This window comes from Podarcis bocagei (genome assembly GCF_964188305.1).
Source record: "Podarcis bocagei genome assembly, chromosome: 1".
Classification (NCBI taxonomy): Eukaryota; Metazoa; Chordata; class Lepidosauria; order Squamata; family Lacertidae; genus Podarcis; species Podarcis bocagei.
Window position 1 is genome coordinate 136,441,570 of NC_138125.1, and position 125,879 is coordinate 136,567,448.

The 125,879-nt window shown below is 45.5% G+C and overlaps 3 protein-coding genes across 7 annotated transcripts; 2 read left to right on the forward strand and 1 right to left on the reverse strand.

Annotated features, from left to right (window-relative positions):
* Window positions 1–7,588: 7,588 nt before the first annotated feature.
* On the forward strand, window positions 7,589–85,101 carry MLPH (melanophilin). 3 transcript variants are annotated; one of them, XM_081168960.1, is made up of 17 exons: window positions 7,589–7,789; window positions 20,797–20,927; window positions 31,190–31,411; window positions 32,703–32,839; window positions 36,611–36,649; window positions 38,150–38,241; window positions 39,178–39,297; window positions 40,438–40,639; window positions 44,299–44,462; window positions 54,977–55,060; window positions 56,838–57,041; window positions 71,685–71,840; window positions 72,373–72,465; window positions 74,160–74,252; window positions 75,520–75,577; window positions 81,222–81,319; window positions 82,537–85,101. In XM_081168960.1, the coding sequence occupies exons 2-17, from the start codon at window positions 20,815–20,817 to the stop codon at window positions 82,561–82,563; spliced, it is 1,902 nt and encodes a 633-aa protein (XP_081025086.1). In that variant the 5' UTR covers window positions 7,589–7,789; window positions 20,797–20,814; the 3' UTR covers window positions 82,564–85,101. The 3 variants fall into 3 exon arrangements, with proteins under 3 accessions (XP_081025086.1, XP_081025084.1, XP_081025085.1); XM_081168958.1 differs by lacking the exon at window positions 7,589–7,789 and adding an exon at window positions 8,281–8,397; XM_081168959.1 differs by lacking the exons at window positions 7,589–7,789; window positions 74,160–74,252 and adding an exon at window positions 8,281–8,397.
* Window positions 85,102–96,907: 11,806 nt separating this feature from the next.
* PRLH (prolactin releasing hormone) lies at window positions 96,908–101,244 on the forward strand. Of its 2 annotated transcripts, XM_081202033.1 has the most exons (4): window positions 96,908–97,320; window positions 98,890–99,065; window positions 100,017–100,186; window positions 100,996–101,244. In XM_081202033.1, the coding sequence occupies exons 2-4, from the start codon at window positions 99,016–99,018 to the stop codon at window positions 101,157–101,159; spliced, it is 384 nt and encodes a 127-aa protein (XP_081058159.1). In that variant the 5' UTR covers window positions 96,908–97,320; window positions 98,890–99,015; the 3' UTR covers window positions 101,160–101,244. The 2 variants fall into 2 exon arrangements, with proteins under 2 accessions (XP_081058159.1, XP_081058158.1); XM_081202032.1 differs by having other exon boundaries at window positions 96,908–99,065.
* A 3,229-nt stretch (window positions 101,245–104,473) lies between these two features.
* Window positions 104,474–116,633, reverse strand: RAB17 (RAB17, member RAS oncogene family). 2 transcript variants are annotated; one of them, XM_081183675.1, is made up of 6 exons: window positions 116,480–116,633; window positions 111,010–111,187; window positions 108,429–108,580; window positions 107,022–107,147; window positions 106,448–106,541; window positions 104,474–104,676 (listed from the first exon to the last, which is right to left on the reverse strand). In XM_081183675.1, the coding sequence occupies exons 2-6, from the start codon at window positions 111,182–111,184 to the stop codon at window positions 104,552–104,554; spliced, it is 672 nt and encodes a 223-aa protein (XP_081039801.1). In that variant the 5' UTR covers window positions 111,185–111,187; window positions 116,480–116,633; the 3' UTR covers window positions 104,474–104,551. The 2 variants fall into 2 exon arrangements, with proteins under 2 accessions (XP_081039801.1, XP_081039802.1); XM_081183676.1 differs by lacking the exon at window positions 116,480–116,633 and having other exon boundaries at window positions 111,010–111,206.
* Window positions 116,634–125,879: the final 9,246 nt, after the last annotated feature.

Consider the following 125,879-nt stretch of genomic DNA (forward strand, 5'->3'; position numbering starts at 1 on the left):
GGTGTATGGCATGGCTACCACTCTGGGCACCCATGCAGCTAACTCCGCCACTTTCCCTGACCCCCAGGTCTTTTGCTGTGGACTCTGGCCTGTTCTTTAAAAACAACAACTTTGCTTGTAGGCCAGCTGGGAACACAGCAAAGTCCTGTGTTGGCAAAACCCTGGCCGCCCATCCCACTAATTTCCCAGAGGCGTTGATACATATGAATTGTTTCTGCAGATTTTATGCAAATTTGTGCCATGGTCCTGTGCCTCAAGTCCTGTAAGAACCTAGCAGCACCTCTGGAGCAGTGATACGGCAAATGTTGAAGTGTTCGGAACAAAAGATACATGATAATCCAAGAGATTGGTCCCTCTTGAAGAACTTCTCTATTTGACCCGGGCCTTGCCAGAGTTTGAGACTTTTACAACTGGGTGTTTAAACTCTCCTGTAGATTAGCTATGGAAATAGTTAAAACTTTCCTTAATGCATTTAGAAAAACACACCCACAGCTGCATAGCCTCAATTCAGGGGATAGCTGGGGAAGAAAGCCATAATAATTTATGATGTTAGTTTACAGGGCAGTAGGAAAATTAATCCAAGTATGTTGAAACTGATGGGTCTTTCCTTTTTCTGGGCTTAAGATAAGGCCTCCAGAAGAGCTGGGTACTTAGAGTTCTGCTATAATTTATATATCCTGCTTGTGTAGGAAGAAATTTGAATTGTCTGCATTTTAACGATGAAATGATTGCTCCACCCTCACCCCCACGCCTTGCTACTATGGAATACAGTTTCATACATTAGCCTTGACTGTGTGCACATGCAAGCAGTCTGCACATGTGTAGTTGTGTAGCACAGTTCTGTGAGTCTCTGTGTTGGCAAGTACACCAGTCAGCTGCCTGGCAGGAAAAGGAGACAGAGGGAGCTCCTTCCAGCTCCTTGCTCGCCTTCCTGAGCAGTGGCGTAGCGTGGGGGGTGCAAGGGGGGCAGGCTGCACCGGGCGCAACATCTGGGGGGGGCGCTCGCTGCCTCCGGAGTCGCCGAAGAGCCTCGGGCGCAGGCTGTAGCAGAGCCGCATGTCTCGCGGCGCCCGGCTGAAGGCGCCCGGCAGGCAGCGGCTCTCAGCGCTCGCCGCGGAGGACGCGCCAGGCAGCCCCTCCTCACTGCTGCAGCTGCTGGGCCGTTGCATTTTCCTAGCCTCTCTGCCCCCCTCCTCCTCCGGGCAAGCGGCGTCGTTTGGGCGGCAGCGCCAGCGGCAACTCGCAGGTTAGGGGTTGGGGGGGCGCAAATTACGTGCCTTGCCCCGGGTTAGGGGGCGCAAATTACTTGCATTGCCCCGGGTGCTGACAACTCACGCTACGCCGCTGTTCCTGAGCACCTAATTCCCACAATCACTGAATATCTGAGGCATCTCTTCATGTGTAGTTCCAGCTGCTGGACTGGGCTGCAGAATCACTGGTGCCTTCTCTATTTGCAAGTGTGTTTCTTCATCTAACAATGGTTATAAATGTGGATTCATATAGAAATGTGTCCAGTTCTGGGTGCCCCAGTTTAAGGAGGATATTGTGAAGCTGGAACATGTGCAGAGGAGGAGAGTTGTAGAGTTGAAAGGGACCCTAAGCGTAATCTAATCCAGCCCCCTGTAATACGGGAATCTCAACTGAAGCATCCATGACAGATGGCCATCCAACCTCTGCTTCAAAATCTCCAAGGAACCTCTCATGACAGTCTATTCCACTGCCAAACAGCTCTCATTGTCAGAAAGTTCTTTCTGATGTTTAGTTGGACTCTCCCTTCTTGTAACTTGAAGCCATAGGTTCAAGTCCTACCTAAAACAAGCTTGTTCCCTCTTCCATGTGACAGCCCTTGAGATATTTGAAGATGGTTCTCATATCTCCCCTCAGTCTCATCTTCACCAGGCTAAACATGCCCAGCTCCTTCAACCGTTCCTCATAAGGCTTGGTTTCCAGTCCCTTGATCCTCTTGGTTGGCCTCCTCTGCACTCGCTCCAGCTTGTCAACATCCTTCTTAAATTGTGGTGTCCAGAATTGGACACAGTATTCCAGGTGTGGTCTGGCCAAGGCAGAATAGAGTGGGACTATCACTTCCCTTGATCTGGGCATTAGACTTCTATTGATGCCACTGAGAATAGCATTAGGTTTTTGTTGTTGTTTTTTGCTGCTGCATCACGCTGTTGACTCATGTGAAGCCTGCAGTCTACTAAGACTCCGAGACCCTTTTCACATGTACTGCTGGTAATCCAGGTGTCCCCCATCTTATATTTGTGCAGCTGGTTCTTTTAGGATATTGTGATTTAATCACACAGTACAGTGATTTACAACAGCCTCCCACTCTGCCAAGATTAAACTCTGCGGAATAAAAGTAGAGTGTATTTTGGAGGCAAAGCAGTCGGGTATTAGTCCTATTGCAGGGATGGGTAACCTATAGCCCTTCAGTTAATGTTGGACTCCAACTTTGATCAGCCCTAGCCAGCATGGAGTGACAGGAACATCTGGAGGACCATAATTTCCCCACCCCTCTCCTATTGAGAGCAACAGAATTCAAGCACACGGTTTCATTTTGATGACATTTATGTGGACAGATTTGTACGTGGAAGTTTGCATTGAACTTCCAGTGTTATGAGGTGGGACAGGATTTCTTTCCATTTCCCTTCCCCAATAACAGGAACTCTTGAGAGAAAAGCCTTTTGCTGGGTTGGCTAAGAAAATAACTGAAACCACTTATGCTTTACAAGTATATAGATGTAGAATACTGGATGGGAAGCCACCATAAGGGCCGTCCCACCCATGAGGCAAGGTGAGGCAACTACCTCGGGTGGCAAGATCCACAGCGGCAGCAGATCTGGCCTCCAAGAAACGCATTGTCTGCTGCTGCCGCCACAGTGGCTGTGACAGCTGTGGTGCACTCCTTGGAAGCTGGATCTGTCACCGTCTTGGTGGAATCCCAAAATGCTGCTTCTGTAGTGATCTCTTGGAGAATAGGAGGTGCTGCTGGTCCCCCACCCCACCCACCTTGTTCCCAGTGTAGATCTTCACTCACATCATTCAGTGGTTCCCCTTGGGTGCCAAAATGCCTTGAGCCCTGTGTATCTCATGGCTACATAGGAGGTTTCTGCTCCACCAAATCTTTTCCAGAGCTGGTTTGTGTTTTCCCTCCTAGGAAAATCCCTTCTATTCATATATCCACATGGGCCTCAGAGCCCACACAGATGATGAAACCATCCCGAGGAAGCAGGACAGAAGCCGAGGCAGAGTTATCCTCGGGGATCTTGGTCATTCCATAGCATCATAGTATTGTGGAGGTGGAAGGGAGCCCAGGGCTCACTTGTATTGCTCTGCCAAGTGATGGGAATAGGTTTATCACCCAGCAACAGCCGATGTGTTGTGAAATGTTTGTATGGTCTGTCTGAGAGCTCTTCTGCACATCACTGTGCAATTTGGGCTACAGGTGGGTGTATGTTTCCCCCCCCCCCCCATGCTCTCCTGTGGAAGAAGCTCATCAGGAAACCCTTTTACCTGGCGTGGGTGCAGGAAGGGGTTTTGCTTCCTTTGTCCGAAAGCCTTTCTTAAAAAGCCAGCCTCCCCCTGCACTCTGAAAGTGAACAAGGCCCAAGAACTCAGGCTTCTCACTCCACCACCTCCTACTCCCTGCACAACTTGTCAAGCAGCTCGCAGAGTCCTGCTTCCGAGCCACACACACCTTTGCCTGGTGCTCTGCAGAATATCAGAGACCGTCTATTTACTCTCTTTAAAAAAATCAAAACATTTCCAGTAGAATTGGTTTTAAGAAGAATAATCAGCAAGAGGAAAGATTTAAGAAGCTGCTGCATAGAAACATAAACTATAAAAAGTGAAAATCAAAGAGGGGAAGGCGACCACATTCTGAAATAAAAGAGAGAGAATTGGACCTGCTGAGAATCATATCTGGTAAATTAGCAATGCGGTGAACAAGAGGAGTGACAGTTTGTTTCCTCATCTGAGTCTGATCTCTGGTCACAAGCCACCAAGCCAGTTCCAGCAAGATCGGGGGAGGGACGCACATGGCAGCCCACATGCCGCTTGTTTGGTGTTCCAGAGAGGAGCAAGATAAATGGAAACTCGTTGCAGGGCAGATCAATAATCAGCTGCCCGGACATTTGGAAAGACAAATTGGATTCTCCTTAGGTGGCCTTGCTGAGAGCATTTGCCCTGATGCACCCAATACATGTCCAGCCGTGGATAATTATCAATGAAATGCATGTTATTCAGATTGTCCCTGAACTTCATGCAAGGCTCCCTCTCCTCCCCCATTCACATCTGCCCCCCCCCCAATGGCGAAGCTACCTGCTCTGGCACCGGGCGTGGCATACATCGAGGGGCGTGCCGTGCATCCTAGGGGGCGTGGTGAGCGCTGATCATCCCGGAGGGGCGGGGGGCCATGATGTCATCCCCCCCAGATGGTACCCGGGGCAGGCCGCCCCCCACCTTTGTCCGCCAGTGCCCACACAGAGAGGACAGGCCAGCAACTTGTGAGAATTTGATTATGGCTGAGATGCTGCAGGGAGGGAGTCAAACCTTTCACAGAGGGGGAAAATGGCTATTCTGTTGGTGGAAGTTAATTCATAATGGGGAAAATGCCAAAGGGAAAGGGAGCCATGATGAAATTTGAGGGGGGGGGGGAAGGCTGCACTTCCTTTAAAGGAACAGCAGGAACATCTAGTGATCTGAAAACAGCTCTCGCATATGTCACTTAATTTGGCCTTTTCATGGGCCTCTTTGTTGAGCAAAATCAGTTGAATCTGACTCCACTTATGGATGATGGTCTGCCCTGAAGAACAATGAATGGCTTTGTTCAGAGCACATAATGCGAGCACACAAAATGAGAAGGTTTTTTTTTGGAGGAGGCCTTGTTTTGTACTTAACTGATGTGTACAACATAGTTTAGAATTTACATGTGATTTTAAAATTGCTGTAGAATCATAGAATTGTGTCATTAGAAGGGACCGTGAGGGCCACCTAGTCTAACCCCCTGCAGTGCAGGGATCTTTTGCCCAATGTGGGGCTCTGAGATGAAGAGTCTCCCTCTCTACTGACTGAGCTCTCCTAGCCTCTTCCACTTCTTGCATTGACCACACAAGCAGCACAAAAAGAAAAGCAAAAGGTGCTTTCTGTGTCATCCATGAGGGTGCCTTTGCGTTTTTTTTGGGGGGGGGATACTCCAGAGTGAATGCAGATGAATGCTAGACACAGGAATACAAAAGAATACAGATGCAATTAAAATATTGTTGTCCCATACTAGAACAGATTGAAAAGGAGCCAGTTTGTACATATCCTGATAACATTGCAGTGCTTAATAGAATGCAGCATGGATTCGTCAATAATAAATTTTGCTAGATTAGTCTCATGTAAGAAGGCTGTGGCATTAAAAAGGTAAAGGTAAAGGTACCCCTGCCCGTACAGGCCAGTCTTGACAGACTCTAGGGTTGTGCGCTCATCTCACTCTAGAGGCCGGGAGCCAGCGCTGTCCGCAGACACTTCCGGGTCACGTGGCCAGCGTGACAAGCTGCATCTGGCGAGCCAGCGCAGCGCACAGAATGTCGTTTACCTTCCCGCTCGTAAGCGCTCCCTATTTATCTACTTGCACCCGGGGGTGCTTTTGAACTGCTAGGTTGGCAGGTGCTGGGACCGAACGATGGGAGCACATCCCGTCACGGGGATTCGAACCGCCGACCATGCGATCGGCAAGTCCTAGGTGCTGAGGTTTTACCCATAGCGCCACCCGCAAAACATTTGATAACGATCCCTAATATTTTGGTTAGCAAACTGATTGAATACGGTCTAGACAATAATATTATCCAGGGGATTTACAGACTGTAATTTCAGACTGCAATCTTTGAATATTCTTGGAGAATGTTTAACGTTCACACAGACTGGAGGTGGGCAAATGTTGTCCCCACCTTCAGAAAAAGGGGGAAAGAAAATCCAGATAACCAGGGATGGCTCAGTCGGTACAGCATGAGACTCTTAACCTCAAGGTCGTGGATTCAATCCCCACTTTGGGCAAAATATTCCTGCTTTGCAGGGGTTGGACTAGATGATCTCATTGTTCCTTCCAACTCTACAATTCTACTCACTTGACCCATTGATACCAGGAAAGGTCTTAGAGCAGATAATTCAACAAGTCAGTCTGTGAGCACTTAGAAAAGGATGCTCTGAGTACTAAAACCCAGCATGCCTTTCTCAAAATCCATGCTGGGGTTCCTGCTGCACTTGGAAGAGCCCTTTCAACTCTACCATATCTCTTTTAAACCAAACCAACAAACAGATCCAGGTGGTTAAATGTCCTTTTGCCACGGGAGAACACATCACCAGTGGGGTATTTTATAACTTTGCATATTTTATTAACCACATGTGAATAATAGTGCAATCCCTCTACATAAAAAATCAGGCTGACAGCATTTTTAATTGATTATACCTCCAAGTCAGTCCAGTTGCCTGGCATTGAAAAGGTTGCCAAAATAATTGCTTGGGGAGTCACCCACAAGGGCTAGTCTCCAGCGCAGAGTTTTCTATTGACACAAAGCGCAACTCAGCACAAAGGAATTCAAAGTATGAATTCACTTTTCACATTGTGTTTGAACAGGGAGATCAGGTTTAGCTGATAAGGAGTGAAGAAAATAACACAGCGGTTAAGAGCATTATGCAGCCCATGAATGTGCATGGGTGAGCTCTTTGCAAAGGGGTGTTTAGGAAGGCCCTCTCTGCCTGTGCTGCTCACACACATATTTGAAGAACAGGGCAGCAGGCATTTCCCACTTTTGTCTCAGAAGATGGGAAAACCCTGCTGAATCTTGCATGGAGCATCTTGCTTCCAACCGTGGGCAGCAGCGGGATGATTCGAGAAACCCGCAGGCAGGCGAGTGAGGCAACAGAGTCTCCGACTTTCTCTGAAGACACAACTTTTCTCCTCTGGATCTCAGTGCGAGTTGCTTTTCATTCGCCTCAGGCTGGATAGCTTACCGTTTTGTACATATGGTTTAATGGTTGCGTTGTTAACTCACTGTGATTTCAGGAAAGGCGGCATTAAAATATTTCAGATGGTTAAATACGAGGGACAGGCTACTGCTTCTAAAAAATGAAGACCAAAATGAAGATCTGAAGAAGTGTGCATGCACACGAAAGCTCATACCAAGAACTAACTTAGTTGGTCTTTAAGGTGCTACTGGAAGGAATTTTTTTATTTTGCAAAATGAAGGTTCGTCCTAGCAGCCATCCTAGCCTTGCGCAACCCGATCTCGCAGTGGATTTGCTTAACCCGCTAACCTGCTTTTTATTGATGCAATTTAAAAAACTTTGCTTCCCACTCAGATTTAAACACCGACTGACTGGGCCATTTATTCCCGCGCCCTGACCAAGTGCCCCACATGTGCCCCACAGGTAGCCCAAGCAATCTTCCCCGTAGTTCTTTAAAAAGCTGCCAGCGGCTGCAGCTCTCCCGTCGCCTTTCTCCTTCTTCTTCTGTTGCTCCTCTTCTCCTTATCGCTTTAGCTGCTGCTGCTGCTGCTGCCCAGGAAGTTGACTGGGAGGCCAGCGCTCGTGGGGCCATGTGATCGCTGCGCACCGATTAGGTGGTTGGGTCTGGTGAGCCCTGGGCGAGGGGAGAGGAGGATGGGAACCCAGCACTGGAAGCATGTGACAGCCACATAGTTTTGCACCACCTTCTAGGGCAGGATTTCCACCGAGAAAGAGACCAGAGCAGCACCCAGGAAGCAGCAGCAGCAACAGCAGCAACAGCAGCGAGCATTGCAAGGTAACCGCAGCTGCGCAAAGGGCGATCCCCAGGGGAAGAAGCGCAACTGCAACCTGCTGCTTGCCTGGGCAGGCTCCAGGGGGCTTGTTTGCCAGGGGCAAAGGCACTGAGCGGCAGCCGAGCGAGGACCTGGCGGGTGTTTGCAGGGCTGGCACCTGCCGGCCTGGCTGCCAGGTCGGGGGCAGAGGAAGGACCGGGAACGAGGGGCAGGAGGAAAGGGCTGTGCATTAGGAGAAGGGCTGAGCTGGAAAGGACGGGGGCATCTCCGCGCGCCTCTCTGCCCGCGCTCCGCGCACCAGGGATACGCGAACTGGCAGCAATAGTTGTGCCACAGTGAAACCAACCTAGAGGAGGGATGGGAGAATCTGCTGCTGTCCTGTGACACTGAATGCTCTCTGGCGCGCAAAGAGCTTGTGACTTCCTGCCCATGGGGACGCCTCTTCGCCAGAGGCGCCCCGAGGCCGGTTGAAGGTTAATTTGGGAAGCAAGAAGCGCCATGGCTGCACATGGCTGCAGATGACTCCACATGCGCCCTTTCTGGCAAGGCTGCCGACTGGGGTAAAAAGAGCAACTTCCTTGACTTCTTCTTTCCTTCCGGAGATTTAAATGTGGGTTCATTTTTACTGTTGACATGTTGTAACTGGAAAGGCACATTTCTAATTTATTACTGATTTGTTCAATGCAAACTATGGAAATAAAGCCAGTGCAAATCTATAAAAGGGTTCCCCTCCATGGAAACTCCCCTTTCAAGAACACTTTATTGAAATATTTATGAAAGTGCTTGAAATAGTTTTGTCCAACAGCGGATCTATCTCGTTTTTGATCAGGAGTCAGGTTTCAGCTCCATGGAAGTTGCAGCAGTATTGGGACAACTCCTTCTGTTTATGGAAAGCTATAGGAGGCCAGTCTAACAAATAGACCCAAAGCCCCAGAAGTTGTTGATGGCAAACAACTCGAATATGCAGATCACTCTCAACTCCAGCCGAGGGGCTGCAGATTGTTTTCCAGACCTGCAGATCAGATGATGCCCAGAACTCAGTGTCTGGAAGCTGGTATGTGGCAGGCTGACTGGAGTTGGGGCTGATTTGCATATTTGTTACTTGTTGTCAATAAATCTAGTCATTTGTCATTAATAATAATAATAATATTTACCTTTTTACCTTTAATCACCACCACCATCATCTGTGGCTATGGCCTTTTGTTAGATTGATTATCTTTAGCATTTATTTTAGATTTCAAATTATATTAACTAGAAGGCCAAGCTTAAGACACGGCGAAAGTTTATGCAGAACTTACCACCTGCAATTACAATCATATTCAGTGGTAACTGAGGGTACTCTGAAATTGTGTAAAGAACTGTAATATGCCATGACTAGAATGATGGGACTGGGTGTCAGAAATCCAGGATCATAGAACTACTTTGCTAGAAAGTTCATTGATATGAATTGGGGAGCTTGACCTGATCTACCAGTCAGGTTGTTGAGGTGCTAAAGCACTGCTCTGAACTCCTCAGAAGTGTGGCATTACAGTGGTACCTCAGGTTACTGACGCTTCAGGTTACAGACGCTTCAGGTTACAGACTCTGCTAACCCAGAAATAGTACCTCGGGTTAAGAACTTTGCTTCAGGATAAGAACAGAAATCATGCGGCGTCAACAGGAGGCCCCATTAGCTAAAGTGGTGCTACAGGTTAAGAACAGTTTCAGGTTAAGAACAGACCTCCAGAACAAATTAAGTTCTTAACCCGGGGTACCAGTGTAAATGAAAATTGCATCTCACGTCTGTGGGGATTGTAGTTTGCTAGGATTCCACAACCCCATTAGAAAAAGTGTCCTTCACTGTCTGTTGCTGATGCTCAAAAATATCCAACAAGTCCAAACTACTGTTGTTTATCTCCTCCTTGTCATCCCCTCACCCTTTTGGGTGTGACTTCAGGATAGCAGCAAAAAGTGGGAGGTGGGTTGCAATTTCTCACAACTTCTGTGTGCCTAATGCACCATTTTAATTCTCCCCTCTGCAGGGGGGTTAGACAAGGAGCCAGCATAATCAACATCACTGTGCAGGTGGACGGAGTCATATTTGACAGAAGCACGTCTGGCCTCTTTCAAATTAACTCTGCAGACCCACCCTCTAGTAGCCAGTCTACAGTCAGCACCCATATCTTTAGGAAGAGGTTTTTGGACTGTAGTTATGGTTTAGCCCGGGGGTGGGTGAGTGTGGAGCTAGTCTGTTAACCTCCAGAGGTTGTTTGACTCCCAACTCCCACCAGTCCTGGCCAGCACAGCATGCTGGGAGTTGGACTCCCAACAATTTCTGGACTCTGTCCCTGGTTTCCCCATGTCTGATCCTAGCAACATTCTAGTATTCTGGAATTTCAACAGAATTTCCCACTAAGTCTTTTGTTCTTTAAGGAGGCATGGCATAAAGGATGAGGTCCCCTTTGGATGATCACTGTTCTGTTGGAGGGATTTGGTCCCACACCAGAATGTTTAGGTTTGCCCAGTTAGCGTGGATTTAAAGCACTGTTGGGCAACAAACTAACTTTTTAAAAATCAGTATTTTTATTATAAGGAAAGTGATGGTGAGGGATTATGGTTAATGGAAAGTGGTATAATCTCCACACAAGCAATAAACAGATTGCCTGGAGAAGGCCTAAGAGACAGAGCGACAAATCAGGAGGTTCCTGTTCAGATATCAGCTCTGCCACCTTTTCTAAGCCCCAGGGCCTTCCTAACATGGGGGTGATACAGCCCTACCTTACAGGACTGGTGTAAGAATGAAGTATTTTGAATGCTCTAAAGCACTGTATAAAAGTGAAGTAGTATTATTCACTATCTTCCATGCTTAAGCAAGTAACAAAATGATTGACTTGACCAGGTTTCCAAATATTAACTTGTGGAGCTTATACAGTAGTGGTAGGGAGAAATTGCAACTCCCTGCTTTCCTTCTGGTGACCTCCAACTTTTCTCATTATTTTGCTTCCAATACCTTGAGCCAGTGGCGTAGCGTGGGGGGTGCAGGGGGGGCCGGCCGCACCAGGCGCAACATCTGGGGGTTAGGGTTAGGGGGCGCAAATCCACGGGTTAGGGGGCGCAAATCCACAGGTTAGGGGGCACAAATTACTTGCCTTGCCCCGGGTGCTGACAACCCACGCTACGCCACTGCCTTGAGCTGCTGAGAGTGGCATGATTATTAATTTGAATCACAGGAGAGAGAGAGCTTAGATTGATGGGTCGCATTGGCAGCAGTGATCTGGAGTCTCCAGTCTCCTCTAGGTTGACCTTGTTCCACCTTTGCAGTTCTGTTGCAGGACGGAGGCCTTTCTGGCAGGGCCAGGTGACTTGGGTGTGCTGGGAATGCCTTGCACAGCTGCCCTTCCACCTGTAGGCCGCTTGAGTGTCCCCCCTCTGACCCCTGCTGGGCTCGTTCCTCTGTGTTAATAGTGGGACGGGGGACTTAAAGTAGAACCATCTTCTCCCATCAGCGCAACACCCAGAAGGAGAAAAGACACATTTTCTGAAGCCACTTTTGAGACCCTTCTCTCTCCACCTCCCTTCCCTTTTAAAGTTCATCACTTTATATCATGTTTCAGGATCCATTTGTCCCTTGCAGTTTCTTTTGACTAGGATAATTGTTCTTTAGAATTGTGTTAAGTCAGTAAGCAACAAGGCATAAATATTAGGCCAAGCCTGCAGAATGTAGGAAGCAATACTTTCTCTTATGTGTGGCTGTGAGATCACCGAGGGTGGGGTGGGGCGGTTAACCATGGGGTGTTCACTCTATTTTGCCTTTGTCAGACTCCGCCTGGAGTCCTGTGTCCAGCTCTGGGCACCACAATTGAAGGAGGATATTGACAAGCTGGAAAGTTTTCAGAGAAAGGAGGCAATACCAGGAGAATCCATCCTGGATTATTTAAACTGAAAGGCTAAAACTAGTCTATCTAAGCTTCTCTTTAAGTTGCAAAGGGGTGGCACTCTGCTCACGTGAGGAAGGAAGGATAATAGCTAATAAATATACCCTCTCCTAGCATCTAATTCACATCCCAACATAGGTTATGGGCCAAAATTAGATTATTTTTAAAGTATTTTGGTGAATGCAGCTGAATTCTCTTAAGAAAGAAGAGAGGTCCGAAGCAGAACTCTTTCTTTTGTTTCTTGGTGAGCATATGGTGACTCCATTGTCTCCACTGTGAAGAGAGATTAGTCCCCACTTCCCTCACAGAGCAGTACAGTACCTAGGTAGTGAAGATTTTTGGTCTTAAATTTTCCTTTGGAGACTTTGTTCTGGTTTTGGATTTAGCACATTTTCCTCCAACTTTTGAGTTTTGGACATTTCCTCCGTTTTTGAGATGGCCAGTGAGGTTTACTTCAGGGATGCAAGTCTCAAGATGCCCAGATTACCATCCTTACTCAATGGGGAAAGCGTCTGATGTTAATAGCAAAGAAATACTAGGTGGGATTAAAAGTCAAAGGCCTAAAGGCAATAACAAAGAATCTAGAGCTCCAATCAATGTATGAGAACGGCAGAATAAGCAAGCAAGAGCCACAACTTTAAGCAGCGTTTCAGATGCCCAGGTTGTGCATATTAAGGAGACTGATACTGCAGCCCAGATACTTGAGGCCCTGGAACTTTCATATGGATTTGCAAGCAAAAGTTTCCATAGAAAACGGATGCGAGATTTGCTGAGGCTCAGGTTGAATTCTAAGGCAGATTGTCCCAAATATGTGACTGAGATCTTAACACTTCTCGAGAAACTAGAACTGTCAGAGTACCCAATGCAGGAAGAGCAAAATATCTGTGATTTCCTAGGGTCACTAGAACCCAAATTTGGGACTTTTGCAACTCGAATGGATGGGAAAGAGGACTTGACTTGACTTTCAAAAGATTAATTGCCTGTTTAAGAGAGGAATGTGTACAAAGGAGAGAAGAGTCTCCAGTTAGGAGTGCAAAAGCCAATGATTCTAGTTATGTGTCTAAGTGTCAAATGAAGGGCAAAGCCATATCTATGAAAGGTGTGCTTTAATTGTAATAAAGAAGTACACATAGCAAAAGCAGGGCAAGCAAGGTTCTGGAAACCAAGCCTTATGAGGAACGGTTGAGGGAGTTTGGTTTGTTTAGCCTGGGAAGGAGGAGAGGAGCTATAAGAGCCACTTTTAAAGTGTCTCAAGGGCCATGTAAGTCCTAACCGGATTAATTATTATGCTTGCTGAAGCAGGAGGCTCATATTTAACGCCTTTAACTCCTAATGCTCAAAACCTGGAGGTAATGTTAGTTTGTGGGTGGGGAAAACCATCATCCAAAAGTGGATGTAGATAATTTTATACATGTAATTTCAGATGCACATTTATGTTTGTTCAATTGAATTGAATTGAATTGAATCAAAATCTTTTGACATTTCCATTTGTGGCGCTTGTTTCACAGCACACTGAAATTATCGGCCATAAGCAGATGGATGAAGGGATGGAGCACTGAAGGCTCCTCAGCCTTTAGATCCATCCCTTTCACCTGTGGCCACGTGAGAACAGACTGATAGGTATCTACCATATATGTGGTGCTTTCCAGAACAGACACTGCATCTGTCTGCTATACTAAAACAAAAACAAAAACAACCCCAAGTCTTAAAATTCATCATATTCAGCAAGACTTACTTCTGAGTAGACCTACATAGATTTGAGCATTCTAACTAGAGTTGAAGCCATGGTGAAAATTGAGGCAGAACATTCTTTATTCTGGACGAGTTAATCCAGAACGCTCTCCGCTCTGACTCTGCCAGCTGGCAGCAACATCCTGAGGGAATGAGTCTCTCCCTTGACTCGAGGGGAATGGACAGCCAGAAGCAACGTCAGCCCAACAGACACGTGTGTTCGCCTCGTATTCATACCATGCCTCCAGAGAAGTGCCAGGCAGCTCCTGCCCCTGCCTGGAAGCTTCTTAGCTTCTCCCTATCATTGTTGATACTGAAGAGCACCCCAAAGATCAGGGGGACCCAGAGCACCATCTGTTGTGTCACAAGAAGCTGCCAGAGCTTTTCTGGAGACAAGCCGTTGAACACAGACAAACATTGCCAATATCTGTGACTGTATGGCTAAGTGCTTAGCAAGGCTCTTCCTGCATCACAAAGCACAGAAATGTCAATGGGAAGCAAAACAGAGGAGGCAAATCATGCTATTTTGATATGAATTCACATTGCAAGCATTCTTCACACCATAGGCGCCGACTCCATGGGGCTTGAGGGGGCCCGAGCCCCCTCAAAAATTCGTTTGGGGGGGGCTCCGCCCCCCCAATAATCTCCGGCGCCCCTCCAGCAGAGCGCCATCACCGCCCCTCCCCCAGCCCAAAATGCACAGGGTCGGGCTGCATGCCTCCTGTCCTCCCTCCCGAGCAAAAGCTCCACCCAATTTCCGCTCCGGAGCTGATTAATAGGCGCAGCACGCTCTCCCCTATTTGCTCACGAGGAGGCGGCGCCACTTTATTTGCATATTCGTGAGCTTATTTATTATTCATGAGCTTTCCCGGGCCCCCTCAATATTTTTTATAAGTCCGCGTCCCTGCTTCACACATAGGTGGCATGCATGAGAGAAGGGCCGCAGATCAGAAATAGAGCACCTGCCTTGCATGCAGAAGGTCCCAGGTTCAATCCCCGGCAGGGGAGAGCCACTGCCAGTCAGTGTAGACAGTACTAAGCTAGGTAGAACAAAGGTCTGACTCAGTTCTATGTTCCTATAGGTGGTGTAGTGGCATTGTAATATCTATGGCAGAGATCTGTAATGTCATCCTTAAGAAGACTTCCCTTGGACTCAGAGGGGTTAAACCCAGTGGCAAATATCCCCTTTCTGGGCAAGGTGCTTGAGAAGGTGGTGGCGCCCCAGCTTCAGGCATGTCTGAAGAAAACTGATTATTTGGATCCACTCTGTTCCAGTCTGGTTTCAGGCCTAGTTACACCACTGAAATTGCCTTGGTCACCCTGACTGAGGACATTTGTCAGGAGAACGTTAAGGGGAGTGCAGCCCTGCTCGTTCTCCTAGATCTCTCTGCAGCTTTTGAAACTTCAGTGGTGCCTCAGGAAGGTGTGGATGGGGGGGGGCACTGTCCTAAAGGGCTCCTGGGAGGCTCCTGGGAATTATCCTGGGGTGTCCCACAGGGCTCCATCTTGGCTCCCATGCTATGTAACATCCAAAGGAAGCCTCTGAGAACTGTTATTAGGAGGCTTGGAGTGATGTGTTGTTAAAATGCTGGTGACAACCAGCTTCATCTCTCTGTTCAGACTGAATCAGGAGAGGCAACTGAGGTTTTAGACCAGTGCTCAGAGGTGGTGAGGGGCTGGATGTGGGCCAGTAAATTGAGGCTGAATCCTGGAGAGACAGAGGTATCCCAGCTCCTTATGTCTGTGAGGTGTGGAGGCGGCCTATCCTGGATAGGTTAGCACTCTCCTGGAAGGAGGTTCAGGTAGCCTTGATGGCTTGGAGTGCCTTCTTTGGGCTCCAGCTGGTTTGCTAGTTATAGCCCCTTTTCAACACATATTACTTGGCCACTGTACTCCCTGCTCTGGTAACTCCCAGATGGGATTATTAGAAGGTGCTCTACATGGTGTTGCTCTTGAAGATGACTTGGAAACTTTGGTTCATCCAAAATGCATTAAGCAGACCAAACTGGGGTGGGATAAGGAGAGAGGGAAAGTTCACTATGGGTAGCGTTCTTGGATATTTATACAGTAAACTGAATATAAGGTGACTGAGCAGCCACCACCTCTCTTACAGGGTGACTTAACAGGGTGTATGTTGCACAGCAGAAAGCACAGGGGTATGCAATATACAAGCCTTCCCTTTGCTCAACAACCATCATAACAGTAGTCATTTTGCTAGGTTAACATAAATATAATCTGATCTTGATTGCATTACTTCTGCAAATAAGTTGTGTGCTGGCTTGTTCACTGGAAAAAAAATGGCAGAAAATCAGCTGACAGTCATGCTGAATTCATTTTCCCTCTCACAAAAGGGAACAGTCTTATACTTACTTGGGTGTTGGCTGAGTGATCCAGTTGTGCGGCTCTGTAAGATCCCACTAATGGACTCTAAATCTTATAACCAGGTCATCTTGTCTTTGTAAAAATATACAGTGTCCATGTTTAAATACTTCAGATGCCCAGTGTTGTGTGATAAATGCATTGTCTAAGTATGACTTGCACAAATAACATTCACTGGCAAGTAAAGCAATAGACCACTTACCAGTATCAATTGGGAGCAGGGATTGCAGCCCAGTGGTCTGGGAGGCTTTTGGCCTCCTGCATCGCCAATGGATGACGTCAGCTCCTCCAACAGCCGCTAGGGTGCTTGTGTCCCCCCACAAATTTTGAGTTTAAACTGCTCATCAGGGCAAAGCAAGCAGGCAGTTTCACGAGGGTGGGTCTGGCTGCTACCTGACGTCAGTCAGGTCTACCAACTGACCATAAACACAGGCTGTGCTGGTACTCTATGGATCATCTAGTCCAACCCTCTACACTACAGGAATTTCGACCAAAGCATCCATAGCAGATGGCCATCCACCTTCTGCATCAAAACCTCCGGTGAAGAAGAATCCACCACCTCCCAGTCTTTTCCACTGTCAAACAGCCCTTACTGTGAGATGTTTAGTCAGAATCTGCTTTCTTGTAACTTGAAACCATTGGTTAAGGTCCTTCTTTCCAGAGCAGGAGAAAACAAGTTTGCTCCACCTTCCATGTGACAGCCCTTCAGGTATTTGAAGATGGCCATCATACCTCCTCTCCATCTCCTCTTTTCCAGGCTAAACATACGCAGCTCCTTCAAGCTTTCCTCATAATGCTTGGTTTCCAGACCCTTAATCATCTTGATTGCCCTCCTTTGCGCATGTTACAACTTGTCAACAGCCTTCTTAAATTGGGGGTGCTCAGAATTGGACACACTCTTCCAGGTGTGCTCTGACCAAGGCAGACTAGATCAGTACTATGACTTCCCTTGATCAGGACACTCAATTTCTGTTGATGCAGCCTAGAATAGCATTCACTCCCCCCCTTTTTTTTTTTTTGCTGCTGCTGCTGCATCATCAAACTGTTGACTCATGTCAAGGTTGTGATCCAACAAGACTCCTAGATTCTTTCCACATGTTCTGCTAGTAAGCCAGATGTCCCCCATCTTATTTTTTTTGAAGCTGGTTCTTCCTGCCTTAAGTGCAGAACCTTACATTTGTCCCTATTGAATTTCATTTTGTAAGCTTGGACCCAGGTATCCAGTCAGCTAAGGCCATCTTGATCCCGATTCTGTCTTCTGCGGCATTAGCTGCCCCTCCCAGTTTGGTGCCATCTGCAAATTGGAGATGAGCATCCCCTCAATTCCTTCACCCAAGACATTTATAAAGATGCTGAACAATGGTCCCAAGACAGAACCCTGTGGTAGTATCCTGTGGCACCCCACTTGTCACTTTTTTCCAGGACAATGAGGAACAATTAATGAGTACTCTTTGGGTGTGGTCAGTTAACCAGCTGCAAATCCACCTAACAGTTACCTCATTCAACCCACATTTTACCAGCTTCCTCGTAAGAATACCATGGGGGACTTTGTCAAAATCAAGATACACAAGGTCCACAGCATTCCCCTGATCCACCAAGCTTGTGACTCCATAAAAAAAAGACATGAGATTTGTCTCACATGACTTGTTTTTGAGAAACCCATGCTGGGTCTCACCGCATCCTTTTCTAAGTGCTCACAGACAGACTGTTAAATTATCTGTCCTGGGCCTTTCCTGGTATTGATGTCAAGCCGACTGGTCAGTAGTTGGCTGGGTCTTTCTTTCCTCCGATGGAGACAACATTTGCCTGCCTCCAGTCTGCAGGGACGTGTCACCTGTTCTCCAAGATTTTTCAAAGGTAATAGGCTCTGAAATTACCAAATTTTTCCATCTATAAGACACCCCCATGTATAAGACGCTTCCTATTTGGGGGGGACTCAGATTTAAGACAGTGGGGGGAGGAGGCCCAGAGTATAAAACACCCCCAAATTTTTGACATTATTTTTTAGGGGAAAACCTAGTCTTATACACGGAAAAATACGGTACATCTGCAAGTTCCAGCAGTACCCTTGGATGCAGCTCATCAGGCCCTGGTGATTTGAATTCATTTAAAGTAGCTAGGTGTTCCCTTACTACCTCTTTTCCAGTCTTAGGCTGCAGCTCCCTCCTTACATCATTTATTCTGTTATCACCAGGTTGGGCATCACTTTCCTTTTGGGTGAAGACAGAAGCAAAGTAGGTGTTGAGCAATTCCGCCTTCTGTCTGTCAACCAGTAGCATTTCTCCATCTTCTCCACACAGAGTACCTACCATCTACTTGTTCTTCCTCTTGCTTGGAACATGGTGGAAGAAACCTTTATTACAGTGGTACCTCGGGTTACATACGCTTCAGGTTACATACGCTTCAGGTTACAGACTCCGCTAACCCAGAAATAGTACCTCAGGTTAAGAACTTTGCTTCAGGATGAGAACAGAAATCACGTGGTGGTGGCGCAGCGGCAGTGGGAGGCCCCATTAGCTAAAGTGGTGCTTCAGGTTAAGAACAGTTTCAGGTTAAGAACAAACCTCCAGAACAAATTAAGTTCTTAACCCGAGGTACCACTGTATTATTATTATTATTACTAACCTCTTGTGCAAGCCTGAGCTCATTCTGGGCTTTAGCCAGCCTGACTTTCCTGCTGCAACTGTTGGTGTATACTCCTCCTTTGTGATTTCCCCCTTCTTCCACTTTTTATAACTCTGCTGACTTGGAAGCCCCTTATGCAGCCACACCGGTTTCTCTACATTTTTCTTTCTTGTTGGAATTGTCTGCATTTGACTTGGGTCACTTTATCTGCTTTCCCAGTTTAAATGGGCCTTTTCTCTGGTTTGTTATGTAGATGCAGTTATAAATTTAATTCAGACTCATAATGAAGCAATCTTCTATTTCCGTAAACTGAAATGACCTGACATGTATGGTCAGATAAAGGCCCTGTTGTTCATTTTGCCCTTGGAAATGATAGCAGCTCATAAGGAGTGCCTCTGCCTGAATCCATGCTAAGCAAAGTTGGCCTGCGTGTGTGAGATCAGCAGACTTTCTTGGCAGACCTTTCTGTCTCTTCACTGGCATCCTCCACAAGTTCAGTTTACCGGATAACTTCCTGGAGAAGAAGCAGCTGAACTAGTTTTTTTCCTTCTGGAAATAAATCTACCCAATGTTAAGTCTGTCCTGTGTATCATTGCCAGTTCCTTCAACTCTGTGGCTCTGTAGAAAGCCCTTCACACTACAGTGTCATTAGCCTTATCCAGTGCGCATTGCTTGTTTGACAACTGTGCAAAGGTAGGGGATTGCTGGCTGCCTGACGTGCATTTCAGGGCGACGGAAATGCAGTTCTCCCTTCATTTCTCATGATGGCTGCAAACTGTCTTTTGACAAAGTCCACCATGAACTTCTTGCAGAGAAGCTGGTAAAATGTGGGTTGGATGAGGTAACTGTTAGGTGGCTTTGTAGCTGGTTGACTGACCAAACCCAAAGAGTACTCATTAATGGTTCCTCGTCCTCCTGGGGAAAAGTGACAAGTAGGGTGCCGCAGGGCTCTGTCCTGGGCCTGTTGTTGTTCAAAGTCTTTATAAATGTCTTGGATGAAGGACTTGAGGGGATGCTCATATCCAATTTGCAGATGACACCAAACTGGGAGGGGTAGCTAATGCTGCAGAAGGCAGAATCAGAATTCAGGCCTTGGTGGACCACAACCTTAACATGAGTCAACTGTGTGGTGCAGCAGCCAAAAAAGTGAATGTTATTTTAGGCTGCATCAAGAGAAGTCTAGTGTCCAGATCAAGGGAAGTCATAGTCCCACTCTATTCTGTCTTGATCAGACCACACCTGGAGTCCTGTGTCCAGTTCTGGGCGCCACAATTTAAGAAGGTGGTGGTGGTAGCCTCATTTAATTTATTTGCGTGTTGAGACCCAGAGACCTCCCCCTTAAATAAAGACACATTTGACTCAAATTTTAGTTTTGGTTTTTGGCAGAACTTAGGCCACAACTTTATTGATTACAGAAAAGTGAGTGGTTGCATAGGCTCTGGTTTGATTAGCTCCCTACACCCTTGCAGGTAGCGCTGACCCAGAGCTCTATCATAGGTACAGTGGCGTAGCGTGGGGGGTGCAGGGGGGGCCGGCCGCACCGGGCGCAACATCTGGGGGTTAGGGAAATCCACGGGTTAGGGGGCGCAAATCCACGGGTTAGGGGGCACAAATCCATGGGTTAGGGGGCGCAAATTACTTACCTTGCCCCGGGTGCTGATAACCCACGCTACGCCACTGCATAGGTAAGCCAAGAGTGAACACCTGGATAGGCGGAAAGCCTGGAAACAGACTCTGTTCACTCCCCTGGACTCAGGCACAGGCACAACCGCCTTTTGGGGGTTGACCAAACCAAGTTGAGTCCCTGGATTCCTTTAACGGAATACCCTTCACATAGGGATGGCAAGACCATTCTCCCATCCCTATCACCTGAACCAGTGCCTATCTGCAACCTTACAAGTTGTGACGAATTGCTACACGGCAGGCGAAAACCAAATGGCAACAGCAAATCAGTCAAGTGGGGAAAATTCCTGCCATGCCCCTGTCCCAACGACAGACAACACACGACGGCATAGCAAGGTCAATCGCAAAAATGCCCCTAAAATTAGGGAGAGGTGGGTGGGTGTTCCGATGCACGAGCCGAAAGAGGAAGCTCTGGGACACGTGCAAGGGATTATATAGGTCCCTCAATCCGTTTAGACTGCACCCCGATTAAACCCAGCAGTGAGGGACCTACCAATTGGGTGTTGTGGCTATCCAATAGACCCACTACCAGGAGGTCAGTCTCCAGGTCTCACCACAACACGTGCCCTCTTTTAGGGAGGAAACGATTTATTTTAATTAAACAAATATTATTGGAGAATAATGAGTTCTAATCTGTTTGACACAGTTTGACACAGACTTTTGTTCTTGATTTTTAGGTGCTCTGTTTTCTAAAGATGGGAAGGCGGAAACTGGATCTCTCCAAACTGACAGATGAAGAGGCTGAGCATGTTTGGGAAGTTGTTCAGCGGGACTTCGATCTGCGGAAAAAAGAGGAAGAGCGTTTAGAGTAAGTGGCTAAAACATGAGAATAGGAACTTTGATGATTCTTCAAAAGAGAGGCCTTTAGTATTTGTCATTTTCAAGCTGTTTTCCAGCTAGCTTGAATCACTAATGCTAGGCACATGGCGAGGGGGCTACAAAAATGGCTATGGGATAATATAGATAACATCATCACAGAATTTGTTAATATTTGTAATGATACAGTTTAATTTAAATTTAAAACTTCTTAAATTTAAATAGGAAAATTCTTTTGCCGCTTACTAGCTGTTGCATGCTAAATCTTATGGAACAGAAAAAGCAGACTTAAATGCATGGGATTCAGGAAAAGACAGGCATTTAGTGAATGGCTGGAAAAATATGTACTGTACTTTTGTATTTTGCTTGGTCCATAGATTTATCTTTTAGACTTCTCTATGAGTTGGTTGGTTGGAAAATGCAGCTTATACAAAAACACTCTTTCCATCTTCTCAAAAGTCTCAGTTATGTGCTTCTGACAGTACATGTTACAATTTTTACGCATCTCTGGCTCTCTCAGTTTCAATGTCAGCCTTGACCACATGCGGCTGTGATGTCACTTTGGCACAGCAAGGTCAGAGCTACCTTCACAGCTCCCAGAATGCCAATTTAAATTTTTAAAAAGAAATATCTGTGTTTCCAGCCCTTGTTGTTTTGGAGATCTATTTAAGAGCCAGGCAGCGAGTGCTTGACAAAGCATCAGGAACAAGTTTAGGAAGAGTCCTTTCCGCGTGGCAGTGAATCATGTCCCATTTCTCATATCTTCACAGTGCTGTTAAATTATGATCATCAATTGCTTTTTTAATCATTCCCCGGAAGAGCACAGGATGCTCACAGTACGTGGCGCTTTCCCTTTCTCTTCAGAACAAACCTGTGAGGTCGGTTAGGCTGAGAGACAACTACCATCTTTTTCTCTCTATAAGACGCACCAGACCACAAGACGCACCTAGTTTTTGGAGGAGGAAAACAAGAAAAAGAATATTCTGAATCTCACAAGCCAGAACAGCAAGAGGGATCACTGCGCAGTGAAAGCAGCAATCCCTCTTGCTGTTCTGGCTTCTGGGATAGCTGTGCAGCCTGCATTCGCTCCATAAGATGCACACACATTCCCCCTTACTTTTTAGGAGGGAAAAAGTGAGTCTTATAGAGCAAAAAATACAGTAACTGCTAGTAGTTTTTCCTCAAGTGCCCTGGGATGGATGGAAGGAACATTTCCATGGTATTGTTTTGCAGTATAATTTGAAGTACAGAAATGTATAGTATTTTTCTAGGCACAGAAGAATTGTGAATGCATAGATGTAAAATGGAACCTTTAAGGAGTATATCCACAGCACTGCAGAAACGGTATTCTGGCAGTGGGGAGAACAGCTTAGCTCTGCATAAAATTCTCAAACAGCAACTTTTGAATGCTAGAAGGAAATGAAGAGTTAGAATAGTTATTTTTCTTTCTTTCTTAATCCTTACAACAGGAGTCAGGGCAGAAGGGGGAGCTGCAGGAGAATCGGAGCGGCTTCGTCAGGGTTTTTAGTCCTCTTTAGAATAATTTAGTTTGATGGTGTTATTACCAGAGAGGACCAGCTGCCATACTGCAAAATTAAAAATAAATCAGTTATACAGTTGGGAGTGCCTGTACCCTGCCTTGAAGAACAGAGGTGAGGATGTGAAAGAGAAGAATGCAGTTGCCATGTTTCTTGGGAAGAGAAGGAAAAATTAATTCACTCCTCTTAAAGGAATTATTTACTTTGAGGGAAGAGGCAGGAAGTGAGTCATCAGATGGATGGCTTCTTTAATGTGTGCGCTGACATTCATGGTTTTAGAGTATCCATAACGAGAAAAAGAAAAACTTTCCTATGTCCATGTACTATGAGTGGTCCAGGAGGAAATGCATTTTTAGACCATTATAACCCTTCTGGGCTTTTGTCAATCTGCTATAACCCTCTCCCTGAGGAGAATTCATTATATTCATTTCAGATTCATTCTCTCAACCTAGATTTCCCAGGAAAGCAGTACAAATTATATTCAAATAGCAATAGATCTGTTCCTGCAATCTGGAGAGTTTTTGATCCCAATAAAATTACACGACCTCCTTTACTTCTACTGTCTTTGTAAATCTTACATCCAGTGTTTAGGGCAATCCTCCTTTCCCCCCTTGCTGCCTCCATTGCATCCTCTTCGTACTCCCAAGACGAGATCTTTTGAGTGGTTTGAAGCTAACTATACACTAGCCCTAAGGGGGGGGGGAGGGGGAAGCCACTCAGTGACCTGCTGTGATTAAAAATAAATCAGTTATACAGTTTGGAGTGTCTGGACCTTGCCTTGAAGAACTCTTTGTATGAGTTTCAGTTGGTGTTGCTCAAGGATGTGGAAAAGGTGCTTGGCCAAGATTGTGTGGCTGCTTGTGTGCTTCATGGCTTATACTACCCAGCAAGGAGGTGACGGGAGTGGGCCAAGGAAATGACTATTGCCTTGTTACAAGAGGGGGTGGTTGCAGGCCACCTAACAGGCCACTGGGCGTGGCCGTTCCTGAAAAGAACTTTCCATGGATCTTGAAGGTCCAGATCATGACAGACCACTTGCAAATGTTCCCTCTTGGGTGAGCTTCTTATGCAGGCAATCTGCAGCCAGCCCAGGCGCTCCAGGAGGAGTGATTTTCTGGGTCCAGTTCAATGTGGGTTGAGGCCCAGTTTAGGCACTGCAATTGTCTTGGTTGGCCTGCATGATTATGCTTGTCAGGATAGAGACGAGGAGAGTGTAACACTGTTGATGCTTGATCTCTCAATAGCTTTGGATACCCTAAATCATGGTATCCACCTGGAGTGACTGTCTAAGTTGGGGTGGTCAATACAGATGACATGCAACTCTTTTTCTATGGGAGTAGTGATACATTGGTGCTTGGCTGCTCTAAAAGACAGGATAAAGGCCAAGAAACTAAAATTCAATCCAGACGTCATGGCAGAGACACTGTTAGCAGGTGACTGCTGTTCCCAGATAAGTAGTGTTTACCCAGTCCTGGATGGGGTTGCTCTCTGCTTACAGCTCATGTTAATAGTTTGTAGGTACTCTTGGTCCCCTTGTTGTCAGGTGGCCTCCATGGTTTGGGGTGCCTTCTAGCAGGTTCTGCAGATTTTTTAGCATCTTATCGCTGCTTTTGGGGGTTGATCATTTCAGTGGTGATCAGGCTTACGCTTGTAGTGGGAAGTGAGGTTCCAAATACTGTGTAATCACTTTCAGGGTTTTAGTGGCTAATTGTTTTGCACCTTGCAGGAAGCCATAGGGACATACAAGTGAGCAAAGGCTCAGCATGAAAGAGCACCATGTTGGTGCATGTTGCTAAACTCACACCAACCCGACTCCCCTCTTCGCTGACAGGATCGGGAAGAAACCTCACAGCACCAGCTTGGCATTGGATGCGGACGAGTGTTTGTGGTTTGATTGTCTCCAAACAAGCCATGAGAGGAGGCAAAGGTTTGTTATAGGCTTCCTCCTGTGGTTTGTCTGGAGAGAAACAAATGTGATGCTTGTTCCTCTATAGTGCTACAACGGGGTGGAAATGAAGTCATACTTTGTAACTATAGTTTACTCTGACGTAGGACTTGTCTCTTGTCTCTTTCGCCTTCTACTGTTGTTTGTATCTGATCCCTACAGCAGCCTCTACTTTGCTATGTTACTCAAGGTCCCGATGCCTTGGAATTTAGCCTACCAATTGTGTTCTAATTTGCTGGTGCTAACTTTATGGTCCAGCTAAGCCCTAGTGCTAAGAATTTTCTGACCCTAATTCTGCAAAGACTCAGGGACATTTCACGCATTCATTCTCAGTTTAATATTCTCCAGCCAGAGAAAGGTACTATGGGGATTGAAATGTGTATTATCACAGCGTGGGGATTTCTGCTATTGCCACAGTACCCAAAAATGGCTGCAGAGTGGCTGAGCCTATGGTTGCCTGTGGATAGTTAGGTGGTTAAAATTGTTGCATGAACCACTTAGCTCACAAGGGCTCTCCTGCATGTGAGCAGCCAATGGCTCCTGCAATTGCACGGGGATAAGTTTGCATGAGCCGTCACTTGTGCAGATACACCACTGCTCTTCTTGTAGTTTGGGGAACTGGGAAAACTGCTGCAAAGCTTTACAGCCTCCCTGTGATTAGAGGGCTACGCCTGGTTGCATGGATGGGAATCTGTGAATTGGCTTGCCTCTAAGTATGTCTAGTAAAAGTTGTTCCTTAACAAGTTCAAGAACTGAGAGCAAAGATATTCAGATTGCAAATCTGACTCCAGGAGCAGGCTTGGAACACATGGTTGGGATAAAACATTTACAGCAGGTCCATGAATGCTTTTAAAGCACTTGTATTAATGAAGTGCTGATAAGATAGCTGATATTCTGTCTTGCAAAAACAAAGATAAATTTATTTACCATGGTTGTTTGGCATTGTTGCTCAGTTTCCAGAGTCCTAATGACGTTGAGGTATGTATACTTTTTTGAGGCAGCAAACCAGTTCCAAACCTTCATGTAAAAATATGATATGAAGGGAGCAGCCATGCCTGCTTATTCATGGGTCTACCACATGTTAGGTTTAAAGAGGTAGGAGTGATTTTTTACATCATCAGGGATGTGAAGGTGAGGAGAGCTGAACCCGGCTGCTAGCTCCCCATGCTTTGCCCAAGTACTTACTCTTCACCCCCAGCTCAGTTCACTTCTGGTATAGGAAGAAAAGTACCTGAAACGATGGAGAACAGAGTCTGGATGGGAGTGAGGTGGGGGCCCAGATCTTCTCACCTGTTCTCATTTTGGTGTACAAAGTAGAGTCCCATCTCAGCTTCCTACTTGAATGAGAAGTGTCTGCTCTCATCCCACTCAGCTTGGCTTTCGGGACTGCATAACGTGCACGAAGCATTTTCCGATGACAAAAATGATGGATTCATTTAAAACCACTAGGTTAAATTTACTTGGAGTTTATGAATAAGCAGATATGAACAGTGGTAGCTTTTCCGCCCACTGGCTCTTGTAGGAGAAAATGTTCCCTTCATTGCCTCAACACCCAGCTGTCTGCCCCCAACACCTTGCTGTGTTGAGTAGGTCCAAATGAATTTGGCCAAAGAAATGAATGAATAATACACTTTTGGAAGGAAATCTGTTACATTTTTGGAGAATCCAAGTTTATAAATACACAACACATAAGCATCACTTCTTGTATCCCTGACGACAAAAGGCCTGCTTCATTGAAGGGTTGGATAGGAATTTCCAAGACGGGGAGTTTGTCACATCCTTGCCGTCCCTCTTTGATGTGTTGAGTAGTACCAACAGGGCTGCCCCTTAAGCACTAAAGCAAGTGCCACTCCCATCTTCATCACATCTTCTGCTTAACTGAGAGTGGGTGTGGGGTGTGGAATCACAGAGTGAGCAAGGCTCAAATCTCCACTTAGCCCTTTTGCTGGTGGGGTGGTTTTGGACCAGGCACCATCTCTCAGCCCCGTCTGTAGAGGGTGTGGTCAGTGTGGTCCAGTGGCTGGAGAGTTGGACCTGGGTTCAGATTCCCACTGGGCCAGGAAGAATGACTCTGGCTGACCTTGGGGCAGCCACTATCCATCAACCTACCCCACAGGGTTGTGGCGGGGATTAAATGAGGAAGAGAACTATGGATCCCACCTGGAGCTCCTTGGAAGAAAAGGGGCCGGATTTAAGTGCAATAAACACATAAATCCATGAAGACATAAATAAATGGAGAGGGAGGACTGTGCACACCACTCTCAGCTAAGGGGAAGGGCAGAATAAAAACAAAGTTTCCCATTCAATGCGATGGGATGTAAAAGTGGTTCTGTTTGGCTTCGCAGTGGTGTGGGTCGGTATCCGCTAGCCTCATGTTCTCCAGATGCTTGGGACTGTCACTCCCATCGGCTCCAGCCAGCACATCTGAAGGGCACCACATTGGCAAAGGCAGATTTTTGTGTTGAGAAGGTTCTTTGCATACTTTGCTCTGCCTGCTCTTCATGGCTGGCTTTCCCCCGCTTCTCAAATGCTTAGCAGACATTTTGCTATTATGACAAGAGAGAAAACTGCTGTCCCGTTAGCACTCGTCTGCCCTGTCTTATGCCACCTGCTGTTGCCACACAACTTGGCCTGCCTTTGGGTACTCTGGTGGTGCCCTCAAGCCCTCCATCCCTTTTGGCCTGGGCATCCTTGGGCCCTGCCTCACTTGCTTTTGCCAGCTGAAGAGGCGAGGAGGGTGGCACCCTGGGTTTGAGTCACAGCTCTTGCACATCTCCCCTGTCCTGTCCTGGATTCTTCTCATCTAGGCAAATGGCCAGTGCTGGCATAGGCTCAATGGCTGGGCTAATCTCATGGACCAAACCAGAACCCCAAACTGTCAGGTCTTCTTAATGCGTCACTTAAGCATTCACGTATACAGAAAAGTTGGCTTTCTGCAAGTCCTAGCTAAGATCAGTATCTTTTTGTCTGTTTCTTTGGAGGTTTCTGTAGCTGGTCACACTCCCAGACACAGCCTTAAATAGGAATAGAAAACATTTCAAAAAGGTGTGTGTCGGTTAATGTACCACAAGAGCATTGCTAATTACTCTCTAGGTGAAAAATTTCCAGCCCTGCCTACATGCCTCCAGGGGCCCATCCTACTAACCAAACATTGCACTTCTTACTTGTAGCCCCAAAGGCAAACAGAGGGCTGTGTCTATTTCTGGTTGCTCTGAAAGCAAACAGAAACCTATGGCACAGCCTGGCAGATCCTGTCCTGCTATAATCCAGCACAAAGGCATTCACTTTGGTTCGAACCTCACCAGAAGGTGTTTTTAGACACCGCACAAGGGTGTTCTGTTTGGTGTAGAGTTTCTAGAGTGGTTTTGCTTTCACATTGGCTGCATGCGGATGTCATGATAAACAAATCATAGTTTAGTGTGTCAGGTACCGGCCTGCACAAGTCTTGGGCTTGTTGCTGTCTCCATCCCATCTCTTCTTCTAGCACGGCTGCAAGAAGAAGTTCAAAAGCTTTAGTTTCCATTTTAAATTAACTGCAGTTTTAGCTAAGATTAACAACAGGATTCAGAGCTTAACTATGGCTTGTTGAAACAAGCCAGCGTCACAACCCATAGTTTGCAGTAGGGTTGTTCTGCTCCACTCTCAACCTTTCTGATAGTAAGAGCTGTTTGACAGTGAAAGTGTCTCCCTCAGGAAGTGGTGGACTCTCCTTCCTTGGAGTTTTTAAAGCAGAGGTTGGACAGCCATCTGTCATGGATGCTTGAGCTGAGATTCCTGCATTGCAGGGGGTTGGACTAGATGACCCTCAGGGTCCCTTCCAACTCTACAGTTCTATGAAACAAACCGTAGTTGAGATTTACCACATGTTATGCTGACATAGCAAGCCATAGATCAGCATAGGTCCCAGTTTGGCTTGCAAGGCTGTCTTCTCCAAACCCCAAACTATGCCCACGACCTACACCTGGTATCATATGTGGTGTCAGGTGAGATCCAGTTTCCCATCCCTGCCATAATGAGAAGTGAAAGTGAAAGCTTCCAAACATTGCTACACCAGCAGAGGGGAAGGGAGCGAGAGGGTGCGTCAACTGGAAGCTCCAGAAAGCTCCTCCTCAGAATTGGGAGAACTCAGGCCTTGCAGGTGAATCCAGCCTCCCTCCAGGACTCTCTGCCCAGCCCTTGGGACCCCCCCCCCACCTAGAGCCTGCTCCTCCCACTCAAGTGCTTTTGCTTATCCTTAAGGGGACCTTGGACTGTGACCATTCCTCTTGTTTGGCCTGGTGTGCAAGTGTCTGTAAACCCCGACTTTTGCATGGTTGGAATGAATCAAACCATGCAAAGGTAAGAGCGCATCCATTGCTCAGCCACTTTTTGGCTCTGGCCACATCCACTTTTGACTGGCATGTGGCCCCCAGAAGGTCATCCACAAGAGAATGTGGCCCTTGGGTGGAGCAAGGTCCCCCACCCCTGTGATTGTACCCTGGTTTATCATGATGCCCTGGTGCAGCCACTTTCTCACAGGTTGGAGCATTTCTGTTTTCAGCTAAGAAAGAAAAAAATCTGTTGAAGTACCGTGCAAGAGAAGGACATCCATAGGATTGTCACTAACAGCTTTGGTTTCTAAAGAATTATGGAAAGTGAAAGGGTGTCAAAACTGCAAGACAACTTCTTTATAGATTAGTACCTTGGGTTAAGAACTTAATTCGTTCCGGAGCTCCATTCTTAACCTGAAACTGTTCTTAACCTGAAGCACCACTTTAGCTAATGGGGCATCCCGCTGCCGCCGCGCAGCCGGGGCATGATTTCTGTTCTCATCCTGAAGCAAAGTTCTTAACCTGAGGTACTATTTCTGGGTTAGCGGAGTCTGTAACATGAAGCGTCTGTAACCTGAAGCGTCTGTAACTCGAGGTACCACTGTAGATTATTTTCTTGTTGTGAGCAGCTTTAAGGTACCATCTTAATGGTCCCTTGGAGGATGTCCCAGGAGCCATTGGAATGAGAGGTCTGCGCTTGGATTCCTTCTCCAAGGGATGGTGGAAATGCCCCCCAAGAGCTGTGGGGGTGGGGCAGAAAGGGTGGGGGTTTGGTTGGATCCCTCTTTAATATCAGGATAATAATACTGGTCACCTTTGCAGGGCTACAATTACAGCAAGGAAATATATGAGACGTACTTTGAGTACTGTACTCTGAATCATACAATTATTATTGCGGCCAAAGCAGTCATGCAGGACAGATTCCCAAGCCTTCTTCAGAGGACATATGCCTGCTTGTACTTTGAGTACTTTGATAATATACTGTAGACAGTGATGATGTTGTACTATATTTATTTAATGGAAATCCATAACGTTTTTCTGAGTCATGAAGCTGAACGATGGGTGTGGGTTTCGACAGAGTTCCATAATGGTTTGCCACTAATCTGGACTCTCTGTTCCTAAACAATCATCACTGGAGCCAATATATGAAATCAGGCAGAGGCAGATTGGGAGGTTTTCTCCATGAGTTTTACCACCCAGATTCAGAACTCCCCATGTAGTGCTCTCTTAAAGTCCAAGCCATCGGCTCACCACTCACCCTGAAGCAGTGAGATAGATACATTCAGTGGCCAGAGGGAAATACTAGGTTGCCCCAGCCTTGATAGGTGCAGGTTTGTTACTGGTGAGAATTGGAGGATTGTAGAAGAGCCAGGAGATTTCCAGTTCAGATCCCACCGCTGACACAAATTCACTAGTCCTTTACCCATCGACTTGCTGAGGGTTTGGTTGTTAAGAATTACTCAAACAGTATGTGAAATGTTCTGAACACCTGAAATGTGCTAAGTATTAACTGAATACAAGCTGTCAGGGGTTCAGGAGCAGAGGCAAGGGCAAGGGAGGAAACAGAGAGCGAGGGGGAGGAGTCCGAAGAAAAGATGAGTGATGACGACGACCCAAGATCTCCGAGTCTTTCCAGTGAATCAGAAGATTCACAGAAAGGAGCGCCAGGGGCCAGAGCAAGGGGGGAGCCTAGGGGGACACCCCAGGAAGAAGGGTCCAGAGGGGGCTCAGAGGGCAGCAGTTGGAAATCGGGGCCAGCGTCACCAACAGAGCGCAGTGGAGAGGAAGGGCGCCAGGTATCGAGCTCTGGCAGCTCGCAGCAGGGGGGAGGGCATGAGTCAGGAGTGGCCACACCTCCATCGGGGAGCGAAGAAACGGTTAAGCGGAAAGTGGAAGGTTGGGCGCGCGCGCCAAGTTCAAATGCACAGGAAGGTGGCGCAGTAAGCAGCCCGGAAAGGGAGCCAGGTCCTAAAGCCCGCCGCAAGGAGACAGAAGGGTCCGGGGGGTCAGCGTCAGAAGAGTCCAGGAAGGAAGAGACCCCGGGGGGCAGAGGGACCCAGAGAAGAACGGTCAGGCGGAAAAGGTGGAGTAAGGCTAGGGTATTAAGCTGGTGTACAGGGGGCGGAGACTCAGACGGAGCTTCGCCGGTCTAACCCTTAAGACGTAGAGCTGCACGCGGCAGCTTGAGAATGGAAACTGTAACTCAATAAAGACTTTTATAAAGTGAACGCTGGCTAGCGTGATCCTCTGTGAGCTAGGATCTGGAAGCAGCTCTGACACAAGCGTTTGTTGGAGCCTGAACATTTGTTGAACTCCTGTTGAGTTCTGAACCAGCTTTTAGGGCAGAATCATCCAACTTCTCTTCTGTGCCTTCTGGCTAGATCTTGAAGCCTTTGTTTTTTGCTCAAAGTTTACTTCCTGTAATCAGATGCTAAATACTTCTATTATCATTTTTTCAAAGGGAACTGAAAGGCAAGATTGAAAAAGAAAGCACAAAGCGTGAGCTGCTATCCGGTCAATCCCACCTCAATGAAACCCATTGCATTCACTGCCTGCAGCCCTTCAAGTTCCTGGTGAACAACAAACGCAAATGCTTAGACTGCCACTTATACACCTGCAAAAATTGTAGCAGCTACAATAAAAAGGAGGAAGGTTGGGTGTGTGATCCTTGCCGTTTATCCAGGTAAGTAGGACAGATTCTTGCTGTTGCTGCTGTTTGTATAGTAGTGGGCCAAAGTAGATGTGAGATTGGGTTCTGTCTGGTACTAGAATTTCTCACAGGTTTCAGTGTTTATCCACCTAGCCCTACAAAGAACACCCGAAATGATTTTATTTTCATTTTTTATTCCTTTGCGTGAACCTTCTTCAAGTTCCACTTAATACTCCAGTATATCCAGAACAGGATTGAACTGGTGTTGGGGGGTTGGGCAGGTGAGTGGTTGTAATAGGGAGGTGCTGCGTCGTCGTTTGACTTTTCTGTTTTCAAAAATGGGCGAAATGAAATGGTCATTGTTTCATTTTTATCCCATCCTTTACCTAGACAGCTCAGGGTAGCTGCACACACCTCTCTTCTTCCCCTAGCCCTGCGGGATAAGTTAGGCCTAGGGACAGGGATTGCTCCAAGGTTAAAGTCCAGCACGTAAGATGCTCTCTTAGCAATTCATTTCACTTCTGCTTTGCTCAATCCCCAGAATCAATTCCCTCAAGCTTCAGGCACTCATCTGCCAGCAATGTGACTTGAGGATGCTTTCTTTAGTTTTCATAACAGGCCTTTATATTTGGGTATTTTCCCCCATTACAGTAGTGTGAGGGGAAGCACAGAAGAACACCTGCTGATCCCACCCAGTCCCTCACATCACCCCATAGCATGAACTCCTATAGTAGGAAGCCTTTGGCGCTTGTAAGACCAGCGTGCCATGTTGCACAAGGAGGCTGCCCAAGTGAAAAAGTTCATGGAAGGAGGTGGAGCACTTGCAGAATCTGTTGTTGCCGAGCACCAATCTTTTCTCTCTCTGATTCCACAAACTTGGTTGCTGAATTCCCTGCTTCCCTCAGAATGTTTTATCCCCAGGCTTGTGTTACCTATGCAGGACACTACTTGTGCCTAGAATAAGGAGCTGGGCTGCATCCATGGCTGGGCTATGTTCCCCAACAGCCACTCATTGAGCACAGACAACTGAAGAGGAGCCCCTGGACATGACCAGCTGCTCCTGCCAGAGAGCAGTCAATATGGGGATGGAGAGGCCATTGCTAATCTGGCTCCATGGCATGGTCTGACTCCTATCCTGTGCGAGGGCCTGCGCACAGGCAATTGCTCCCTAATCCTAATGGAAATGTTACCTTTTTGTGTGATTTGTGTTTGTGTGGTGAAGTCAAAACGGCACTAAAGTCAACAGGTGTGTTTTAATTGATTGAAGGTTTGGGATCGTACCTGTGTACATAATCCTTTTTTTTTTCCTTCTCCTACTGGACAGGATTGTGAAGACTGGATCTGTGGAATGGTATTATGAGCATGTGAAATCTCGTTTTAAGCGGTTTGGAAGTGCTAAGGTGATGCGGTCGCTCTACGGAAGGATGACGCATGGACAGAAAATGAATCCTACCTTGCTTGGTATGGGCAGGGGTCTGGGGGGGTGTCCTCTCAGTATCTTTCTATACAGCACTCTGAAAGGTTCCACAGAGTAGTAAAGGTAAAGGTCCAGTCGCAAATGACTCTGGGGTTGCGGCGCTCATCTCGCTTTACTGGCTGAGGGAGCCAGCGTACAGCTTCTGGGTCATGTGGCCAGCATGACTAAGCCGCTTCTGGCAAACCAGAGCAGCGCACGGAAACACCATTTACCTTCCCGCTGGAGCGGTACCTATTTCTCTACTTGCACTTTGATGTGCTTTCGAACTGATAGGTTGGCAGGAGGAGGGACCAAGCAATGGGAGCTCACCCCATCGCGGGGATTCGAACCACCAACCTTCTGATCGGCAAGCCCAAGAGGCTCTGTGGTTTAGACTGGGTACCAAATTAACTGTCACCACAAATCACAATAATTACATCTCAGTAGCCACAGTCTGTTCCCACACATTTGGAGTGAGTGACGTGGCTCCAAAGTTAGAGAGTGTGGTTTCTGAGCTGGCTTGAATCCCAGCACCTTTGCTTTTAGAAATTAATCACCACTGGTGAGTGGTTTGGAAAAAGTGAATTGCAATGAGCTGTTTGCCCTTTCACTTAATGCTAAAATTAGGGGCACTCACTTGGAAGTTAACTGCAGTTGATTTAAAGTTAATCCAGCAACAATTTTTGAAGGCAGAACCATTTGTTATAGTTCCTGGTAGCAACCAATCTAGTGTTTAGGGGTGCTGTTAACATCAGCTATTGAGAGATGGATGGCAAATCTTCCTGGAGCATCTGAAGGTGGTCTCTGTTGAAGAAAGTCAAATGAGGCTCTTTAGGAGCTATGCAGGTATCAGGTTCCCCACAGGGAACAAGATGCGTAAGACTGGCCGAGCTGCCATCTGTGAAAACACAAAAATTGGTGATTGCCCAGATCTGTTTTAATTTTGCAGGCCAAGTAAAATAAAATGTCCAAATAAGACATTATAGAAACAAAGGCTGGAGATGAACAAAATAATGGTAGTAACAACAACTACTTCTACTTTTACTACTATTTCAAGCAATTGTTGTCAGGTTGTGTATACATTCATCTCTCTGCAGTTTTCAAGTGAACAGTCTTTGCATGTTTTTGTAGTGCTTCTAAAAGTCACAATGGGTGGGAACAACTGGACCAAAGAAATGAATGTGTACCAGCGAGTGTAGTATAAAATGACCTCCCATGAAGCTGCTGTTCACCATTTCTGGGGAAACATAAATGGCACAGCAACCGTTACATGCATGTTTTTCCTCACAGAGCAAATTGCAATTTAGGGACTGAATGACTTGGGGGAATGGACCGGACAAAGGGTTGAGATCCACTAATTACCACTGCTGTGATGCAGGTCCAGATTGCCCCAACCCTGGATGAAACTGCAATTTGCCAACATTTAAAGAAATGGGAGGTCTGACCACAGCTATTTGCCACCTTGCCTCATTTGGCCCTCAGCTGTGAGGGAGATACTTCAGAACACACTTATTGTTGGCATCCGTCTGTCTCGGGAGACAATGGAAGAAATGCAGACTAAACAGGCCTCTCTGGGCTCACCCACACTTTTGCTTGTCCCTTCCTTTCTAGGCACAGGTCTGAGTGGTTTTTTGGTTTGTCCTACCACTTTCCCCAGGAAAAGCTCACTGTTGAATCAGAACATCAGTCTGCAAAAAAACCAATTGACTTTGGTTCTGTTTTAGCGGTGGGACAAGCAGAAGTGTGGACAAGCTTTCTTTGCCTGACTGTCCTCCAGGCCTACCTTCTTAAGAAATAGCCAGTGAGCCAGTGTTGCATCTTTAAGGCTGGACATTTCATCCTTAAGTCTTGTGCAAGAAAAGTGAAACCTGATCCCGATACGTTATTCTGCTCATGTGGAAGTTTGTGCAGCCTCTTGGTTAAGCAGAATCACTATAGGTCCTACCTTTTTAGCCTTGTGGAAGACTGCTAATGGTTATTTTCCTTCTGCTTAGAATTCTTTGAACCAAGTCCAATAGATCTGCTCTGCAGCTGGAACATAATGACTTGCTGCTGGCTTTCCTGGGACACATTGACCTCCAGGGTTCATTCCAGTGAAGCATTCTCTAATATGGCCAAAGCTTTCTAACGGCTGAAACATTTGCTTCCGGCTATGAAGCCTTGTTTTGTCTATTTGTCTCTCTATCTTCCCTTTCTATCTGTCAAATACTGATGCAGTTGGCTAGCCCATTGGGAGCCACTGTGTAATGAAGACCTCACAGTTTGTGTTACCAAATGCATCACTGGAAGTTTATTGTCTATGTACTTACAAAGACTCCTTGCTTATCCAAGAACTCTAAAGCAAATTAGAATAAAATATGGAATATATAATGAACAGCATTATTGAAAGTAATATAAAAAACAATAATTCTGGAAACCTACAAACTTAACAATAATGATATGTTTAGGAGAATCTCAGATTCTTTCTCTCATGCTTGTTAATTCCCCCATCCTCTTTAGACCTGCAAGAGTTTAATGTCTGAAACTGAAGGCACTCTTAACTTTGGAGCACATCTTAACCACTGGGACTTAACTTTGGAATACATGCACATTATCAGGCCTGAAAGTGTGTGCATGTGTGTGCATAATGCATTTTGTTTCTATTGCTCATACTTGCTGAATTGTACCTGGCCAATAGATGGCAGTCTTGGGCAGTCTTGCAGGTTTGTTGTGTGAAGGCAAGCTGCCATTTACAACACACTCCATGAGAAGTGACATTTGGAAACCTCTGGCTCAGTGAGTTCATTAAGGAAGAAGGCGTTTCTACGGGTCTTCCTTGTTTTCAGCATGGGATCTTTGGGGAAATTTGTATCCCTGTTCACTTTTAAAATGACAGCACATTAGTTTTATACAAAATCATACCAAAATCATGCCAAGGATGGGGACGTTTACATTAGATCCTCCTTCATTTGACTGATGATATCTGGGGTTTGGGATCTTAATAAGCAGAGATCAAGATGGTTAACAGAGCACCCTCTGATTCTGGCATGCTGACAAAGTAACAGCTGAATCCTCTGCAAAGCAAACCAGGGAAATCCACGCTGCTCTGTTGCCCCTTGGTTATGGGTCTGTTGCAAAAGTTGGTTATAACTTATCAGGTTATGCTTATATTGTACTCATACAAATGGCTTCATGCAGGGCTGCAATTACCACCCTCAGTTCTCCAAGCTGTTTTGGCATGGGCTGCATTTCTAGCCTGATGCTGATGTCCTGGTGCCATAGCATCAACCCAGGACCAGGGGAACCCCATGCTGTTGCAGGATGGGGAGATGCCTTTCTCATGTTCCACATTTTGGCACTGTGGTGACCCCAGTTATTATTCCACCACATCTTTGTAAGTGTTTGCTAGCAGACCGGGTTATAGGAAAAGCCTACAGAGATATAAATATATATATATATCCTGTATACATATTAAATGTGTCAGAGGATGTTGATTTAAGTGGAAATCAGGCACAAGTTTCCTAACAGGAATTGCCGACCTAAACCTGAATTATCCCTACAAAAGCTTGCTTGTCTCAAAGCCAATACAGCATTTTCTCAGGAACTAACTTGCATGTGACCACAAGCTTGTTGGTTTTCAGTCTAAACTAGGGCTCCAGGCTTATAATAGATGCTATTTTTAATTGTCTTTACCAATTGTACATACATGCTCAAAGGGATAATTATTCAGTCCTACATCAGACTTTCTGCAAAATATGTTTTAAAAGTATTTATGTTGCATTTTCCTCTTATTCTAGGTCTTCATGACAGAGTTTATAGCTTGCCAGACATCAACAGTAAGTGGCTTAAAACAAACAAACAAACCTATACACCCTGCCCCAACAAGAGATGTCAGGATTGAACCTGGAACCTACTGCATGCAAACAGATGCTCTACCACGGAGCTATGGTCTGTCAAGGACAGAGGAAGGGGACTAAACTGGCTTTGGCATCCCCATAACATGGGAACGGCAAACATTCAGGCCACAATCTGAGCCACTCACCGTATTTTTCGCTCCATAAGACGCACCTAGTTTTTAGAAGAGGAAAACAAGAAAAAAAAATTCTGAACGAAACAGTGGGTTTATGATTTTTGTGGTTCATGCTGTGGCCACAGACATGTGATCTGATGGTGAATTCGGGGTGACCCAATGCAAAAATCCTGAGGATCCATGTGGATCCGTGCTTTGTAACCACATTTTTGCACCATTGCAGCCCCAGGAAACAGTGGGTGTGTGATATTTTTTGGTGCAGGCTGTAGCCATGGACATGCTATGTGATCTGATGGTGAATTTGGGGTGACCCAATGTAAAAATCCTGAGATTCCATGGGCTTTTACCTCCCCCCTCCCAGGCAGCCTCCGCTAGCATCCCTTATCTCTCTTCCATTCCCAGCTGTTTCCTTTCAACACTCCCTTCCCTCTTGTTTGCCTTAGTGTCTTTTCCTTAGCTGGAGCAGTTTTTTGCTCCTCCTTTTCTTCTAATTTCTCTCCTTATTGCTTTAGTCTTCCTGTTTTCCCCCTTTGCAAGTTTGCTGTCTTTACCTTCCCCCTCCCAGGCAGCCTCCTTTATCTCTAGCATCCCTTATCTCTCTCCCCGATCGGCAAACGATCAGCAGCTTTGTTTCAACACCCACTTCCCTCTTTCTTTCTTTTTTAAAAAAGCACATGATCTGCTTTTCGCCCCTGGACAATTTGGCTCCAGGGACCATGCATTCGCTCCATAAGACGCACAGACATTTCCCTTTACTTTTTAGGAAGAAAAAAGTGCGTCTTATGGAGCGAGAAATACGGTACTTGAAAGTGAGCTCCATTGAACTTACATCTGAGTGAAATGCCTAGGATTGAAACAAATGCTGTGCATTTAAAAAATCTATAATAGCAATGATCAGAAATGAGGATGAGGTGGTCTTATGCTGAGTCAGACCACTGGTGCCTCCTTCAATATGCAACCCTTTCCCAAAATCTCAGAAGCTTTTCCTCGTCTTTGGAGGAGAGCCATAGCTCAGCTGTAAGCGCATCTGCTTTGCATGCAGACAATCCCAGGTTCAGGGCCAAGCAGCTCCTGGTCTGGCAGAGAGGCCTTCTCAAATGTTGAGCTTCTGCCATGGCTGGACCAATGGTCTGACTCTGTATAAGGCAATTTCCTTTATTCCTGTGTCTTTCCTGCTAATACCCTTTCTAGTGGAGATGGCTGACACATTCTGAATGTAAAGCATGCATTCTCCTGCTAAGCTACAGCCACTTCCTGAGTGCACCTCACATGCCTGATTTGACTGACCCATCTCTTTGCTGCCCAGGTGACTGCCACTTCTACAGCGGGAATGAGGACAGTGAGGAAGGAGAGGCAGAAGATGCTATCGATGGTGGAGAAGCAGAGTGCTATGCGAGGGTAAGGGCACCTGGGAATGGACTTTCTTCCATGTTAGCACTGAGAACTCGTTTATATATCACGCTGGGCCTTCTTGAATGAAGATATTACTCCTTTTTCTCTGGGAAAAGGTGATCTTTATGCTTTTGATTTCTGATATAAATCTCATTTCCTGTGGAGTCATTTATTGGAGGCCTCGTGCCTCAAGCTGGCTTCTGGGTGATGTTCTCTCATTTCTGTGCTCACAGTCTCTAGGAAGAATCTAAAGGATACCTCTGCATCCACAGAAAATGTAAAAAAAGAAAACCCACCATTTTGCCCTTCTATAACCATTTGTATGGAGTGTGCAAAAGCTGTTGAAGTATATTAATGACTGACCGGCTGTTAGCCAATAAAAGTTGAATTATCTTGAGTTATGGACCTAGGCATGAGCCTACTAGGATAGCCTCACCCATATAAATGATTTATTTTAGCAAGAATTGTTATTTAGGTTAGGAAAAAATTCTCACTGAAATGTTAAATCCTCAGATTCAGATCTTTAACTTCAGCTTTGGCATTTCAGTATATGTATAAGGAAATCAACATTTGAATAAATTCCAAATTCAGAGTGCAGAATCCTGGATCTGAATGTTTTTGTTTGGACTTATTTCTGCCCTTTTGGGGGAAGTAAATTGTTTTCAAAGGAGTGTTTGCATGTTTTCTATATAAATCTATATGGAATAGCCCTCAGCTGCCCCTGTTCCTTATTGACCTGAAAAGCATCCCAAAGGAGAGACATCAGGGCTGGACTTGAACTCTGGCATAGAACTAGGGAACTGCGAGGAAAATCCCCTGCAGAGCACTGCGTGGAAAGTAGCAATATGGTTACTAACCTTTCCAAGAGACCTGTGAAAATATTTCACTATCAACTGTATTTACAATGGAATCTGGTTTCTTAAACTCTCTGTGCTTTCTAAGATGCGCAAGACCAAGCGCCTGCTGTCTGTCCATCCCTTTGATTTTGAAATGGACTCGGAATATTCTTCTCAATCTCGCCGGCAGTCTGAGCAACTCTCTCCTGGGAATGAAGGTCTTCAGGTATTACGGTGGTCTGCATGCCTTCCTGCTCGCTTGCATCATCCTTGGCACCTCAGAATTGCTCCCCTCCCTCATTCTTCTCATTTTCTTGACCTTTGCTAGCCCAGCTTGTCATATAAGCATTTTCGCCTGCCCTGTGAAATGTATTAGTGAAAGCTACAAGTTGGAAATAGGCTAGAAAGTGAGAGAGCAGATTCAGATGTCAGGAGGCTTTTGTTTGTTGTCACTTTCTGACTGTAGCATCAAGCAGTGAGTTGCAAATGTGACTCAGCCTTCAGTGATGGAGCACCACAGATTATCACTTCCCTCACACAAACATATATATGAGTTTAATTTTTCCCCATGGGGAATTATTTGAAACACAACGACAGTAGGACATCAGGTATTACATAGAAAGCTTCATACAGTCCTATTCATGCTTTTGGTAAGTGTTTAGGATCTCCTTATGTTAACTCAAGCACAACACTTCAGTGTAGACTGTTCACGCATTTAACAGCCACCCAACTTTGAGTGGGATGCGGGTGACGCTGTGGGTTAAACCACAGAGCCTAGGACTTGCCAATCAGAAGGTCAGCGGTTCAAATCCCTGCAACGGGGTGAGCTCCCATTGCTCCTGCCAACCTAGCAGTTCAAAAGCACATCAAAGTGCAAGTAGATAAATAGGTACCACTCCGGCGGGACGGTAAACAGCGTTTCTGTGCGCTGCTCTGGTTCGCCAGAAGCGGCTTAGTCATGCTGGCCATATGACTGTACGCCGGCTCCCTTGGCCAATAAAGCGAGATGAGTGCCGCAACCCCAGAGTTGTCCACGACTCGACCTAATGGTCAGGGGTCCCTTTACCTTTAACTTTGAGACATGAAGTAGGAATTGCTATTTTTCCTCTTGGCAGCTACCAGACTGACTGTGGCTGCACATTGGAAACCTCCTCCTCCTCCTCTGCAAGCCCTCTCGGAGTTTCCCACTTACCATCGTGATTTGGGGGGCAGTGCATGCAAAAAAAGATCATTTCGATCAGGTGTTGTATCAAATCACCACATATATAACCAACACTGAGGAAGTGCCCCTCCTCCAGACACTTACCTGTCAATGAGAGATCAAACTGCCTCCTTGTTGACGCTGATGGGCACTGTTTCTTCTTAGAGCTTTGCAAGATTTCCCGGTGCCAAGGAAGACCCCTCCCAGAGGGAATCGATGATTGCCGAAGCCGACGTGGCGGCCACGTTCCACCACCTCCTGCAGGAGCAGGGGCAGCACCTGCCGGCCCCCGAACAGGAGTTCAGCACCGAAGTTCGGCTGACCGTCAACTCACAGCCTAAAAGCCTCGAGAGAACTCCCAAGGCTGGTAGGTTCTCCTGTAGCCAAACACCTGAGAAAATGCCTTCTCAGCACTGTTTATTTTAAGAAGAGCTAAAATATTAAATGTACAGCCTTTTGTAGATTTCTGTCTTTTAGTGTGAATCTAATTTACATGCAAAAATCATGTATCTCAGGGGATACAGAGGATGACCAGGAATCTCATCGCTAGGAAATGGTTGCAGAACAACATGGATCTTTCTTGCCGAATCCTTCCTGCCAAAGTGTAACAAATACCACACTAATACGTTATTAAAAATGAGCCCTCTTGCAATGGACTCTGTGAACTTCTTTTGAATTTTCAGATCATTGCTGTAGTTATGATTTATTCTCATTTACATAAAGACCAGGAAGAACATAGTTCTCCAAGAATCAAACATGATTTCTGTAATGATGCTTAGCAACACCAAACCCTCAGTGCCACCCTGCCAAAATAGTGGAAAAAACAAAATAACCCCCACCCAGCCAATATTATATATAATCAATATATTAAAATAAAAAGGAAAGACGTTTCACTAAAGCCTCTTTCTGAAGACACTTCAGATATTACTTGAAATTATCAGAGTGAGAGAAACAAATTTGTATTATTTGTGTGTTTACACTGGGGAGGGGGTCTTCGTTTTATGATTTTTTAAAAAATAAAAATTTAATTTTTTTTTTAAATTGCATTTTGAAATGGTTATACTGTTACTGTGAACCATTCCTCCGCTGTGCTATCAGCTACTGAGCTTGCCGAAGAAGAGGGAGGTGTCAGGGCCACAAGGCCTGGGATAAGTTGGTGTCCCCCAGGATAAAGGACAAGCTACACATCCCAGGCCAAAACTGCCCCTGTGCTGTCCATACTTCAGACTGTGGGGAACTGCATGATGAAATATCCCCTTCATGAAAAGAAATTCCTAAACTGATAGGACAAGAGCAGCTTCCTTTCGGTTAGAGTGCATCATGTTTCCTATGCACAGGAGCTGTTTAATTCACATCATTCCTCCTAATAGCAAAAGTGGCTGGTTAAGGGTCTGTCAGTCTGCAAGTGAAATGGGACCTCCCAAAAATAAGGGTGTGGTACCCAAACACTTGGGGGAGCACTTCTCCCTAAATTAAAATGTTAATAATAAATTTAAAATAATGTAAGAAGAAGAAGAAGAAGCAAACCACCAAGTCTATCCTAAGAAGGATCTATGAGCCACTGTGGTGTAGTGGTTAAGAGCGGTGGACTCATAATCTGGTGAACCGGGTTCGATTCCCCACTCCTCCACCTGCAGCTGCTGGGTGACCTTGGGCCAGTCACACTTCTCTGAAGTCTCTCAGCCCCACTCACCTCACAGAGTGTTTCTTGTGGGGGAGGAAGGGAAAGGAGAATGTTAGCCGCTTTGAGACTCCTTTGGGTAGTGATAAAGCAGGATATCAAATCCAAACTCTCCTTCTCCTTCTCCTTCTTCGAGTTTCCTGGCATGTATGTAATGTTGAATAGTATTTTGTTTTGCAGAGGGGAGAGGAAGCAATGACAGATGGAGTGATACTTGGAGTATAAATTGTAGGGGAATTGGTAAGCCCCTGATAGTTTATACACTAAGTACAGTGGTACCTCTGGTTGTGAACGGGATCCGTTCCGGAGGCCCATTCGCAACCTGAGCAGAACGCAACCCGCAGCAGCACGGGCCGCGATTCGCCGCTTCTGCACATGCGCGTGATGTCATTTTGAGCATCTGCGCATGTGTGAGCGGTGAAACCCAGAAGTAACGTGTTCCATTACTTCCGGGTCACCGCAGGACGCAACCTGAAAAAATTTAACCTGAAGCAAACGTAGCAAGAGGTATGACTGTATCCTAGAGGGGGGTTAGGATTGTGGGGATGGTAGCTGTGAGGTGAAAGAACTCCAATTCCTGCATTTCCCTTTCCCACTCTCTGGAACTCCCCCCCCCCCCGGCTGAAATGCTAGCAAACCAGCTCCAAGCCTGACCGCAAGCCCAGTTGGAAGAGACCCCAAGTCCTCCCCGCCCCTCCTGAAACCCCCCTTTCCCTCTCCCTCATGGTTCAAGGGTGGCTAGAACTTTGAGGCTGCCACACCAGCAATTGTTGCAGGTCTATAAACTGTACACCCCCTCCCTCATGTGGCAGTGCATGCAATTCAGTCTTCCAGTCATAAATGGTACAGACAAGACAAGTTGGCCCACACAATAAGCTCTTGATCTGGAGTGCATAGAAGGGCAATTGGAATGAATTCATCACACAGACACTCCAAAAGCATAAGCCCAAGCCATCGCCAACAGCCTACAGTTCTGGCAGATGGAAGACCTTCTTTCTTGGCACTTGGGGATGGCACGTTGATTTACGCCTTTTGGCAAGGTGCAGATGCCATGCAGCAGGACGCAGATAGCTCTTCTTCCTAGGCTCACATTGCCCATCAGAGGTTTGCATTTTAAGTGAACTTATTGTAAAATTGTCTATGGAAATGGATCCCAGTCCAGTTACTCTCAGAAGGTTTTGTTGTGCCACAGGGTTCAGTGCTTTACAGTTACTATAAATATCTGGGAAATGTGATTATTGGAAACTAAATTATCCCTAATGTGGTTTCTCTTAACAAGGTAACAAAACGGAAAAGTGCATGGAGCAGAGATTAGACACCTGCAGCCTCTCAAATGCTGCTCAGTGTGTTCCTCATTTGTTGGTTAGGTAATGCTGCTCAGAGTTCAAAGGCCGGCAACAAACCAGGGCCGAGCTACTGTGGAAAATACGGGGACAAAACTCCAGAACTGGTGACAAGAGCCTTCCCCTTGTAGTCGCAGAGGATCTAAGCAAACTTGAGAAGGGTCCCCTAGAGTGTGATGTGTTTGGAGAGTTTTGCATAGGCCACTGAGGGCAGCGGGAATTTCTGTGAGCCTGGTCTCCTGCCTCTTAGCATGGGGCGTTGGGGAGCAATAAATGGAGAGGAGTTATTGCCCAGTGGGTGGACTGCGTGCTTCGCAGCATAGCGGGGTTTATGTAAGCACTGTTTCCCCGATAAACATTACCCTCTCTCCCAATCCCCAAAGTGGCTTTTTGCTCCACGAGAGAAAACTTTGGAGTACATGTAACTTTCTCTTAATAGGTCAAATTGCCAAAGAAAGTGGGAAAGCACAGGGACAGGGTTTTTAAGCCTCCCCTCACTCTTGCAAACTTTTAAAGAAATAGATAATCTGATCACATATCTCTTTCATCTAGTTTGCCCCTGAAATAATGGCCACACTTTTCACATATTTTGATTTTTCTGGGTTGAAAACTGGCAAGCAACAAGCACCTGGCAATAGAAATATTCTATTCCTTGCAATTAATTTGCTTCCAGCTTTTGATTTGTTTAGGGAAGTTTTTAATGTTTGATGTTTTATTGTGCTTTTAATTCTGTTGGGAGCTGCCCAGAGAGGCTGGGAAAACCCAGCCAGATGGGCGGGGTATAAAGAAATTATTATTATTATTATTATTATTATTATTATTATTATTATTATTATTATTATTTCCCCTGTTTTTGTAAACATATCTGAGGCCAAAGTGAATAAATTGAAACTTCTTCCAGAAAGTTTCAGAAATTAGTAATCTCGCTCAGATTGCCCTGAAACACAAGATTTGAGTTTTGAGTCTATTGCTCTGAATCCCAGCCTTGTTCTGTTCCCAAAGGCCGTCCCTGGGATGAGCAGCATCCATCCCAGTACTCAGCTGATCTGGACACTTCTGAGGAAGACATGGAGGGAGCGCAGAAGACTCTTGTCTATCAGCCCCACCACACAAAACGCAGGAGCCGAGCCTCATCCCAGGAGAATATAAATCCATCTGGAAATCAGGTAAATAAAGAATTGGACACCTTCCTTCGAAGCGTCTGCCACTGAAGTAATACCTTGGAATTACTGCTGCCAAGTGGAATTTGCTGCCAAGGAGTGTGGTGGAGTCTCCTTCTTTGGAGGTCTTTAAGCAGAGGCTTGACAACCATATGTCAGGAGTGCTCTGATGGTGTTTCCTGCTTGGCAGGGGGTTGGACTCGATGGCCCTTGTGGTCTCTTCCAACTCTATGATTATATGATTCTATGAAGTAAGGCAAGAGCTGGGGTTTAGGGGTGACTCTTGGCTCAGAGTAAGAATCTGTGTCCAGGAGCAAACTAGAGACTCAGGTTGACTGACACAGGGAGAACACAAGATTGCAAGAGTCAAATGCCTGCCCAACGAACATGTTTTTATATTTTTCCTGTTCAAGGTTTCAGAGAAAGCATGCTGCAAAACAAGGAAACTTACTTCCCTTCCTCTTTGATGAGTCTAAAAAGGTTTTCACAGAGCGTCTTATCCGTGTTCAAACATTCATAAATGGACATGAAGTTATAGGCTGTAGAGCTATCCCATTCACCCACAGTTAATCTTGTTGCATTTTATGTTCATTAATTGGTTGGATATCGGTTCCAAGGCATGTGTTTTAAATACAGAGGATTCAACGGATTTCTTTTGGAGCACAAAACAGAACAACCTCTGTTGATGAGTTGTAAACTGCTTGAAATCTTACCTGCAGGATCAATGCTGCTTTATCCATCTCTGAAAAGTTGCAAGCAGAAATGTAATACCACTTTTAATGAAACGGCAGGAGGTTACCCACCTTGGTTCTGATTGTCACCCAAACTGGAGATGAGAAGTACAATTTAGAGAAAGCATTTATGATCTAACTGATCTCTTTCTAGAATTGTTCTAAGTTTCTGCAACAAGACCAAGAATCTTATGGACTTTTTTTCTTCCTGTAGACCATAGCGGGGCAACTACTGATCTGAAGCTTCCCAGTTCTTCCACCCCATTGTATAGTTCTCTTTCTCCTTATTTTTATTGGCTTTTTAAAGCTTTTCTATCTCATTCCAGAACAAATGGAAGGAGAAATAGTTTAAGAAAAATACATTGATTAAAAAACAACAACAACCAAAACTATGGCTATACAATTTGGGCGAAATAGGTTTTTACCCCATCTATCCGAAAATAGCTTGGTAAGATTAAAAAGAAATTACTTTCACTGGTTTTCCAGACCAGTAGATTCATTGGTCTTTTGTAAAAAAAAATAAAAAAAATACAAGCCTCCTCCCTGTTCCCCTTTAAGTTTTGAGTAACAGGGATTTTGACAGGTGAGTGGCCCTTCCCATTTATCAAATTTGGCCCACGAAGCAGTTCATGGTAAGGATCTGGCCCATTGGATGGATGGGGTGAACTGCAGAACCCCAGTTCATTTACACTCCTGCAACTGAGAGCGTTGAAAGTGCCTACCCAGGTCCTTTAATTATTTCTCTGCAAGTAACATGAGAAGCCAGATTCTCTCCTCCAAGAACATTTCCCCTTGAATCCAACTGTTTATAGTTGAAGTTTTTGGAGGCCGTGAATTGTTAATTATTTTTCCAGTTTTGTTGTTGTTGTTTAGTCGTTTAGTCGTGTCCGACTCTTCGTGACCCCATGGACCAGAGCACGCCAGGCACTTCTGTCTTCCCCTGCCTCCCACAGTTTGGTTAAACTCATATTAGTAGCTTTGAGAACACTGTCCAACCATCTCGTCCTCTGCCGTCCCCTTCTCCTTCTGCCCTCAATCTTTCCCAACATCAGGGTCTTTTCCAGGGAGTCTTCTCTTCTCATGAGGTGGCCAAAGTATTGGAGCCTCAGCTTCAGGATCTGTCCTTCCAGTGAGCACTCAGGGCTGATTTCCTTCAGAATGGAGAGGTTTGATCTTCTTGCAGTCCATGGGACTCTCAAGAGTCTCCTCCAGCACCATAATTCAAAAGCATCAATTCTTCAGCGATCAGCCTTCTTTATTGTCCAGCTCTCACTTCCATACATCACTACTGGTTTTTCAAGTTTACAACCAAGCAATTCAGTTCATTCAGACATTCAAATCTCAATGAAAGTTTTACTTAAGACTCAGTTCTGTTTCACACTGTGAAACCTGAGACCAGTTCCAGCATAGCGTCTTATTCATTTGTTTGATTGAATATCAAATGTGTACATCTTAATGCTTATCCACAATTGCTTCCAAGTTCTGAACTGGAATCTGGAGTTCAGAAAAGCCATGAAGACACCTGGGACTTTAAGCCTAGTGTGAACCAAGGCCTAGTGGGGCCAAGGACCAGGGAAAGTACCTCACATCTCCAACAGTTAACATTATACCAGTGGGAGTTTTCTTGACTATGGTGGGATTAATCTACTGCCAATATGCCATGGTCCCAATCCTGATCCCCTTTGCTATTTAGAGCTGGTGGGTTACCTTTTTTGGCCTGAGTGCCACATTCATCATTGGACAGCCCTCTGATGGCTCAGGGGCGACATTTGGTGTGGTCACCTTATTGCAGATATTAATATTGCACAGCTTGAAGCAACTGGATGCATAAAAACCTGACTCCTTTTGGAACAAAACATTGTCCAGACCCACAAATATTGTTCAAAGCTTTACTAACCAGAACTTCTTAACAGGTACAAAAAACATGGAAGATACATCTACATAATACCATAAGACATATGCCCGTCCAAGGCATAGGTTCATCTTCTTAGAAATAAAATAACTTATAACCAGAGCTGACAAACATAGCTCTCTCTCACACACATAGGTTCCATTAGCCTGAGCTCCCGTTACACTTCCTTCTCCCATGGAGCTTGGAAACAAAGAAAAACTCTTCCAAGATGGCGAATTTGCAATTGAATGCCTTCATCAAAGTTAAACCCTCAGTTCATTATCAGCTAGTTAGAGCTCAGAGATGCAGCCAGTGTTAGCAAGATATATTCAGACATTCTCAATTTAATAATAATAATAATAATTTATTATTTGTACCCCGCCCATCTGGCTGGGTTTCCCCAGCCACTCTGGGCGGCTACCACAGAAACCAAAAAACACTAAAATATCATACATTAAAAGCTTCCCTGAATAGGGCCGCCTTAAGATGTCTTCTGAATGTCAGGTAGTTGTCCATCACCTTGACATCCGATGGGAGGGCATTCCACAGGGCGGGCGCCACCACCGAAAAGGCTCTCTGCCTGGTTCCCTGTAGCTTCGCTTCTCGCAATGAGGGAACCGCCAAAAGGCCCTCGGCGCTGGACCTCAGTGTCCGGGCAGAACGATGGGGGTGGAGACGCTCCTTCAGAGTCAATTAAATCATTATACTTACACCTACTCACAACTCTCTCTCTCCCCCCCCCCCCAGCCCTCCACCTTCAGCTGCTCTGGCAGCAATCCCCTCTCCCTACTCAACTGATGAGGGAGATGTTCCCCATCTGGCCTCTGGGCTTTCTCTGCCCGCCATACTGACACATCTACTTTATTTTTTCATTTTTGCCACCACCAGCAAAATCAGTGAGGTCCTTGGCTGGGCCAGACCCTTGGCTCAGGTTTAGCCACCTCAGATTTAGAGTGTATTGGGATGGGGAGATTCACAGAAGTTGGGGCTGTGTTTTGCCCTGTTCAGCTATATTTCCATCTGTGAAGCAGAGATGTTATGGCCCACTTTTGCTTCGACTTTCCTCGAATTGAAGCAGCAACATGTTGTACCAGAACTAGTTCTCATAGTCTACCACTGTGAATGCTAAGTAACTAATACTGAGGAACAGGCCCTTCCATCTTTGTTACATTTCTTACTGAGAAACACACTGCATTTTATCTTTCCTCTAACAATTCAGCTCTTCTTTTCTTTTAGCGTCATTGATTTTTACAGACATTCCCACCTTTTGAAAGCCATCAATTTCACAGCCTTTTATGGTTTTCTGTTGGCTGCCAATGGCTTCCCCCACACTAGGCATCTTGAAACTGATCTCAACAGGGCTCTTGGCTCAGGGACAAATCTTGGAGTGGGGCATCTAAGGATCAAGAACTATCTTCAGTGCTTCCTCCAAGTGTCCAAATCCCAGCAGAGCTCGGTCACAGTGACTTGTCACTTGCTAGTCTGACTGATGCAACTGAGTTGTTATTTTTCTCTGTAAAATGAGATTTATTATCTCTTTACCCAAGACCCTTGAGCTACTTGGGAAAACACATGTTGATTCTGCAAAAAGTTAATTATACTCAGATACAGTAAGCATTTAGTGTTTGTAACAAAACAAAACAAAATGAGCAGATTAGAGCTACTTCTATTCCATAACACTTAGATCTTCTCTTGTCTGAATTTGTTTTATCAAAGTAGCTACTATATGGTGGTCCTTTATAATCAGTCATCTCAGTTACTGAAAAGCTCATTTTGTACTTTTGTATATCTCAATTAGAGTGTTTCGCTATGAAAAGAGCAAATAGTCTTTCACAACGGACATTCCCCATATACCAGGATTCATGTCTGTACCTTCTCGCAACTTCACTTTCCAGCAATGACAACTCGAAACATTTTTCAATCCAGAGCAGACGCTAGCCAGCTTCTTGTCTGCTTTAGATTAGACTGCCACAGTTGACCTGGATTTGAATTATGGAAAGGGTTCTTGTATTCTCTTGAATACTCACCACCAGCACCACCTCAAATACAAATTCTGGCCATGACCCAGAAAAGCGGGCAGTTATTTCTTCCTGTTCAAGCCACACACACCATGCCATGTGGAAAACTCCTTTTGGAAAGGATGAGACATTTGAAAGGGACTTGTGCCCTGAGCCCGGCTTGTCCCAGTGCTTGGATGTGCCTAAAAAGAGGTATTTGGGTCTGAATTACTGACATTATAACCAAAGCTGTTATTAGTTTGGGTTTCACAACAGAAACACACACAATTCTTCAAGAAACTACAGCAAGAATTCACAATGTGCAAATGCAAGGCACATAAACAAATTTCATTTTCACAGAATCATAGAATTGGAATGCAGGAATAGGCAGCGGTCCCATGCAGGGATCGAACCTGCAACCTTGGTGTTATCAGCACCACCCTCTAACCAACTGAGTTATCCAGGCTGAACTTAACTTGGTGTTATTTTTGTCATATATATTGTTAGCCTTTAGACAGGACACATCTTAAGAGGAATGTTTTTGGCATTAGCATTGCCCTGAGATATTAAGATTCTTAGCATTGAGATTGTTTTAGCAGAGAGGATATGGCATCGTTTATACAGATATAGCACATGTGTCAGAAATGCCGTGCTTTAGTTCCAAATGTTTGTAGTCTGCTTTCGTCATGAACTCGTTAAGCCTCACAATTGGGATTTATTAGGAAAGAGCCAAGCTTTCTTTAGCTACAGAGATTCAAATACTGAGGTCTAATGAATTGTGCTGAGCTAAGGGGGTAATCCAATTATCCTAGCTACCTAAATGGCTTAGAATTGGCCATGATATAAGAGATAAGGTGAGTGTAACCCTATTATTCCTGCCATGTTCACAGTCGGGGGCAAATTCTGCACTCTGGAGAGTTGTGCAGTCCCTTTGACCTATGGGAGGATTTAAGTGGAAGCAGAGCACAAGAGCTGGGCTAAGCATGGTTTCAATTAGAGCCAACTCCAGAATAGAATTTCATTCCTACAGGAAATTCCACCGTGTTTGAAATTTTGTTTCTGCTCCAAGGGAAAAATAGAATATCAGTCTCAAAGTTCTGAAGTGTTTCAGTGTAGACAACAACAATTCATCTGATTTTCTGTCATTGCTCACAGGGGATGTACATTTTGTATTGTTGCCTGGCAAAATTTTGATATACTTTAAAATTTAAACAACAATAGGAGAAACAGCCTTACTTTAGATTGCCCCAACAAATATTTGCCAAACTTACATTTTAACTAACCCACCTTCTCGGGTAATGCTTAAACAACCCTCAGGTAGGCCCTTAAAAATAAATTTGTTAGGGTGGTTACAGCCACCTCCACATGACACTGAATCCCCTGCAGCCTCTTCCTCCCAGTCTACTCTGGGGGGGGGGGAGGCCTCCAACCCAGCAGATTTCATGGGAAACTGGGGTGCAGGTGGAGGGACAGTCCCCCAAAATGGCCTCCCCCCTTCCACTGATGGGTGCACCTGGGCTCTCCGTCCCTGGAGGCTTTTAAGCAGAGCTTGGCTGGCCACCTGTCCTGGATGCTTTAGCTGAGATTCTTGCATTGGCAGGGGTTGGACTATAGGACCCTCGGGGTCCCTTCCAACTCAAAGATTCTAGGATTCTGTGAAGGGACACCCACCAGATACCAACCTTAGCCTTTGCAACAGAAGACCTTTTGCTATATTTGCTGCGACAGACTCACATGGCAGACTCTGGAATTTGACAGGTTTATCCCGCTTATTACGCAGCTCCCTGGCATAGCCCTTGAAGTGGTTTGCAACAACTTGCAAACCATAAACTGCAATGCAGTCTAATAATGCAAACAGCCATTACCTGAACCACAACACATTCGTGCAAAAAACATTTAGCAGCCACATCCACCCTTTGAAGGAGTAGCTGGTAATGAAAACTAAACAATGATGATGCCAGCTATCTCTTGTGTAATCACAGCAAACCACAAGAGGCAGCTCTCCTCTGGATCTCAATGCACAGGGAAGCAGGTTTAGGTATCTGTTAGTCATTAAGATGCTAGGAGATGCTTACAGGGGTGCCAACTTGATTAAAATGGGGGGGGGGCAGGTAAGCCCCGCTCCACATAATTCATCACAAGACATGGTGCATGCGCACCATTTGAATGGCAGTGCCCATCAACTTGGGGTGTGTCCCTCTCAACTATTTTACTGGGGGGCAAAGGGACCTCGGCCCCTAGGAGTTGGCTTCTGCACTTCAGAATTGCATGAGGAGCTTCCGACAAAATGCTGCCGCATGGAGTTCTCAGGTGCTTCGGTCCAGCTGACCAGTCATTTGTTTTTCAGATATACTCAGTGGCAGGGGGTTGGACTCAATGGCCCTTGTGGTCTCTTCCAACTCTATGATTCTATGATTCTATGATTTTATGATTTCTGCTCTCCTTGGTTCCTTACCCCCCCCCCACCCCACAGCAGTCAAACAGCATTCTGTCCTCAGTCATCTTATTTGATGCCCCCCAAGCTTTCTTTCTAAAAAAATTTAAACTTACGCAAACCTTGGGTTTTCCCCAAACTACCTATACCTGCCACTTGTTTGTGGGTGTGGCCCTTTCGGCTACCTAAGAATGGGCTCTTGGAGCAGGAGTCCACTAGCGTTATGTGTCAGGAAATGACCTATCCAGACAACACATCATTTGTCTCATCTCTCCTTCGCATCCCTGTGCGTCTCTTCCTCTGTCCTTTCCCAGGATACGCCATTCCTTTTCCTCTCCCAACTGGTTTCCCATTTTCCTTCCTCTCAGCAATTCAGCATTCAGGGAGATGGAGCTGGGTGTGCCAACACCCCTCACAAACCCGCAACGCTCCCTCTTGCACCACGTGAACCTCAGGGGATGCGGCCTCGGTGCGCATGAGGAGGGCTGTGTGAATGACCCTTATATGAACAGGAAAAAGGACCGTGTATTTGGAGGAAAGCCGGGATAGGAATGAAGGAAGGGAAGCACTTCTCATAAGCTCATTTGCTTTAATTGAAAACTGAAAAAGAGCTTTTAAAAATTAGTGGCTAAACTTAGGTGAATAGAATATTCTGACACAAGCTGAACTACAGAGGAGTTTCAGCCCCATGACTGTCATTTCCCCACAGCAGATGGAGGAGGAACCGGCCCACCCCAAAAGATCCCCACCAGCATGGACCACCCATTCCCTCTGCCACCCCTCCCCTCATCTCCTCTCCCAACCCACAAGGGGAGATGTCTCTGGTCTTCATTCAGCCCTGGAAAGGGCTTAGAAAAATTAGAGCCAGCAAATCCTAAACTGGAACCATGGCAGAGAGAACTCGTATTTCTGATGCCCTTTAATCTGCCGCAAAGTCACTTGTGCTAGACTTTGCAAAGTATTTGTTTCTCTGGTTTTCCATCTGAGAGATTGCCAGCTTCATCTGGTTAATTTGTCAAAAGATTTGATCAATGTTGTGCTTGCTTCTAGCTGGACTCAGTTGCTGAAAACTCACTTCAGAATTTCATGAAACATTGCCAGGCTGCATATTAAGATCCATTAGAAAATATTTTCAATTAAGGATATGGATTACAGCATTACTTTGACCCTAGCCAATTTTACAATCATCTTTCCCAGTGTGCTTTAATCTGCTATGCAGATCCATATGGTAAAAATTATCCATGAGGGAATTAATAAAAAATGAGGCAATTAATCACAAAAGCATAAGAAGCATAAGAGGCCCTACTGTAAAAGCACTCAGGGGGTCTATTGTCCTATTGTTGTTGTTAAAATTTATATACCGCCCTACAACTCACAACATTATTTTAGTTATAAATAAAAAGAATCAAGAAATACATAGGCAGCAGTAAATGTGCCCTTCAAGCATTTTTAACCAATGCAAATGAATCACTTCACAAAGTGTGGGCAAAGAGGGGAAACGGCCTCTGCCCAGTAGACCTGAAGGAGCATCTCCACCTCCATCATTCTGCCCGGACACTGAGGTCCAGCGCCGAGGGCCTTCTGGCAGTTCCCTCATGGCAAGAAGTGAGGTTACAGGGAACCAGGCAGAGGGCCTTCTCAGTAGTGGCACCCGCCCTGTGGAACTCCCTCCCACCAGATGTCAAAGAGAAAAACAACTAGCAGACTTTTAGAAGGCATCTGAAGGCAGCCCTGTTTAGGGAAGCTTTTAATGTTTAATAGACTATTGTATTTTAATATTCTGTTGAAAGCCGCCCAGAGTGGCTGGGGAAACCCAGCCAGATGGGCGGGGTATAAATAAATAAATTATTATTATTATTATTATTATTATTATTATTATTATTACTACTACTACTACTACTACTACTACTACTACTACTACTTAGCCGGATGCCGAAGAGAGCAGTGAGGCATCTGGGCAAACAGATTTGGTGGAGGAAGGCTCACAGTTGGCCTGCAACCACAATAAACCACCCCTTCCTCATTTCATTTTAAAAAAGCAAAGCAACAGAAACAGAATGAAAGAGAAGGAGAATTATGTTTCCTCACAAGTTAGACAAGGCATTGGCACATAAGTATGAATTATCAATTACATTGATGACACCAATAATAATAATAATAAGCACCCTTCATACAAGTATCCCAGAGCGGCTTACAATATAAAAACACAGAAAGAAATAACATGGTGTTATTTGCCGTATGCTTGGGCCCCAGGCCAACAGAGGACGTTGCCCTCACAGGGGGCAGTTCCCTCTTTTGTCTCCTGTCCCCCCATCTTGAGAAGGAGAGACCTGCATTCAAACTTCATATAAAACTCAAACTTTGGAAGTTATTGGGAAAGGCAGTTAAACTTGCACAATCTGGACATTCCTCCCTTCCTACTTAACAAATAAAAAACTTTATTGTTCACCTTCCAATGGAACAAGTCCAAGTCCTTGTTATTCCTTCATTCTCCCCTTAAGCCCCCCTTTTAGGCATTATGCATGAAAGTCTGTAGTAATGAAAGATGCAGTTCTTCCACAGCTGGACTTGCGCTACGTAAGCATTGTTTTCATGGTGATCCTGGGAAGAATATGTTAGCACAAAATGGTCGTAATCTGATATAGCAAACTGCAATGTATATTTTCACCAAAATTGCTACTACTCTCCTGCTCTTAAAGCCACCGTCCCAGAATTTTGTTGTTAAATAAAATACTAATGTCCTGATCCACCACATTGCTCCTCTGTAGCAGGGGTGTTAGGGAAAGGAAAGGGGGGTGGGGAGGACTTTGAGAAATGAAATAAAACATATGGAAGCCACAAACCATGGAGCAGCTTTCTCCTTTACCACATGTGCCTTGATTGGGGTAACAGATTTGTAGTTTTTGGGAACTTGAATGTCGAACCCTTGTGTGAAAAGCCTGAAAAAGATTACCTATAAATAATCTGGCGTTGTTGAGTCCAGTAATTTCCACTGCACATTTACGGTGTGAAGAAATTTATATTACTCACTTCATTTATCTTCGCAAAAACCTTTTTCCCATTTAGCTCACAAAAGGGTAGCAAGTTAAAGTATACAAGTTTATAACTGATCTGGAACTTAAATCACGGCCTCCCAGTCTCAGTACATGGTGTATCAGTTCACACGGACAGTCTGCAAGTGCAAAAAAACAGGAAAAAACAACTCACATTTATCATCTTAAAAAACAAACTCATTCGGGTTTTTTCTGGTGATATTACAAGGCTTGTCTTGCTGTTTTTTAACAGATTAAAATTAGCTGTGCTGCTGTTTTTGCTTTTGTTTTATTGCAGTGGCTGGGACTGCAGATCTCCTGATTTCTCCATCTAGGGGCAAAGGTGGCGGAAGCTATTCTGCACTTTCTCTTTAGCTGCTAAGAAAACTGTGGTGGTGGGCTCTATCCTATGCTGTCGTCTTTCCTTTCCCTTAGATTCTTGACCTGAACAAACGCATGTCAGCTGTCGAGCGCATGCTGAACCGTCTTGAGGAGAAGATCCTAGTTCACCCAGATGAGGTAAACTCAGGAAAGAGGACCCCCCCCCCCGAGCTTGTCCATCCTATTATATCATAAAGGGAGTGTTTTGGATATTGTGGCCGTCAGAGAAGACTAGCATTCACTTCCTTTTGGGGAAGAATGGGTGAATAGTTCATCTCCTTCTTCCTCCACTTGTCTGGTCCTCACACACCTCAGTGTGGTCCATGTCAATCACCCATTGGCAAAATGGAAAAATAAGAAGATCAGAAAACCCAGAAAACATTAGTTTCCCATCCTGAGAAAGCCCCATGTTGGAAGCTGATCACCTCGTTCAGAATTCATCATGGAGCACTCTCCTTTCCAAGAACTTGCCTTGACACAACAAATACCAGCACTGACCTAACAATGCATTCCGCTGAAAACACTAACTATGTGAATATTGTTGCAAACAGTGCTATTTTTCTAGAAAAAGAGGTGCTGGAACTCCCCATGAACGCCTCCCTTATTCTTTTAGAATGGCAAAGGGCCTGGAACTCAGTTCCAGTGAGTTGTGGCTGGGGAAAAAGCCCTGGGTGCAACAGGTTTCCTCACCCACTTAGGCCTGCTGCGTATGGTGCACAGACAGGTTGGTTGTTGCCAAACACTAATTGCATGCACTGGGTGCTCCAAACCTTTAGAACAGGTGAGCAATTAAAGGCATGCATTGGCCATGTCATGTGGAGTGAGAACTGCCTTGAAGACATTGTGCGTGACAGAGCCAGCACCCAAGAAGGCTGCAGCTGCTGCAAGTGTGACTTTTAATAGGTGTTTGACACTGGTTTTTGTTAGTGATTTTTTTCAACAGCAGCTATGCTGCCCATTTAATGTATAAGTGGAAGACAACCCCTATTTTATTTCTCCACATTGAAACTACTTAATGGGGAGGTGGCATGGTGTGGTGGTTCTTCATTTCCACACCACCGAGTTAAATGTTCAGTGAAGGCAAAAAACTGGTCTTTCTTTCCTTCCTTCCTTCCTTCCTTCCTTCCTTCCTTCCTTCCTTCCTGCAAAAGGGAAACACGTGAGCCCAATGAGCACGCTCGGACTGGCTGTCATTGCATTCACGTAACAAGAGAGCTCACTCTGTGGTGGCTATGCCACATAGTCATGTATTTATGAAGGCCAGAAAAAGTCCTTGGTCTCTGCAGATTATCATTTATCAACAAAGGAAAACTTTCTCCCAATGTGGCTCAGGTTGCAAAACTTTCCATAGATAGGAGCTTGTAAATATTGGGGGGGGGGGGAGAGAATGCTGTTTGAAATGATGAGTGTGGCTTAGTCCTTGTTTCCAGGCTTTAGAGCTCATCATTTTCACCTTGCGATGCTTACTAAAGAGGCTGCCACTGACCCCGTGGCAGGGTGGGCAAGAACAAATAAATGTAAGTTCAGAACTTGCCATGGGAAATCAGGTGGGTTGGCAGGCAAGGCATGGGGCTTGAACAGGGATGAAAGCTCTCCAAGGCAGACTTGCCGGGGGAGGGATGCATGGAGGTGGACAGGTGGACAAGCGAGCAAGCGCCAGCCTGACACCTAGGGGCCCCCTCAGCTGGGCAGCCAAGCTGCTCACTTGCCTGCCTAGATAGCCTCAGCAGGGAAAGCAATAGAACCCCCAGGTTCAGGGATAGTCTACCTCTGAACACTAGGCAGGGCACCGTGTTCTTGTTCTGCTCAAGTGGGAAAATGTCTTGGGTTGGTCCTGAGGCACATTAAAGCATGAACTGGATGGCTGAAGTAAACTGAGTATTGCTGGTCTGTCTGTCTGTCTGTTTGTTGTTAGCCTCCAACTCCTGAGTCCCCTACTGATCCTAGCATAGAAGAGAAGGAACTGAGGAAGAAACTAGAAGAGCTGGCAAGAAACATCAGTGACAAAGCTGTTTCTTCTGACGAAGAAGAGGAGGAGAAGGAGGGCAGAATGAAGCAGGAAGGGTCCATACCAGAAATAAGCTCGTCTAGCGATGACCCGCCTACTGATGCCAAGAAGGTATGGTCTTCCTTGCATTTGGCTTTCTTTTCCTTCTGCTTGTTATATTTTATGGAAAGTAGTCTTCATGCATCTAAGCTAACCTGCCTTCTGGTATGATCAGCCTAACTCACCTAACTAGTTGCTATAATGCAAGTCTTGGGGTGGATTCGAACCGCCTCATTGTGCATGTTGCAGGTGATGATTGCAATCTCCACTGAAATTGTCCATATGATTGCATGGAGACGATGATTCTGCAAGGGGGGTGGATGATATTCATAATCACCATGTGGGCAATAAGGTTTTGCAAATAGAATAGAATAGAATAGAATAGAATAGATTCTTTATTGTCATTACACAAGTGCAACATTGTACAAAGTGCAACGAAATTGGATGCCATCCCTTAAAACATCAAAAGCAAAACAACAACAACAACCAAACAAACCACATTCCAGCCACACCCACACCACACCCATCAAACTCCCAGGTCACACTATCGAGTTACAGCATTCAAAAAGGCCACAGCTCTTGGATAGAAACTGTTTTTCAGTCTATTTGTCTTTGACTTGATGTTTCTATATCTCCTGCCAGAAGGCAGTAGTGCAAACAGACCGTGTCCCGGGTGAGATGAATCCTGCAGGATGTTATTTGCTTTCCTAAGACAACGGGAACCGTACAGTTCTTCCAAAGATGGGAGAGGATGACCAATAATCCTTTGGGCTGTGGTTATGACCCTCTGGAGCACCTTCCTCTCCCTAGCTGTACAACCGGAGAACCAAGCACAAATACAGTATGTAAGAATGCTCTCTATGGAGCCTCGGTAGAAGCACACCAGCAGTCTCTCACTCAGATTGTTCTTCTTTAAAAGTCTGAGGAAATAAATTCTCTGCTGGGCCTTCTTCACCAGAGCAGTGGTATGTGCGCTCCAAGTCATGCCCTGATCGATAGCTACTCCCAAAAACCTGAATTCCGCCACCCTCTCCACCCGTTCCCCGTTGATATACAAGGGCTGAATGTCTGCCTTTTTTTTCCTGTAATCCACCACCAATTCCTTGGTCTTAGCCGTATTAAGAGCCAGATTGTTCTCTCCACACCAAACACAGAGCCGCTCCACCTCGTCCCGATAGGCGGACTCATCCCCTCCTGAAATGAGCCCTACCACCGTAGTGTCATCAGCAAACTTGATGATTTTGTTGCTGGAATAGATGGCTGTACAGTCATACGTATAGAGAGTGTAGAGCAGGGGACTCAACACACAACCCTGTGGTGAGCCGGTGTTAAGGCTAAGGGCTGTGGACATGTGTGACCCTACTCTAACCCTCTGAGAACGTTCTGACAAAAAATCCAAAACCCAGAGACAGGTGGAGTTGGAGAGTCCAATCGCCTCTAGCTTGGACACCAGTCTATGGGGGAGGATAGTGTTAAAAGCAGAGCTAAAATCCACAAACAGCAGCCTCACATAACTCCCCGGCTGCTCCAGATGGGACAGAGCAGCATGGAGAGTGGTATTGATGGCGTCTTCTGTGGATCTATTTGCTCTGTATGCAAACTGGTAGTTGTCAAAAGTTGATGGAAGACAGGAAATAATGTGACGGCGCACCAGTTTCTCAAAACACTTCATGATGATTGGAGTCAGTGCAACTGGTCTATAGTCATTCAAACTACTGATTGTGGATTTTTTAGGCAGAGGGACAATAGTTGACGACTTCAGGCAGGGTGGGACAATAGACTGGTGTAAGGACTTATTGAAGATCTTAGTAAAGACCCTCGCCAGCTGATCCGCACAGCCCTTCAACACCTTTCCAGTGATGCCATCAGGTCCAGCCGCCTTCCTCGGATTCGCCATCCTCAAAACCTGTCTCACCTCATGTTCCTCTACCGTGAAAGAGGGGCCCCTATGGGCTGGTGGCTGTAATACCGGCGTCTCAGGTGGCTCCTTCTCGAAGCGAGCAAAGAAGAGGTTAAGCTCCTCTGCCAGCAAGGGGTCACCGTCGACCCCTTATGTCCTACTAACAAATAACACTTAGGGTCACACCAGATGTGGCATTGGGAGATTTATGAACATATCTCATAGTGTTTGGATAGCAGTCATGGGGGTCTATGGCCCTGGGGTATTTGCATTTAATCATTCCCTCCACTGAATTTCCCCAGTTTATGTCCCATTGGGGCAAGCCAGGCAGGTACCATGTGGGGCAGAGGCAGCAGCTTTGAGGGAGGGCCCTAGTTTCATGATTAGAACAGAATGAAGGAAGAGGGTTTGTTTAATTTTATTTATGTATTCACTGAATTTATATCCCACCCTTCCTCCTTGGGGTACCCCTCTGATCCCTGGATCCTGTGCAATGCCCTCTGTAGGAAAAAGACAGATCTAGGGTATGACCCACAGCATGTTTTGGGTGTGTGATGCATTGAGACAACTCCATGGTTGTCCTGGTGGCCATGAAGTCTTGAGTTGGCCCAGACGAGGCATCAGCATGGATGTCCCTCAGAACAAATGCGCTGGGGTTCTCCAACACTGCACTGAAGACCGCCTCTGCCAGCTCAGCCAGCTGGGTGGACAGAACACCAAGATTCCTGTTCTGTCTCTGCTTCCCAACATCCAAATACAAACCCTCATGTCAAGCTCCCAGATGGACTGGTCTCCTGGTGACAATGGTGGGGTTTTTATGGATCACTGCCATTCTCCCCCCTTGCTCCTCCAAAATTGACTGGTGCTGCACTGAATATCCAGGTGGGCAAAGCTGGGTAAGGTCACCCACCCACCCTGAGCTCACCCAGCTAGGTCTCTGTCATGCACAGCAGATCAGCCACTTCATCCACGATCAGATCTGTTCTATTGCAGACTGAGCTGGCATTAAGTAACAGCACCACCCGATGGGAGAGCAGACCAACATGGCTACTCCAGTCTCTGTTGGGGGCAGGGAGCTGAGCAGGGGCAGCAAGTGTCAAGTGGCTCCACTCTTCTATGGCAATATTGCCTACCCCCCATTCTATACCTCACCGTCCCGAAGACCCTAATAACAGCAGTCCCCTGAACTCCCTCTGACCCAGGCAGATGGTGCTGTTATTGGTTCCCCTCTCTCCCCCAGGACCCCTGCTCAGTCCTGCAACAAGAGAGCTCAAAAATGCATTACCATCCACCAAGCACCCAGCAGATGTATCCATGAATGATTTCCATGCTCCAGAGGTGTCCATTTTCACTGCCTCAGTTCCATGAGATCTTGCCATTAGCTGCCACCAATCCTCTGGTGGCCGTGGCAGGGGCTGGTGGGGCACCATGGGATTCGGCCACCTGAGGCGGCTGCTTCAGTCTGCTCTCGCCAGGTCACTATCCCTCAAACTTCCTTTCTCACCCAAGAGGCTGGCTTAAGTGCAAAGAAACCATGCTGGTGGTTCCTGGCACTCACTCCGTAATCACATCCATTGCCCTGTGTTGCAGCCCCACTTGGATCCAGGGCCTCCCCAGAACTGCTATTCCACTTTGAAATACCAAGTGGAATCTCTGATCGCTGGCCTCTTGATACCGCATCTAGTTGCACCCTAAAAGCTGGAATCCTAACAATACTTACTGTGAGCGAAGCCCCATTTGAAACCTGCAGGACTGACTTTTGAAGAGTGACTGGCTGTTTAGTATGTTTACAAAATGGTTCATGCAGATCCTCACTCCATGCATGTTACATATATCGTGTTTCAAGCAAACCGTTAAACTTAATGTCAGCCTGTTATTTTCAGGCATTGGCATGTTGGAGCTCAAGGGTTCTCCAACTTCCCATGACTACATATGAGTAAAACAACTAAGAATCTAATCTTAAACACATCTAATAAATCTATCAAACTCTGTAGGACTTCCTTCTGAGTAAATGTACTCTATAAATTTTCAGCTTTGCCAGATCCATTAGCCTAGGCAGGAATGTTATTCTTCTTAAACTGAAAAGCCTTTGCCAAACAAATGGTTTTTGCCATTGCTAAAATATTGCTCTAAGCCATTACTATCTCCATGCAGTGATTAATGAGGCATTTCCGTCTCTGATTCCAAGAGTCTATGGACCCGTATTGATAGTTTTGGCCAATATGTGTCTGGTTGTAACACATGAAGGACAAGGAAAGATTCAAGTGTAATTTTAAAATGGAGGAGTGTGTGTCTGGCATCTTTGTGAGCACTTTTCCTTTTGAGGGGCTACATTAACACAAAATGGCTTCTTTGTCAATCCTGCCCTGTTTGATTGTTTCCGAGTCTCATTCTGCCCCTCTGAATGAAGTCATAGCACTGATCTTGAGCCAGACTCTCTATATCACTCTGCGAAAGGCGACTTTCATCTTCATCTAAGAGCAGGAGCTTTTCTCTCATGAGATCTTTCATGTTGTTCATCAGCAGCTTGTGGGGTTGGGCTAAAAGATCTTCAAAAATGTAGATACTCGGAAGAGAAAATGGTGAGATGCTAACGAGAAGGGTGATTAGTAGATATTTTAGATAGGGTAGTGCCTCCTACAAACACACAAACATCCAATTCAGAAATTGCTCAGATGAACAGAAGTAATTTTTCTTCGCATCTGAACTTAAATTAAAATTAGTGTTTTGAACATCTGAAATATCCCTCATTATCCCCCCTCCCAGGCACACATTGCTGCATTTCAAAGACGCCTGGAGCAGGAGTTGAGCTGACCTGGGCATCCAGTTCCAAAGTCTCTGCCCAGGTCTAGCATTGCCAACAAGCCCAGATCAAATCTGGCCAGAAAAAAGACTCTGGGGAATGGAAATCTGATCCAGATGAATCCCCAGGAGCCATAATTCCAAACCTGCCAGCAGATTCCAATATATTCTGTCATTTGACAGTGACTCTATTCAATATTAATTCAACATAAAAAATCGCAAGGTACAACCCACCTCGAATTTGCACATCTTTAATTGGAATCATAGAATCCCCTCCAGAAGATGGCGGACGTAGTTCCTAGAGCGCCCCTTCTTAAACATGCCAAGGTGGGTGCAGCATTCATGCTCTGCTTCCTTGGTAGTGTTCAGGATGATGCTGAAGTCTGTACTAGGCAGTTTCGTCTTGCTAGAGGGCCCAGCAGCGTCATATTGAGATCTCTGAAGATTCTTGCAGAGAGCTGAGCAGGGTAGCATACAAAATAAATTCTGAAAAATCATCAGCTTGTAAGGCTTTCTTAATTTATTTATACTTCTACTAGTTTACTTACATTGCATGTTTTGTTTCTGTTGCACTTTCACAAATGAAAGTGAAAAGACAACATTTTTGCAATAGTGAATGACAAACGCAAGCAGTGACTTTGCTGGAAGCAATTAACCTGCTCTTTACAATTTCTCGGCCATTGTAATATCAGGTACAGATTTCACTGAGTTTCACATGTATATAGCCATTGTTATACATGACCATTCGTCTCCTACAGAGACCCTGCACACTGCAGTAACAAGCTGGACTTCAAGATCTGGATCAGTGTTTCATTGCATTCATTTCAGACTTCATTACCATCAAAGGCATCTTTTTTTGAATGTGCAGCAGCCACAATCCTGAAATGCGCATGCCGTGTGAAGCATTGTCATTCAAAGCTGGGTTTCACTGAGATGGCTCTAAAGACGGATCACTCTAGTCTTTTTATATTCATCCAGACTTACGAAGTAGAAATATTGCAAAGCTGCTTAGGAAACGTTAGTCAAGCAAAGTACATAAAAACAGTTGTACAAATAAGAAATGTGCTCATGAATCACTGTTGGCAAACTACAAATGAATACATGCAAACTTCATAGGCAAACGCCACATCAATACACTGTTGAACGCATCAGATCTAAAAAATAAGATTATTTTTTTAAATCTGCAAACCAGCAGAAAAACGAAGATAGCATATTTTGGCAAACCCACCGTAATCTATTTGGGGGTTCTCTTGCTTTCCACCTTCATCATTTTTAATGGACACCAATTAAAAGTCCTAATATCCAGTGTTGCCTACACTAATTTTAATTGCTTTCTGTGCATACATTAGTTGTTCAGCAATTGTATATCAAATTAGCACTCATCATGTAGCGCAGACATGCCTGCTGAGATGCTGTTTCTCTTTTTGCCCTTGGTCCCAACCCTGAGGTTGACCTCAGAAATGGGGGCAGGTCCATGTAGTTTGTGCCCACTAATTGCCATGTACAAGCATCAGCAGGGTTGTTCCTTGGGAAATCTCATCTCCCAACTTGGCCTTTTTTCAACCATCCCATTTAGAGATGATGCAGACCTAGGATTGCCATATTTCAAAAAGTGAAAATCCGGACACCAAACTCATTGAGCTTTTTTTGGAATATCTCAATGAAGAAGACGTTTTTGAGCTATTTTAAAGAAAACTCACCTAAATCTACACTTCCCAGACATATCAGCTATTTCTGCCTGGACACTGCCAAATCCTGGCTATGTCCAGGAAGTTCTGGATGTATGGCAGCCCTGTGCAGACCTAAATTAGGGAGGCTTTGGGCCAATGTAATCATGCACAATTGAGGTGGCACATCCTTTGTACAGGGCCATGTGATAATGCACATACAAGCCTGACAACATTTACATCCCCATCATCCAAACCACATGAAGAGATGTGTCTAAATTAAAACATTAGCATCTACTCAGTTCAGCCAGCAAATTGCTCATTTGTGGACAGAATCCTTCTCAGAGTCTGAACACCAGCCAGGTGAATGAAGAGCACTTGTGAATAGAGCAGCCATGAACTGTGTTAGGGATCCCAGCAATATCCGAGAGCAGAAGCTGCATGTACAGCCCTAATGATCCATCCTTGTAGTACCGTAAATGGCACAGGTTTCTAAGACACCTGTGGAGCAACAGGTATCTCAAACAGAAAACAGAGGCAAAAGGAATCAACCCCTGATTCAAGTTTCATCTTCATATCACATCTTCCTAAACCTGAAACTGAGGTTATAAACTTCTGTTACCCTTTGTGCCAGGCAATTAAGAGTGCCTCTGAGATGGGATTTTCCATTTCATTTATAAAAGTGAACACTCCTCTTCAAATACTTATGAGCAGGGTTGAGGCAAGCAAACTCCTGCTTATCTGGATCCTCCTCTTACCTGGATCCCCCAGGGCCCCGTCACTTATCTGGGCAGCGAGTGGGTACTCCCACTGGGCTCATTTCCCCCGCTGGGCTTGGGACTAGGACTGCCAGTCCCAGAATCCTCTGCACAGAGTCACGTTTTCTGTTAATGGATACTTGGACTGGTAACCCCAATCCCATTCCTGTCAGGAAATGATGCTCTGCCTGGGGAGCAACTCCCTGTTCCCTGACCCAAGGTAAGTTTTGGGTGTAACATTATTGACAGTCTGCCTCCCAAGGGTGAAGATAATAAGAGCCTGGCCGGTCCAGCATTCCGTTTCCCACAGTGGCCTCCATGCTAAAGGATGGGGGAAATGTAGACGAAGGGTTTGCTTTCAGAGCCCCATCATTACCACTGCGCACAGGGTGCCTGCAGGCCTTCACCCCCCCCCCCCATCACTCAGCCCTGAACCCTCTGCAGCCCCACTGCAAGGAGGGCAAATGCCAACGCCTGCCGTGCTAGGCAATGTACGGGTGCATCTGCACGGCCAGCCCAGCTTTCTCTTTGGCAACCCCCCCTCTGTGAGAGAGTCACCCCTTCATAATGGTTGCAGTCTTCTCTTGGGAGCACTCCAGGACAAGCAGAAAGCTTATGGATACATTTGGACTATGTTCTGTGTGTGGCTGAACTGTGCGATGTGTCAATTTCAAAAGTACACAATTAAGGAGAAATGTCCGATGTACGGTATCGATATTGTTTTGCTACCCTGACAGTGAAAATTGCATTATGCACAATGACAAGGATCCCTGGGCAGTAGTAACGCATCATCCAGCTTCATCCTTAAGCACTGCCATATATGATGCATCTGACTGTACTTGATGAGCTCTGTGATATAGTCATTTTGCTGAACTGATATGCTTGGTGGCTGCATTGTTTATAATCTGCCGGATTAAAAAGTGGCAACTCTACTTTCTGGTGTTCCTCTTGGTGTCTGCCCAAGTTGGTGAGGTTGGGGAGGAAAGGAGCTTGAAAGGAAAGGGACTGATAAAATAGGCTTCACTTGGGGAGGCACTGTCCGCCATGAGCCATGCGGCTGGGCAAGAGCCCCGCTCCCTGGGCATGTCTGCCCCTCCAGGTGCCTTCCCTGCCGGAAGAGCTGTCTCTCAGTGGCAGAGCACAAGCTTTGCAGGCAGAAGGTCCCGGGTTCCATCTTCGGTATCTCCAAGTCAGGCAAAATCACGTTTTACTGCCTGGTGCAAAACGGAAATGTGTTGCCTCTCGCCCCATCATTCCCATGCCCCGTTGCTGAAGTCAGCAAGGACTGAGGTATTCTGGCACAAGGCTTTCTGGCATCGGGACAAGTGGGTGGGGTGCTGCCTCCTTCACTTCCACTGCCTGAGGCAGGTGCTTCACCTCCCCTCATGGGCAGGCTGGCTCTGCTCCAGCTCAGCTAAGACTGGGAAGAGCCCTGCTGCAGCTGGTCGGTGCAGTCAGTGTTGAGGTGGATAGAGCAATGGGCTGACACAGGGCAGCTCCCTGTGTTCCTTTCTTCTGTGAGAGCAGCACCCCGTGACAGCTCTGCCATCCACCTTTGGGGAATAGTAGGGGCAGCCCATTCTATTTCGCCACCTGAGGTGACATGAGAAGGTGCCACTATTGCTGCTTCATTTCCTGGGGTCACACAGCCGGCAGTGGCTGTTCCCCGAAGCTGCCACCACGCAATGCTGGTAGCAGCAGGAGCGGGGGGGGCACACTTGTGGAGTGGCTCCCCCAAGGGATTCCACCGCCCAAGGTGGCTGCTTCCATCTGCCTCATGGGCCAGCCGGCCCTGGAAACATGAGCCTTATTAGATAGGCAGAGTCTCATGGGCTAATTACCTGTGGAACTCAAGATGGCTACAGAAACATTGTTTAATGAGAGAGACCATTTTTTACCTGGGGGTGGGGTGGGGGCAGCACAGTGGAGACCTCCAATGAGTAAGTAATCCTTCACAATGCTGCTTGAAATTCAGAAGTGACATTCCAAACATGAATATGATAGTGCCTTCAGTACTGAATTCAAGGCAGCAGAGATGACTACCTTGCCCTGGGCTTCCTAAATCTGAAATCATCTTAATTTGAATATTTTTTGACTGGGGGTGGGGTGCTCATATTCCTCAGTTCTAAAATCAGTTCAGCATAAAGCTTGCAATGCAATCACTGAAATGTTCATTTAATATGCAGATGGTGATGATGGCGCATGTAGAAAGTCAAGATTTGAACGCTGTGGCGACATGCTGAATATGTATTTCAAATGTGTGAATTCACATGGTATAAATCCTGTTTCCCCACCCCTCTGCAGTCCTCCATCTCCATAATGATCTGGTTTCCTCTCAGCCCACCTGGCATTGTCCTGAGCAGAAAAGAGAAGTTGCCCCTCATAAAAATTCTTCCCATTGGGCACAGATGCTCCCCAGCATGAAGAGGTTCTCGTGTCTCTAATGGGAGCTCTTCACTAGCATACTGAGGTGCTGCCTTTGTCGCAGCTGCCTTGAGTGAAGCATTATCCCAATCAAAGCATTACGTGGACAGTTCCTCTTGCAGCTAAGAGCCCTGCGGGGACAATGAGGACCCTTTAATTAAAGATCGACATACGTTCCCTCTCCTTGCCTGTCTGCTCTTGCCTCTCATTCCCCCATTCACACTGCACAGCACAGGGGTTAAAATGCCTCTCTTTGGCTGAGCATAGAGGTTGCAGAGGTCACTGGCTAAGGCTTTGTGTGGCATCACAGCCCAAGCCTTAAGAGCCATTAACGCCCAAGAAAGAGCCCTGCATGACTCATTGGAGGGATCAAGGCATTAGGAAGAGGGCTCTGTTCTTGGATCTTGAGAAAGAGGTAGGAGGAGTTGCCTCTAACCTATCAAGGACTTGAAAGAAACCTGTGAGTCGGATGTGTGTCTTAGGCGGATAAATGAAATAAGGCTGTTTAGTCTGTGCACAAATAATGGACGAGAGTTTTGTCTTTCACCTTATAAATATGTAAATGGGGATTATAAACTAGGAAAGGATCACATGAAGGTGCCAGGAGTTATAACCATCCCAGTTTGCTGGCTACTAATATCTGCTGAAACTGGTGGCAATATGAAGATGTGTGTGTGGGGGGGGGGAATTGTTATCCATAGAGTAATGCAAGCAGAAAAGGTGGGGCTGTCTAGTGTAGTGCCATATTTTGCATCCCAAATTTCAATCTCACCTCAGCCAGGAATTTTCTGTGTGACCAGCACCAGACCTACCATTGAGCAGAGTGAAGGGGCCTCTTGTGTGGCAGATACTGAGGGGAGAGGAGCGTTTAGAGTTCCCCCAGCCATTCTTCCTGCCGGGTCCCCCTCTATGCTAGCCTCCAGGTGCAGTGGAAGATGCCTGGCCCATCACCAGTCCCGGAATAAGATTCAGCTCCCAGCCTGGTCAACTTCTGTGGCCCTTCATGGGCGAGTGAGGCAGCTGCTGTTAACCAGGAGGCTGATGTTCTCAGCCCATGCAGAACATTGCAGGGGGTTGGACTAGATGACCCTACAATTCTATGGTTCTCTAAGTGATTTACAGAAATGTAATCAGGATGATGCTGATGAGTGCAAAATGCAAAGTTGCACATGCTCACAAGCCATGCCACCTGGGTTGCCCTGGGTCCTCTAGAAAACTTCTGATGGGTTGCTTCAGTGTCCTTGTGAAGGGAGAGCCCTGCTAAATCCACCCGAAACCACACAGAGCCTGTCAGTCACAAAGATATGCCACCTCACTCTCCTGACCCTCACCCTGAACGGTGACATTTTCCTTCCATAGGGAGCTTGCAATGAATGTCTAAGTTGGCCTGGCGGGGACATAAAAAGAGCCACACTTTCAAAGCTCATCGTGTTCTGGAGCTTCAGAGGTAGCCTGAAGGGTCACTTCAGATAAGACGGCTTTCATAGAATCATAGAGTTGGAAGGGATCCTTGGGATCAACTAGACCAACCCTGCAATGCAGGGATCTCAGCCAAAGCATCGCTGACCATCCAACCCCTGCTTAAAAGCCTCTAAGGAAGGAGGGTCCACAAGCTCCCACTCTGCTGTTGAACGGCTCTTCCTGCGTTACTTTGATGAAGGTCCAAATACTTCCAAAGCAGCCTGCTTTGGGCTCGGAGGCTGGGCTTCTTCTGAAGCCTCTGGTGCCTCTAGCATTTATGTTCGTTCACACATAGGAAAGCTGAGTATAAGTGGAGGCAAGTGGAGGCACTTGCTCAGCAGGCAGCAGGTCCTCAGGGAACTCCTTGTGCAGCCCAGCTCCCCACACTCTCCCTTCTGCACTTTCCAGCAGCTCCATCAAGAAACTCAGCAATCTTTCACTTTCTTTCTGTCTCTGCCCTTTCAAAGTCCCAGGCTGCTGTTTTTCACATACACAACCTGCAGAGTCATCTGCTCAGACCTCACTCCTGCAGATGAATTTCCCAGTCAGAGATCTTCTAGGATCGCTAATAAACACTAAGAAGTTTTGCCAGCTCCCTGACTGCTCACTCACCATGATCAAGCCAGCCAAGTCTTGCAAAAAGCAAATGGCTACATTTAGGGCTGTAGTGCACATTATGTGAAAATGGGTGCTTGGCTACTGGATTGTTTTTTTCTTTCAAAACAACAGCTTCGGGGAGATGGGTTTGACACACACACACACACACCATGGTCACACCAAAAATCACCAGTCTTGTAGCTACAATTTAACCAATGTCGTCTTCCTTGTCAAAGCTTAAGGGCAGGGGGTCATTGGGACCAAGCTGCAGAGAACAGTATTAAATGCCTCCCTCCCAGCTGTTGTGTTAAAAAGAAAACACACATACAATCCTCCCCACCACAAACACACAAATCCTACTGAGTTAAAAGCAACCAGACCAAAGTGTTGCTGCTGCTTTGGCGATCCCTCACAGCCGAGTAAGATTGTCTTCCATGAACACGGTCTTAACAGTGAGTCCGTAAGTGACTGTGGAGGCCAGTTCTGGATCCACATGTCCTTCCACAAGGGGGACATAGGTTTCCGTGTGGGAGTTGATCACGGTGAGGGTTTGCCAAGTGTGCCTTCCTCTCTTTCGTCCTGAGTTTGAGCGTCTTCAAAGTCCATGACTGTTCTTCAATTGGAGCGCTCGCAGGCCGGTGTTTCCCAGTTTAATTGTGTTTTATGACCGCTAGGTGGATACCCCACTGGGTGTGGTAATCCAGTCATGGGAAGAGGGAGGCGGACTATGTTTAGGGCACCTTTTCGGGGTGAGCAGAGTGGATCCTAAAAAGGGCTGCTCAGTCATGGATACAGCTGCCAAACTGCTCAACTACCTTGCTCCTTGAGTCAGAGCAACTGAATCTGTATCCACCACCCATGTGCTGGTTCATGGCTAGGGGCTTCCAGATTTCACAGTCCTGCCCCCATTACCATTTGTCTATTACCATGGGACTTTTTTGGGCTTGGGTTTGGGATGGGTTTTTAGAAGACGCCTGTGCGTTAATTTGTTTTGTGTGTGACCAACGCACAGTCTTTGCAGTAAGGCTCTATTCCGATGGCCTGAGTAAATCACGACAACCGGTAGTTTTTTATCTGCTGCAGCCTTCATCCGCCTTCATAGCCATTGTAACCATACCTCTTGTTATCATCTGCCTGCTCTGCCACTGAGGACTTCTTGGATCATTCTTTGTCTAGCTCCTCCCCTTTGACCTTACTGCCTTGGGTGACCCTGCTGGGAGTACAAGACTCACAAAGGTTATAGGAATGTGCAAGCCCACTCACAAGGTGATGATCCAGCGAGTGAGAGGCCAAAGTGCACCTGTTTGCTGGCCCATAAGGTATTGGAAACCATGTACAGTCGTACCTTGGTTCTTGAATGCCTTGGTACTCGGACATTTTGGCTCCAGAACGCCACAAACCCGGAAGTGGGTGTTCCAGTTTGCGAACGTTTTTCAGAAGCCGAATGTTCAACATGGCTTCTGATTGAGTGCAGGAAACTCCTGCAGCCAATTGGAAGCCATGTATTGGTTTTTGAACCATTTTGGGAGTCAAATGGTCTCCTGGAACAGATTAAATTCGAGAACCAAGGTACGACTATATATGAAACTATCTTCCATAGGATATTTGTGAGAAGCACATGAAGGATCTTCATGTCATTAGCTGGGCTCACTGGTCAGGCACAGCTAATCCAGGGCTTTGGTGGGTTATAAAGTACACCATTCATTCATTCATTCATTCATTCATTCATTCATTTTTATTATGATCAATAGACCAGAACCAGCAATAAATTTGAGCTGCAAGCAGTAAGGATATTGACTTGAAACTGAGGGGGGAAGAAAGAAATACAACTTAAATCTTAAGCAATAAGCAGATAGCAACAAATAAATCCCATGGAATAAATAAATAGATACGGTAGATAAAAAGCTATAAGGACATGTAAATAGAATATTATGGGGTGTAATAAAATACAGCATTTAAAATAGTTGGCATGAAGGCACACACACACACACCCAGTCACACTGCCATCTCGCTAAGAAGAAAACCTTCAAACCATCCACTGTTTTATCACCCTCTCTGCCAAGGCTAAAGACTTTGCAGCTACCAAAAAGAGAAAAAACCTTATATAGTAAATTGTTGGTCTTCCAGGTAAGGGGCCCATCAGGTGACTAAGCAGGTGTCTGAAATGCCAGAGCAGAAGTTGCAAAGCAAACAGGGGCCTATGTGGCACAGTTGCCACCTTCTGTGGCTGCCCAGGCACCGGCTGCCCCTCTGCTTGGAGACTCAGTGTCATCGCCATGGCCCAGAGACACTGATAAACCTCTCTATTATTCAGTTCCCTTCTCCAGTTGTCTGAGCTAGTGACCGTGTCTTGTAACCATGAATTTCACGGATTAACACTGCCTTACATGAAATGACTCTTTATTTGTCTTGCCGGAATTTGCTCCTAATCAAATTAATTAGACGATCCTAACGCTGTGGGTTAAACCACAGAGCCTAGGACTTGCTGATCAGAAGGTTGGCGGTTTGAATCCCCATGACAGGGTGAGCTCCAGTTGCTTAGTCCCTGCTCCTGCCAACCTAGCAGTTCGAAAGCACGTCAAAGTGCAAGTAGATAACTAGGTACCACTCCGACGGGAAGATGAATGGCGTTTCCGTGCTCTGCTCTGGTTCACCAGAAGCGGCTTAGTCATGCTAGCCACATGACCCAGAAGCTGTACGCTGGCTCCCTCGGCCAATAAAGTGAGATGAGCACCGCAACCCCAGAGTCGTTTGCGACTGGACTTAACGGTCAGGGGTCCCTTTACCTTTACCTTTTTAAGTTCCAATATGAGAGGAAGAAAATAATTTGTCCGTCCACTTTTTCCACATTCTGCCTACTTTGATAAACCTCTATCCTCTCCCTCCCCATGTCATCTTCTTTTTCTAACCCCAAAGCCCCAAATTCTTAAGCCTTTTGTCACAAGGAAGATACGTTGACCCCTTGATCATTTGGGCTTCTCTGTTTCCAGCTCCGTTATAGCCTTGCCTAGATAGGGCTTACGGGAGTGTAGACATTAGTGCAAATGTGGGAGATAATATTTTAAAAATCTGTATCTGGAAGGTGACCTAATATTGTTGGCTCCAGGTGTTTGTTTCTGCGGGGAAAGCATCTGGGCTAGAGAAGAGGCCAAGAGACCGAGGCCATGGTGCCTATCACAGCACAACCACCGACTCGGAGCTCTCTGAACTTGAAGACAAAGTGGCCTTTGCAGTGGCGCAAGTGCAGCACACAGAGAGCGAGGTAATCCTTGGCTTTGGGAAGTCAAAAACAAAAGCAGAAAATTAATCATTATTATTTGTAAATATAGATCACCCTCCTTCCTGAAGGAGCTCAGAGTTGCGTACAACATTAAAAAAAACCTGATAAAACATCCGCAATTCAGTGAGAAGTTACAATATATGAAGCAATATACCCCAAAATGTTGGCAGTCAGCCTACTTTTGTTGTAGTGGGTCTCCAAGTGGTGATATGTCCCTAGCCCAAATCAGACTTAACTAGTCCCTTTGACACTTGAAACCCCCTTACGGGATGATTCATGAGGATACAGGGGTGGTGGAAAAGTAATAATTGGTTCTAATAAAAATGTAGTCTCTTCCTGTCATGTCTTACCACTGCCTGCACATGACTTCCATGTTACTGATGTGAGATCAGAGTGAAACCCATAAAACGCATTGATTGAAGCACACTTTTGAGAATGTCTGGTGTTTTATGTCCTGCTTACCTGGACCATAACTACCTTCATTGGGAAATGACATGGGCTCTTTGCTCTCAAGGTATCCGATATAGAATCTCGAATAGCTGCTCTCAGTGCTGCTGGCCTGACTGTTAAACCAGTGGAAAAGTCTAAGAAGAAATCAAGCACCCAGGTGAGTAGACCAGAGTTTTGCAAAGAATGGGAATACTTATTCATGAACTCTGGAAGGAGACCTTTTGGTAAATGTAGTTCAGTTTAAAATAGGTTGGAGGCCATTAGTATTGCAGTAATAAATAAAATTCAGCTGCAATAATGGAATGGTATACTAGCATTTCCCCACAGCTAAATGTGGAAGTGGTCAGGGACTGAGCTTTCCATAATTGGGTTTCAGTGAAGAAGACACTTTGCCTGTGGACAACACTTTGTTGCTTTCTAGGGTTGTGATTCTAAGCATACTGCCTGGCAGTAGGTCCGATTACACTTGGTGGGGTTTCAGAGTAGGCACGTTCAGTATTATGCTTCACACCTGAGTTCTTAATCATTTCATTTATATAGCTCTTTATAGGGCAACATAAGCAAAAACTGGGTCCCTGCCCTGAGAAGTTCACACTTCAGCTTTCGAGAGGTTTGGGAAGTAAGGCAAGAGCAGAGAATGGAGAGGCATATGCCATTACGTGGACTTAGGCTTTGTTTCCGTTGGGGATAAGGACCAAGGAGTTAAGTCAAGGATATCTTAGTTAAGATGCATTTTGCTTTGGTGCCTGAAGGCAGAAAGGCAACGTCTGAGAGATGTTCTGGGAGGAGGCTATAGGCATAAGAGGCAGCAAAAGAGAATGGGTGGAGAAAGCAGGTTTGTGGGCAAAAGTAAAAGCAATTGCTTTTAACAAATATTAACAACAATACTAATAATACTAATACGTACTACTGTTTGGTGGTTACAGCTCTTATCCACAGTACTGTGAATATTATGTAGGAATCAGGATTTGCCTAAGTTTAATCACCAAAGGATGTAGTCCAGCCTCCTGTTCTCACAGTGACCAGCCAGATACCCATGGGAAGCCTGCAAGACGGACACCAGCCCCTCTCCCTGCTTGCAATCCCTGAATTCAAAGGCAGGCTGCCTCTGACACTGGAGACAGAGCAGAACCACCATGGCCTATAGCCCTTTGGCTACAAGAGTAGCCCCAGACTCTGCATGCAAGTGCCACACACCAGGGCATACTCTTGGAACAGTCTCACTCACTCCTTCTGCGACATTATATTGTTGTTGTATGGTCGTCTAGTCATGTCTGAGTCTTCATGACTCCATGGACCAGAGCACGCCAGGCACTCCTGTCTTCCACTGCCTCCCGCAGTTTGGTCAAACTCATGTTGCTAGCTTCAAGAACACTGTCCAACCATCTCATCCTGTCGTCCCCTTCTCCATCTGCCCTCAATCTTTCCCAACATCAGGGTCTTTTCCAGGGAGTCTCCTCTTCTCATGAGGTGGCCAAAGTATTGGAGCCTCAGCTTCAGGATCTGTCCTTCCAGTGAGCGCTCAGGGCTGATTTCCTTCAGAATGGAGAGGTTTGATCTTCTTGCAGTCCATGGGACTCTCAAGAGTCTTCTCCAGCACCAGAATTCAAAAGCAACATTATATAGATGTCTCATTTTAGTTTGGCTTTGCACATAGCAGTTTTGAGGTGCACAAGCCAGGAGCCAGGTACTCTCTGAACACCAGCCAGGGGGTGGAGCTGAGGGAGCAGAAAAGGGAGGGGTGAGCCATCTTGACGTAACCTGCCAGTTTCTAGCTGAGGTGTGCTTGCTGGTCTGTTTTTTGCTCTACAGCAAAGCAGAGCAATATGTTTCATTTCTTCCATCCCCAAGGTGTTTATCCTTCAGCCTCCCAGGAGCTCTTATAGTTCTCTAGAAGATCAGAGTCCAGACACTCCTGTTGCAGCATCAGCCGGTGACTTCAAAGTGAGTGCACGTGCCTTACGGAGAGGCAAGCAAGACCATAATCCGTTAGCAATTTTCTGGCCAAGAGATAAATCTGTGTTAGGGGCCACCACGGGGATTAAACAATGCAAACTGAATAAAACTGAAAAAGAGACAAAACAGGATTATGCTCGGAACAGAACATTGGCATGCGGCTTTGAACCTCTCTCTGTTTGTGTTTTTGTAGGGTGGTTCAAGGGCTTCCCTGGCTTTCTTAAAAACAACAACAACAATGTCTAGCTGCTTGCTGTTGGTCACTGAAGTCCTTTGATTATATAGTCCTGGAACCAGCCATGCCTTTCAGCCTGCCACCCATTCCTGGGTTTGTGTGTGGCGAAAAAGATGCCTGCCCCCAGGAGAGTGTCACTTACAATGGCCTTGTAAGGAGGGAAAGGTGGCTGTGACCCAAGCAGCCAGAATTTTTTTTAAAGTAAAAAGGAGCCAGGACAGCCCTCAGATCACAAGTGCCTTCGAATTTTTGAATTTTTTAAAAAAGGGTGTAGATTTAATTTTTTAAATATTTTTTAGAATTATTTTTTTAAAAAAAACACATCTTGCCTAAAATATCACAATGGATGTTTGCTGGAATGGATATGCAAGGGGCCATATTAGGAGCACCCCATCCATCCCCATCATCCTTGACATAAATATTAAACAGGATAAAAATACGGAACCAAGATAATAGTATAACTACACAATATGTAGGACTGCTGAAAGCCTTAAAAAGGTGCAGGACTGCAGGACTAGACCCTTTCTCCTTGGAGTGCCTTATATATAAGGGTGGGTGTGCTTATGCATGGGGCGGGGGTGTTTGTGTATACCCCCCATGAAAGAATAGCTGGACATTCCTACCACTCAAACTGTACCCCAGGAACCTCAAAGCAGAAACCTGCCCTTTCCTTAACTATGGAATGCAAGTCCCAAGGTCTTAGCAGTACCTCTGTTGGTCTCTTGACACCCAACATTATAAAACTGCAAACAGGACTAGGCTGAACGTAGTTGGGATCCACCATCCCATAGAGGTGAGGGGGTGGGGAGGGGAGAAGAATAGGTTGCTTAACATTACTAACATCTCTAACTGTGCTTACACACCATAATATAAATGTTAGGGTGGGATGGGCATGACCGTCCATCAGGTGTGAATGAAGTTTCAGAAAAGCTGTGCTTAAGCTGAGGTAGAAGAGCCGCGACGAATGCTGATCCACACCTTGGCTTGTTTGCACTCTAATTAAGTTTGTACTCCTTATAGGTAATGTCTATGCCGCATGTGTTGAGGAGAAAATTCAACACTTCACTTGAAACTGCAAGTAAGACTTGTGCTTATTTATGTACAAAGTAGAAGGAAATGCTTAGTGGTTTGGAGAGGGAGAGTTTTTTGCAGTAAGCCTGGAAATCGCCTGCTTAGGAACGGCTGTCCAAAGTATAGCTAGAGTTCAGTTATTGTCTGTTGGGGGTCTCTGAAGTTGTGGACCCTGATCTGTCCTCATACAAAGAAATGTTCTGAGCAACTAAGAAAACCACAAAACCTCTCTCTGAAAGTTAGTCTTTTTACAGGATTGTCTGATAATATAAAACACAAGACAGCTTTAAAAGTATTATAACTTTCAAAATTAATCAATTTTCTAGAGAAATTTTAAATTGCTCACAATGAACTAAGAAAAAAAGAAAAACATAAAAAAGACAGATTTACAAATTCTTGGCCTGACTTCAAACATTCTACCTTTCAGATTTCATTCTAAAATGGGCTTATACTGACTTGTAGCCAAGTAAAATTTAAAGTCTTGAGTAGGCTAGGAATGAAACGTTGATACGTCTATCCATGCCATGAGCCATTTCTTCTCCAGGTTTTCTGTGACTTTCCCCCGCAACAATTTTTTTGGCAACAGTGACTCTTCTTAAAAATTCTAACCAAGTTCAGACCACTGTGTTCAGCTGCCCCCCCCCTGCACCCCTGGGTGCCCCATGTTTTTTCCATAATGGTAAAATGCTGCAAATTTTCCAAAAGTAATTTCCTGTGGCAGCTGCTGGGTATGTTGCCTCTTGCTTCCTTATTCACAGCTCATCTCAGTCACAGCACTGAATTGGGCAGAGATGTTTTGTCTGTGGTTTTCATAGGCCAGTGTGTTGAACACTTGAAACACACTGTACATGTGTTTAGTATTATTAAACGCTAATGATAAACCCCTTTTGTAGAAAGGCTGGTGGGGAATGGGAAAAAGCAGTCATGCTCCCACAGAGTCCCAAATCCTTACCATTAAACTTGAATGGTGAAGGAGTATATTTCTTGATCTGGGCTGTGCAATGTCGTCTGTGTTGTTCCGGAAGGAGTCACCCAGTCTCACCCTTAAAGGGCAGAAAGATAAACTGGTTGACTTTTCACTCTGCTTATGCAGATAGAGTGAAAATACAATTAAAGGAAAGTCAAAGGAGAGTAGCCTAATCACTCACAGTTTTCAGACTGGAAGGGGAGAGGAGCCATATCTTTCTGCCCCTCTCTCTCGGGGGTCGATGATGTACCAAGTAGCTGAGGGAAATATGCAGATAGGAGAAATTGGAAACAGACAGTAGTAAACTGGAAGATTATTTTGGAAGAGATTCAAATGTCTGACTTCATGCATTTGTCTTAAATGTTGCTGCAGTCCCATCCCAGAGGGAGTCCTGATGGGATTTTTAAAGCAACAGAACACCCCAGTGTGAACACTACAGTGGTGCCCCGCAAGACGAATGCATCGCAAAACGGAAACCCACTAGACGAAAGGGTTTTCCGTTTTTGAGCTGCTTCGCAAGACGAATTTCCCTATGGGCTTGCTTCGCAAGACGAAAACGTCTTGCGGGTGTTCCGATTTTTTCCCGCTCCCCCCCCCCTTTTTCTAAGCCGCTAAGCCGCTAATAGCCTTTTAGCCGCTAAGCCTTTAATAGCCGCTAAACCGCTAATAGCGCTAATCCGCTAAGCTGCTAATAGGGTTGCTTCGCAAGACGAGAAAACCGCTAGACGAAGAGACTCGCAGAACGGATTATTTTCGTCTTGCGAGGCACCACTGTCTTTATTACCTTTGAATGACATGAATCTGCAAACACAATATGATGGTGTTGCTGCTTTACCCCCATTTTGGGGAGGTCTATTGAGAAAATGCGTAAGTGTCTAAGGAACCACACTGAATCGCAGACAGAAAAGTGTGTGTGTGTGTGTGTGTGTGTGTGTGTGTGTGTGTGTGTTGCGGGACTCTGCTTTCCCCTTTGGCCCATCCCACCCCCCTGATTTTGTCTTGTTGGCAATACTTTTCTGATTAGAAATCAGACTTCATGACTTTGTGCAAAGGTTTCTGGCAGAATAGTTCCATCCAAAGGCTGATCTCCAATATAGTTCAAATTGACTCCTCCTCCAGCAATAGGACCTCCTCTTTCTTCTCCTCTTTCAACCTTCCAGGTTGTGCAAATCTGCTCCAGAGGAAGGGGAAATCCCACAGCATGAGGGGAAGTTTGTTCTACTCCTAGACAGATCCAGTTAAGTGTCACCCAAAGCATTTATTTGCTGCCACAGCAAGAATAAATGTAGAAATCCAAGTAGCTAAATAATGAACACTTGCACCAGCCCTCTGGTACCACGTTTCAAGTTGCTGATTTAAACAGCTGCAGCAAAATCTTTTCCCCTCCATTTGCAGAATAGTTCAACTGTTTCATATTTCAGACCCAAAGACTTCAAACTACTTCATGTTCAGGTGTTTACTTCTTAAAATATACATGCAGAATCCATGGAAACGAGGTCCCAATCATTGCCCGTGCAAATATGCTGGCACAAGTTCTATATTTGGGCACCATTGATGCCCAAGGTGAGGCATATGTGCCCAAGGTCAAGGAGTGTTGTCAGAATATGTCCCCAGACCACTTGAGTTCTTCTATGGAAGAGTTGCTTTTGTTCATGACTGCATGGCAGATCCCTGTGGATGTGTGCCACCAGAAGGGGTGACCCCACAACTAGTTTTTGGCCAGCTAGGCTTTTGCAACTTGCTAAAAACCAAGTACAGTGGTACCTTGGGTTAAGAACTTAATCCATTCTGGAGTTCCGTTCTTTGCCTCAAACTCTTCTTAACCTGAGGTACCACTTTAGCTAATGGGGCCTCCCACTGCTGCCGCCGCACGATTTCTGTTCTCATCCTGAAGCAAAGTTCTTAACCCGAGGTACTATGTCTGGGTTAGCAGAGTTTGTAACCTGAAGCGTCTGTAACCCGTGGTACCACTGTATAACTCTTTCAGAACAAGGGGAAACTTTCTTGTGTGTCAAAGCTCATTTTAAAATGACTGGGTGTTTCTTGTTTTGGTCATCGCTACAGTACTCTTTTATGCTATGGATTGTATGTGATTTTTTTTTTAGTGGTGGATAATTGGCTGTATTAAGGAGTTTCATGGTTTAACATGTTGATGTGGGTTTTAATTGTACTTTTGTGGTTTTATGTTGTAAATCACTTGGAATACTTCTGCAGATAGACAGACGAGCAGGTAGAGTCCCCCAACATCTGCAACAAGAGTGCAGTTTGTCAGTTCTTGTACTGGTCTACCAACATAGTCTCATTTTCCCTTGTGAGCAAGGAATGCCTGGACTTGGCTGCAAGTGGTTCCATTTCACCAGAAAACTGCCTGATCATCACACAACATATGTTCTCTCACCTTTGTAGTTCCATGAAGGTTCAAGAGTTTGCAACTAGAGCTCAGAAGTGGGGTTGTGTTCTTGCAAGCATAGTCTTTGCCTGAATGATTCTTATGGTAATAGCATAATGTCATAGGCCCAGTCTGGGCTAGCAAGCAAAAATGTTATGCCACTCACTCTGAGTCATCCATAGTACACTGAAATATTGTCCTGCTGTTTTATTTACATGTGCCAGATTCACCCTACAGCAGAAATAGGCATGCTTTTTTTAAAAAAAGATGGGACTTTGCAAATTTGGCCAGTGCAGTTTTTGAAGTCCTATCTTTGCCCATGTGTAGCGCAGACTAGTGGATTGATTACTGGACAGTGTCTTGAAAAGTGTGGGTTCAGTGTAGTTAACTAGAGTGTTGGGCTTAAAACAAGTCGATCTGGGATTAAATCCCCACTTAGCCATGAAGGGACGCGGGTGGCGCTGTGGGTAAACCACAGAGCCTAGGACTTGCCGATCAGAAGGTTGGCGGTTCGAATCCCTGCGACGGGGTGAGCTCCCGTTGCTCGGTCTCTGCTCCTGCCAACCTAGCAGTTCGAAAGCACAAAAGTGCAAGTAGATAAATAGGTACCGCTCCTGCGGGAAGGTAAATGGCGTTTCCATGCGCTGCTCTGGTTCTCCAGAAGCGGCTTAGTCATGCTGGCCATATGACCTGGAAGCTGTACGCCAGCTCCCTCGGCCAATAAAGTGAGATGAGCGCTGCAACCCCAGAGTCGGCCACGACTGGACTTAATGGTCAGGGGTCCCTTTACCTTTACCTTTAGCCATGAAGCCACCAAGAGACGACAGACCTTCTCTCAGCCAGACCTCCCTCAAAGTGGGGGATGGGTAAGTCTCAGCATCATTGTTCATGAAAGGGGAATGAAGTCTTCTCTCACTGGACTAGTCTGAGGTTTGAAGTGTTGCTATGTCCTCTGAATCTTAGAAACAGCCACTTATAAATGGGTTCAGCTGTTTCCTTCATTAGGTTTCACAGACAATTAGATTTGATCCATAGTCATTTACACCCGGTCATAAGAGAATGTAAAATGTTAACCACATTGAGTGGTACTTTGGCCTGGTATAAATAACTTCATGCGGTATAAATTGCTATATAAATGTGTCCTGAAATGCTGCCAGCAAGATACATTTTGTGCCCATGTTGTGTCATTCCCCACACCCTGAAATGCCAGCCAGCTCCAAGCTACAGAAACCAAGTCATCTGTGTCCCTCTCTAGCTGGTGCCTGAACTCACTGTGCTCAAAAAAATATTAAGAGCTGATGCATTGAGCTACGAATTGGGGAGTCCTTGCTTCACATCTTACCTCTGCCATGAACCAAGGTGGCCTCAGGAAAGAGCCCTTCCTCTCACTCAGCCTCCCCCCCCCCATTCTCACATCACAGAACTGTTCCAAAGATGACAGCAAGATAATGCTTATGAAGCACTTGGCAGCACTGTGCACAGGCTACATGTTAAAACACTTGTGTGTATCAGCAATGGTGGGCTACAAAAAGAATTCCAGTGTTGATAAGAGTGAGCTTCTGAAAACGAGTAGGAAGTCACAGACTAGTTCAGGTTAGTGTCCTGTGACTAGGGATGGGGAAATCTACCCATCTCACTTTCCTCCTGTTTCTCATTTTTCCAGGCTTAAGTTCAGTTCTCCTTATTTCCTTATTTCCACACCAGTTTGCAGTTTATTTATTTTTAAGTCCTCGTGAAAATTCATCAGTATTTTAATTTTCAGATTTCTCCTTCTATTACATATTTTTGTGTGCCACTTTACCTAGCATACACACTTTTTGCAAAGCAATTTCCCTAATATTTTGCATGTTATTTTCTAAAATATGCATGATTACGCACACCATGTCCCAGTAGGTGCATTTTTTTCACATTACTTGGCTGGAGAACTGCAAGATTCAGAGAAGGGCAAACTTCAAAAGATGGCTGTTCCAATCCATTCCATTCACTTGCTTTTGGGGAAAATGCAAATTTGGTACTTTCCCTTTTAAATGTGGACTGAATCGGACTTCTCCCTCCCCCCCCCCAACTCCCTGTGACTGAATAGACTATGAATCACTCAGTCAGCAAATCCTCTGAATGATGGAGATGTGGAGAAAGCCATCTGACCTGTATGGATAAATGGGCTCCCAGATAGGCCTCCTGTTTTCACACACCTCAAAGGCTTCCTCTCCAAGCAGATGGTTCTAGAAAAGCTCTCTAAAGCAAAACAGTCAGTCACAATGTCCTAACAAACGCCTCTGCCTTCCACTTTTCAAGACAATGCTGAATCATTTGCTCGGAACTCCAATTACAGAGGATCTTTGACACAGCGAAATCCAAATGGAAGAAGCAGGAAAGCAGATCACATCTTTGCGGCAAGTATTCAGAATCCAGCTCATTGCCCTTCTGTAAGCTGAAAGGTAGTAGACTAGCCAGGGACAGCAGAGAGGAGTTAGTGCAGGCCACCCCAAATCGAGAAGCAGAAGGAAAACGGAGTTTTGTTTCTTGATCAGAGATTATAAGTATGTAGGCAATTCAAAATGGGAGAGGTACAATCTTTCATGAGTCCAACTCCTGTTAATACGAGAACATGCATATCCTTGAATTATGCAAAACTCCTTATCAGACATAAAACCTCAGCACCTAGGACTTGCCGATGGCATGGTCGGCGGTTCGAATCCCCGCGGCGGGGTGAGCTTCCGTCTTTCGGTCCCAGCTCCTGCCCACCTAGCAGTTCGAAAGCACCCCTAAGTGCAAGTAGATAAATAGGTACCGCTTTATAGCAGGAAGGTAACAGCGTTTCCGTGTGCTGCGCTGGTGCTGGCTCGCCAGAGCAGCTTCGTCACGCTGGCCACGTGACCCGGAAGTGTCTGTGGACAGTGCTGGCTCCCGGCCTCTAGAGTGAGATGAGCGCACAACCCTAGAGTCGGACACGACTGGCCCGTACGGGCAGGGGTACTTTTACCTTTTTCCTTATCAGACATTAGACAGAATGAAAAGCAGCTGATTAGAAATTTCACAAAATGAAAGTACCATGCCTTTTGGTGACAGCCATATTGCCCAAACGTTTTGTCCTCGACATCTGTGCATTGTTGGGTTCTGCTTTAACCCTTTAACTGTCTTAGTATGGTTCCTTACATTGCCTTGGGGTGCTTCCAAGACAAGAAAGATAGCATTGTGGATATCTGTTTTGCTATAACTTTATTAGTGGTAGAACCCTGTTCTGTGAAAAGGGTGCATACAGGCGACTCTCCATTTAGGTGGGGTTACATTCAAACCCCTGTGCATATCAGTGAAACTGCATAAAATGGGGAATGTATCAGCTCAGCAGTCGCACAGGGAGGAAGTTTCCCCTCATGTCAGCTGTGCAAGCCCCTCTGTCCCTCTGGACTCACGTGAGCTGAAGGGACGACAGGGCCTGCACAGCTAACCAGAACAGCTTACCACCCTGTTTTGTCCCTGCTCACTGAGTATCTCTGAAATGACCACCTTCACACCCTGCAAACAGTGAAATGGGGAATGTGGGTGAACAATTTTGGCCCATCCTCATTGATACCAGAAGGGTTCTCATCAATGTTTTGATCCTTTACAGAAGCCTGTGATGACCCATCGCTCTTGAACAGAATGGAGTCTTCTAAGACCTCAACTCAAGATTTCATCCCTTCATTCTATTTTCTTTCTTTTCTTCTTTCCATCTGTTCACCTGCAGTGCTAGATCTACACATTTTCCTTCGGGGGTCAAAAGCCTGCACTGCTCCCACCCTTTGCCTGAGTCAGGAAACAGGAAAGAAGCAGGTTGGAAAAGAATTCTCTGGGCAACATCCCTTTGAAATTTGGTTCCTACATTCATACTTAAGAGCCCAACTTAGTAAAAGGAATTTCTGTTCTAGGATTGACTTAATTACCTGCCCACATCTATTGAACAGGACTCATAGCTAAAATGTTTTTTCTTCATGCACTGCTAAAGTATGCGTCCATATTCTGATCATTTGGGCTGGTGAATTAAAGTCATGCCATGCAGGTTTCAGTGCTCAGCACTTCACAGTGCCCTGCAGTAATCAGGAGGGTTTTTTCAAGGGTCTGGAATATGGAACCAGAAGGCAGAATGCTGGACTTTCATCCTTAGCTGCCTTTCAGTATCAGATGATACAGAACCCCCAGAACAGCACGCAGAGGAGAGGGGGAACATTCTGTCTGGCAAGCCAAAGTGCTTGCTCTGATGGAACGTTTGATCGCCTTAGTGCAACGTGGGATTCTTCCCAAAGTGTCCTGTGGTTCCTTGAAGACTAACAAATTTACTAATGGCATCATAAATGAACTAGAGCCCATTTTGGAGCCCCATGGCAACGCAGGGCACAAGGAGAGCCTTGCTAGACCAGACCATTTCCCACAGTGGCCAAGCAGATGCTCATGGGAAGTCCACCAAAGAGAGCAGGAGCAGCACAGTCCTCTGACCCTCTTCCTCCCCAGTGACTTACACCACAAATACATAGGTTTTTGTCAGCCTTCAAGGTTCACAGAACTCTTTGTTGGTTTTGGCATGCCAACGTCTTGCGGCTCTGCCTCATTCTGGAATATATTAGGGCTCTGGTGCTTAGCCAGGAGTGCAGGCCGTGGTTGCACAGGCATTAATCAGAGAGGCTTTCTGCTCAAATTTCTCCATGCAAGGCATCTGCCTCTTCAGAGTTGCAGAAATGGTCTGTGCATTTTTAAAAAGTTATGGGGTGGGGGAGAGAGAGATGAGAAACTAAAATGGCAGGAAGTAAAATGGCAGAAACAGTGGAGCAACCATGGCAGAGTGGAAGGTCAGGACTTTTCAAGGTCTGGTCCCTGGTACCTCGTAGACAATACTGGGCAGAGCAGAGGCAGAGATGCTTGTATGATCATGCCATTCCTTCCATGTTATAGTAGCATGTGTCTTTGCAGAGCTTTAGGTGGATGAAGAGCAGGCTTATGAGTAACAGAGCTCAAATGAGATATGAAAAGAATCCCCTATTCCATATGCTCTAGCAGAGGAATGCAATATTCTTTCTCCTATTTCTGATAAGCACATTAAGTAGAGGCTCAAGGAAGCACATCTGAATTGCTGTTGAAGGTCAAACATTACAATAGGCAGATACACTCACATTTGCAGACCTGACTTCTTCCCTCTGCAAGTTGTCATGATAAATAAGTGATAGGATAGTTAGCTTTCAAGCCTGATTTCAGCTTACTTCTGAGTTGTATAGAATTGTACTGTCTTCTTCGGGTATCCTTTGAATCCTCCTCAGGATAAATCAAATGTTATGACAAACTTGCAAATTTATCCCCAAAGAAATTGGTACCGTGAGCCAAATGACACAATTACATTTCGCCCTCACGTAGTCCATCTGGAGTTTCTGTTAAAGTGCATCAAATTCCACATTCGATTCATTTCCATTTTTATTTCTTTTCTTTTACTAAAATCCAAACCTTTTTTTTTTTTTTTACACAACCATACAGTGTCATCCTGAATGTCCAGGATTTATATGGCACCACTCCTATATGACTGGCGCTCAGACACATGGAGATACAGGAATGCAATTTTTACCACACTGAGGGGTATACAAAGGACCCTTAAAATGTGTGCACCTGCCTCCTTTGCTTGTAAAGCTTTGCCCTATGAACAAAGCACAGAAAGCGCCAAAGGCTCCTGCTAAGACAGCTCACTGCATCGCTGGCAGGAATCCTCTTATGCTAGGAAGCATTTCCCCCTTGCAGCAGCACCCTGAAACGTGTCTCATTTGCCATCAGCCTTTTAAGTGTCCCACATCCCCTCCAGTGATGTCCATTAGTTTCATGATGCAATCAAAGGCAGAAGTGCGTGCTGCCTTCAGTTCCACGGTTCTTTATCCCAGGGCTATTTTTATCAGATAACGTAGCTGTTGCGCAAAGGACCAGTGGAAGGCGGGGGCAGCAATGACCACCCCCAACCAAAGGCTCCTCACAACTGCTTTACCCATTTAAAGAGAAGCCCTCGGGACAGAAGATGTAAAGAACATCGCCTCATGTCTCCTTTTGGCCTAAGATAAAACATAGCCATTCTGCTCATCTAAGCCATTGGCCTCTGTCCATGTATCTATCATATGTATATGCTAAATCATACAATAAACACTGGCATTGTGCTCCTATTAAGAAATGTTTCCTGCAGCATCTTTTTTTCCTTCCTGATTTCTGGAGGGAGATGGGGAGGGGAGGGCACTTCATGCCTACCAGCTCACACTTACGCCTTAACCTGCTAGTGCTAATAATGTCTTATTAGTGTGTGTGTGTGTGTGTGTGTGTGTGTGTGTATTGTAATGAGTATGAGTTACTCATGCGTAAACTGCCGCCTTTCTAGGCTTAATTGCCTTGGTTAAACCGTTCTGACTGCACAGCCCATCTCCGTGTGGCTGCCTCAGTCGCTAGCAGAATCTGTCTGTGGGCGTTTCTTAAACCTTTTCCAGCATAGAAGCTGTCTGACTCCTAGTCGCCTCCTCCTCTCACTGCGCGGGAGTCTTCTGCGCAGGGAGGGCGTGGGTAGTGGAGGACCTGTGCTCTCCTCACTGATGTCCAGAGAAGAATCCCGGAGCTCTCCCTCCGCTTCCCCCATTTGCCCCCCTTTATCCCTGGTGTTGCGCTGATTTCCTTCCTCCTCTACCGAGCTGCTTCTCCCCCTGGTGCTGGGTCCTTCGCCTGCAGAATCTGGGAGCCTCCCCTTCGCCTCTCGCTCTGATGTCAGTTCCCTGACATATATATATATATATATATATGCAGGTTTTGGTGTCTTCGGGTGTCTTCCCGTGTAAGAGTTGGGGTGTCTAGGCGACGTTTCGACGAGGTCTCACTCGTCATCTTCAGGCTGGTGCTTTCGGCTTCTTGTTACTGGAACAGAGCAGGATCTCAGTGTTTGAGTTCCTATAAATACTGTTGGGGGGGTGTGGTGTATAGCCTCCAACGTTCTGGGCAGAGAGGAAGTTCCCAGGTTAGTGTGCCTTTTCTTCTTTTGTTCATTAATTACTTGAGGGATATCTTGAGAGATTTCTTGAGTGATATTCTGAGTACCATTTAGGAGGGTCATTAGGTGTGGATTAGTTGCTAAAGCTTTCGTGTCTTGACCTCTTGAGCTTGTGAAGAGTTTTTCTGAGAAGATGGCTGTACTGCACTTAGTTGTGCTCTGGCTTGGCTTCGTGTATAGGGGCGAGCTGTGGTTTTGTGCCCTGTGCCAGCCAGATCTGTGTAGGGATTGCAGGGGGGTGCAGCATCCGGAGGTGCCACTATGGTTTGGCTACTGGATGGTGTCTGTAATTTATCTGTGGAGATGGTCTGGGTTTGGGTCTGGTGTGGTTGATTGGAGATGGCGTTCTGTGTGCCTCTGGTTCTCGTGTCGGTTTTTGTGGGGAGGGCTAATTTCCAGATGTCTGGCAGGCGGGACGTGTCGTCACGCTTGTTCATGTTGTGAGGGTGTTTCTCTATCTCGATGGCTTCCATGATTATTCTCTTGTGGTGATGTTCCATGTTAAAGAGCAATTTGGAATCTGCAAAATTAATTTCGTGTCCTGTTTCTTTCATGTGTTGGTAAAGAGAGGAAGTTTTTTCTTCTTTTTTGACGGCATTCTTGTGTTCTGCGATACGTGCATTTATTCGTCTGTTTGTTTGTCCAATGTACGTGGCTGGGCAGACTTTGCAGGGTATTTCATAGACCCCTTGGTTTTCTAACTGGATTTTATCTTTGGGGTTTCTGAGGATATTGGCTATTTTTTGGTTGGTGCAAAAGGCTGTTTTGATATTGTGTTTATGGAGGATTTCCCCACAAAAACCGACACCAGAACCAGAGGCACACAGAACGCCATCTCCAATCAACCACACCAGACCCAAACCCAGACCATCTCCACAGATAAATTACAGACACCATCCAGTAGCCAAACCATAGTGGCACCTCCGGATGCTGCACCCCCCTGCAATCCCTACACAGATCTGGCTGGCACAGGGCACAAAACCACAGCTCGCCCCTATACACGAAGCCAAGCCAGAGCACAACTAAGTGCAGTACAGCCATCTTCTCAGAAAAACTCTTCACAAGCTCAAGAGGTCAAGACACGAAAGCTTTAGCAACTAATCCACACCTAATGACCCTCCTAAATGGTACTCAGAATATCACTCAAGAAATCTCTCAAGATATCCCTCAAGTAATTAATGAACAAAAGAAGAAAAGGCACACTAACCTGGGAACTTCCTCTCTGCCCAGAACGTTGGAGGCTATACACCACACCCCCCCAACAGTATTTATAGGAACTCAAACACTGAGATCCTGCTCTGTTCCAGTAACAAGAAGCCGAAAGCACCAGCCTGAAGATGACGAGTGAGACCTCGTCGAAACGTCGCCTAGACACCCCAACTCTTACACGGGAAGACACCCGAAGACACCAAAACCTGCATTCCTGTACCCGTGAAAATCTACGAAAGCATATATATATATATATATATATATATATATATATATATATATGAAACAAAGTTTTGACGCCAAAGTGGAAAATGAAGAAATCAGGTAGTGAGAAATATAGCACACCATCCCTTTATATTTCCATCTTGCTTACCACATGGGAGGAAATTATTTCAGGTAGCAGACCGAATACTGTACGAATCTGATTTGTGAGATTGTGAACCACAGAAGGTTTGTTGTCAAACACAGGTCTTTTAAGCAAGGTAATATACTTTATGTTCTTGAATGGAAAGGCTTGATAGTTTATCAGTGCACAAAACAAAAGAGGCATTTTGTCATAGGTTTTCAGGCCAGCCTACAATGCTATGTAATTCCTAGCATTTCAAAATGGGATGGTGTAAACCTAATGGTGGAAGAGGCGAGGGACTTCCTGAAAAGCCAAGGCTGCAAGGGCTGTGCCTTTAAAAGAGTTGTTGCTTCATTACAATCTTTGCTTGTGTTTGGATGATCTGACATTCCAAGGATGTCTCAGAAAAGATTGGTGCAGTGGGATAAAATTGAGATTCTGCCTTATCTCCTGGAAGTGAATCATATCCAGTCATTTCAGGACTTGTCTAAGTTTCTGCACAAAAGTTTTATTTGCTGGAATGCCACTAGAAAATCCTCCCAAGAATACTTTTTATTTCCTTTTTTTTAAAAAGCACTGGGCATTGCCATTAAGATGGTGTGCATGTGCCGTATCTTGTGATCTATTATGTGGGGATGGGCTTACCTGCACCCCCCAATATATTATTCAAGTTGACACCCCTGGAGTCATTGACAGCTAGGGCTGGCAATCTTAAGTTCAGTTCTTCGCATTTCCACAGCAATTCATGTTTTTTTCTCTTTTTTAAAAAAGACCTTGAGAAAATTCACCAGGATTTCGGTACAAATTTATCCTCCAGCACATTGCTTTGTATTTTTCTTATGCAATTTCCCCTATTGTGCACATTTTGTAAAGCAGTTTCCTCATACAAGCATATTTTTGTATGTTGCCTCCACTGATATATGCATTTTTACAGTGGTGGACTTTGGGCTCCCGGAATGGTGCCGCCGTGTGCAAAGCTAGAATTCAGCTTCACTGCCTCTTGGGCTCCATTCTACAGCATTGATGGGGCTCCCTCTGCAAAGTGGCTGGTTACACTACCCTAAAACTGCCTCTGATTTTTGTGCACAGCATATACATTTTTGCCCTCATAACTTGGTTAGAGAATTCTACTGCAAAATCTGAAGAAGGGTAACTGTTTTTTGGTTTACTTCCTCACCCCCCAAAGTGCAAACTAGGCAGGTTCACTTTTAAATGCAAACTGAATCCAATTTTTCCTCCACCCCTATAGACAGCTCTTGTGGCTGTTTTGCCTGACCCCCAATATCACTGCTTTCCAGGCCAACTCAGTCTTGCTCCTAGCTGCTCTGGGTAGGGATAAATAAAAGTACCTTTAGTGCCTTTCAAACCAATTTTTGGAAAATCAGGTGCTGCTTTTGGATAAAATAGTATATTTTGAAATGCCTTGGTTAGTTAATTCTGGTATGTTGACACATACATTGCCTGTCCAATCCTTGACACATTACCCTTTTATCTAAAAGTCCCATGTGGGAAACTCGCTATTTGCTTGAAGTCCAGAAGAAGGCCTTCATTACTGGGCAGGGAATATTATGCAGCTGCAACCCGCTAGAGAGAGAATAGCTTCATGTACTGTTTGCTCAAGACAACAACCTAAACATTAGCATATGGTTATGGTAAACATCCCTGCAATTCTCTGTGCCCAAAGAGGCCCCCACTGCAACACAGCTAATACAAAACCCAAACACCACAAATCCTAAAAACCTAACTTTCATGTCTTATGTAGTACTAAAAACTAAACATGACAGACCTTGGCAATCAAAATCTAAAGTATCCTGAAACCACAAAACACAACTTTGCAAATAGTGGAGAGTTTGTCCAAATAAATCCCACTGAAGTATAATTTATAGCTCTGAAGCAAGCTCCCAGACGTCCCTGTGCAAAACTTGGATTTGGAGACACCCTCAGGTCTCTCAGTTTTCACTGAGACAATTCTGATACCAGAGATCAGGCCATCCCAGCTCCCCTCCTGTCCTAGGTATCATAGCAGCCGCAGGTTTATATTACAGACTAGTGTTTCTTAACCATTTAAACTACGTGTTGTTCTCATCAACTGTCAGCCATCAGAATAAAAGATGCAATATAAATACACTTTTCACTCATACAGCACAAAAACTTACAGCCTGAGGTGGAGAATTATCCACACCCTGCTTGTGGTTAATGCTTAGCTGGAATGAAATATTCAACGCAGCAACAGAGAAATTAAAATAATAATTTATTTGTCAGACAAATAAATGAGAGGCACAGTGGTATATGGTTACCAAGCTCTGGCCCTCCTTCCTGCCATTATGGCCAGCCCTTATATTTCCTTAATCCACCCCCCCTTTGCTCCTCCTGTGGCTGCCTTTGTTCAATCAGCCTGCTTGAATTTCCTATTGGCTGATTGCTATAACCAATTTTAAGATACACTCATATCCTCCTGTCCTTATATGGAACACAAAGAGCTATATATTGTTACATCTATAAATGACAAATAAGTAGTAATATATCTTACATGTGTCTCAACAAGGAATCTTAATTACCAGCTCACCTCTTGCCTTCCTTGCCCTCCAAAACAGATGGTTAATAATTTTAAAATTTTATCTTGAACAGATGTCAGAGACCTTGGGTTCACATAAACATTGAAAGATCTCCTTCATTTGAAGGTTTCTAAACAAATGTTTGACAGCTAATATATCAGGACAACATTTGATGGCGTCTTCCTGTCTAGCAGGGGGGCTAAACTGCTGGCTGACTTAATTCCAGGATAAATACAACTCTTCTAGCATTTGTTAAATCCTTTGCATAATTACATTTAAGCAAATATTTAGTACATAACATAGGTAGCCTTTTAAGAAGGATAAGCCTTCTCAAAGGAAAGGATGGACCAGTTTACAGCCTCAAAATAAAATAGGAAGAAGCTTCTTTTTCCCCAGCCAAGCCAGTTGCCTTTGTTTTCCATGTACCCTTGGCCTTTTGTCCTGTAGCTCAAGTTTAAGGCACATGGTTTTATTTTACTGTTTACCTACCACTTTTACAACTTAGTTGTACTCTACAGCATGCAAGGTTAGTGACCTGCTTCTCAGCCTTTTTATGACCGCAATAAACCAATAAACCAAAGGGGCCCTCTTTTCCAGAAGGATAAACATCTTGCCAAAGTACTTAGGCAGTTGGTCTTCTGCCTGGCATAACATTTGAAAATCTAAGCCCATTTAATTTAGGAACCTGATCAAGATATAAGCCAATATATGCCTTGATTAAAAATGCAGTCTATATTCAGATGCCACATTCCCCCCTTTCAAGCTCAAGGACCTTGGTACCAAGCGTCCTTGATAGCTTGATCTGCATCATATTCCTGAGTTAAAGCTGTGTATAGGGCCATGATATGAGGTAGAGTTTCATTCGAAATCATCTTGCTAATTGTACTTCTAAAACATGAAATGATACATGGCATCATACATAAAACCATCACTACTACCGTCAAGAAAAACAAGCAAGACATGTGGCCAACACACGGATTGCCTCACCATTATCTGAAATGTTAAAGCAACAGGCATTCCCTGTCAAGTTCAAGACTCCACATAGGCCTCTCTGCTTGGCAAGTACATAATCCATTCCCATTTTCAGCTGCAAAATGGGGCTCTACTTTCATCCAACTGTTGTGCAATACGTCTCAAACTCTGGGCCGTTACATTGGTTACAAGTTCCACTACTGCTTGCAATCGAATTATTCTGTTTAGATTATAAATAGGATCCTGTGCCCCTTGTATGAGCTCACCAGGATTCCAGGAGGCAGGATCATAATAGGCTATAATGCGCTCTGGTGGCCAATCATCAGTACCGCTCCAACTTTGGGTACTTCCTCCTGCTATATGAGAAATATCAGCGTTTCTTCGTGTTCGCTTGGCCAAATTAGTGGGCAAAATCCACATTGGTGGTAATACCCATCCCAGGAAACAAGTCCCACTCCATTTGGAAGGGAGTTTCTTGTATGCCCATTCTCCACATATCCACCACAACCATGGGTCTGAGGGTTTTGGTATGTGGAGTGCATAAGGCGAAATATCACAAGGGGTATATAGTTCACAGTGCAGTATGTTAGATTGCCTTTCTCTGTCACAGTTATGTTCCATACCACTTTCCATGCATGAATAAAAGGGGTTGCACAGGGCAAGGTATTCCGAGTTCGATAGGTAGTACCGTTTGCCCAGGTATGACTATTCTTAATATAATCCCAAGTATAGTGACAATGAGAAGAGCCTATCATGGTAGAATCAGCTGCATCTGATGATTTATGTACACAGAATTCCCCTTGTACAGGTATAACTCGTAATGTTTAGTTGAGTTCCATCCGAGGAAATTCTGTACTTCTGTTCGGTGTGGCATTTCGCTTACCATACCAATGGCATCTAATGGTATCGGTAATAAGGGCATACCTCCCTCTGAATCATCTGGCCCAAGAGAGCAAACAAGGCAATTGGTCCTATTTGCAACATTGCCTACCATTTCAGCTAAACCTACCCACATTTGTGGTCATAGCGGAATCCATATTTAGCAAATTTGGTCAGATTCAAGGACCCTTCCTCTTCCCAAGGGATCAGGATTAATAATAAAATCATGTTGATGTCTAGCATATGCATTCCTTCCACAAAAGATTACCTTATTGTGATAGCATAAATATTAGTCCCAATATAATTCCCCCAGTGACAGGAATGGGGAACCACCAAGACCAAAACATATATCCCAAAGATCCCCAATGTGTAATATCCCTGATAATTGTTCCACAAGGGGGCAGTCAATCAATTGTATAAGAGAATCTTCCCGCTCACAGTCTCTGGTTCAGACGCTCCTCAAGCTTCAGGCGTGCGCAGGTCAGCCAGCTTCCAGGGTGTGGCTGCAGCAGGCCGGTCGTCTAATGTTGCCCGTGACCTAGCCCGTTCCCCGTAGGGCTAGATACAGGGGTTTTTGGAGAGAGTCAGTTTAAGAGGATTAGAGGGGTCACCTTTGCATGTCCAACTGCCTTCGGACTTCTTCAAACGGGAGTGATGAATCCAGGGGGGTCACCTCAGCTACCTTCACCGCTGTTGGAGTAGAGAGCAAGACGGTGTAAGGTCCACGCCACTTAGGTGCAAGTGGATCACGTTTCCACTCTTTCACCCATATGCTATGCCAGCCTGAAGCTGATGAATCGGCACGGCAATGCTGCACGGCGTGCGCTCGAGGGCCCACCTGTTAAGATAAAAAACAAACAAACAAACACGGGAGAGAGACAAAAACACGGGAGAGAGATTGCACTTGTCCCTGTGTCACATGGTCTCTTATTTGTTTGAGGTCAGTTGGACTATCCTGAACAAAGGAGGGCGGCCTCCCATACAGGAGCTCAAAAGGTGACAACTTAAGTTTTTTTTTTTTTTTTTTTGTGGGTGTGCACCGAACACGAAACAGTGTTATGGGTAACACGTCTACCCTCCTGAGACTTTAGACATATTAGTGGGCTTCTGGCATGCCCTGCAGATACCTTGCACAAGCGTCTGGCGGTAGGTGGTAAGCCTGGCCAGGTGAATTGCATTGTTTGGATCCCAATTAGGATCTTCCAAGGGAAAGTTGTCCTGGAGATGACGGTCAATATTATAAATATTTCCCACTCTGGCCTGCTCACGCAAATATATCTGTGCCTTTTCAATTATGTCTCTCCTTTCCTCAGTGGTGAACAGAGTATTCAGGAGCTGGCGGCAATCTGTCCAAGTAGGACTGTGAGTATTTATTATTGAAGTCACCAAGTCCATCATAGCCTGAGGTGGCTGTATTGCTTGCTGACCGATCAAGGTCTCCCTGTAACTTCTGTGATAATTCTCTAGGACTTGGATGTACAGGGGTTTGGGGTGGGCAATTAGTTGTTCCACTAAAGGAGACTGTAGATGGAGTTCTACTGGGACTCACAGGTGGAATAACCACTTCTGCTTGGGCTTCATTATAGAACTCCAATGCCTCCTGAAGATATTTATCATAATCTATCAAGGAATCAAGTTCTGTGACTCCACCCCCATTATTCATTCCACTTTCTTGCCTTGGGGTTACAACTGGTGGAGTGTTTGGATTTATTTGGCAAGATTCCTTTCCTAACTTTGGCTTTTACAGCCAATAATTTGCATCGTTGGACTTTGCATTCCCTTATCCATGGAGGATTTTTATTTAATGTGCTCAGCCAGGAATCTATATATGAAAATTGTTCTGGGCACCCTCCAGTCTCTTTGGCGATGTTAGACCAAAGTTTGCTTACTAAATTTATATCAAAGGTTCCTTGAGATGGCCATTCAATATTTTGATTCGGCCACTCTAATTCACATAACGTTCTCAGGCGCTCAGGCGTCATTTTGACTCCATATGCCCCTGAGAAGGCTTTCTTAAAATTATTTAACATACATTCAAAAGGTGTACTTCCCCCCTTTGAACCCCCAACTCCCATTGTATGGCCCTGTGAAGTATCCACTCAGTCACTCACACACACACCTTACTGGGAAACGAAGTAGTACTCACTCCACACTTAGGTCAGCTACACATTGTACTTTCTCACACATGCAATGCGCCAGATACTTCACCACACACTACCTCCCATTCTTCCCTTTTCCCCCACCAGATCACCATCTGATATACCCAGCCACCTAGCGTACTCAGTTCCCCTTTACTGAGACGCAGAAGTTTGATCAGGACTTCTCTTCCTCCCAATTAATTGGAGGGCCAAAACCCCTTAGTGCACTTACCCTTAGCTGGTTCCCTGTTTATTTCTCTGGTCCCCCCCGGTCCGTCGCCGTCGGTGGGCAGGGTATCAGACAGACGAGACTGCTGCGTTCCCCTGGAAAAAATTTTTCCAGTGCGCGCTTGGGTAGGCAATCAGTTGTCTTCTCTCTTGTACCCCGTCCAGTAAGGCGAAGGAGCTGCGTTCCAGCAGACCACTGATCCGAGTCGCAGGCACCATAAAATGTAGCACCCTGCTTGTGGTTAACGCTTAGCTGGAATGAAATATTCAACGCAGCAACAGAGAAATTAAAATAATAATTTATTTGTCAGACAAATAAATGAGAGGCACAGTGGTATATGGTTACCAAGCTCTGGCCCTCCTTCCTGCCATTATGGCCAGCCCTTATATTTCCTTAATCCACCCCCCCTTTGCTCCTCCTGTGGCTGCCTTTGTTCAATCAGCCTGCTTGAATTTCCTATTGGCTGATTGCTATAACCAATTTTAAGATACACTCATATCCTCCTGTCCTTATATGGAACACAAAGAGCTATATATTGTTACATCTATAAATGACAAATAAGTAGTAATATATCTTACATGTGTCTCAACAAGGAATCTTAATTACCAGCTCACCTCTTGCCTTCCTTGCCCTCCAAAACAGATGGTTAATAATTTTAAAATTTTATCTTGAACAGATGTCAGAGACCTTGGGTTCACATAAACATTGAAAGATCTCCTTCATTTGAAGGTTTCTAAACAAATGTTTGACAGCTAATATATCAGGACAACATTTGATGGCGTCTTCCTGTCTAGCAGGGGGGCTAAACTGCTGGCTGACTTAATTCCAGGATAAATACAACTCTTCTAGCATTTGTTAAATCCTTTGCATAATTACATTTAAGCAAATATTTAGTACATAACATAGGTAGCCTTTTAAGAAGGATAAGCCTTCTCAAAGGAAAGGATGGACCAGTTTACAGCCTCAAAATAAAATAGGAAGAAGCTTCTTTTTCCCCAGCCAAGCCAGTTGCCTTTGTTTTCCATGTACCCTTGGCCTTTTGTCCTGTAGCTCAAGTTTAAGGCACATGGTTTTATTTTACTGTTTACCTACCACTTTTACAACTTAGTTGTACTCTACAGCATGCAAGGTTAGTGACCTGCTTCTCAGCCTTTTTATGACCGCAATAAACCAATAAACCAAAGGGGCCCTCTTTTCCAGAAGGATAAACATCTTGCCAAAGTACTTAGGCAGTTGGTCTTCTGCCTGGCATAACATTTGAAAATCTAAGCCCATTTAATTTAGGAACCTGATCAAGATATAAGCCAATATATGCCTTGATTAAAAATGCAGTCTATATTCAGATGCCACACTCCCAAGAATGTTATTCCCTCTGGGCCAGAATTAAACAGAGATAGGGTAAATTTGTGCTTCCACTCCAGTAAGTTTTTGCAGAACCAGGAATAAATCCATTGTGCGGCACCAAAACTCTGGAAACCCATGATTCCATAGTGAACACACACACACACACACACACACACACACACACACACACACCCTGTAGGTGCACAAGCAACTACCAGGCCAGAGAGGAATGGCTGCTTGCATCTTTATATAAGAGGCAAAGACAGGCAGGATGCAAGCAGTGTGTGGTTTGCTGTGCTGTGCACCCCATGGCTGAAGATCAGCCCAGAAGAAGAATGGAGGAAAAGATGGCCTTCCCCTCTTCTGATCTCTTTCAGTGCATGCATTGAAATGTAATGGATCATGCTCATGGTTTCCATTGTATTTACAGTGACATGGGAAGCGAACCCTACCATGCAGAGAGGAGCCCAGAAACGGCACGATAGATTTTGTTGTATAATTCCTCTCCCCTCTTGATAGGAATCCCCACAGTTCAATGTAGGGAGTTCTGCAGGCCACAGTCATGTATTCCGAGTTCCTGAGAATGAGGGTCTCTGGCTATACCTCCCATATCCCATCTGCCAATACACTCCTATTGCCTGTTTCTCAGTGGAGTACAAAACAATTTTAAACCATTTTAGATGTGGGTGTTTTTAATCACTGTTAAAATGTTTTGCTTTATGGTTAATTTCTTTACTTTTGCTACTTTGCTTGTTTGCCATCCTTGGCTCCTTTGGAATGAAGGCTGAGATAGAAATTTCATCATCACCATCATCAACATCAAGACAAACTGGAACAAAATAATTACACATTTGATTTCTGCCTTGCAAGGGGTTGGACTGAATGATCCTTGCGGTCCCTTCCAGCTCTACAAGTCTATGATTCTATGGAAACAAACAAGGTCATGCAATTTTGCCCAACTTATTCTAGTTAATCAATGTGAACTAAGTGGTCACACAATATATGGAAGATGACATAGTACACAAAGGCAATTCATTGGCAATGGTCTCCATGTGGACAGAAGGAAGGAACGGGGGGGGGAGCTTTGAACATTTGCAGTCAGTGGTGTGGCGTGTGGCGTGCAGGGGGGGGGGCGGCCGCACCAGGCGTAACATCTGGGGGTTAGGGTTAGGGGGCGCAAATCCACGGGTTAGGGGGCGCAAATTACTTGCCTTGCCCCGGGTGCTGACAACCCACGCTACGCCACTGTTTGCAGTATAATCTTGGAGTACTGGTTTTTAGGCTGCAGTCATATAAAATGTAATGTAGTGCAGTGCACATACACATTCTCACCTGGGAGAAAGTCTGCTTGAACGTGGTGGGATTTACACCAGAGTAGGCATGCTTAGGATTGCCCTGTTAATAACCAAATATGCATTTTGGGTTATTAGAGTACTATACAAAAGCTGAATTCTCAGGTGCAATATAATATGAAGAAGGACCCATCTTTTGCAGCCCATAACATAAGTTGTTATGGGATGATGGGAGGATTATGCTGAGATGCCTTGTTCCAGTCTTGATGATGTCACAGGCAGTCATACATAGACAAAGGGACAGCATAAAAAGGAATAGAGCGACCACCGGCTCTCACCGCGTCACTCACTGAAAAGAGAGCAGAGCAGTGCCACTCTCCGTCACTCTAGGAAAAAAGTAAGTATTCCTCTTCAGTTCTGCTTTTCATTGCCTGTTTCAGAAAAAAGTCGGGATGAGTGAGACTAAATAGAAGGCATGCTTTGTGTGGCACCTGTAGCCTCATCAAATAAATTTGGGGAGCAGTCTGAGTAAAATGACTTTCCATCCCATGCCCACTGTGAGCATTTTCTAACTTTGCTGCTTTGTTGTGTGTATGTGGGCTTGTAATTTCATTTTAAAGTGATAATGGCTTGCTAGGGTAATAAAAACCAAAGGGGTTTCTAGCTAGATCTTCTAACAACTTACTTTTATTTTCTGAAACCAAAGCTCAGGTATCCCCTTTTTGAGATAAACTAGTGCTGCTCCCAGTAAAAAGAAACAGTAGATGATGCTGTTCAATAATTTAGGATTTTTAAGATTTTCAAGAATAAAATTGTCACTGCAATTATTTTAGGTATATAGCCTAAGATATTGACATAAATGACAATCCACTGGGAGGCAATTATTATGCCAGCTTTCCAGTTGGGAAACTGAGGCTGGGAAGCAGCAAGTGACCCAAAGCCAGTATGTGAGTTCCATGTCTAAGCTGTGGTTTGATTCAACCTTATTTCCATTTAGGCTTGCTGGTTTTCAGAATGAACAGTTTGCAATGTATTTTGCAGCCAATAAATACAACAACATGGTTGCTTTTGGCGAGAAGCCTTTAAAGGTCAGACTATTATGTGAGGATGAACAGGAAATGTGCCAAAATGCATCAGGACTTGGGGAAAGATGCCCCTAGTTCAGCAGGTGTGGTCAGCACATAGGAAAGAAGTTTCCAGACCCAGGAGAGGACCCCTGCGCAACAAGTATGATGCTTAGAAATGGTAGAAAGCGTTGTGCTTTCTGTTGGGTCAAGGCTGCACACAGATCAGTTTTCACAGACCCGACTCACTGTGCTTCCCTGCAACTGAAATCTGCACAGTGGCTCACAATTCCAATCAAATGTTAGCTGAAATGTCTTACCAGTTTAATTTGTATGATAAGTGCTGGGCATTTTTTAAAATTTGGCTACAGTTATCCTGACTACAGTCCTGCAAAACAAATGCATATACATGTGTATATGTGGGAGAAGAGCTTCACACACACAGCCGGAAGTGCCTTTGAACTTTCTGCCTCAGCTTTTTGCACAGCTGAACAGGCAAGCAAACTTTAAACTGAAAAGAGGCTGGCCCAAACATTGAGATGCTGGAGCCATTGCAGTAGGAGTTTCAGAAGCATCTCCAGCTCTGCGCAGAGTTCTCCCCTTGCACTTTCATGCCATGCTGTAGGACAGCAGCTCTAGCTATGAGCCAGGCCACGTCTGTTTTCTTTCTCTCACCAACAAAGGATTCAGGGAGAGACATAGCAAGAAAAATTGCAGACACCCTGAGAGTTAAAACAATTCTGGTTCCTTTTCAAAACACAAATTTACCTTAAGTTCTTTTACTTAAAGACTGCTAGAGAATGATGGCAGTTGTTCTTCCATAAGTGAAAAACAACTTTTATTAGCTAACAGGCTAATGTAGAGTGAAGGTTAAAATGTCCACATTTTGAAATACTAAATAGGAAATATTGAAAGTAAACAAGGGGCACCCCGATCCAAATATGTGTGTGTGCCCCTCTCCTTTGCCTGTGTCACAACTATGATGTTACATGTGTACATGAGGACTTCGTTCACACAGGAGACCTTTCATGGTTACGCCTCCCGAATCTTCCTCAAAGTTACCTGTCGGCACCAGGAGGTGATGCTTGGTGGGATTTGCTTGTGCTGTATGTTGTTGTCTTCTCCCCTCAACTACTACTTCCCCACCCTCCAGATGTTCTGGAAAGCTGAGGTCCTTTGCGGAGGCATTTGTCTCCATGTTGTGTGTTTTTGTGTAACTCTCTTCTTCTGCTGAGGCTTCCCACCTAACAACTTGAGAGCTTCTGATCCTTATAGGACCAAGTAAATCATTTACTTATTTTCGTTTTATCGTACTTACTCTCCAAAGAGCTCCAGGCAGAGCCAGGGACTGGCTCAAGATAAAGCTTTGCCTGAGAGGGATTTGAACATAGGATAGGGCTTCCCACTTTAAACATGTGATGGACTGGGATGCGTAGAGTCGATTTCAGCTTCTGCTGGAGAATTGACAGACTTCTGGGTGATGCCTTTTTTAAAAGAGAGAGCGAGCCCGTATTCTTCCTGGATGTCTCGATCGGGTATTGTCTCAATCAGATATGTATGGATAGACAAGGATATTCATTTTCATTCACATTCTCCCTCCCCAACCCCAACCCCAACCCCCTCAGACAGAGAGGATTTAGGCATAAAAAGCACCAAATCATGGAAAAAGTAGAAAATTTCTTTTAAAAAAATACTCTGTATGAGCAGAGTGCACTGCATTGTCAGAGACCCAGGCTGCATGAGGAATGCTACTCAAATTCAAGCTCAAGGATGGTGAGGGACTGAGGGCTCACTTTGAGCCTTTGCATGTTCAGGCAAATACCTGAATACAGCTGAATACCTTTCCCTTCCCTTTCCTTTCCTTCCCTTTTCTTTTCACATCCCCCACTAATAGTTCTTGAAATGAAAGTTGCAAACCTGTTGTGCATGTTGTAGAGTTTTGTGTTACTGCTGTCGCTCATCCTGAAGCGCACTTTTGAAGGGCACTTTCCTTGCCTGAAACTGATAGACCTTTCCCTTGTGACTGCAGTTGGGGCCCGAGCTTCACCAGGTTCCCCTTACAAGTCACAGAACCTTTGAAGAAGGAAAAGGAAACAGACATGAGGCTCTTCATCATCTGCCTCTTGTGCTTGCTGATGGACTGCCTGCTGCTGCCTGACGCCGAATGCCGAATCCTTGAGCGATCCATGGAAGTCAGAAGTAAGTTCTTGGGGACTGTACGGGGTAGAAGACAAAACTTTTAAAAGCAGCTGTGCTGAAGAGACCCTTTCTGAGGAAGCTGTTCATCACTGTAGCACTGGGAAATGGCCAGTGTCCCCTGCAGTGAGTTAAGGGACATGACAACCACTGATAACTGGATGAACAGCTAGACCCGAGTGATGGGTGTGCAGCACAATCATCAAACTACATGAAGTGGAATGTGAACTTTCATAAAGGAGTTCAGCTCAGGATAGGGTTTGCTGATCTGTAACATGCACTTGGGATGAGTCTTGAGGGACTTTGGGAGACAAGAGGAGGGAGCGCCTACAGAAGGTGGAGGGAACCTTTGGACCTCCAACTAGAGGTGGAACATTTTTGGAAGTTTTGAAGCCAGGGAAGAAAAACATTCCCCCTTCCTGTGTCTCCCCCCCCCCCAGGAAAAGTGGAAATTATTGGTTGGTTTTTCTGATAGCATTCCATATGCATAGAAAGTCACTTTGCTACATGGTGTCCTTCCTTGTGTGCTTCTCTTTCACTCCATTATTCCTGCCACTGCCACTCCTAGCACACAACCCGCAGGCGTATTAGGCAGGTGTAAAATTAGACAGATAGAAAAAATGCCATCAGCTCAACAAGGGTAGTCTTGCAAAAAAGCTTTGCTAGTGCTGAAAAGCTCACATTGCCTCCCCACAAACAAGTGTGCCAGTGCTTTAGAATATGGCAGAGCAATGCCAGGTATTCCGGTGCAGGAGTGGGAAGGACTTATCTTTTTCCTAGGCTCTCAATACCACCTGGGATTTGCCTTCCAGATCCAGACATTGATCCTTCCTGGTACACGGGGCGAGGGATCCGACCTGTGGGACGGTTTGGCAGAAGGAGAGCAGCTGGAGAGAATGCCCAGAAAAGTGACCACCGGCCCCAGCAAGCCTGCTTCCCCATAGGAGACAGCGATGAGCAGCTGCAAGATGAATGATGCCTCAGAAGTGAACGATCTCCTATCCCGACAAGAAAGAACATCGCAATCTCTCCAGAGGCCAAATAAAAAATGTTGGACTTTTTGCCCTGTCTCTTTTATGTCTCATGCCAGAGGAGTAGAGTTCAAGAGCAGGGTTTGGCTGAAGAATTTCCTTAGACTATATCTCTCTAGGCCCTCACATTGTATTCCTTTTACTGTCAAACTCATTTTCAGATTTCTTGCACCAGTAAAGGCTGTCCCTTTTGTGAACGACCTTAATGTGTTGCAGAACAACTATCCTTAAACTCCACTCCAAAGCACCCATTTGTTGATGATACAAGTTTTTGTTTCATTTACTTGCTTTTATAGTACCAGAGGTGTACATTCTTGGGACTTAAAAACTGTAAGAGAACAGCTCCCTGCTCCCAGGCTCTTATAGCCCAAACTTTAATACAACAGAGTTAACAGAGTAAGGGATGGGGAAGGAGAGTCAGTTGTAAACAAGGAATTAATATGAATTTCTTTTAAATACATACAGACTTTGACCAGTTAAGACCCAGTCAATATCAACACCATCCTGACCTTAACAGGACACCAAATCTAATATATTCCAAACTGAGCATTGAACCGGGCATCATTAGAAACAGTTTCCACAAATTTGCTCATAGAAAGAAGGTCTGTGTATGGATGTTCAATGCCCCCACTGAGGGGAGTGACAAAATGGTGGGTGGCACTCACCACAGGGCCTACAGCACGCCCGAGCCACGTGTCTCAGGCTCCCGCAGGCTCCACAATGTCCGCTCACTGCCTCCCCCCAGCTGTAGGGCAGCTGAGGCCCCGGCTCATGCGGCACATCCCGTCCCTATGGGCACTGCGTGCCCCATCCCTATGGGTGTGGCTTGCCCCGCCCCTGGGTGCACCGCTCCAGGTGCCCAAGAGGCTTCCTCCACCGCTGCAAGGCTCCCCATTTTCAAAATTCATGGAGTCTTCAACACTACCTCTAAAATCAGAAAGGTAGACTGCCGAGCATTGGGGTGCGTGGTCCCCTAGCAGAATCCTCTCCTAACTCAAGAACCCAACACTACAGGCAAACACTCAAGTTTAGTGGACTGTTGGACAGGGACCCCGATCATGGAGGTTTAATCTTGACCAATCATGGCAGCACCCATTCTTCCCACCCATCAAGTTGATGCTGCACTGAGAAAGCCTATCAACAAAACTGAGAGAAGATAATCCCACCCCCAAAGCCACAACTCTGTCATGCAAGTCCGACTGACATCCTCATATGGGATTAAGTAGCAGAAGGCAATGGTTTTACTATTCACCAACGCTGAAGAGAAATATTCACAAACTTGACAAATTAGAATAATACAGTCATACTCGGGTTGAAGTAGCTTCAGGTTAAGCATTTTCGGGTTGCGCTCTGCAGCAACCCGGAAGTAACGGAGCACATTACTTCTGGGTTTCACCGCTCATGCATGCGCAGATGCTCAAAATGACGTCACGCGCAGACACATGTTACGTTCTACTCAGGATGAGAACGGGGCTCCGGAAGGGATCCCGTTCGCATCTAGAGGTACCACTGTAGAACCATAGAATTGTAGAATTTGAAGGGACTCCAAGGGTGACAGGTGGCCATCCAACCTTTGCCTAAAAGCCTCCAAGGAAGGAGAGCCCACCACCTCTCATGAAAGTCTGTTCCACTGCTGAGCAGCTCTTACTGTCATAATGTTCTTCCTGATGTTTAGTCAGAATCTCCTTTCTTATAATGAAGCCACTGGTCCAGGTCCAGAGAAGGAGGAAAAAAGCTTGATCCATCTTCCATGTGGCAGCCCTTTAGATATTGGAAAATAACTATCTTATCTCTTGTGTGCCCAGGCATCCCCCATAAATAATGAGACCTGTTGTATTTGGGTGAAATCAGGCCACACTTTTACTGACTACAGATGTAAGAGGTTTGGCACTGGCACTGGGTAGAACCCCACCCCTTCTAGCCCATCTGCTGGTAGGACCTGGGGAGTGCTGTGACCTAGCCCCCACCAGGGCATCTGGACAGAAGCATCTGCCCTGGATCCCTTTAACAGGATATGCCATTTTCTGTAGGGGAAGGCAGAGTCAACAACCTCTCCTCCAACCAAGAGTACGCCTATCCAATGCCTAAACCACCACTCAAGCAAATGCTCACTGCCAAACCACTGACATCTGAAGCCAAGATCTTAAGCCTCCCACCCGTAAGTCATTTCACACTCCAGACATGTGCACCCATCCTGTTGGAATAAGGCCTCTCAGTTGAAAGCGATACCAGGGCACCGAATCACCCAGCTGCCCAGCAGCAGCACCTTGTGTTTTATGGCTCAATTCCCTTTCTTTCTTTCTTTCTTTCTTTCTTTCTTTCTTTCTTTCTTTCTTTCTCTTTCTTCCTTGCCTTGTTCATGCCTGCCAGCTCATGGTGTTGCCCCTCTGATCACGCCAACACCAACTCTCCAGTAGCTTAGATCCAAGCAGTGGCGTAGCGTGGGGGTGCAGGGGGGGCCGGCCGCAACATCTGGGGGTTAGGGTTAGGGGGCGCAAATCCACAGGTTAGGGGGCGCAAATCCACGGGTTAGGGGGCGCAAATTACTTGCCTTGCCCCGGGCACTGACAACCCATGCTACGCCACTGGATCCAAGCAGCAACCCTTTGAGATGTAATCAAGTTTAGAGTGATGTGCGTCGGGGCAAACCATCCTAATTTGACATATATGCTCAAGGGATGTGAACTGGCAGTGGCTGACCAGGAATGTGACTCTGGCCCACTTCATTTGTGCCACCGTCGGAAGCAGGTGGCTAGACGGGATAGACCGCTACTTTGGTCTGATCTGGCAGGGATCTTCTCATATTCTTATGAAATGACACAATGCTATTTTTTACTCTTCTGTTTATTCTCTTTATTACATTTGGATACCAAAGAAAAACTATACTATTGAAAGCTTTTACAAATAATTTGGAAGTGTGTATTGCTTTTATGATGTTAGCTGCTGTGAGCCCGGCCTCGGCCAGGGAGGGCGGGATACAAATAAAATTTTATTACAGTGGTACCTCAGGTTACAGACACTTCAGGTTGCAGACTCCACTAACCCAGAAATAGTACCTCGGGTTAAGAACTTTGTTTCAGGATGAGAACAGAAATTAACTAAAGTGGTACCTCAGGTTAAGAACAGTTTCAGGTTAAGAACGGACCTCCAGAACAAATTAAGTTCTTAAGACGAGGTACCACTGTATTATTATTATTATTAAAACTTTTTAATGTCTTCTCACAGTGAAAAGGAATGAGGTAGGCACATAAAGCAGAGCAAACCCTCCGGCTTGGAGGAGGAGGAGGCTTCCATTTTTTACTGCAGCAGCAACCCCAGCCACATGGAACAACTAATCTCAGATTGCTTGGCAGCATTTCGTTTGGGGAAAACTTGTTTCTCGCAGATCAACACGTGATTTCTTCCATTGTGTTGATTGAAATGTCTTCTCTCTCTGTTGTTCTTGTTTTAACAATTCATGAGCTTTAGGGGGAAGGGAGAAATGGTTATTTTTCTGTGAAATATAAGATTTACAGCCTTAATTAAAAGTGCAAGTTTTTATTTATCTGCTTACATGGAATAACAATTGTCCATGTGCAGCTGTTTCCTCCACCACATCACCAGTTGGTGAGCCTGAACCTGTTTCTGGGTTTCAGAAATAGTAATGTGACGTCTCTGACCCTTGAAGGTCAAACAGTGGCCTTCAGATGCCCCCTGCCCTTTAAAGGCTGGAAAAGGCAGCTAGAATGGTCATGGAGTTGATGGCCAAATAATAGATCATTGGCCCAGTTTGCAAGACACAGTGAACCATAGTTAAGAACAAAACTTGGCTTCCATAGGTGGCCTTTTGGGAGAGAAACAAACCCGGGGGATGGCATGAGAGGCCATTTCCCAACAAGGCGGCAGCAGCAGCAGGACCTGAGAGGATGGGAGTGACTGCAGTTTCAGCCCTGCGCATCAGCATGCTGCTCAACCACCTAAAACGAACTGGGTGATTGTTTTGCAAACGCGGCTATTATTCTGGAGCAATGATGTTAAATGGTGTGGACATAGAAAGTGGCTTTTCTCATCTATGCAAGAGTCATTTTACAGCCTCCAGCTCCACCTGCTACAATTGTTTCTTACCACTCTTATATGTTGAAGAGAAAGCAGGTGATTTGCTTTGATGGCTGAAGCAGACATAAGATAAAATGAGAACGTGGAACAGTTTCTACAGTTGTGCTCTCAGATCACCTTCAGAAGCAATCTGTCTTGCATGCAAGCAAACGGAGCACGGGCTCAAGGCCTTTAGTCTTTCTCTCATCCAGCGGGCAGCAGCAACAGGAACCAAGGATGGAAGAGCCAAGGCTGAACGCCATTCTCAACTACACAACTTTCAGAAGACATCTGAAGGCAGCCCAGTATCAGGAAGTTTTTTTTATGTCTGACATTTTAATACGTTGCCACCCTGCACTCAGTTCTCACCTGTGGCTCCTAGAAGCTGTCAGCAGGCAACAGTGACCACACCCCAGGAAATGGCTCCAACAGGACAGCTAAACCAGGTGAGGGCAGCCAATAGGTCTCAAACCCTTATTGAGTTAGGGACTTGTCTATCCCCTGCATGTGAAGACAGGCTCTAGTGGACTGAGAGGACGAGACCAAGCGTGGGTCTAATGGTCAAGAGGGTGGTTTCTGCACATTCTGTAGAAGGAAGTGAGGGGTAGATGGGACCTGTCAACCTGGGAAGGTAGCCCATCTAGGAGAAGGAAAACTCCAACCTTAGACCTCTGCTGCCTTGTGGGATATCTTCAGGAGAAGAAAAGGCTAAAGAGGAAACCCTACACAAATCCAGATTGGAGTCACTAAGATGGTTGGATGGTGCCTTGTACGCCTCCTTCTGGCAACTCCTGAGCCAAGTTGCTCCCGAACATCTTGCTCTGCTTTCCTTTGGACCCCATCAGCGAGGCCAAGACGGGGGTCTTGTCATCTGTGCAGCCCAGGACCTCTAGGCACACGGCCCAAACTTGTGCCCCAGGAGGTCACTTCAGTGCTGCTAACACAGCAGTTTTGACAACACCCCCAAGATGCACTCCATTGTTTCTTGAGACGTATGGATGCCAACAACGAAACAAGATTAGTACTTGAAAATGAAATAGATTTTACGTTGGGTATTCTATCTTGAGAGAAGCATAAGAGCATAAATCAGAAGCGTAGGCAAAATTGTGAGAGACAGAGAGCACCTTTTGTTAAATGTTAACTGTGTAAATTAACTTACCCAGAGACACGAAGAGTTCTGTCACTTGGTAATTAGATTTTGCAGAGGTTTCCATGTACTGCAGGTTCTTTGTTTGTGCAAAATCCTTTGCCTCCTGGAGAAACAACGTATCTATGATTTCAAGGAAGTAGACTGTGTGTGTGTGTGTGTGTGTGTGTGTGTGTGTGTGTGTGTGAAACCCACCTTGAGTTGCGTAGAGGGTGTGTTGTGTGTGTGTGTGTGTGTGTGTGTGTGTGTGTGTGTGATATATAGATTCATATTTAATCCTATAACACACCCTCTATGCAACTCAAGGTGGGTTTCTTATTTATTTATTTATTTGGTGGTGTTTATTATTAAAAGGCACGGATTTGCAGCAGGTTGGACTAGATGACCCTTGTGACACTTCGAACTTTACAATTCTAGGATTCTGTGATGGGCTGCCACATACATGAGAAACTCCAAGACAGCTATGTGAGATTGAGTGTTTCAGCAGCGGGATGTGTATATATGTATGAGAGGGAGATGGGGGGGGGGGAGTGAGAAGGCCTACGTTTGTAAAAGTCATTGGCCTAAATACAAGAATAACGTCTACCTGTAATGTGACCTCCCGTTCAGCAGAAAGGTCCACTTTATTGCCAACCAAAGCTATAATTATTTCATCAGGAAGGAATTCCTTCTCCAGTTCCGCCAGCCACACTTTTGCTTTCTCCAAACTTTCCTGAAAAGACAACTTATATGTAAATAACTGATATACAAGCAATAATGGAGCTATAATTTCTTAAGAGAAATTAGGTTTTGTATTAGTGTGCGAAATGTGTCATGTGCAACCAGACAACATGAAAAAATGTGCTTAGTAATGAAGGATGGGGTTATACTCCCTCTGAAGGAGCAGCTATGTAGCTTGGGGGTCCTCCTGGATTCTTTGCTGTCGCTTGAGGCTCAGGTGGCCTCGGTGGCACTGAGTGCCTTCCATCAGCTTCAGCTGGTGGTCCAGCTGCACCCCTATCTGGACAGGGATAGCCTAACTACTGTTGTCTATGCTCTGGTAACCTCAAGGTTAGATTACTGCATCATGCGGAGGGCTGCCCTTGAAGACTGTGCAGAAACTCCAGCTAGTGCAGAATTCAACGGCCAGGTTGCTCACCGGGGCAAGAAGGTTTGGCTCGACTGCACTAGCTGCCAGTTAGCTTCTGGGCCCAATTCAAAGTGCTGGTTTTGACCTATAAAGCCTTAAGCGGCTCACAGCTGCAATTCCTCAAGGGCAGTCTCTCCCCATATAAACTGACCTGGACTTTGCGATCATCATCTGGGGCCTTTCGTCGTGTGCCTCCCCCATAAGAGGTCCAGAAGATGGCAACACAGGAATGGGCCTTCTCTGCAGTGGCTCCCCATTTGCGGAATGCTCTCCCCAGGCTATGATTCTATGAACAGTTCCATACTGCTAGCAGCCTCTTCCATACATCTCCACAAGTTAACGGGCTACTTGAGACAAATTATTGGTAATGAAAGCTGTTCCTTTAGAGAGGGCTCCTGGAACAGAACTGAAGGGCAAAGACCATCAGAGGTCACAGCCTTACTTTGCATAAAAATTCACAATTCTCCACAATGTCATCATATTCAGCAAGTTTGACATCTTTCATTTTAAGATGTTTTCTTTGTCAGTAACACTTTCGTGTCTGATTCATACGTTATTGTGTGTGACAACATCAGCCTGGTTAACTTTTCTAGGAGATTTTGATTTACTCTTTTGATATTGTGATTGTTCCAACATGTACCCAAATTGTCCTGGTTTAAGTCACTTTTTAAAAGGTTTTCCAGGACTTGAAGGTACAAAAATGCACCAGAGCAACCTTTTCATACAAATATAGAAAAATATGACAATTTCTCCTTGGAAAATAAAGCACCATTTGGAAATTATGCCAAATTACACATTCAGAAATGGTGAAATGGGAAAAGGGAAAAGGGAAGGGAAGGCCTATGCAGAGCATTCCTGCCTTACCTTCCTCGTTATATCATAAACCAGAACAGCAGCATTCGCTGCTCTGTAATAGAGATGGCAGACGCTATGGTACTTCTCTTGGCCTGCAGTGTCCCAGATCTCAAGCTTAATTGTGGTGTTATCCAAACTTAGAACCTGCGTGAAGAAGGAACCTAAAACCAAAAGAGAAATGAATCGCTTTCCAGTAGAAGCTGCAGACACAATGGAGATTAGACTTTAGTTAACTAGATGGCCTTACTGGCCGTAAACCAAACCATGGCTTTGCACAAATGCACAAGTGTGAGGGCTCTAAGAAAGGAGATCACAGCTGCTGTGTTCCTCCTGTTGCTGAACTGCCATGAGCAAAGTCTTGCTGGGCTTGAGATGTTGTCTGAGCCCAGACTCTTGGCTTGTTTTGCTCCAGACAAACTGTGCAGAGTAAACCTAAGAACAAGCCTCAGTTACTAGACAAGTTATTGTTTGGCTGGAGTGAGACAAGCTGCAAGCCCAGGGTTGAATGACATGCTAAGCCAAAACATGGCTTAATGGTGGCAGCACAGCAGGAGGGAGGAAGGCAGCAAGGGCCAGGATCCTGCCCACTGGCCCGAGTGCCCTAGACCAAGGCTTGGCTCAGGGCAGCTTGCTAACCAAGCCTCTTGGAACATTTGGTCAGGCTACATAGATATGAATTTTTATGAGTCAACCGCTTAGCCAATTAATAAATAAAGCTATAAATAAAGTCATAACGCTATCAGTGTGAGAGAGAGTGCAGGGATTGCCTCTTTCAGGATGAGAACTGCTTCAGCCATGTGTACATCAATGGAAAACAATGTTCAGGTCTATTGGTTTTTTTCTCATATCCAAATAAATGTGATCAACTGATTTGCACTTCTATCAACTTCCAGACTCACAAAGCAGCTTCAGTAATGTTCTATATTAATCTTTTTCTACTCAAAAGTCAAAATATAGAACTTTGATGTGCAAGTTCAGACATGTAAGGTTCTGCACCTGCCCAGGCATTGCTTTCTTTTAAAATAACAAGGTGTGCCATGCTTGTTGGGGAGCCTTCCTGGTGCCGGCCAGATGCAGAAGGCCCTGTCCACTGGCCAATCGCCAGGGATGATGGGAATTGCATGTAGTCCATCTGGAAGGCACCAGGTTGGGGAAGCCATCCCTGTTAAAAATGAAGTGGACTATGCATCCATTCAGATTACAGGTGACTTTAATTGTACAACATGCCATCTGTCGCCTGCATTCCCAAGAGTGCAGAAATCAATTGTTATATCAGTATATCAAGCCATCATATAGCTGAGAACCAAAGTCACTATAATGTTGACCTTCTCAATGAATGAGTCTGTTCAATGCTTCTGGCACTGCTGTTTCCCATTCCTGCACGTAATCCACTTTCCCAAGTCTCCTTCCTCAACAGCCCTACCTAGTTTGTTGCTTCCTTGCACATAGAATCCCAGAGTTGTGAAGTTGGAAGTGACCATGAGTATCATCTAGTTCAACCTCCTGCAATGCTTCCCTCAGCCTCTGTCTATTGCTTCTTTAACCCTGGACTATTTTGAAAGCATGTGAACTCTGCCACAATCACTTCCACGTCCACCTCATTTCCTAGCAATTGGCTGATAAATACTGGGAAGGGCAACTCTCAATGTCCTCATGATGCTTTGCAGGGAGGGGGCCCACGTGGTCCCACTTTCAAAATAGCTTGTGTATGTGACGTTAACATATGAGAGTGCTGGAGGTGAAATAGTTTAACAGGTTACCCAATCAGAACCCAGGGGGTGGAGTCAGAGGGACTATAAAACCAGCTCTGGTTGGAGTGGGAGTGAATTGGGATAGAGTCTGTGGGTAGGTTGAGTTAGTGTAGCCAAATAAGCCGAGTCAGGAACAGTTAGGAGCTAGGAAGACAAGTAAATATCTGAGAGGTGGTTTAGTGATTGAGAGCAGGTAGCTGAAGTTATAGGTCTGGATAGGCACCCCATGATTGTAATTGACTGATACCATTTATGAAACCATACGCTTCCTAAACTGCAATAAATAAACAGAAGTTTATGTTCCAATTTAACCCTGATCGGACTCAGTATTGTACCAGGTAGGGCCTGGGTGGTGGCAGCGAGAAATAAAGTGGTGGCACAGGGATCAATAGACGGTGAAACGTCCAGGGACCCCGTGTGATCGCCACAGCGTCTACAAATACACAGACACACCAAGAGGTTCTTCCGTGTCTTCTGGCCATGTTCTTCACCTCCTCATCCGCTGCACTTCAGCAGCTGGGGGGGGGGTAGATGTCAATTAGCCATGCCCCCCCATCACATGATGATGTTCAAGTTGTGCACTGTGTTGCTTTTATCACTGGGTGTCACTCTGTCACTACAGTTGCAAGGAAAGAGATAGTGCTCCATCCCTCTAGGGTGTTCTGTGCATGGTTGCCATGGAGACAATATTTCATTATAAAAATAGCTGAGGCTGTGCCAAAGCTGTTCCTCAGCCAAATGTTCATGACTTGCATCCTTGGCCTTATTCTGAGTAATTTGTAGCATGTTGGTTGATGCAAAAGCCAGCGTTAGGGTCCTACTCAGCACCATTCACTTACAGCCCACGGTAGGCAGAGAATCCCGGAAGTCCTTCTTCACATAACGATAGGCTAGGCTTGACTTTCCTACAGCTGTGCTTCCCAGAAGAACCACTTTGAAAATGTAAGAATCTTTTAGGGAGGGGACATAAAGGTAGGGTGTGGCCTCCTTGTTCTGCACCCTTCTCTGAGCCATGTCCTGGAGAGAAAAAGGGAAAGGAAAGGGAATGATTTGGCAGCAATAGAGGCTCTGGAACTGAGAGAAAGAGGAGACTAAGCCTCACAACTAGGCTGCAGTAAATGGAAGACTTTGCTGTTGGATAATGACATTTCTCAACCTTTGCACCAAGTACACTGGTACCCCGGGTTAAGAACTTAATTCGTTCTGGAGATCTGTTCTTAACCTCAAACTGTTCTTAACCTGAGGTACCACTTTAGCTAATGGGGCCTCCCACTGCCGCTGTGCGATTTCTGTTCTCATCCTGAAGCAAAGTTCTTAACCCGAGGAACTATTTCTGGGTTATCGGAGTCTGTAACCTGAAGCATCTGTAACCTGAAGCGTCTGTAACCTGAGGTACCACTGTAGTTCCTTTCAGGTGTATTTTTTGCCTCTGAAGAATGCATTATCAAAATGCATGGAGTTTTTTATATTCCACAATTAAGTTTTCCACATGTGGGCACACATCACACCTCTTTGTTCTGAGTGTTGGCATGCAACCAAGGAAACAGGGGCAACTGGCAGACCCCCAGCTGGCTTCAGCCCACCGGACGGTGTGCCGGGCAATCTCGAGTCCTTGGTGCAGCATCTGCAACCTGAGCTTCAGAACCTAGGGCACGCTACTCTGCAGAGTCAACGCTACACAACAGAAGTGGCTACTCTGCAGAATAAATGCTACACAACAGAAGTGGCTACTCTGCAGAGTAAACGCTACGCAACAGAAGTGGCTACTCTGCAGAATAAATGCTACGCAACAGAAGTGGCTACTCTGCAGAGTAAATGCTATGCAACGGAAGTGGCTACTCTGCAGAATAAATGCTACGCAACAGAAGTGGCTACTCTGCAGAGTAAATGCTACGCAACAGAAGTGGCTACTCTGCAGAATAAATGCTACGCAACAGAAGTGGCTACTCTGCAGAGTAAATGCTACGCAACAGAAGTGGCTACTCTGCAGAATAAATGCTACGCAACAGAAGTGGCTACTCTGCAGAGTAAACGCTATGCAACAGAAGTGGCTACTCTGCAGAGTAAATGCTACGCAACAGAAGTGGCTACTCTGCAGAATAAATGCTACGCAACAGAAGTGGCTACTCTGCAGAGTAAACGCTACACAACAGAAGCGGCTACTCTGCAGAGTAAATGCTATACAACAGAAGTGGCTACTCTGCAGAGTAAATGCTACGCAACAGAAGTGGCTACTCTGCAGAATAAATGCTACGCAGCAGAAGTGGCTACTCTGCAGAGTAAATGCTACGCAACAGAAGTGGCTACTCTGCAGAATAAATGCTATGCAACAGAAGTGGCTGTGTGAGCATATTTACAAGCAGTTTATTCAGCATACATCAGGACAAAAGGGAACATGTCTGATCTCCTTCATGTCCAAAGCAAGACAGCAAAAGCAAAAGCTATACACAAACGGAAATTCCCAGCAAGCTGTGCTGGAGTGTAAACAGACATGTGACACAACAATCCACACATCTGTTCTTAAGGTGGAATGGAATATCCCGACACTGAGAGGCACCATGAGGATGGAGTAAAGAAAAGGCCTATTCATGCAACCGATGACATTAAGTATCTCCTGATCAAATAACATAATGATCCAAAGTATGGTGTTACTTTTAAAATGCCATGTAAACTATGATTTCCTTAAATACATTTTTATCTTACTTTTTGATCAATATGATTTTCTTCCTGGAGTTCATGCACAGCTTCCTTGCCTCTCATGCCTACTTGGCTGAATAAAGTACACACACACACACACCCCAGTTATGTTCCGGCTTGGTTTGGGGACTCTTTCATTGAGTGTCTATTTACTTGCCTGTTCAAAGCACTTAGATAGTGACAGCTGCTAAAGTAAGTGTTCTCAAGTTGAGGGGGTGCTAGTGTCCTTGTACCTCCACTGCCAACGGTCTATGACCTCAGATGAGTCCAGAGCATCAGTGCCACTATCTCAACCGCTTGCCTTGCTGTCCTTGTGGAAGAAAATACCTCTGACCTGGACAGAGTGAAGCATCTCTTGAGGAAGCTGAGAGACTTGAGTGGGGACCCAGGGACTAGAGAATGGGTTGGGGAGGGCGAATGTCCACAGATCACGGGGCAAGAATAGAAGAAGCAGAAAACTGACATGAGATGCTGAAAAGCTGCTGAATCTCAGGGGCTGCAATGGAGAGGCAGATGGTGGCAGCTGCTACTGAAGGGGAATCATGTTTTTTTTGGGGATATCACACTTATTCCCAAATGCTGCAGATAACAGCACAGGTTATTCTTTTCACTTGTGCCCGGACACTGCTCAGTGCCCCCCCCCCGCCGCTTTTGTGAGTGGCTGAGTGAAGGTGACAATAAGGGTCTCTTTCTTCAGCTTCAACAAGTTCACCTGAAGGATCACTTTTCTCACATATGCCCACTCACTGCTTCAGACTGCAGAAATAGTCCCTTTTCAAGAGCCACATACTGTTAATTCCACACTTGAAAGTAATCGAACCTTCAGCATGAAGCCGTTTACCTTCCTGCCATAGCAGTACCTATTTATCTACTCGCGCTGGTGTGCTTTCGAACTGCTTGGTTGGCAGGAGCTGGGACAGAGCAATGGGAGCTCACCCCGTTGCGGGGATTCAAATCACCGACTTTCCAATCAGCAAGCCCAAGAGGCTCAGTAGATGAGACCACAGCGCTACCTGCATCCCTTTTTAATGCTCCTGAATTTGGCCACCTCCACTTCAGCAGTTGGACACATGCCTTTACAGGATAGTGCAGAAGAAATAACAGGTCAATTTTATCATACAAAGTACTTTTTTTTTTTGAGGAATTGTTCAATCTTCATTCTGAATGTTTCATAGGGTCACCTCTCCTGGAGCTTAAGCTAGCCTCCAAGTTTCTAACACAGCAATACTTAATAGGATGTAATCTTGCTGAAATTTGAGTCTGAGGAGTAGCCGGTCCAGCACCAGCACTTGGCACCCCAGGGATCCAGGAGGGCCCACCCCCACGGTGCCTCCAAGCTGCTATTTTAATTTTCTCAATGCTCAGAGTGGCACTATGCTGTGGGAAATTAAAAGAGCAGCTCCCTGATATGACTGGTGTGCTGTTGTCACTGCCAGGTGACTGAGGGGGCCCATCAATATAAGGAGGGGGTCCCTCAGAGAATGAACAACTTCCATCCTGCTAGGATGTGAACATCATAGTGAGCTCATCATTCTCTTTCCATCGAGATGAAGCAATCATTCCTTCTCTTCCTGCCCACATATTCACAAATTTCTTAGAAACATTCTGCAAATATAATTCCTGGGAACTTTGCGTAGTCCAAACAACTCAGCAGTGGAAAATCAAGAGGTTGAGCCAAAAAAGTTGAGGCTATTGCTGCAGGTCTGAGGTGAAGAGACTGGTAGTGAAATATGTCGGAAATCAAGCCTTATCAGAGGAACTGGCCACTCTCCAGGCACACGGCTTGATCTCCTGGTTGACCTCCCTGTCTGCATTCCCGGCAGGATACAGGCTAGGTCACTATCGGCGATCCTCCTCAAGCGTGAGAAGAACACACCACTCTTCCCTGCTCCCTGCTCCCCCCAGGGAGGGGAAAGAGATAGACAGAAATGCATTTACATGCCTTTATTTCTGTCTTTGCAGCATTACAGAGAAACGCGTCTGCTCTCTCCAAACTCCAATAGCGGAGAGACAAACTCCACCCCTGTACTTCCTGTACAGGTCAAAAGACACTCTGAGCTAACATCCGGTGCTCAGCACAGTGAATAGATTGCCCCTTTGTTCTCACGGTACAGTCCCAAACATTCCCACAATGTTTTGCTTTCCAGCCAGCTGCAGCTCGCTGCTGCATTGCTCCTTTTCCGTAACAGAGTTCCTGAGGCTGAGGAAATCCACCCGGTCAGAAGGTAAGGAGAGCCTTGCTGGATGCAACCAGGGCCCAGCCATGTGCCAGCGTGAGTCCTGCTTCTGCTCATCCAGCTCCCAAGAGGAAGGACCACCAAGTCTACTTTTCTGCTGGGTCTTCCCCTTCCAGCAATCCCCTCAGCTACAACTGAGAAGAGAGGAGCTAGCCTGAAAGCAAGATGAAGGGGAAGGCCTGGAGAACATGACCCAAGAAGCAGCTGCAGTCTGGGACACCTCAGTGGCATCCCAGCACTGGAGGAGAGAGCACCAGAGGCAAAGCAAGAGAGTAAGGAGAGGTAGCTCTGGGCCCATTGCAAGGAGGCAGCTGGGGAAGCCTGGGAGGAGCACAACCTGTTGCACTGCCAGGATTGCAATCCTGCACAGGCCACACAACTTGCCAACGTGCAACAATGACAGGGGAGTGGGAGGCATTATTTATCCCAGGCTAACCCTGGGCCAATCCCCAAAGTGGTAAAACTGTCCTATTTAGTAACAATACTGCTTAGCATTTATTACATGTTTGAAGCATATATCTTGTTACAAGCTTTAAAAAGAACCGTGGTCGCATTGCCTCCCATACTGCAAACAGGAAGCTGGGCTAACTGAGTTCAGGTCAGAGGGGAGATTTAAGTGAGAACTTCCTGAACTGTAGCTGAGAGGGCAGTCCAGTGAGATCCTTGCACAACAGACCCTCTCCGCCCACCCCCCCCAAAAAAAGTTTTGTGATAAAGTGACAGGAAAATGCACAATAAAGTGCAATACACTTCCTTGATGCCATGTCCTCCAACCTCCCCACAACAAATGCAAATGAATGCTCAGTACACAGCCAACATCATCTAATCTCCCTGCAAACAAATCTCAATGAACAGGTTACCAGGAAGGGCCCTCAGTCTTTAGCTGTTTGATCCTATGGCTATTTATTTGCCCAAAAGGAAATGTTATTGAATTCAGTGGAACGGCAGTCCTTAGGAGTGCTACCCCAGATACTAATAGCCTAGTTGAGATTTGTAGTTTGGAACAGCTTTGGTTATGGAAATGCTCTCCTAATGCCTGACAGAAATTATCCACACTGAAAGCAAAATAGTTCCTCTTGCAAATTCACCGTGCAAGTCCGTATGGGGCCTGATTATCCCTTGTATATTCCTGCTAGTTTTCTAAATGATACAAGACCCATTTTATGTGAGGACTAATCTAACCAGTTTCTCTTTTAGCTGAACATTCACCCACCTCTCATCCAGGCTGTCCATATCAAAGCAAACAAACCTTTCTGGTAGCTGCATGTCACAAGTTATATATTAGCAAGTCCCGTTCCTCTCATGGGTCACTGAGTAACCGTTTTGCTGAGTTTCTTCTACTAAGCATCTAGGTGCTTCTCTCTGAAGATCTTACCTTTCCAAATGTTCCTGCCGTGTTCTCTCCTTTTCAAGATTTCTGCTCATTTACTTGGGGGTGCTGAGGTGGGAGAATGGGCAGCCTCGGCAGTGGCACAACAAAAGCAAGACTTCTCCAGTCAGGGAAGGGCTCTTGCAACTTTCCCAGCTGCCTGCTGCTTTTATCAGCAAGCTGACCCAGAGTTTAAGGTCCACTGATTTCCCTCTTGGACAGTCACCTTCAGAATTGCGCTGTAAAGAATGCAGAGCCATAAAACCTGATGATCCAGGTGAGTTGCAGTTGGCAGGGGTGTTTCTCACAGGGTGGAGCCCTGCGCAACTCAGTGAACCTCAAGGCAAAACCTCGGCCTGATACCTGTTCCCAGCCATTTCCCACAACTGATTTATAGACCACCTCCTGTTTGGGTTTTCCTTTTTAAAAAAACTGCAAACACTAGAAATCCAGGGGATAAACCAGAACTACTTATTTATTTGTTAATTTATTTTAAAAACAAAGAGAGTACCCTCATCATATTATCATATCACAACGTGGTGTTATGGGTCTTTGCACTGACGTTGTAAGGGAGTTGATCCCAGACCCTAAATAAGCACACAAAAGGCTTCCATGTGTTTTTGATTAAGCCTAGCTTTGTGTACCATTCAAGACCAGAGCGCCTTTTATCTAGCTCCTCGCCGTCTGATCTTACCTGGGCTACAGCCAGCCATTCACCCCATGGCCTCCTCCTCCTCGCCCTTCCCTGCAAGGAATGAGTCGTTCTTGCCGTCTGCTGAAAGCATTATGTTAGGAGCCACTTTCTGCAGCAGTGTCAGTCCACTGAGTGACAAAGAGTCTTGCGGCATCTTCAGAAATAACAAATGTTATGGTGCAAGTTGTGATAGCGCCACTGTAAGACTCCACAGGACCCTTCATTGATTAGGAACCAAGTTTTGCCGAAACTTTTACCCACCTAGTTTGTTCTAAAAGTCTTCAACAAAACTTTTGATAATGCACATCAGATAGAAAAAAATGCAAGAAACAACATTCCGACTAAACATTAGGAAGAGCTTTCTGACGATAACAGCCATCTGACAGTGGAACAAACTACCTTGGAAAGCAGCAAACCTTCTTCATTGGGTGTTTTTTATATATAAAAAGGTTGGCTGTCCATCTGTCATGGATGTTTCAGCTGTGATCCCTGCATTGCAGGGGTGGGACTAGATGACCCTTGGGGTCCCTTCCAACTCCCCAGTTCTATGTCTCAGTGAAAGACAGTGAACATCCAATGGTCAGCAGTCTCGTGTATTGCACTCTCATTCTGCATTAGCCGCTTGTTGCATGAAGAAGAGGAAGGAAAATGTAGCAAGCATTTCTACAATCCTAGGAACCAACTCCTAGAGCCTGAGGTCCCTTCGACTCTCCCCGATAAAATATTTGAGGGGGCCACTCCCCCCAAGTTGATGGGCATTGTCATTCAACTGAGGTGTGTGCATCAATTATGTGGGGCAGGCCTTACCTGCCCCCCCCCCCAATATTTTAGTCAAGTTGGCCCCCCTGTCTACAATGTTCATTTCCAATCAAATACAAGCTCAAAAGCTAGCTTGAAAAAGCTGCTATCTTTTAAAAACAGCGACAGAAAATGCCAAATAGCAAAAGCTCTGGCAGATTGTTTTCGGATTGCAAAGAAAAGCCCCAGGTCCATCTCCTCAGCCCAGCCACACTTGGCTTATCACTAATCTTGTTTCTTTCTCACTGAATGTATGGTTTTCCCAGCCTCCTTCTCCAGAATCTTTTCTGCTGTGAGCATGCAATTTGCAGCCTTGGGTAAAAAAGCACCTGAAGTTAGAGGCAAGGATTCTCCGGATCTTGTTTTGTGTAGTTTCATTGTGGCTTTCTTTTGTGGTGTCTTATGATCCTGTTCTTTTGTGCCATTCCTCTGTTTATCAGAAGCCATATGTCTCATCCCACGGCTGAGTGTTGGGAGAGGGCGATTTGTCTATGGAATGAAATCTGTGGTGTGCATTTTAATTTCTTCCCTCTGTGCTGAATACTAATTCCCATGATGTCACACAAATGACATTGAGCGGTGCTAGGAGGCAGCCCGGCTTGTCTGTGCCAAGCTGCAGTTGCCTTTCCCAGCTACACCACAGCTGCACTCCCTCCTCCCCTGAAGGAATGACCTATATTTGGTGCTTTGAATTTTTGTCCTCTTCTGGGGCCAACTGCAGCCTGAGCAGAAGGAAGAATCGCAGAAAAGTGGCATTTCCTTCTCCTTTCAACGGAGAGCTTGGAGAAATGACACAATGCACACAATCCTGGCATGCTGTGGTGTTGCAACATGTGCCCCACTGTTACCCATTTCAAAATGACCAATGCCACGAGGAGAAGATCTACAGAAGCTGCTTCTCGTGTTTGTTTTTAATGCTACAGCAGATCTTGCATGGGGTGTCTACCATTCGTCCGCTGGATACTTTCTTTTGTGCCGACAGTGTGAAGCATGATGAATTTCAGAAATGGCCATGCTCAGATTATAAATTAGCTGAAAGCCAATTCAAGTCACATGGCAACTGTGCTCCCAGCAGTCAGGTTCTGGTTCCCTCATTGTGAGAAGTGAGGCTACAGGGAACCAGACAGAGGGCCTTCTCGGTAGTGGCGCCCGCCCTGTGGAACTCCCTGCCATCAGATGTCAAAGAGATAAATAATTACCTGACATTCAGAAGACATCTTAAGGCAGCCCTGTTCAGGGAAGTTTTTAATATGTAACGCTGTACTGTTTTTAAAACTGATTGGGAGCCGCCCAGAGTGGCTGGGGAAACTCAGCCAGATGGACGGGGTATAAATAATAAACTATTATTATTATTATTATTATTATTATTATTATTATTATTATTATTATTATTATTCTCACCTCTTGACCACCCAGTTGGTTTTTACTGCAAGCCTGGTAAACTGAGCTCTGGATTTCAATGGCTTTCATCAAGGCTGTAGTATCAAGGACCCCACGTGCGAATCCTGACCCACTAGGCCCTAGAAAGTCCTAGCCTCCGTGCTTGCTCTGCCCATCTAACAAGTGCTCCCTTGGATGGCGACATTGACTCAGTGCCTCCGGTCTTCCCCTGGTGGGTTCTTTGGATCTCGGGCCCAGCCTGGCTTTGACTGAAAATCTGCTTCTGGCTCATTTCGACTGATAACCCTCTCCCCTGGGTCCTGCACCTGTAATATGGAGCTAGTTATGCTGGAGGTTAATTTTTTTTACAATGTAGTGCAGATCTGGGGAACTGTTGGCCTTCCAGATTTTGTTAGACTCAACGATGCCACCAGCCCCAGCCAGCAACATCTGGAGGGCAAAAGGTTTCTGAGCCCTGGCACAGCGAGTGACGCACTCCCAGACACAAGAGTTCACCAGTAAACAAAAGCAGAACTGGCTAAAGAGCAGGCCCAGATGTTTCTAAAGGCTGTCAGCACATTGTTCTCAAAGTTCAAAAAAATGTTCAGACCTGACAAGCTGCAAGGGGGAGTGGAAAGGATTTGCTGTGACAATTATTAATCAAGATACAAGAGATGGGAGGAGGAGGAGGTCATGGAAAGAAGGTAATGAAAGTGGAGAATTTGAAAATGATGGTTTTATCTTTTCTTTTTCTGTTTTCTGTTTTTGTCTTTTTTCTTTGTAATTTTAAAAAAAGCTTTTTTTCAATAAATATCATTAAAAAAAACAAGCTGCAAGGGGGAGATTCTCTCTCTCTCTCTCTCTCTCTCTCTCTCTCTCTCTCTCTCTCAATAAATGATCTCCTGTATCTTTAACAGGCACAGAAAATCAGTAGGTGCAGCCTTGCCCATCAGTGGGTTGTCAGAGGCACAGCTTTCTAGGCATGGGCTCCATGCGAAATTCCAGTCCCTGTCCAAGCACTGTTTTCTCTTTTTTTGCCTCGCTGCTTTCCCCAGGAAAACCTGCTCTTTGATGCTGAAATGGGGCACATGGCAGTCCAGGTTTTCAGCAATGAAGAAAGGGTTTTTGCAGGAAAGCACCAGGGCAAAAACCAAACCAAGCAAAAACCAACCCACACTCAGACATGGAGCTGCAAAGCCTGAACCTGTGAAAGGAAAACCTGGATGAAAGGAAACCTGGATGAGCCCTCAGAGTGATTTTTGGAAGATGTAGCCCTACATATAAGTGAAGCTTAGACCAGCAAGTTAGATAACAAACTTGTTCATTTATATATTTGGGTGTTTTTCCAGTGAATCTGTTTCATGGAAATGGCATATTATTTATTTTATTTCATAAAAACGCTTGATTCTAAAACCTCATAGCAGTTTACAAAGCTAAAGCTGTAAAATCAAGAAAAAATCACAACCCAAACCTAATTTAAAGCATACCAAAGTTACAATACTAAAACAGATTAAAGTTATTTCAACTTTCTAAGCATCTGGGTAAAGGTAAAGGGACCCCTGACCGTTAGGTCCAGTCGTGAATGACTCTGGGGTTGCAGCACTCATCTCACTTTATTGGCCGAGGGAGCCGGCGTACAGCTTCCGGGTCATGTGGCCAGCATGACTAAGCCGCTTCTGGTGAACCAGAGCAGTGCACGGAAACGCCATTTGCCTATTTACCTACTTGCACTTTGATGTGCTTTCGAACTGCTAGGTTGGCAGGAGCAGGGACCGAGCAATGGGAGCTCACCCCATCGAGGGGATTCGAACCGCCAACCTTCTGATCGGCAAGCCCTAGGCTCTGTCGTTTAGACCACAGCACCACCCACATCCCCAAGCTTCTGGGTAGACTTCTCTAAACAGGAGTGTTTGGGGCAGACACCAGAAACAGTACTGTGTAGCTGCCTGCTTGATCTCAATAGGCAGGGAGTTCCAAGGGGCAGGTGCTGCCACACTAAATGCCATTTCCCCCATTAAACTTACTGAACCCCAAAGCTATTATTTGCCTCATCAAATAAATCTTACAGATTCAGAATTTCATCATTAGGTAAATCGCAACCTGGGGTGAATTCAACAAGGAAAATGAGAATGAGTTAAACACTCCTTCCCCTGCTTCATGGTCCTGATTCAAATCACGTTTCTGCTACAGTTTTTTTCTCAAAAAAACAACAACTGAGACCCCTCTGCTGGGTCTCCTGGGTCACATCTAGTTTGGTCCTCGGGATGATTGTGAACCAGCAATCTTCTTAATTTCCATGTGGAACGATCTAGAGGGAGAACTGAGGCAGGAATAATCATCAGCATAAAAAATAATTAATTTAACAAACATACTATTAGATACCCAAAGTTGTCAGCTTGGAAGTCTTTTAACTTGAGCTCATTTTGCCAAGTGGACAGTGTCTCCATTTATTAGGTTCCCTGCCAGGGGGGATGTCAGATCTGCTCATGTGGGCACAGAGCTTTTCTCAGCTCATTTCTGCAGAGACTGTGATGACTTCAGCTCCCTCATTTCCTATTATGTCTTCTTTGCTTTTCAGAATGAGAGCACCCTTTCTTTGTGCCTTCCCGTAGGTATGTCTACATAAAAGGGGTATTTTGTTTTTGTTTTTCGCTTGCTGTGTATAGAGATTTACTTAGTTCTCCAAGAATGCTTTTTTTAAAAAAAAAAAGGAAACAACAAATAATATGCATTCATGGCATGAGCGCACAGCAGTTGAATTGGTTTTTCTTGCCTCAGCTGTGCCTAGGAGGGGATGTGACATTATTGAAGTCTGGTCTTTGAGGCTGATGTGTTCTGATGGCTTGTTCACTGGGACATTAAAATCATTGCCTCTGTCTGTGTGAAATACACAGCAAGGAGAGGGATGGGAACACAGGTCAGAAAAGGATTGTTTGCCCTCCTTTTGTGGTATAGGAAGTCACACAGAGAGCTCGGCGTGCTGCCTCTTCCAATGTCACCCCTTCTAGTGAGCTAAAAGACTATGGCAAAATTGGACTATTTGTATTTGGCGATTCAGTGACAAGGATCCAAAGAGTTCCTTTAGGAACACCCAAGGGCTGATGCAAGCCCAGTGGGATTTTGAGTCCTTTTCCTTCAACACCAGCCCGCCCTTGCTTTCACTGGCCACAAGGCACAGCAGTGGGGCTTAAGAAACAAAAGTTCAAAGCCTCATTGCACATAGAATTTCAATTGCTGGCCAGTATCTTCTTGATGCATAAATAGTGTTTCACAGCCAAGCTGAGACTAAAGAATACAGAATTAGAGCAGAGACCACAACACAGACACACTGTCAAACATCAAAATTGGTTGCAGGAATGATAAATACGTTTGTATTGTTCATAACTTGATGTGCAAAACTGAAAGCTGAACAACCTCACATTTACCCCAGCATAGGTAAATGTAAAGGGACCCCTGACTGTTAGGTCCAGTCGTGGCCGACTCTGGGGTTGCGGCACTCATCTCACTTTACTGGCCAAGGGAGCCGGCATACAGCTTCCAGGTCATGTGGCCAGCATGACTAAGCCGCTTCTGGTGAACCAGAGCAGTGCATGGAAACACCGTTTACCTTCCCGCCGGAGTGGTACCTATTTATCTACTTGCACTTTGATGTGCTTTCAAACTGCTAGGTTGGCAGGAGCAGGGACCGAGCAACGGGAGCACACACTGTCACGGGGATTCGAACCACTGAGCTTATGATCAGCAAGCCCGCAGCACCACTCACTGTCCTGAACCCCGGCATACCCAGAGGTAAATCCTGATGGTGCTCACAGCCCCAAGAGCAGCACTAGAGAGGAGGCAGACCGTCCAAAGGGTCAAATATTGGTCCGGGTCCAATACAATGAGCAATGTCCAAAGTCAATCTGCAGAGTCAGGTTCTGCCCTCTGCAGAAGATCCAGGATTGGAACACCTGGGGTCAGCCCCAAAGTCACAGTCCAGTGAGGTCCCCAAAGCAGCCAAGTTGTGCTCCAGCAGCGGAGAAAGTTGAGCAGACACAGTGCCTTGTGTCTCTTTTTCTTCTGCCTAATCTTATTTGATGTATCTGAGTTTGTGCCAGCCGTGCAGCTATGACCCTCACCTGCCTCATCCAGCTAAGTGGCCACAAACCTCATCCCAGAGCTAATGAGCCCTGTGATCTCCACCTGATTCCCTAATAATAATAATAAATTTTATTTATACCCCGCCCTCCCTGGCCAGAGCCAGGCTCAGGGCGGCTAAAATCACAGTAAAAACATAATAGGGGGAAAAGCGGGGGACCCCAATTTAAAATACAGGTTAAAATGCAATTTAAAATGCAGCCTCATTTTAAATTAGCTGATAAATCAAGACCATAAGAGGAGGGAAACATAAGACCGAGTCCAATCCAAAGGCCAGGCAGAACAGCTCTGTCTTGCAGGCCCTGCAGAAAGATGTCAAGTCCCACAGGGCCCTGGTCTCTTGTGACAGAGCGTTCCACCACATTGGGGCCAGTGCTGAAAAGGCCCTGGCCCTAGTTGAAACCAATCTAACCTCCTTGAGGCTTGGGACCTCCAAAGTGTTCTTACTTGTGGACCTCAAGGTCCTCCGCTGGGCTGGGTTTCCTTGCCTGCCTCAGTCTCCTGGATGCACTTATTGCTGTTCCCAGCTCCTCAGAGATTGCCGTGTCCCTGGAGACGGGGGCACCTCTGGTTCTAGTGATGTGTCCCCCTCCCCAGGCTCCCCTGGCCCCTGCAGCAGCCTCTCATGTCCCGTGAGTACCTCTTAAGTCCCCAACCTCCCCTTCCCTCTCTTCAGCTTATCCTGATATGTACCAATCACAGCTACACCCCTCACCAGCATCCTTCTCCCTTTCCTTGGTGTCCTGCCAGCTCAGGACACGCAATTTCACTGTTGATCTATTGTTTTTGAAGTGGAACTTGGATCAAATTCAGAGGGAATTTCCAAGTATCTGGAATCACTTATGCAGCTAATTCCCATTAGCTATACACAAAGGTTCTGTTCACGTAAGACATACATTGTGTGCCACAGATATAGACTGTCTCAGTTTGGGTACCAACTGTATAATGCGGCGTGGACAGTACTGTCAAAGATGCATACAGAGAGATTTGTGTTAACAATCAAATTACAAAACTAGTACAGAATAACATGCTGTCACTATTGGTTCCTCCAGAGCAGAAGGTCCATATCACAATGAAAGATGACTATCTTTTTTTTACTCTTTGTACATAACATGCCAGTCCCAAGACAACCATCGTAAAAAGGGTTTTCATAGAATCATAGAGTTGGAAGAGACCACAAGGGCCATCGAGTCCAACCCCCTGCCAAGCAGGAAACACCATCAGAGCACTCCTGACATATGGTTGTCAAGCCTCTGCTTAAAGACCTCCAAAGAAATTAATTTCCAGTAATTAGACTCAGCCAATGCCTCCATCAAATTCTGCCTTGGCGGGAGTGCCAAGGTTTGAAATGCTCATCCGCTGTGTTTTGTTAGGTGGCAGCATCCCTCCTCCTTTCTTTCAGAATTCTGAAAATAATTCTGTAGCATCTTATCCTATGGCAATCAGCACTTCTCCTAAATTTCCCAGTTTATCTCTATAAGAAGATAAGATAATCTTAATCCTTGACATTTTCTCTCCTTGTCTCGTGAAGTGCAGAGTATCTTCATTTTGCCAGGGACTGAAGCTGAGTTAGCTCAAGGCAACCTATTATCCAAATAACTGACAACCACATATATGGAGCCAGATCCACAATGCTCTCCTGCTTGAACCACAGTATCTCCGACCTAGTTAATTTCTCCAAAAGATGAGGTTTTTATGCAGCAAAGTATCAATGACAAATGTCTTCCCGTCTTTCATTGAATAAGGGGGCTGGAGGGGTTGGAGGGCCATTAAGTCCAGCCCTTGCCCCAAGGTAGCTTCTTCCATACATCAGTCTCCTAAAGCTCTAATTCAAGTATCCAGGCAGGCCAGGAGCAGCAGCCAAATAAGTGTGCCATACCAGGAAAGACAAGGAAATGTCCCATATGCAAGATACAGTCAGTGGGGAATTCACAGAATACAGGCAAATGCTGCACTTTTACATTCAGTGAGATAAATAAATAGATATGGATGTGGTTCCTGCAGGGTTTTATTTTGTACAACCAACAAAATCAGAGAGATCTTGTATCTGAGTGTAGATTTAAAGTAGTTCAAGAGGGCGGGGATCACAACTTGCTCCCAGAGATTTAATGTATATAAAGTGACAGACTGTTCATAAAGCCTACTTTCTGATTTTGGCAGGAGGCGGCGTTTGCATTATCTACATGAGAGAGATAAACAATGAGCTGTGTTAGTTTAATATCTCCAGTATGAAAGAAATCAGTGGACTCAGTGAAGTCCAACCTGAATGAAATCAAATTTGCTAATAAATTCTAGTTCAGCAATTTTAGAGTTATTTTTCTTCTTCCTCAAAGTTAGGAGCAAAGTGGCCAGGGACATGGAAAGTTTCTCTTACAGCAAAGCTTTTCTGAATGCTGC

What these genes read in the sequence shown, in the direction of transcription:
- MLPH (XM_081168958.1), top strand. Translation starts at nt 8,296, where the DNA reads ATGGCTGCAGATGACTCCACATGCGCCCTTTCTGGCAAGGCTGCCGAC. An exon ending in AAAGAGGAAGAGCGTTTAGA is followed by an intron (nt 20,928 to 31,189) that starts GTAAGTGGCTAA and finishes ATTTTTTCAAAG; the next exon opens with GGAACTGAAAGGCAAGATTG. An exon ending in TGCAGCACACAGAGAGCGAG is followed by an intron (nt 71,841 to 72,372) that starts GTAATCCTTGGC and finishes TTTGCTCTCAAG; the next exon opens with GTATCCGATATAGAATCTCG.
- PRLH (XM_081202032.1), top strand. Translation starts at nt 99,016, where the DNA reads ATGGTTACGCCTCCCGAATCTTCCTCAAAGTTACCTGTCGGCACCAGG. An exon ending in TTACCTGTCGGCACCAGGAG is followed by an intron (nt 99,066 to 100,016) that starts GTGATGCTTGGT and finishes TTGTGACTGCAG; the next exon opens with TTGGGGCCCGAGCTTCACCA. An exon ending in GCGATCCATGGAAGTCAGAA is followed by an intron (nt 100,187 to 100,995) that starts GTAAGTTCTTGG and finishes TTTGCCTTCCAG; the next exon opens with ATCCAGACATTGATCCTTCC.
- RAB17 (XM_081183675.1), bottom strand. Translation starts at nt 111,184, where the DNA reads ATGGCTCAGAGAAGGGTGCAGAACAAGGAGGCCACACCCTACCTTTAT. An exon ending in TTTATGATATAACGAGGAAG is followed by an intron (nt 107,148 to 108,428) that starts GTAAGGCAGGAA and finishes TTGTCTTTTCAG; the next exon opens with GAAAGTTTGGAGAAAGCAAA. An exon ending in AGAACTCTTCGTGTCTCTGG is followed by an intron (nt 104,677 to 106,447) that starts GTAAGTTAATTT and finishes TTCCCCCTAAAG; the next exon opens with CTCATGAATTGTTAAAACAA.